Genomic DNA, 128,515 nt, shown 5'->3' with positions numbered 1-128,515 from the left:
ACAGACCAGTATCCCTTCTTTCTTTTCTCTCCAAAACTCTTGAACGTGCCGTCCTTGGCCAGCTCTCCTGCTATCTCTCTCAGAATGACCTTCTTGATCCTAATCAGTCAGGTTTCAAGACTGGGCATTCAACTGAGACTGCTCTTCTCTGTGTCACAGAGGCTCTCCGCACTGCTAAAGCTAACTCTCTCTCCTCTGCTCTCATCCTTCTAGACCTATCTGCTGCCTTTGATACTGTGAACCATCAGATCCTCCTCTCCACCCTCTCCGAGTTGGGCATCTCCGGCGCGGCCCACGCTTGGATTGCGTCCTACCTGACAGGTCGCTCCTACCAGGTGGCGTGGCGAGAATCTGTCTCCGCACCATGCGCTCTCACCACTGGTGTCCCCCAGGGCTCTGTTCTAGGCCCTCTCCTATTCTCGCTATACACCAAGTCACTTGGCTCTGTCATATCCTCACATGGTCTCTCCTATCATTGCTATGCAGACGACACACAATTAATCTTCTCCTTTCCCCCTTCTGATAACCAGGCGGCGAATCGCATCTCTGCATGTCTGTCAGACATATCAGTGTGGATGACGGATCACCACCTCAAGCTGAACCTCGGCAAGACGGAGCTGCTCTTCCTCCCGGGGAAGGACTGCCCGTTCCATGATCTCGCCATCACGGTTGACAACTCCCTTGTGTCCTCCTCCCAGAGTGCTAAGAACCTTGGCGTGATCCTGGACAACACCCTGTCGTTCTCCACTAACATCAAGGCGGTGACCCGATCCTGTAGGTTCATGCTCTACAACATTCGCAGAGTACGACCCTGCCTCACACAGGAAGCGGCGCAGGTCCTAATCCAGGCACTTGTCATCTCCCATCTGGATTACTGCAACTCACTGTTGGCTGGGCTCCCTGCCTGTGCCATTAAACCCCTACAACTCATCCAGAATGCCGCAGCCCGTCTGGTGTTCAACCTTCCCAAGTTCTCTCACGTCACCCCGCTCCTCCGCTCTCTCCACTGGCTTCCAGTTGAAGCTCGCATCCGCTACAAGACCATGGTGATTGCCTTACGGAGCTGTGAAGGGAACGGCACCTCCATACCTTCAGGCTCTGATCAGGCCCTACACCCAAACAAGGGCACTGCGTTCATCCACCTCTGGCCTGCTGGCCCCCCTACCTCTGAGGAAGCACAGTTCCCGCTCAGCCCAGTCAAAACTGTTTGCTGCTCTGGCACCCCAATGGTGGAACAAGCTCCCTCACGACGCCAGGACAGCGGAGTCAATCACCACCTTCCGGAGACACCTGAAACCCCACCTCTTTAAGGAATACCTAGGATAGGATAAAGTAATCCTTCTAACCCCCCCCCCCCCCCCCTTAAAAGATTTAGATGCACTATTGTAAAGTGGTTGTTCCACTGGATATCATAAGGTGAATGCACCAATTTGTAAGTCGCTCTGGATAAGAGCGTCTGCTAAATGACTTAAATGTAATGTAATGTAATGTAACACTGGGGCCCCTCAGGGGAGCGTACTTAGTCCCCTCCTGTACTCCTTGTTCACCTACCCGCAGTTGCCAAGCACGACTCCAACACCATTATTAAGTTTGCTGATGACACAACAGTGGTAGCCTTGATCACCAACAACGATGAGACAGCCTATAGGGAGGAGGTCAGAGACCTGGCAGTGTGGTGCCAGGACAACAACCTCTCCCTCAATGTGAGCAAGACAAAGGAGCTGATCGTGGACTATAGGAAAATGAGGGACAAACAGGCACCTATTAACATTGACGGGGCTGAAGTAGAGCGGGTTGAGAGTGTCCACATCACCAACAAACTATCATGGTCCAAACACACCAAGACAGTTGTGAAGATGCATGACAACACCTTTTCCCCCTCAGGAAACTGAAAAGATTTGGCATGGGTCCCCAGATCCTCAAAAGTTCTACAGCTGCACCATCGAGAGCATCCTGACCTGTTGAATCACCGCCAGGTTATGGCAACTGCTCGGCATCCGACCATAAGGCGCTACAGAGGGTAGTGAGTACGACCCAGTACATCACTGGGGCAAAGCTTTCTGACATCCAGGACCTATATACTAGGCGGTGTCAGAGGAAGACCCAAAGAATTGTCAAAGACTCCAGTCAACCAAGTCAAAGACTGTTCTCTCTGCTCCCGCACGGCAAGCGGTACCGGAGTGCCAAGTCTAGGACCAAAAGGCTCCTTAACAGCTTCTACCCCAAGCAATAAAACTGTTGAACAATTAATCAAATGGCCACCCTGACCTTTTTTACATTGACAACCCCCCCAACCCTGTTTTTTTTTACACTGTGCTACTCGCTGTTTATAGTCTATGCAGTCACTTTACAAATAACCTCGACTAACCTGTACCCCCGCACATTGACTCTACTGGTACCCCCTGTATATAGCCTCGTTTTTGTTATGTAATTGTCTTGGTACTTTTTATTTGTTATTTTTAGCTTATTGAGTAAATATTTTCTTAACTCTATTTCTTGAACTGCATTATTGGTTAAGGACTTGTAAGTAAGAATTTCAGTGTAAGGTCTACACCGGTTCAATTCGGCACATGTGACAAATACAATTTGATTTGATGATGTTGAAATGGTGCTGGAATAGTGGAGGCAGATAGTGTTTTCTTTGTGACTTGTGGTAACTAAAATGTCCGAAAATGTCCGAAACATTAACTTGCGTGACCGTGCTGTATGTCACGCAGTGGCGACCCATTATTGTTTTGAACCCCACCTGTTTAGCTAAACAAATATATATATATACTGCTCAAAAAAATAAAGGGAACACTTAAACAACACATCCTAGATCTGAATGAAAGAAATAATCTTATTAAATATTTTTTTCTTTACATAGTTGAATGTGCTGACAACAAAATCACACAAAAATAATCAATGGAAATCCAATTTATCAACCCATGGAGGTCTGGATTTGGAGTCACACTCAAAATTAAAGTGGAAAACCACACTACAGGCTGATCCAACTTTGATGTAATGTCCTTAAAACAAGTCAAAATGAGGCTCAGTACTGTGTGTGGCCTCCACGTGCCTGTATGACCTCCCTACAACGCCTGGGCATGCTCCTGATGAGGTGGCGGATGGTCTCCTGAGGGATCTCCTCCCAGACCTGGACTAAAGCATCCGCCAACTCCTGGACAGTCTGTGGTGCAACGTGGCGTTGGTGGATGGAGCGAGACATGATGTCCCAGATGTGCTCAATTGGATTCAGGTCTGGGGAACGGGCGGGCCAGTCCATAGCATCAATGCCTTCCTCTTGCAGGAACTGCTGACACACTCCAGCCACGAGGTCCAGCATTGTCTTGCATTAGGAGGAACCCAGGGCCAACCGCACCAGCATATGGTCTCACAAGGGGTCGGAGGATCTCATCTCGGTACCTAATGGCAGTCAGGCTACCTCTGGCGAGCACATGGAGGGCTGTGCGGCCCCCCCAAAGAAATGCCACCCCACACCATGACTGACCCACCGCCAAACCGGTCATGCTGGAGGATGTTGCAGGCAGCAGAACGTTCTCCACAACGTCTCAAGACTCTGTCACGTCTGTCACGTGCTCAGTGTGAACCTGCTTCATCTGTGAAGAGCACAGGGCACCAGTGGCGAATTTGCCAATCTTGGTGTTTTCTGGAAAATGCCAAACGTCCTGCACGGTGTTGGGCTGTAAGCACAACCCCCACCTGTGGACGTCGGGCCCTCATACCACCCTCATGGAGTCTGTTTCTGACCATTTGAGCAGACACATGCACATTTGTGGCCTGATGGAGGTCATTTTGCAGGGCTCTGGCAGTGCTTCTCCTGCTCCTCCTTGCACAAAGGCGGAGGTAGCGGTCCTGCTGCTGGGTTGTTGCCCTCCTACGGCCTCCTCCACGTCTCCTGATGTACTGGCCTGTCTCCTGGTAGCACCTCCATGCTCTGGACACTACGCTGACAGACACAGCAAACCTTCTTGCCACAGCTCGCATTTATGTGCCATCCTGGATGAGCTGCACTACCTGAGCCACTTGTGTGGGTTGTAGACTCCGTCTCATGCTACCACTAGAGTGAAAGCACCGCCAGCATTCAAAAGTGACCAAAACATCAGCCAGGAAGCATAGGAACTGAGAAGTGGTCTGTGGTCCCCACCTGCAGAACCACTCCTTTATTGGGGGTGTCTTGCTAATTGCCTATAATTTCCACCTGTTGTCTATTCCATTTGCACAACAGCATGTGAAATTTATTGTCAATCAGTGTTGCTTCCTAAGTGGACAGTTTGATTTCACAGAAGTGTGATTGACTTGGAGTTACATTGTGTTGTTTAAGTGTTCCCGTTATTTTTTGAGCAGTGTATATATATATATATATATATATATATACACAGTTGAAGTCAGAAGTTTACATACACCTTAGCCAAATACATTTCAACTCAGTTTTTCACAATTCCTGACATTTAATCCTATAAAAAATTCCCTGTCTTAGGTCAGTTAGGATCACCACTTTATTTTAAGAATGTGAAATGTCAGAATAATAATAGAGAGAATGATTTATTTCAGCTTTTATTTCTTTCATCAAATTCCCAGTGGGTCAAAAGTTAACATATACTCGATTAGTATTTGGTAGCATTGCCTTTAAATTGTTTAACTTGGGTCAAACGTTTTGGGTAGCCTTCCACAAGCTTCTCACAATAAGTTGGGTGAATTTTGGCCCATTCCTCCTGAGTTTGGTTTGTAGGCCTCTTTGCTCGCACATGCTTTTTCAGTTCTGCCCACAAATTTTCTATGGGATTGAGGTCAGGGCTTTGTGATGGCCACTCCAATACCTTGACTTTGTTGTCCTTAAGCCATTTTGCCACAACTTCGGAAATATGCTTGGTGTCATTGTCCATTTGGAAGACCCTTTTGCAACCAAGCTTTAACTTCCTGACTGATGTCTTGAGATGTTGCTTCAATATATCCACATAATTTTCCTTGCTAATGATGCCATCTATTTTGTGAACTGCACCAGTCCCTCCTGCAGCAAAGCACCCCCACAACATGATGCTGCCACTCCCATGCTTCACGGTTGGGATGGTGTTTTTTCGGCTTGCAAGCCTCCCCCCTTTTCCCTCCGAACACAACGATGTTCATTCTGGCCGAACAGTTATATTTTTGTTTCATCAGACCAGAGGACATTTCTCCAAAAAGTATGATCTTTGTCCCTATGTGCAGTTGCAAACCGTAGTCTGGCTTTTTAATGGCAGTTTTGGAGCAGTGACTTCTTCCTTCCTGAGCGGCCTTTCAGGTTATGTCGATATAGGACTTGTTTTACTGTGGATATAGATACTTTTTACCTGTTTCCTCCAAAATCTTCACAATGCCATTTGCTGTTGTTCTGGGATTGATTTGCACTTTTCACACCAAAGTACGTTCATCTCTAGGAGACAGAACGCGTCTCCTTCCTGAGCGGTATGGTGGCTGCGTGGTCCCATGGTGTTTATACAAATGTACTTGCGTACTATTGTTTGAACAGATGAACGTGGTACCTTCAGGTGTTTGGAAATTTCTCCCAAGAATGAACTAGACTTGTAGCGGTCTACAATTTTTTATCTGAGGTCTTGGCTGATTTATTTTGATTTTCCCATGACGTCAAGCAAAGAGGCACTGAGTTTGAAGGTAGGCCTTGAAATACATCCACAGGTACACCTCCAATTGACTCAAATGATGTCAATTAACCAATCAGAAGCTTCTAAAGCCATGACTTCATTTTCTGGAATTTTCCAAGCTGTTTAAAGGCACAGTCAACTTAGTGTATGTAAACTTCTGACCCACTGGAATTGTGATACAGTGAATTGTAAGTGAAATAATCTGTCTGTAAACAATTGTTGGAAAAACTACTTGTGTCATGCACAAAGTAGATGTCCTAACCGACTTGCCAAAACTATAGTTTGTTAACAAGACATTTGTGGAGTGTTTGAAAAATGAGTTTTAATGACTCCAACCTGTGTATATAAACTTCTGACTTCAACTGTATATATACACAATGCATTCGGAAAGTGTTCAGACCTCTTGACTTTTTCCATATTGTTACATTATAGCCGTATCCTAAAATGGCAACAAACAAAAAAAAATCTACACACAATACCCCATAATGACAAAGTGAAAACAGGTTTTGAATTCTATTCTAATTTAATAATTTTTTAAAACAGAAATACCTTACTTACGAAATTGAGCTCAGGAGCATCCTGTTTCCATTGACCATCCTTGAGATGTTTCTACAACTTGATTGGAGTCCACCTGTGGTAAATTAAATTGATTGGACATGATTTGGAAAGGCACACACCTGTCTATATAAGGTCCCACAGTTGATAGTTTATGTCAGAGTAAAAACCAAGGCATGAGGTCAAAGGAATTGTCCGTAGAGCTCCGAGACAGGACTGTGTCGGGGTACAGAGCTGGAGAAGGGTACCAACACATTTCTGCATCATTGAAGGTCCCCCCAAGAACAAATTGGCCTCCATCATTCTTAAATGGAAGATGTTTGGAACCACCAAGATTCTTCCTAGAGCTGGCCGCCCGGCCAAACTGAGCAATCGGGGGAGAAGGGCCTTGGTCAGGGATGTGACCAAGAACCCGGTGGTCACTCTGACAGAGCTCCAGAGTTCCTCTGTGTAAATGGGAGAACCTTCCAGAAGGGCAACCATCTCTGTCGCACCCCACCAATCAGGCTTTATGGTAGAGTGGCAAGCAAGAGACATAAATCTAAAATTCTAGAATGGCAAATTTGGGTCAAGCAGTGCGCTGTTGAAGTGCAGTGAAGTGAGAGAGATTGATAGAACCTTTGGCCAATCACAAGTGCTAACTGTAGAGCTAAACGTAATGTGATTGGCTCAAAGGGAATCCATATGACAGTCCGGCCTCTGTCTTAGTAGTGGGGAGATGGATGTTGAAGTCTCAATGAGCAAGGCAGAGCCAAAAGGACTGATATGGACAGTGGTGATGCAGAGATGGCAGCAGAAGTGGAACAGAGACACTAAGCCAGGGCAGGCATCTATTCCGAGGAATGTTGGGTAGGGGAGGACGGCAAGAAGAGACAGAAGAGAGGAGGCCATCTTTACAAGACTAAGTGTGGGACATAGCCGGTTGAATACGACATTAAATATGATAGGAAAGCATCCAACAGGAACGTATGATTACTGCCAGGAAACAGAGAAAGTGGAGCATGTACTGATACAGTGTGGATATGGGAGGGAAAGAGAGAATGAGATCCAGTATAAGGGAGAAGAGGATACAGAAATTGAGTTTAAAGAGCATACTGAGTAGAACATCATTAGATACAGTCCCAAATATGTTATATTTTTTAAGAGAAACAGGGCTGGCAGGTAGGATTTAGTTCCTCCCTCTCTCTGGCCCACACTTCAGTACAGTAGGTGGCGGTAATGCACCATAACATTGAATGCCAACCTCAGATAAACCCCACTGAAGAAAAAGTCAGGCCTCTGTCTGCCACCTTGCGTTGTTTTTGTGCAACCAAATCCTGTGTACAGCCCCCTGGAATCAGTCCTTGCATTTCCTCTTTCAGGAAAATAACTGCTTTGAAATGGTATGGGGGTAACTTGCGCCTTCCATCATCATTTTAGAATATACCAACACCCTCTAGCCATCATTGACCATGTCACATCTCTGGTCCTGTCCATCTCCATGTCTACACAGGTATGTGTGTCTGGTCTATGAGCAGTCAGGCTGCCTCTCCTGCACCGAGCCGGTCCTCACCAACCTCTCTGGAGACAACCCTGGAAAGATCAAGATCCAAGTCTTTCAACAGACATATGGACAGGGAACTCCCGTAGCTGGGACCTGCTATCATCCAGAATAGGATGACTATGTCTCTAAACTCTATGAACTACTGTCTGGAAAATAAACAGACTTGTGAGATACATGAGTATCTTGAAATTGGCTGCAATATAAATTGACTTGTGAGTATCTTGAGATTCACATTATGTAGCTAAACTACAGAAACCCCAACAATTAAGCCTTTTTTGTTTGCGCCACTCACTTACTTTACCATTGTGTACTGTGAGCAATGACCTATATTTTCTCATTATGATCCATTGAAAATGAATCTCACTATCCCCATGATCAGCCACAATAAAACAACACAATCTAGGGTTGTGTTCTATTCTTTGTAAGCGTTCTCGTTTACAGTTTTAATTAGTTACTCACTATAGAATCAGTTCTCCTTTTTGTAGACACTGGCAATGGTGCTGGAGATAATTCCTATGAGAACGTGCCCGAAGTGCCCCTGAAAATTAAACCTGAGCCTGCACAAGCCATGGCACAGTTCCAAAAATAGAAAATGCATTCAGTAGCGGACCTTGAATGTGGCCAAGCTGACCTGTGTCTGTAAAGAAGAATCAATGTCAGCTGACATTATATGTGGGAAAAAATACAGATTTACTGCCTTGCACTTTGAGCATTGAGGTGCTGTTTATCTATTAAACATATACTTTACTGTAACCAAGTCTGACCTAATAAATTATCATCTATTATATACCCATAGTAATAAACCACATGGGAGCATAGATTGCAGTGTGAGGAGTCTCTTCACCATGTGCGGATAAGGAAGATATTCAAATAAAATAAACATCCAATGAAGTCAATACTTTGTGTGATGAGCACTTTATTTACAAATATAATTAAAAGCTTGGATGACAGACTCATGCTCTCTCTTAATCCTGAAAAACAAAATTAAAGTGCATGCAATAATAAAGCATTTCTTTTACTGATCTGGTTTATAAGAAAATACACAGCTTGTAGAGTGTGGAGGTTACAGCAAAAATAATGATTCATTTCAGTTGGAAATTTCAGAGCAAGAAACCCATTGCCCGATTGATTCGACTTTCAAATACAGAACGAAGAGGAAGGAGAAAAATGTCATTATTATTATTTTAAAACGATTTGAGTAACAGCTAAAATAGTACAATACGAAAATAAGTAAAACCTCTCCAAAAAAAAAATCCTTCTATACACAAAATACATGTCCCTCCCCAAGCCCCGACAAAGCCCTTTGTGCTACCTGGGAGTAGGGATTCACATGTGTCTGTGCCTGGAGTGACACCCTATTCCCTACATAGTGCATTATTTTATATACTATATAGTGCACTAACCAGAGCCCCAAAAGTACTGCACTACATAGGGAATAGTGTGTCATGACTCAACCATGTGGTATTCACATTACCTGCCAGTGCAGAGAATCAGTATGATACAGTGGTATCAGGGTGCATTGCAAGTCTCCCTCTTCAGTGTCTCATGTCAAGTCAATAATCAAAATCTCTCCAAAGGAGGAGTCACATTTATTTACTGTACCATTACGTAGACTATGACTTTAAACATGTTCTCAACGTATCAAATTGCTTTACATTTTCCATAAAAATTTCCTGATGAATATAAAAAGCAAAAAGAGTTGAAGGAACTGGAAGCAGGGCCAAGAAGACAATAAGGCTGCAGAAGGAGGACCAGTTTGTTTTAGTTTTTCGGCTTTATGTTTTTGCACAGCTTGAACAAATGATTAACCTCTAATGCATGATCATTGAGCAATACAATATTATTCACTTCTATTGTCTCTTATTCTCTCCCTCTGGTTTCCACTTTTAGTGTAACTAAAAGTGTCATCATTGCACAAGAAACAGGAACACCGTGACATTGTATTGTTATTCTTTAAAACAAAGACAACCTAGGAAGTTATCCAGCATTTTTAGTCATCTTGTGACGGACACGATGAGAGCTGGGGGCCCGTTGGCTATAGACCAGCGCAGGCACTGGGCTGGTTTGTATGTGGCTGGTGTGTGTGTGTGTACACACATTTCTGTGTGTAGCTGTGTGTGTGTGGGCATCAGTAGCTAAAGACCCTAACTGCCCAGCCCAACCAAAACCAGACCAGGTCACATCAGGTCACGAGGCTGAGGAGGAACGGGAGGGTCGTCACACCAGACGACGAAGACGAGGTCACCAGGGCTGGCCTAGTCATCTGTAGTCATCCTTGGGGGGGTCCAGGGCCCCCAGATTACCAAAGCCCAGTCGGAGGCTCTCCATGTCGAACGTGTCGATCTCTCTCTCCTGGCGATCCAGCAGGTGCTTGATCCTCTCTGTACGCTCCTTCTGAAGGGAAGCCAGCTCCTCTTCAATCTACAAAACCACAACTTAGTTAATTAAACTAGTGGAAGCAAGAGCATTTGGAACCAGTAAGGTATGAGTATTACAGAGTTCGACCTGCAAGGGCCAGTGTAGTGCGTGTGCAGGCTTTTTCAGTTTTTTGCTTAGCTTTGATTTTTGGGTCAGCGTCGATTTGAAATTCAGCATAATTCTGTAACCACTCCGTCAACTAACTACAGACAGAAATACGCCTGCACTAGCCATGAGTTGAGCCAGACATCATTTACTGTCAATCAATCCATTACAGCCATTGTCTGCATCTTAAATCAATAAATATTAGCTGTTCATCTTTCATTTTCAGCGTTTGGTACAGATTGATTCCATTCCATAAAGCCTCTAGATACAGATTACATCTGGCCCCTGAGACACGCTATCTAGACAGTGGATCGAAATCAGCAGTCAGCACTTCTCTGGAAGCATATAAGTCTAGGGTGTGTTCATTAGGAACCAAATGGAAAAAGACAAACTGAAACAGGGAGGGACTGTTCCAACAAGAAATGCACATTTTAGTTTTCCATTGCAGAACACTTTAAAATATCTTCAGTTGTGTTTCCTGATGAATACAACCCTGATACAGGGTTAACAATGACATCACCTGATCGAGAAAGCCTGCAGGGCAACAGATAGTCACCAGATGGCGCCACACCACCACTGGTTGCATAATACTGTAATGATGCTACTGCCTGGGCAACAGAAACTGGATCAGGGCGGCATGTTCCTTTGTTATCAAGGAGCGATATAGCGATGACATCATTGCCTTGGAAAAACATATTATTCAAGAATAAAAAAAAAAAAATCTATTCTGACTGATAAAGTGGCCTATAGTGATTTGAATGTATGCAATGCCAGGGCATCAGCATCAACTGTTCAGATGTAAATTGTCAACAGCGGTGTACAGAAGTATTGAGTGGGGAGAAGATTTGAAAGAGAAGGTGTTGTGACACCAGATTGTAGAACACAGAAAGGAGTGCATGACTCAATTAATACAATAGTAAGTAATGTCTTATTGTTATGGAGGACCATATTACATAATCTAATATACTAAATCAATTATTCATTTTTAACACAGTGGGTAGGATTCAAATATAGAGCATGTTGTAAGAACAATACAACACTAACACGATGGGATTTTGCAACCAAAACTGAGTGCATGACAAATTCTTTGGGCCTCAGTTACAAATTAGTAGAGTGAAATGTGTGTCAAATGAAAGTGAAATCTGTCTCTGTGGGTGCGTGTTGATTCTGCTTCCAGCACATTGTGCTCCACAAAGGCTCTGCCTGCATGAGTGTGAGTATGTATATCTGTGTCTGTCTGCATTCTGTGCAGCTGTCTGGGTATCTGTGTCCGTTTTTGCTCCTCCCTACCCCTCGACCTTTTGTTCTAGGTGGGCTCTGTGTGTACGTGTGTGTCCGTACGTATCGGTCCGTCTCTCTCTCTCCGTATCAGTCTGTCACTCCCCTCTCGACACCTCTACCTTTTGTTCGAGGTGGGCTCTGCGCAGCGAAACCTTCTGCTCCAGCTTCTGCTGCTCTCTGTCGTGCTGGGCCTCGGTCTGCATCTTGATCTTACTCTGGTAGGCATTCAGCAGCTCCATCTCCTGCTGCAGCTGCTGCCTCAGAGCCTGGCACTCGGCTTCCTGGGCCTCGTCCAGACGCAGCTGACGGGGAGAAATAAAAGAGAAGACCCCAACAGAGAAAGGGGGAATAAAGAGAGAGCGAGAGAAAACGAAAACACAGGGGGAGGGGAGGGGGAGGAAAGAGGGTGGGAGAGGGAATAGAATAAGAGTGGTGAAAGAGATGAAGGGAGAGAGGGGCAGTGAAGAGAAGAGAAAAGAGAGGAAGAAGCAAAGAGAAAAGGAAATAGAAGAAGAGACCGGACGAGTGATGGGAATAAGAGAAGCAAAGAGGGTTACAAACTCCTACAACGACCTACATCTCCTATGCCTTGGGCCCTAAGATTATTTAATTCCCATATGGAACTATTCTTAATGTCAGATATTAGTTATTAAGATCTTTGACATTTATATGAATTAGTTATTTGAGATTGTCAAAGGAAATGATCAAATATTAACTTCTTAGTTACAAAACAAACTTAGTTAGTAATCCCAACTCGGTCATCAAAACACCCGTTCTCCATTTTGTGCCGACTCACCGCCTGCGATGCCATCATCTCGTTGATGCTCTGTTCGTACTGCTCAGCCAGGATGGCCAGTTTCCTGGTCTGCTCCTCCTTAAGGGCCTTGAGCACCGTCTTGTGTTCGCTCTTGGGCGTAACCTCCATCTGGTGGTGTCTCAGGGCCTTGTACTGCTTGGTCTGGACCTTACATGTGTCCTGGAACTGCTTCTTAATCTGCAGCTCCATGGCCTGATGGAGATGGAGATTGGAACAGGTAGGTGAACGAGGAGAGTGTTAAACACAAGCACACACACAGATGGATTTTAGGGATCCTGTTGACCCATTACATTCAGTTTCTACTGCATGTTGTTTGCCTGTCCTAATATGGTTCATCTTCTGATGAATGCAACGGCTTGTTACATTTAAGTCTTTTGTAACCAACACTTAGGATTTCCCCTTTTCCAGGACTGCGTGCACTAGCTGCACACCCCTAACCCTCACACCTTGAGGTTAATGGTCTGCTATGTCTTGCTCTATATAAGGTTAATGGTCTTGAGGTTAATGGTCTGCTATGTCTTGCTCTATATAATCTGCTACCTGGTTAGATCAAAGCCTGTTCCTGGAGAACACCTAATGTAGCCATCACATTCCCAGGGTTGCATTCGCTAGCTGTTCCTGGCCTCACCCGCACCTTGAGGTTCTTGGGCTGCTGCCGTAGCTCCAGGACGTGTTTGCGGTGGAGCTCTCTCTCGCGGCGGTTGTTGTACTCTATCTGGTTCTCCAGTTCTGTCTGGTGCTGAAGGCGGATCAGGTCCATGCGGAGCTTCTGAAGGGTCTTCAGCTGACGATGCTCCAGCTCCTGGGTGGATTCATCGTGTCTGATCAGCATGGCATGCTCCATCTCCTTCTGGGTCTTCTTCTTGTTCAGCTCCTGATCAGAGTGGGAGAGAGAGGGGGAGGGAGCGAGAGACATGGAGAGATAGGGAGGGATAAATGGAGAGAGAGTGGGAAGGGGAGGAGAGGGAGGAAGAGATGGGAATTATCATGGTCATCCATGACACAAACTTTGCTTTGTATGGGAAAGGACATTTGGTCTGGGGCATCAGTGTCACGTGGTGTTGCCCTTATGGACATTGCAGACACAAGACTACACTTCAATTATTTGTGCATTTGTTTTCTGCTTTTTCAAGGTTTCTATTGTTCTACTATGCTATGGCAATGTCACTAGGTAAATAACATCTCAAGCACAACAGTGCCACCATACTATAGGCAATAACACACAGACACTATATCCAAATACTCCTAAAAATCTCCCTTATTTCTATCCTTCAAGTCTACGAGAGGAGCAGTTTCAGGGCTGGCTGGGTTTTGGTAGCCTGGTCCCAGGGCTGTTTGTGCTTAGTGGACAAGACATTTCAAGCAGATCTTGGACCAGGCAAGCTTTAGGGTATCATCCAATGTGCCCCTAGGTTTCGGGTGGACGCCCATATAAGGTCTCAGACCTCCTAATACTTTCCTACTCCCCCCTCCTTTACAGAGCAGATTAGGAGATTACAACAGTGTTGCCTTGCTTATACTTTCTAATCTGCTTTCCACGAAATGCAAAACCCCTTCTCTGTGTTTTTCACAAAACAATTGGAAATACTGGTATTGGTCAAAGAAGTCTACAATTTGGCGAGAACATTGCTTTTCATGTTACAACATTGACCATGTGAATGTTATAGATAATCAGTTGGAGTTGGACATGTGATATTCATATCCCTATTGGATTGCATTGTGTTCGCCGCACATCACTGCAGACTGAACTTGAACTAAAATGTGTGTACATCCAAACAACACACCGATTCTCCACACGTCAACCACTCCTCCTTGCCTCTCGTTTGAAATATCTATCTGTACATCTATACAACGTACCTCTCGTATCTGCTCCTGTTCAAACTCGTGCCTCTTGATCATGACTTTGCGTTTGAAGCCTCTGCAGTTCCTGTCGTAGAAGACTCTCTGTTGGCCCAGGAGATGGGCCTCCTCCTCAGCCTGGCTGTGCTGCAAGTTCTCCTTGTGCTTCGACAAGCGCTCCTGCTTCTCCTTCTTAGGGGTGTGGTGGTCCTCGTTCATCTCCTGAAGGGATGGAGATTGAAGACAGATTAAGGTTAATACATTTATATACACAATTCTCTACTTTTGCATATTTTTTGATACTGAATGTTATCAGTTCTTCAACCAAAACGTATTATTAGATAAAGGGAACCTGAGTGAACAAATAACACAACAATGCCATACTTATTTCATTTATTAATAACACCCAATGCCCCTGTGTGAAAAAGTAGCCCCTTACACTCAATAAATGATTGTGCCACCTTTAGCTGCAATGACTCCAACCAAACTCTTCCTGTAGTTGTTGATCAGTCTCTCGTGTCACTGTGGAGGAATTTTCACCCACTCTTCCATGCAGAACTGCTTTGGGTTTTCAAGAATGAACTGCTCGTTTCAAGTCCTGCCACATCATCTCAATTGGGATTAGGTCTGGACTTTGACTAGGCCTTTCAAAAACGTTAAATTTGTTGCTTTTTAGCCATTTTGATGTAGACTTGATTGTGTGTGTTGGATCATTGTCTTTCTGCATGACCCAGCTGCGCTTCAGCTTCAGCTCACAGACAGATGGCCTGACATTCTCCTGTAGTCTAACACACGGCATCTCAATGCAAGAGGCATCACTGCAGTACCTGGTTCAAATCCAGGCTGTATCACATCTGGCCGTGATTGGGAGTCCCATAGGGCGGCGCACAATTGGCCCAGCGTTGTCTGGGTTTGGCTGGGGTAAGCCGTCATTGTAAACAAGAATTTGTTCTTGACTGACTTGCCTAGTTAAATAAAAAATAAATGAAAAAATAAAATAATTATCTGACACAAAGCAGAATTCATGGTTCCTTCTATTAAGGCAAGTCATCCAGGTCCTGAGGCAGCAAAGCATCCCCAAACCATCACACTACCACCACCACGCTTGACCGTTGGTATGAGATTTTTATTGTGGAATGTAGTGTTTAGTTTTCGCCAGTTATAATGGGACCAATGATCCAAAACACACAATCAAGTCTGCATCAAAATGGCTAAAAGCATGGTGGTTGTAGTGTGATGGTTTGGGGATGCTTTGCTGCCTCAGGACCTGGATGACTTGCCTTAACAGAAGGAACCATCCTTTCTGCTCTGTATCAAAGAATTCTACATGAGAATGTCAGGCCATCCATCTCTGAGCTGAAGCAAAGCTGGGTCATGCAGCAAGACAATGATCCAAAACACAATCAAGTCTACATCAAAATGGCTCAAAAGCAACAGTTTTGGAATTACCTAGTTAAAGTCCAGACCTAATCCCAATTGAGATGTTGTGGCAGGACTTGAAATGAGCAGTTCATGCTTGAAAACCCACAAATGTCTCTGATTTAATGCAGTGGGCCAAAATTCCTCCATAGCGATGTGAGAGACTAATCAACAACTACAGGAAGCATTTGGTTGCAGTCATTGCAGCTACAGGTGGCACAACCGGTTATTGAGCGTAAGGAGGCAATTACTTTTTCACGCAGGGGAATTGGGTGTTGCATAACTTTGTTAATTAAAGAAATAAAATAAGTATAATTATTTTTTGCTATTTGTAAACAGGTTCTCTTTAGCTAATATTTTGGTTTTGGTTGAAGATCTGATAACATTCAGTATCAAAACTATGCAAAAATAAAGTAAATCAGAAACAGGGCAAATACTTTTTCACAGCACTGGACTTTGTTCCTACACCTTTATTTGGACTAATGGTCAGGTGTGCAGCAGATCATCTCATTATCTAAGGATTTATTTCAGGCAAAAATACAGCAATAGATAGTGGGAATTATAGACCCACTCACTCAAACACTTTTGAGGTGTAAATACAGACATATTTTAGATTTTGGGGTGAACTATCTAAATGTATATAGTAGTGTAGAAAACAGAGTAATATTAATGATCAGTAGCTGTCTGATAAGCCAGAAGTCCCTCTGTCACCAAATTCTGACTCAGGCTGCATCACAGAAATGCAGTTTTTGGGTGAACTATCCCTCCAGATCAGTGGAGGTTGCTGAGGGACGGATGAATGGAGTCAGTGGAACGGTGTCAAACATGTTTGTTTCCAATGGTTGATACCATTCCATTGATCCCATTCCAGCCATTACTATGAGCCGCCCTCCCCTCAGCATCCTGCACCGCTACAGTTAGTGTCTGTCCCCATTCGGATTCATGGATGTTATGATAAATCCATGGTTGTATCCAAAATTGTACCCCATTACATTTTTATTGCACTACTTTTGGACTCTTTCGGTGAAAAGTAGTGCACTATATAGGGAATCCATGTCTTAATACACTCTCAAGCTAAAACACATTGTTAAGTGTATTAGATCCCTGATCTTTCTGTGTGGAATGATTCATCTCTACCTACAGTTTGTTGGGATATATATCAGTCCAGGCCAACAATGCCTGCTAACGGAGATGGCCTAGTTCCTGTCACTAAGCGAAACATGATGTATCTAACAATCCACAACAATGGCTCCAGTTTTGAGAAATAGTGTGTCAAGGTTCGTAGAAACAAAAACACAACTTGTGTGTGTGTGCGCGTAGTGAGTAGGAGGGGTGACTAAGGTCTTTTTTTTTACTGGCTTTTTCCTCCCCAATTTCCTGATATCCAATTAGTAGTTACAGTCTTGTCCCATCGCTGCAACTCCCGTACAGACTTGGCAGAGGAGAAGGTCGAGAGCTGTGTGTCCTCCGAAACACGATCCTGTCAAGCCACTCTGCTTCTTGACACACTGCTCGCTTAACTTTAAGCATCAGCTATCTGAGCAGCTTACCGATCTCTGCAGCTGTACATAGCCCATCTGTAAATAGCCCACCAAACAACCTACCTCATCCCCATATTGTTTTTATTTACTTTTTGCTCTTTTGCACAGCAGTATTTCTACTTGCACATCTACCACTTCAGTGTTAATTTGCTAAATTGTAATTACTTCTCTACTATGGCCTATTTATTGCCTTACCTCCTTACTCCATTTGCACACACTGTATATAGATTTTTCTATTGTGTTATTGACTGTACTTTTGTTTATCCTATGTGTAACTCTGTTGTTTTTTGTCACACTGCTTTGCTTTATCTTGGCCAGGTCGCAGTTGTACATGAGAACATGTTCTCAACTGGCCTACCTGGTTAAATAAAATTAACATAAATAAAAACCCGGAAGCCAGCAGCACCAATGTGTCGGAGAAAACACTGCCCAAATGGCGACCGTGTCAGCGTGCAAGCAACCGACTCACCAAAGGAGTCACTAGAACGCGATGGGACAAGGGCATCCCGGCTGGCCAAACCCTCCTAACCCGCTGCCTCATGAGTTTCCCGGTCGCGGCCGGCTGTGACACAGCCCGGGATCGTACCCGGATCTGTAGTGGCACCTCTAGCATTGTGATGCAGTGCCTTAGACCGATGGGCCACTCGGGAGGCCCGAACTCAGCTCCTTCTCAGTAAAAGGCATGACGGAAATACTGCACTTGTGTATGTTTGTGTATTTGCAGGTTTGTGTGTGTATGTATGTATTCGGAGGAGGGCTGATTCCATCCAGCACAATACACAGCGTACCAAATGTATCATTCTATAGTCTGTTGTGATTCATGGTGCTGAGATCAGTCATACTATACAAGAGGCAGGGGAAGAGGGGGTACAGTACTAGCTAGCAGACACAAACAGACACACAGCTAGAGGCAGGAAACAGGGGCTGGCTAGAGGACATAAACAAACATAGCGTTGCGGACCTCTTTAATCTTCTCCTTGCAGAGCTTGTACTGCTTCTTCTGATTATCTAGGAAGGTGGTGAGCTCCTTCTTCTGCTGGGACACTATCTGCTGCTGGAACTTCTTCTCGTCTGCTGACGTCGTCTTCATCTGAGGGGAGATAAGATGGCAGGGGGAGAGATAGGCAGACATGTTAGTTAGCTGTGAAGGGGCCTCATATGGGAGAGAGGAACAGAGCGAGAAAACACATGCCTAATGTTGTTTCGCTAGCTAGCCTTCTGGCTTACATTCCTCCAGGTGTTCTTGTATGACAAGGAGGGCATGCTGGATCATGGATGTTAGCCTAGTCTGCAGAGTTACAGATGACCTAGTTAGCTTTTTAACTTCTACTCGACATTGGGTGGCAGCAATGCCCAACCCATAACATGAGTGAGTTGCCCTCTCCCCAAAGTAAGAAGGTTAACATCCCCACCCCTCCCCAGACACCTTTTCTGTGAGGACGGCATGGCACTTCTCTAGGACAGGCCAGTTTCTCTAGGTCAGGACCCCCAACCACTCCCCTCCCTGGACCCCCCCCCCAACCAAACCTACCTCTTTGTCACAGTGGACGGTGTGTCTCTTAGCCAGTTTCTCCAGCTCTATGTAGGCATTGTTGGCCTGGGTCTCCACCTCCTTCTGCAGCTTCAGTCTGTGTTCATCCATCTCAGCCTTCAGCTTGTTTTCCAGAGCTATCAGCTGCTTCTGGTGCTGCCGTCTCATACGTTTATATCCCGACATCTGCTCCCGCAGCTCATTCTCTTGCTCATGCTCATGGATCTGCTTGGTCACCTGGTGAAAGGAAAGGTTCAGTGAGGCCAATGAGGGCAGAGATCAGAGGTCAAAAGTGAAGGTGTACAACCAGGAGGGGTATACAGGAAATGGATGGTATGCAGGCAACCACTAGTGGGGACACTGGAACAGAGCCCTAGCAGGTATAGGAGAACCTCAACATTGGTCTTCAAAGTTTATCAGTTCCCTGCTCATGCAGATTTTATTTCATTCTAACTGGTTACTCAGCTTAGATTTACCTTATGAGTGGACTAAGATGTAATGTGAACCATGAATGAAGTGACATCTAACTGCTAACAACATTGGATGCATTACCAAAGCCCGGATCAACATTGGGAAACATCAAAGCAACACCAAGCTAGAGAGCATGGAGTTAATACTGTAAGAAACAGGACAACACAACAAAAAAGCATCTTAATCTGGCAGTCAAAGATGCACATTGTAAACACTCAATATGACAGAGCTGGTTAAAGAGGTTTGAGAGGCTTTAATGAAGTCACACCGACCGCTTAGCTTATAACACCGCCCTGCCGACTGATCAATCCCCCTATACAGTACAAAGCCAAACAACACCAATGCTCTTGACCACTGCATTATTACCAACCTCACAACAATCTAACAGGTGCAACTGTAAAAACTTGCCCAAAACCGAGTGAGATGGAAGACATTTGTCAATGGCCTATGTTCCTCATAGGTGCCATGGGCTTAAGCCAAGTAAATCAAAATCACAACAATATAAAGAGTTAAGAGGACAAACAAACCAAACCTGACAAAAGGGACTATCCAGGTCCCCATAGTAGTCGTTCATCTTCTCATAACTCATCTTCTTCAGGCCAAGCATCATGGCAACGTTCATGTTCAACAACCGTGCGAGCATCCAGAAACCCTGTGTGGCTTTTCCTACACCCGAACCCCTCAGCTCAGCTTTACCCAGCCCAGCAACAAATCGGCAAGAACCGCGCTGGTTGGTTTACGTTTAGACAAACGACGTTGGACAAACACGGCGGCTGTGGGCTACACAGGGGCAGCTACACAGGGGCAGCAACACAGGGGCAGGCGTGTGAACTGTGAATGAGGGAGGGAGAGGGAGCGGACTCCATGGGAAGGCAGAACAGAGGGGGCTCTTTGGGGGCCGAGCGGTGCTCGTTCAGCAGGTGGGTCACATGAAAGCCTCATTGAGAGAGGGAGAGGAGGGAGAGAGAGAGGGTGAGGAGAAGTGGTGTCAGAAACGAAGACAGAGAGGGGGGGCTGAGAAAAGGAGAGGGAGAATGAGAGGGAGAGAGAGGGTGAGAAAGAGGGAGATCCCCTCCTAATCTATCTGAATCAATACCCCTACTGTAATGCAGAGCCAATCCTAGTCACTTGCTTTCTGCCATGCTGCCACCAAGGGCCAAGTCACGTCATGTGACTGCCATTCACACAGCCTGGCTCAAAGGAGGGAATCACGCTCCAGAGGGAACACTTCCAGGTCAAAGGTTATTAAGACATTGGATTGGGACACAATGGTGGAAGGACCTTTTGGTTGGTTTATTTGTTTAGTTGACCTTTTGTCAGGTCAGCCACTAAGTCAATGACTTGGTTGATCAAGTGAGTCTTAATGTGTGTAAAGTTTTATTTATTTTGTGTTAACATGTGTTATACTTCGACTTATACATTGATGTAGTATTCTATCTAATTGGAATGTTCAGCCATTTCAAAATGTCTCAATGGAAATAGTTATCTTTCAAAAGAAAACAGGATGTTGTACAGTGCATTCGGAAAGTATTTAGACCTATACTTTTTCCACTTTGCTACGTTACAGCCCTTTTCTCATCAATCTACACACAATACCCCATAATGACAGAGCAAAAACAGAATTTTCCGAATTTTGTAAAAATGTATAAGGCCAAAGAGTGTTTGAGGAGAGGATAGGGGTAACAGAGCTGACATATGGAGAAGTGATCAGGATGAAGAGAAGAAACAGTAGTCCTCTCTTCCTGTGGATAAGCTTGGGGCCTCTACATCTCTGTCTGTCCCCATAGAGAGGACCTTGCTCCTCCTCTCTCTTTTTCTCTCACTCCCCCTCTCTCTAGATCCCTCTCGGTCTCTGTCCCTATAGAAGACCACTAGATAGACTGACATCCTAAACTGGGACTGTTACTTAGAACCAAAACCTTTGAGATTCATCCGTCTTCAAACTGCCAACCAACGTTCCGGTCGACAAAATGCAAGCCCCTTCTTTTGCCCATATCTAAACTCTTGTTAGGTTATGACCGGTACAACACCCAACCGTAACTGACATGTACAACATTTAGCAAAGCATGGTTGGATTGAAACTATTATCATTGTCTATAGAATAGAGCCATAGATATTCTACGTTAATAAACAAACTAAAGTACTGTATATGTGGACTAAACCAAAACATATACAGATCTCAGATGGGCATAAAAAGTGTTAATACATGCTATGTTATATTAACATCTCTCGGTCTCCCCAGTCTCCCAGTCTGGCTGACCTGTAATAACCCCATTCATCCCTCTCTCCTCCAGATGGGGCTCACTATCCCGCTCTTCTCTTTCCCTCTCATCCCCCCATTGCTCTCTCCTCTTAACCACTATCTAACACTTCATTCAGTGAGACCAGACAGAGCACACCACACTCTCCTCTCCCGCTTTTTCTCACTTTCTCTCTTCCCTTCAGTCTCATTCCTCTCTGCCTACTTGACTCGCTCTCTTGTCCATTTGTCTGTCTGTCTCTCCTCTGTCCTGCTCTTTCTCGCTTTATTTCTTCTTCAGTCTTTCTCCTTCGCTCTCCATCTGTCTCTCTTGTCCGTCTGTCCGTCTGTTTCTCTCTCCTCTTTTCATCCCATCCGCTCATCTCTTCTCCCTCCCTTTTTCTTTGTCATTATATCGCTTATCCTCCCTCCCCCTCTCCCTGTCTCCCTTCCTCCCTCCACCTGCTCTTTCCAGTCTGAGCGAGCAGTGCAGGTCCATCTGGGGACGTGTGCTCGCCTCGCGCCAGCCAGAAAGAGATGATGTCATCGAGTCGTCGCAGCAGCAACAGACTACACGCTGTCTGAATGCTGCCTCATTTGGAGAATAACTAAAACAACCAAATCACTCGGATTAACTGATGAACACAGTCAACAACAAACAAAGGGTCAGTATTGACAAATGATAAAGAAAACACTAACGGTGGAAAACACTCCACTACCAGTCAGTAAAGCTATGTAACACATGGCATGTTAAGGACATAGACACACAGAAAACCTGTTTCCTCCCAGTTCCCCCAGTGCTATAGCTAGTCCAGAAACCAGGAGATCAGAAGTAAACAAATCGCACAATTAAAACCAGTGGTAGACAGACCTTAGACACCATTACCACTCTAGATAGCTGCTTACTGGAGCCCTGTAACCATGACAACAGACATGGAGAGGGCGAGAAAGAGAAAGGCAAGGATGGTAATATTACTCCATACTGCCTGCCCCCCCCCCCCCCCCCCCCCCCCCCAACCATAGAAGGGGTATGAGGCTGATATTAGTGAGGGGAAAAGTACAGGAGAGAAGAGAGGGAGGGAGGGGAAGAGGAGGTGAAGGCGAACGGAAGGATAGTGAAGGACCGGGAGAAGACAAAGGGGTCTAGTGAGAGGGAGGGAGGGGCGAGAGCAATAAGAAAGAGCTGGAGGGGAGGACAGGAAGGAAAGTACAGAGAGGACAGTGAAAACAATAGGAAGAGAATGAGAAGAATGAGGAAAGGGAGAGAAAGAGGAAGCTAGAGAGAGAAGGATAGCGCGCGAGACACTCACAGGGAAATAGAGACGGACAAAGGAAAATAAAGAGCGGGAAAGATGGACAGAGAATGGGGGAGACTTGATATCACCCAGGGAGAGCGAACTATGACGTTAGCCCTTACACGCAATGCTGATTTGATGGTGGATAGTAGAGACAGGGACAGAGAGAGAGACAGAGAGAGAGAGGAGATGAAGCTAGAGAGAGAAAGGTGTGTTGATCCTTACCAGTGACGCTGATTTGATGGTAGAAAAGTTGTTGTGGCGGTAGTTGTGTGCCTGGCTCTTGTCTGAGGAGGCTGGTCTCAGCTCTGGCCTGTGGTCACGTTTCACACCATCATCCCAGTTATACCCGTGGTCCTGACGAAAGAGAAGATACACTTTTGAGTTTCATGGCCTGTTACTACAATAGTATAACTTTTCACTGTGCACACAGAATGAGATGAGAAAACAGCAAAACCCAAGGGCACTTTTGGATGGTAGTGAACAGGTTTTGGATTAAATTTTGGATTAAATTAGAGTATACTCTAAATTAGAGTATAAACCTGGAGAGTTTGTCATCTTTTTTTGCCATAATGCCAATACTGCGCTTCACTACAGTACATGGTTCATGACCAGTTACATAAGAAAAGAAACTATAATCTATAGACAGACAGTAGTCTGTCACCTCCTCATGTTCTGCTACACCCACGGTTGTCTTGTGACACATCGTCAACCTAGACACCAAGTGACATTTTTAATAACGGTCTGTCATTGCAGGCAGATTAATGGACAAAGACAAGGAACAAGACGTGGCTAAAGATGAGGAATGACAGGCATCTCATAATCTGCTGCTGTTTGAAGCCTGGTGTGTGTGTGTGTGTGTGTGTGTGTGTGTGTGTGTGTGTGGTGTGTGTGTGTGTGTGTGTGTGGGGCTACGATACCCGAGACAAAGAGTATTCAGAGTGAATGTCTGGCATTCAGTAGTGTGTCAACCTCAGCCTGCATAGAGACGCCAGCGGAGAGGAGAAGCGAGGGCATCTTTGTTCTGAGGGTGTGATTCACAGCACTGATGAACTCTGGCTCTGTGTATCTCCGTGTGTGTGTGTGTGTGTGTGTGTGTGTGTCTATCAACAGCATATTTATAGGAATCAAGCTAAGCAGGATTTTGTAGCGGGAGAAAAATGTGTCTGGTTTCCATGGTGTCAGTGTTTAACAGCATTAGGTTTGTTTGTGAACAGTATGATCATATGATTACCTCAGAGGTTGGTTGTGTGGGTTTGTGTGTTTCCTTGGACGTGGGTTGGAGTGAATAGTGTGGAAGCTCACTCGTTTGTGTGAGTCTTTATGTTTGTGTGTTGATACACCCCTGAGAGCTGTCAATCTTGAGGACGTGGGTTGAAGTTTGGTGTAGGTGGCTGCTGGCTGAGGGTACTAGATGAGCAGTACCTTATTGGCATATGTGTTCCTGTTTGTTTGTGCTATTCTTGAGGACGTGAGTAGGTTTGGAGTGGGTGACTACCTGGAGGTTCACTGATAGTGATAGATGAGTCTTACCTTCTTCCTGTGTACACACGTGTGTGTATGCTAGCTTGTGTGTGTGTTTCTCTCCCTCTCGCTCTGTCAGTGTTACCTTCTTGGTGTGTGCGGAGGACTCTAGGGTGCTGTCGTAGTCATGGTGCATCATGGTCATGTCGGAGCAGCTCTCGTCTAGGACCTCCTGCATGCTGTTGATGCTGCTGCTCTGGCTACCTGTACTGACCGAGGTGCTGGGGATGGAGTGATTACTGCCCAGGCTGTTCATCTTACAGCTGGCCTGCTCAGATTCCTGGAGGGAGACAGAAGCAGGAGATGGGGATCAGTATTCAGGAAGGGAATTGTGGGAAACACACAAACACTTTTGTGCCACACGCTCCTATTTGTGTGACACACTCAAGCATAATGTCCTGGTTAGGCCAGACACACAGACAGACATGACTGTAGGACATGTCTGTCTGTCTGTCTGTCTGTCTGTCTGTCTGTCTGTCTACCCACGTGAAATGGCCTCGTTTGAGACAAATGGGGGTTAATGGTCAATTTGACATGACTTTGAATGTGTGAGTGCTACTTTACCCTTGGGCCTGGTTCAAGACCTGTAAACAGAATAATAGGCATCTTCTCCATGTCAACCTTTGCTGACCTCTGACACACCTATTCCTCCTCTGTGACAGTTATCCTTTTTGTGCCAAACAGGAATAGGAGTTCAGTTGAGGTTCAAGCCTTTCTTGACTCAAGAAGCAAAATCTATCCTCACACATACAAATACATGCTACCCATTTTATCTTTGGTGAACATGGTTTAAGTGGTGTTTAACCCACCTCCTCCTCCTCCTGGCTCTCCCCCATGGGTCCGTTGTGTTTCTCCTGGTAGAGGATCTTCTTCATCTTGCGGTACTGCAGGTTGTCGAGCTCCCGCACTGCATCCTTGGTCCTCTGGATGAGCTCCGTGAGGACCCGTGGGGGACGCTCCCGACGGACGAAGTCATGCTGGGTAGAGGAGAGAGGGCAGAGGGCTTAGAGGTTAGGATTCACGAGGACCCGCGGGAGGTGATTCTGATACACAAAGTCACGCTGCAGGGAGACAGGAGCAAAAGAGGTCAGAAGTTATACACAGTGTCTGTCTGTTTGACTGTCTGTCTGATTATAAAGTAGGTGAGATATGTACCAAAAAACAGTCAGGGTAAGTGTAGAAACAGGTCCACAAAATGGGGGAAGACCTCTTTTAAATGTTTAATCTGATATAACACAGCCCTTACTTCATGTTATAAATCCATGGTATTATAAACATATTTTCTATATCAATAATATACCAATACTCCATGTGATTATTATTTCAGAGAGATATTTCTCTCTCTCGCTCTTTTCCCAATGGTCACTAGAGGGCGCCTGTGGGTTATTCAACCTAGATAGAGTTTCTTGTGCTGGCTTACCAGAAAAAGAAAATAAAAAAATGTGTATATATAAAATACTCCATCAGATAGTGTTCATATGAGACTGACCGGTAGCATACACACACATGTTTTGTTGTTGCTAAATGGCTGCTGAGTGGAAATGCAATGTATGCAACCACTTGGGGGCTGAAACGGACATGTATGTCTCTCCCTAACACATCTTCCTTCTATCTGACAGATGCTGGCTGGCTGGAGTAATGTAATGGACTCTGATTCAGAAGGATGACATCATAGTCTGGAAATAGAGAGGAAACATTTTCCCGTTTTCAAACAAACGGACAGAGGGAGAGAACGAGTGAGTCAGAAAACCAGAGCTGCCATGTACCAGGGGGCTGGGAGAGAGAGAGAGAGAAAGATAGAGCGATAGGAAAGATAGAGAGAGAGAGGACTAATCTTCAGAGTAATCCCTTCTCGAAAAAAAAAATATATATCCTGGGGACCATGAACGGAGTCGGACCGACGGTTCAGATTCTTGTCTTCCTTTCCCTTCACCCCATTACAACATTTTCCTCCCCCATTTTTTCGATGCATGCACCCAACCATGCGATTCTCCAAAGATCATGGGAACAGTGTAGTAGTGTAGTTTTGGTTGGGTGTAGGAGTAAAGGAGTATGGGAAGCGAAGTTTGACTCTATATTGAGGAAGTGGAACCTGAAGGGAAAGAGATTAGTGACCTGATTTCTCCTAAAGAGCTCAAAGAGGGGCAGAGGGCAATTAGTGTGTGTGTGTTTGTATTAATCAGGGGCTAGAGAGGCGGTGATCTGGATGCCCCCTGCCCCGACTCAGATTAGGAGCAAGTTGCCTACTAGGCACTGATCTGAGGTCAGTTTAGCCTTTTCCCCACTAATAATTAAGGTTAGGATTTGGGAGAGGGAAGCTTATCCTAGATCTGCACCTAAGGGACAAGGGTTACTTCTACCCAGAGCTCCAGACAAGCCCCCACCATCTCATCCCCTCTAGCCCACTAACCCCTCCTTGGGCAGCCAGGTAAGACCGACAGGCCAGTGAGAGAGTGTGACAACCAATCAAGAACATAAAACTCTTAGCAGGCCAATAGGATTACTTCTCGGCCAAACAAACAAAAAGATCAACTCTACATTACATGGTCAGACACACAATGAACACCACACACACACAGATTAACAGTGGATTGGCCAATCAGGATGTACAAACAAAGGCTAGCTAGCAGAATACCTCGACACACAACTGACTGATCTTGTACTGTAACACATGGGTCTATGGGGGCAGTCAGTCTGACTTTAGCTTTCATTATGTGTCAAGGGGATATGGTCACACACACCACACACACACACACACACACACACACACACTATGGATGTCTTATGAACCTCCAACACGAGGTGTACTACAGCGCAAGATAAAAAAAAAGGGTTAAAAAATGCTTAACAACAAAACCCTAACCCCCGTGGGATCAGTGTGTGCGTGCGTGCGTGCATATGTGAACAACAAATCTTAACCCCTGTGGAATCTTTCATTCCTATTTTCTCTAGAGCTGTGGGAGGCAGTGAATCATCAGCTGTGTCTGAAATGGCACCCTACTCCCTACATAGTGCTACTTTTGACCAGGTCCCATTGGGTTCTGGTAAAAAGTAGTGCATTACAGTGCCCTCCGTAATTATTGGGACAGTGAAGCATTTTTTATTCTGTTGGCTCTACACTCCAAAAGTATGGAGCATAGCTGGGGGGTGGTTGATATTTGTGAGTCTAACTTTCTCACTAGGGAATAGGGTGCCATTTTGGACGCATTCATCCAGATGGTCTTTGAGAGACTGACACAGGAAGTGAGGTCACAGCCTCTGACAGAGATAACAGGAAGTGCACTCACTCGCAGCAGCTCCCCCGACGAGAGTCTGTCCTGAGGAATTTTGAGTAGGCAGTAGTCAACGAAGCTCCGGAATGGGTCCGACCTTGTAGAAAGATAGAGGGATGGACAGGTGGAGCGATGGAGTGGTGGAGGGATGAGGGAAGGAGAGATGGAGTGGAGGTGAAGAGGTGGAAGGATTTGGAAGAAAACAGAATACAACCATGATTAGACAGGAATAAACGGCAATAGCTGTCTCACCTTGCTATCTTAATTAAGTCTTGTCTTCCCTGTGGCTCAGTTGGTGTTTGCAACACCAGCATGGTGTGTGCAACGCCAGGGTTGTGGGTTCGATTCCCACGGGGGGCCAGTACAAAAAAAATATTTACAAAAAAAATGCATGAAATGTATGAAATGTATGTGTCTGCTAAATGACTAAAAATGTTTAAAAAATGAATGCATTAATTATGCATTAACTAACTAAGTCGCTCTGGATAAGAGTGTATGCTAAATTACTAAAATGTTTAAATATATACACTCCCCTACGTATTTATTTGGACAGTGAAGCTAAAACGTTAATATGAGGTGACAGTACAGAATGTCACCTTTTGTTTGATGGTATTTTCATACATATCCATTTTACCTTTTAGAAATGAACACTTTATTTATCTAGTCCCTCCATTTGAAGGTGTCAAAAGTATTTGGACAAATTCACTTATAGTGTTTTCAATTTAATCAAAAGTTTAGCATTTGGTCCCATATTCCTAGCACGCAATGATTACATCAAGCTTGTGACTCTACAAACTTGTTGGATGCATTTGGAGTCTGTTTTGGTTGTGTAGAAATGAATGGTAAATAATGTAGTGTCATTTTGGAGTCACTTTTATTGTAAATAACAATAGAATATGTTTCTGAACACTTCTACATTAATGTGGATGCTACCATGATTACAGATAATCATGATTGAATTGTGAATAATAATGAGTGAGAAAGTTAGAGGCATAAAGATCATGCCCCCAAAACATGCTAACCTTTCACCATTACCATAAAAGGGAGGTTGGAATGTTTTTTGGGGGGTATGATATGTATGCCTCTAAATGTATCACTCATCATTATTCATGATTCATTCATGATTATACGTAATCATAGTTGGATCCACATTAATTTAGAAGTGTTCAGAAACATATTCTATTCTTATTTATAATAAAAGTGTCTCCAAAATGACAATACATGATTTACCATTCATTTCTACTGGGCACAACATAATCCGAAACACAACTAAAACAGACTGCAAATGCATCCAACAAGTTTGTGAAGTCACAAGCTTAATGTAGTCATTGTGTGCTACGAATAGGGGACCAAATACTAAACTTTGAATTTGTCCAAATACATATGATACCTTCAAACGGTGGGACCACATAAAGTGCTTTCATTTCAAAAAGGGTAAAACATTTGCTCTCAAATCCAAAATGCTGGTGTATAGAGCCAAATTAAAAGTTTTAGCTTCACTGTCCAATTAAATACATAGGGGAATGTATATCCACTTTCCCACCTTTCAAGCCTTAGAGTCAGGGTAAAGCCAGGGTGCTTCTATAGCTGTTCATGATGTTGGTTATGGGCTTATAAGTAAGCATTTCACTGTAAGATCTACACCTGTTGTATTCGGCGCATGTGACAAATAACATTTGATTTGTCTGTGTTATTGAAAGTCCATCTTCAAACTCTCTGCGTGGCGATGTCATACAGTCTACATAGTTGTATACATTTCGAACTAGTCTCAGCTAATGAGAGAGAGGTTCATGCCAGAGGCCTATTTGGAGCACCTTCAACAATACACTGACTACTGTGTGTGTGTGTGTTCGTGTGTGTATGAAATAGAAAACTAAATCATATTGTATCTCTATGGGAGGACCATAACCTTGCTTCACACACACTCTCTTCAGTACAAGACTAAGGGTTGCTTTTAATGCTAATTTGTCAAAATATGCAAAATCTTTGCATACTGAAAAGACAATCACATATTTATTTATTGGAGCGTGCTACTTGTGAATCCGTTTGCTTTGGGTTTCGTAATCACACAAATCGATTTTCTCAGTAAGGAACATGGAATATGAAAATAAATACAACACTTACACCTTCATGCAAAAGCTGCAACTTGTTTTAGCTGTATTATAGATTCTCTATTTGTTGAAAGGAATGTACTCCTAGAGCCATATAAGTCTAGTTGCCTTGCCTAGTTAAATAAAAGGTTAAATAAAAATAAAAAGTCCTATATCCACCATTATTTGGGTCAAATAGAGTACAACATCCCCCCCCCCCCCCCCCCACACACACACACACACACACACACACACACACGTCAACCTTTATGGTGCGAAACTATACTGTGCCAATAAAAGTACACTGGCTATAGTATCATGACATTGTAAATGTTGACAGAGTCATGTTTGACTGGATCTTCCTCTTATGGCAGTCATCACACCATAAATTCAAAGGGCATCAACAGCACAAGAAAGAGGGGGGCTAGTGTGATTGCCGCCTGTCTCTCTCTTCCTCCTCTCACACTCTCTGCCTCGCTCCCTCCAAACCTTCATTTGTCTATCTGTCTGTCTCCATCCAGGGAGACAGGTCTCTCTCTGCCTACCTCCATCTATCGGTCTCACCCTCCCACTCTCATTCCTCCCTCTCTCCCTACCTTCATCCCTCCCTCCCGCAGAGTGTGGTTTGGTGTATGGTACAGTACAGTAGTAGCCTGTGAGTTTAGCCTGAGGCTTGGTTCTTAAAATAGGAAAGGCCTTAGCTCGGCCCCTCAGGTAATTACATAAGAGACAGACTGGGACTTCCAGGGCTTTGAGAGGGTGTGTGTTTGTGTGTGGTCACACAGCTCAGCAGAGGGATGGTGAGGACTTACCACTCGTTGGACTGCAGCGTGGGAGAGTCGTTCTGGGCGATGTGATATAAGGCACTCATAGCGTTCATGTTGAACAGGGGAGGCTTGCGCTCCGCTATGAAGAGGAAGAGAGGTCGAGAGAAGGAGAAAGAGATGGGAAGGGGGAGTAGAGAAAGAGAGCGGAAGAGAGAGAAAGGGAGGGGGTTATCATATCTGGTTGAACAGGTGGAAGATAAGAGATACTTTTGACCTTGACAATGTTATTCTATCTGTCTCTGTGTGTGTGTATGTATATGTGTGTGTGTGTACATGTAGTACACATGATAATCACATGACAAACACATGATTGAGCAACATTGTGAATCAACTGTCATGTGTCAGTCTGTCAGGAGTGTGTCACCGCTCTCTCTAAATGGGGAAGTCCAAGATGGTTTAGCCATGTCTGTTTGTTTCTTTGACACTCTGAGGAAGGCCATAAAAAGTACATTTTCCTAACAAGTAACGACGCCTCCTGAGATGTGGACTAGTTGCAGGACAATGCTCTACAGGGGGCGGACAGGAGTAGCTACTATGCCTTCAGAAAGTATTCATACCCCTTGACGATTTCACATTTTGTTGTGTTACAGCCTGAATTCAAAATGGATCAAATAGATGTTTCCTCTCACCCATCTACACACAATATCCCATAATGACAAAGTGAAAACATGTTTTTAATTTCTTTTGCAAATGTATTGAAAATTAAATACAGAAATATTTATTTACATAAGTGTTCACACCCGAGTCAATACGTGTTAGAATCACCTTGGGCAGCGATTACAGCTGTGAGTCTTTCTGGGTAAGGCTTTGCACACCTGGATTGTACAATGTTTGCACATTATTCTTAAAAAAATTATTCAAGTTCTGTCAAGTTGGTTGTTGATCATTGTTAGAAAGCCATTTTCAAGTCTTGCCTTAGATTTTCATGCCGATTTAAGTCAAAACTGTAACTAGGCCACTCGGGAACATTCAATGTCCTCTTATTAAGCAACTCCAGTTTAGATTTGGCCTTGTGTTTTATGTTATTGTCCTGCTGAAAGGTGAATGTCTCCCAGTGTCTGTTGGCAAGCAGACTGAACCAGGTTTTCCGCTTGGATTTTGCCTGTGCATAGCTCTATTCCGTTTCTTTTTATCCTAAGAAATCCCCTAGTCCTTGCCGATGACAAGCCACTACCATGCTTGAAAATATGAAGAGTGGTACTCATTGATGATTTGTGTTGGATTTGTCCCAAACATAACACTTTGTATTCAGGACATAAAGTTCATTTAGTTTACACATTTTTTGCAGTTTTACTTTAGTGCCTGATTGCAAACAGGATGCATGTTTTGGAATATTTTTATTCAGTACAGGCTTCCTACTTTTCACTCTGTCATTTAGGTTAGTATTGTGGAGTAACTACAATGTTGTGGATCCATCCTCAATTAACTGTTCGCCTCATGGTAAAATCCCTGAACAGTTTCCTTCCTCTCAAGCAACTGAGTTATGAAGAACGCCTGTATCTTTGTAGTGACTGGGTGTATTGACACACCATCCAAAGTGCAATTAATAACTTCACCATGCTCAAAGGGATATTCAATGTCTGCTTTTTTTTTTACCCCATCTACCAATAAGTGCCCTTCTTTGCGAGGCATTGATCTTTGTGGTTGAATCTGTGTTTGAAATTCACTGCTCGACTGAGGGACCTTACAGATAATTGTATGTCTGGGGTAGAGAGATGAGGTAGTCATTCAAAAATCATGTTAAACACTATTATTGCACACAGAGTCCAATACTTCTTATGTGACTTGTTAAGCATATTTTTACTTGTGAATTTATTTAGGCTTGCCATAACAAAAGGGTTGAACACTTTTTGACTCAAGACATTTCAGCTTTTCATGTCTTATTAATTTGTAAGCATTTCTAAAAACATAATTCTACTTTGACACTATGGGGTATTGTGTGTAGGCCAGTGACAAAATCTAAATTTAATCAATTTTAAATTCAGGCTGTAACACAACAAAATGTGGAAAAAGTCAAGGGATGTGAATACTTCCTGAAGGCACTGCACGTACCAATGCACTGACTGTAAGTTGCTCTGGATAAGAGCGTCTGCTAAATGACTGAAATGTAAGTATGTCAGTAAAAACTGAGAAAAGCCTGGTACAGTAAAAACAGATGTACACTAACCCAGTTCAATACAGGTGATTCCCAGGGACCAGATGTCCACCTTCCCCTCATACTGGCCCTCGTCCATCGCTAGGATCACTTCCGGGGCCATCCTGGGACACGGACACACACACACACACACACACACACACACACACACACACACACACACACGGACACACACACACACACGGACACACACACACACACACACACACGGACACACACACACACACACACACACACACACACACACACACACACACACACACGTCAGTAATTAACCACCAGTGTTAAATTTGTGGAAATTCATAATCTGTTAAGCCTGGATATATTAAAGTCCCTTTGGTATGCAGTGATAGCCTAGCTAGAAGCTCAGGTCTGAATAATGTGCTGCTGGAAGACTAAGGGGTGTACGTTATGTGTCGAATTAACAGCCTGGCTGGATACAAGTAGCACACTGTGAGCTTTGAGTATCATGAATAGAGAGTATCAGGAGAATCGACACAGTGTTCTGGGAGTTCTCCCTATGTTTTGTTTGTTTGTCTCCAGCGTTACTATGAGGGTTTCTATGTGAATGACCATTGTTTAAAAAATAAAAATAAATAGTGGTAAATTATGACGCATAGCCATCTGGTCCCAGTGCTTCCCACATTCGTGTTCCAGCTGAACATGTGATTCAATTAATCAACTAATCGTCAAGGCCTCGAGTAGTTGAATCAAATGGGATAGTGGTGGGCTGGAACAAAATGTGCATTCTGGGGAGGCCCCAGGACTGGAGTGGAAAAGCCCTATTGTAGTGCGTTAGGTACTGACAAGTATGTTACAGAATTCCCACAAAGGAGACGTTTTGGACTAGGTCTCAATGAGACGAACCTGGGTAAATAACAGCTAAATACAAGAGTATACAAATACAATACAATATATAGCTTTACATTGCATCAGTGTTAACCAGTAAATCTTAGGGATGAGGTACTAATCATGTAGGAATACACTGAGTGTACAAAACATTAAGAACACCTTCCTAATATTGAGTCCTTTGGGTAGTGGACCATTCTTGATACACATGGGAAATTGTTGATTGTGAAAAACCCAGCAGCGTTGCAGTTCTTGACACAAACCGTTGTGCCTGGCACCTACTACCATACCCCGTTCAAAGGCACTTTTATCTTTCCCATTCACCCTCTGAATGGCACACATACATAATCCATGTCTCAATTTTCTCAAAGCTTAAAAATCCTTCTTTAACCTGTCTCCTCCCCTTCATCTACTGAAGTGGATTTAACAAGTGACATCAATAAGGGATCATAGCTTTCACCTGGTTAGTCTATATCATGGAAAGAGTAGGTGTTCTTAATGTTTTGTACACTCCATGTACATTGTGCCATTGTTAAGATATTGACCAATAAGGTGTCCCTACGAAAGAGTTGTCAGGAGAGGCTATAGAGGCAAAGCTATGTTATATACTACTAGGCTAGCTATATATTATGTTAGTGTGGTGATACTGAGCAGTAAGGTGTTTGTGTCTGTGTTGAGGTACTGACCAGTAAAGTGTAGTGTTGAGATATTGTTAAAGGTAGACTCAGCGAAATTATGTTGCCATGAGCAGCACCGGACATATTATAATGAGCAAGATGCAAGACTTCGCTCCCACAGTCACACACAGGATCTGCGCATGTACACAGACTCGCTTCACACTTTTACAACATGGTAGCCACAGGACCAAAACAGCAGAGAAGTTGAGCCTCGCACTTCAGCGCTCTTAGTTGTTGCGGAAATTGACCCACTATGCTGTTTACTTTCTGCATCTAAGGTCATATTGCTGACTCTACCTTCAAATGGTAGGTACTGACCAGTAAGGTGTTCCTACGAAGGAGTTGGCAGGAGAGGCGATGGAGGCAGAGCCAAAGTCTGCCAGTTTGACCAGGCCTGGCTCAGTTAGCAGAATGTTTCCAGCTTTCACATCTCTGGAGAAAAAAATAAGCGATGACACATAAAACAGGGTTAGAATAGGGTGGTGGGATATGGTTCAAAGTGATATGGGCTACTAGGTGTATTAGCTACCTCTTGGGAGTGATAAGTTTGAAGTGCACTGGCGTCTGTCTTTTTCATGCATATGCCTGCATATCCACTAGCCTCTAATGTGGTGTGCATATGACAATGTGACTTTATAGTGATGCGTTTAAAAGCAGGAAGAAAAGGAAATATTGTCTCACTGTCAGGTTGAAATGCAAATAACTCAAGCTTAATAAAGGCATTTCCTTGAGCTCAGCTAAACAGTGAGCGAAGCACACATTTATTTAGGCCTGTACTTTGGGAGGCATACAATCTCACAATTCATTTATGTGGTGAATAAATATACTTATTTCTTTCCTTTCGGTTTCATAACTTTTAACATGGTAAAACAGTAATATTTGTCTTTATGGGCCATGGTGGTAAAATGATAAAGGTTTCATATAACATACTCCCTGAATATCACGTTTCAAGAAAAGGGCCTGTTGGAATGCACATTGAAATACAGATTAGGGTTGGCAGATGACAACTCTAAGAATGTTATCTCCGATGAGTTCATTATTACTTAACAATGAGAACAGAGGCACCACATATCTCGTCTCAGCAACAGCTCAAATGTGTTTTACATTTTTTTTTTTCACCTTTATTTAACCAGGTAGGCCAGTTGAGAACAGGTTCTCATTTACAACTGCGACCTGGCCAAGATAAAGCAAAGCGGTGCGACAAAAACAACACAGAGTTCCACATGGGATAAACAAATGTACGGTCAAAAACACAATAGAAAATATGTGCAGTGTGTGCAAATGTAGTAAGGTTAGGGAGGTAAGGCAATAAATAGGCCATAGTGGCAAAATAATTACAATTTAGCATCAACACTGGAGTGATGGATGTGAAGATGATGATGTGCAAGTAGAGATACTGGGGTGCAAAAGAGCAACAAAATAAATAACAATATGGGGATGAGGTAGTTGGGTGTGCTATTTACAGATGGGCTGTGTACAGGTACAGTGATCAGTGAGCTGCTCTGACAGCTGATGCTTAAAGTTAGTGAGGGAGATATGAGTCTCCAGCTTCAATGATTTTTGCAATTCGTTCCAGTCATTGGCAGCAGAGAACTGGAAGGAAAGGTAGCCAAAGGAGGTGTTGGCTTTGGGGATGACCAGTTGAAATATACCTGCTGGAGCACGTGCTATGGGTGGGTGTTGCTATAGAGACCAGTGAGCTGAGATAAGGTGGGGCTTTACCTAGCAAAGACTTATAGATGACCAGGAGCCAGTGGGTTTGGCGACGAATATGTAGCAAGGGCCAGCCAACGAGAGCATACAGGTCGCAGTGGTGGGTAGTATATGGGGCTTTGGTGACAAAATGGATGGCACTGTGATAGACTGTATCCAATTTGCTGAGTAGAGTGTTAGAGGCTATTTTGTAAATGACATTGCCGAAGTCAAGGATTGGTAGGATAGTCAGTTTTACGATGGTATGTTTGAGTGAAGGAGGTAGCATGAGTGAAGGAGGTTTTGTTGCGAAATAGGAAGCCGATTCTAGATGTAATTTTGGATTGGAGAAGCTTAATGTGAGTCTGGAAGGAGAGTTTACAGTCTAACCAGACACCTAGGTGTTTGTAGTTGTCCACATATTCTACGTCAGAACCATCCAGAGTAGATTTGCTAGGCGGGCGGGAGGGTGCGGGCAGCAATCGGTTGAAGAGTATGCATTTAGTTTTACTAGCATTTAAGAGCAGTTGGAGGCCACGGAAGGAGTGTTGTATGGCATTGAAGCTCGTTTGGAGGTTTGTTAACACAGTGTCCAAGGATGGGTCAGATGTATACAGAACGGTGTTGTCTGCGTAGAGGTGGATCAGAGAATCACCAGCAGCAAGAATGATATCATTAATATATACAGAGAAAAGAGTAGGCCCGAGAATTGAACCCTGTGGCACCCCCATAGAGACTGCCAGAGGTCTGGACAACAGGCCCTCCGATTTGACACACTGAACTCTATCTGAGAAGTAGTTGGTGAAACAGGCGAGTCTGTCATTTGAGAAACCAAGGCTATTGAGTCTGCCGATAAGAACGCGGTGATTGACAGAGTCGAAAGCCTTGGCCAGGTCGATGAAAACAGCTGCAAAGTACTGTCTTTTATCTATGACGGTTATGATATCATTTAGGACCTTGAGCGTGGCTGAGGTGCACCCATGACCAGCTCGAAAACCAGATTGCATAGTGGAGAAGGTACGGTGGGATTCGAAATGTTCGGTGATCTGTTTGTTAACTTGGCTTTCGAAGACTTTAGAAAGGCAGGGCAGGATAGATATAGGTCTGTAACAGTTTGGGTCAAGAGTTTCCGTGGCAGCTTTCTAATCTTTAGGGATTGCAGGCGATACGAAAGAGGTTGAACAGGCTAGTAGTAGGGGTTGCAACAATTGCGGCTGATAATTTTAGAAAGAGAGGGTCCAGATTGTCTAGCCCAGGTGATTTGTAGGGATCCAGATTTTGCAGCTCTTTCAGAACATCAGCTATCTGGATTTGGGTGAAGAAGAAGCTGGGGGGGGGGGGGGGGGGGGGGGCTTGGGCTTATTTAAGATGTTGATGACAAACATTTTAACGAGGGGGAAGATGGAAGACAGGTAGACCGACAGCTCACCTGTGAATCATATTATGGGAATGGAGGTAAGCCAGTCCTAGCAAGGCACCATGGGTTATGGCAGCAATTTCAACCTCTTGGAGCGGTTTCTTATGAACTGGAAGAGAGGGTACAAAGAAGAGAAAAATACATCAAGGGGGAAAACTGTCAGTGCTACCTAGAGACACAAGCAATCTGCCCTTCCTGATATGACACACAACAACAAACCCCAGAAGCATCTGTTAAATGTGTAAAGTCTAACAGGGTTGGGATAAAAGGGTTATAAAAACACATTCCTGGTGGGTGGATTGCTGCTCTGATAGCCTGGTCCCAGATCTGTTTGTGCGGTCATACCAACTTGATGACAATATGAGTTGGCAAGACAGCACAAACAAATCTGGGACCAGGCTAGCAGAGCGATGCCTAGCCTTAGAGTCAAAGGAAGTAGAACTACAGTGGAGGAATTTCAGAAACGCTTCACACACACAAAAATAGGTCAAAACCAGCCAACTGTCATGGCTGTTTAAAACTGTTTCCATGACAGCCAGGACAGGACACAAACAGAAGTGCTAAATATATCACGTAGGCCAAGGTGCGGAATGTTTGGAGACCCTGAACAGGAACATTCACAGTGGAATATTACACACCCTGTATAGAGAGAAAAGGTTCCTCACTTACCATGAATGTTGCATTACTAATGGGTTAATAAAGCACATGCTCAGAAAGAACCCAGATATTTTCATTGCGATTTTGTAACTTCTCTTTAAATTAACTGTGTGTGTGTGTTTAGGTGTATGTATGTGTGTGTGTGTGGTGTGTGTGTGTGTACTGCTCACCCTCTAGTAAATCTGATGCGGAACCTAGGCAGTACTCCATCACCAGCTGGAAGAGGCAGAAAGGTCATAGGTCAGAGACAAGTGGACACCCAAAAACACACCCAAGATTTAGAGTTACCTCCTTAAACAAATTACCAACAACCCCAAATATCTATTATATAATGACACAGACATTAACAAGGAAGGCCTCATTTATGACCATCACAGCAGAGGTGGTGGAAACCAAAAAAAAAGAGAAAGTGCAAAGAGATTTTCCTAACGACTTTTACACTGGAAGTGGTTGGTGCATATTTTAAAAGATCATGACATAAACCATGTTGTAAAAGGGAGGTTTAGAGAAGGAGACAAATGGTGAGAGACAGAGAATCAGAGAAACTTTGCAAAAGAGAGATGGAGAGAGACAAAAATGGGAAAGATAGAAAATGCTGAGACCGAGAGAGAAAGAGAATGAGCAAGATTATGAGAAAGAGAGTCAGAATGAGAGATGAAAAGAAAGAGTTGAAAGAAAGATAGAAGCAGCCTGATGAAGAGGGGGACAAAAAATGTTTTCCCTGGCAGCTCTGCCACACTCCACTGACCCAGGCAGTGTTATCCTTCAAGTAGCAGCCTTTGTACTCAATGGTGTTTGGATGGCGCAGCTGTTCCAAAAACTTGACCTCCTTAATGATGTCCTGCCATTTCTGAGGAGAGGGAGGGAGGGAATGAGAGAGAGAGTGTGTAAGAGTCAACAACATCAACACATCTGCAAAGAGCCCTTTTCACAGCATGTTGGCCCTGACATATTGGCCAGGGCAGTGGGTTGATGGATAGGTCAGTTCCATTTACACAAGGGAGGAGTTTGAACCCAACCCTTGACCCCAACCCAAGGCCTTGTGGATCGCAGGGAATGTTGAACCTCTGCCCTTAGGTGTGACCATACTGTGGCCAGAGTGGGGAGAGTGTGTAATTTCAAAGTGTTTGTGTTAGTTGTTCTCGTCTCATTTGATCTCTGCTACAAGGCCTACGTTGTGACCATTCCAGTGGCCAGGTTGTGATTTCAAAGATACCGAGTTGTGACCATCATTAGTGGCCAGAGGAAGGGACTGTCCATAGAATGTTGAACCTCCGTTTCAAGTCCTGAGGTGTGACCGTCCCATTGGCCATAGCGGGAAGAGTTTGAGAGGGAGTTCAAAACATTTGTATTAGTTGTCCTCTCAACTTGTTTAACCTCTGTTTCAAGGCCTGAGGTGTGACTGATAAAGCAGACAGAGTGCTAAATTAGTTCAACTTGTGTTTAAAGTGAGCAAAAGGCTGCAGTCCTCTCACCTCGGTGGTCTGTTTGCCATTGTAGGACATCTTCTTGATGGCCACCACCTCGTTGGAGTAGGAGTTTCTGGCCTGAGGGAGAGTAGAAGAGGGGAGTGAGAGTAGGGAAGAGAGAGGAGAGGAGGGAAAAAATAAATAAAGAGCGAGAGGGGTGAATGTGAGAACAGGCCTTTCTCGTAGAAACACACAGCTGTAGTCTGGATACAGGATATAGGCCTATATTTGACAGCTGGCTAGAATCCAGTTGGTAGCCAAAAAAACTGGTAAAAGTGGGTCATATGACTGAGATATAGCCAATCTCTATATATGGCTCTGAATCAAATGAGGGTAAATGGGAAACAAGAATCAACTGTCTCTTCAAAAGATGGCGATACTAAACACATGTGACAGAATTTGATCACCACAGGAAACTCCCTGTAGTTACAAATATGAGCATAGACAAAAACAAGCATAGAGGAAACAAGTAACTCAACAGAGAAGCTAGCTAGCTAGCTAGGTACTTAACCACACAGGGATTAGCACATTGCGTGTGTTAAAACCCCTAAGGCTTTTAGAACACATGGATGGCTTCCTCATACAAACATTGATGGTTCCTCATTCCATTTCAGTAATTTCCCCCCATACACATGCCTTTGGTCAGAAGGAATGTGAATGCATAGTTGAGCTATGAGCTAGCCACAGCAGCTAGCAAACACTTGCAGTTAGCAATCCTAGTAGCTCACAGCAGGTAAAGAAGAAGTGTATCAATGACCAAAAGGCACCAGGTTTTCATCATAGCCAGCCAAATCAGCCAGACAAGACTGATGGCCTCATCATGTGGCATGCTGACATACAGTACCTTAGCCATATAAATAGAATTACAAGAATGGGCAAATCCCTTCAGACTATGGCAATTTGACTGGAACATTTTAAGGGGCTACTCTGGGATTGGTATTTCCAATTTTGGACTTTTAAATTATCGATACACAGCCATTGACCTCGAATCCAGATTGCCCCTTTAAAACCATTTCCCATTCTAATAAGTATATTTCTATGAATGTAGCCTTGTCCGGTAGATGACTGGACTTAGAGGAGCACTAATGCCAGTCAACCAGGCCCAGTAAAATCTCCTGCCTGCCCTACTATCTATCCATCCATCCATCCATCACCAGCTGGCCTCGCCACTTAATGCGCAGAACAGCTGTCTTAGGAGGAAAGGCTTCAGTTTATCCCTCTCCCCCCAGCCTTGCATATGAAGAGGCTGGGGGATGGATGAGGGGAGGGAGGAGGGGAGGGAGGAGGAAAGGGATGATGGAGGTAGAAAGAAAGGGGTTGGGGAAAAGGATGGATGGAGGGAGGGTTGAAAGGAAGAGGACGGAGGGAGGGGAGGAGGAAAAGGAGGAGAGGGCTGGAGGGAGGGATGACAGGGGTGAAGGGAGGGGAGGAGGAGGATGGAGGGATTGGTGCTAGCAGATTCATTCTCCCTCTCTCCCGCTCTGCGTTGATTTAGATTCAAAGGCCTTCTGTCATTAGTGACGACCAGATTAAGAAATGCAGCAGAGACAGAGAATTTAACAGAAATGGCAGCAGAGTTATTATTAGACAACCTTGAGAGAGCGAGTGATCTTGTCCCTGGACTCTGACATCTATAGCCACAGACAGCTAGACTGGTTGTCTAACATGATCCTGACAGGGAATAGTATGGATTGCACACACCCAATGCATATAACACACAATGACCAGGGCCAGTCCTGGACTAAATAGCACTTTCAATTGACAATCGCCATGAAAGCATCTCCATTGGTTGAGAAATTGAAATGAAATAGGCCCTGTTCATTGGTTGGCCAATAACTTCAAATACTATCTAAGTACTAAATGTATTGTGAAAAATCTCCCAGTAATGCCTAGTTAAAATGACTTGCCTAGCTAAATAAAGGTTACATTTAAAAAATAAAATAAAAATAATAAAAATGGAAGAAATGTAAAGATTCTGAGTTAGAGATATTTTAATTTAGTATCCAGCCCTGAGGTACTACTCACAAAGTAGACAGCCCCAAAGCTGCCATGGCCGATCTCGTGCAGGTCACAGAAGACTTCCTCGGGGTCATCTTTGAAGAAGAGGTCGGCCAGCTCTGGGTCCTTCAGCGCTCCCTTCCGCGTGGACGAGGGCATGGTGGGGTGGGCAGGGCTAGACGGTACCGTGGTTACCGCAGTGTTCCACCTCACTGCAGCTGCTGCTCCTCATCCACGCGCCGGGCATTTACCATACCCACCTGGATGAGAGGAAACATACAGAGACAGCGAGAGAGAGAGAATTATTAGAATCGCCAATGTTTTTGAGTGTAATGTTTATTGTACATTTTTTATTGTTTATTTCACTTTTGTTTATTATCTCTTTCACTTGCTTCGGCAATGTACACATATGTTTCCCATGCCAAAAAGTAGAGAGAGAGATGGTAATAAGTTAGGACGTAACAGTGCAGACAGACAGCATTTATGATCACTATCTGGTTGGAAGACACACACAAACACACACAATTTCAAATACTTTATAAATCCACAAATCATAATTCATACAATAAGCATTCAAACATTTCAGGACAGGGATATCTGGACACCTAAGGAAACAGATAGCACCTTCTCCACACAGCAAGGCTGCCCCATGACACGGAGTAGTAACTTGCTAGCTGCGTCGTCTTATGCAGGCCTGCTATCTGAAGGCCACGTACTATCAGCCTGTGAACATGGCCGGGACAGCGAGCTTGCACTGATAGCCGAGGCGTGACACGAGGGGCTGGTATTTAAGCAGCTTGACAGTTAAGGCACGATCCATGTAGCAGACACACACACGTTTATGATGGAGTTACTGGACGCCTACACACAACATAGGGATTACATTTACAATCAGGACCTACAGACCAACACAAACATGCACATACACACAGTCTGATCAAGAGACTGAATCGGTACAACCTTGTCTGCTCCCATATCCTACTCATCCCCATATAACCTGATTCTTTCCAGGAATTACAAGCTGAATGTGTGTGTATGTCACATGAACAGTTGGCAGGGTAGAGGGGACAGAAGAAGATAGTAAGGCATGGACTGCTCACTGTCTGCTCCTGTTGCTCATCCAAGCAGAAGATCAGACAAACAGTTGGGGGAAAATACACACATGCACGCACACACAAACGCACACTGGACAGCTCGATCACCGCGAGTCATTGGTGCATCACTTCCACACATGCGCACACAAATGGACACACTCGGATGCACAGGGTAGCAGCAGCAGGTATGGCTGTTGTGAGTCACCAGACTGCAGCTAGGCCATCAAACATGTGGCATATAGCCTGAGCTATGTTCCAGTTAGTGACACACCAATGACTGTATATATAAATGGACAATGCCATCGATTACATGACACCATTCCTCCCATGTGAAGACTCAATGGCGCACTGAAGCCAAATTAAGTCAGTTAAGATGGCATCTCATGGAGACTTAACATGCGCAGTTTGAGCTACTCCAGGAAGTGACGTTGCAGGCTAGCTCACTGCTGCCCCCTCTCATTGAGTAACTAAAGTTGAAGGCCGACTGGGGTACTGCAGGCTGGTATTTGCAACTAAATTATCCTTATAACTTCTGTGTTCAATTTTAAAATAATCGGTTCAAGGACATACACCTGGGGTATTTAAAGCAATTATTGGTACCATGATTGTCTTCAATTAATTGTTTGAATTTACACAAAGATTTACATTTTTCCATTCACTATAATTGGGGATCCTGTTTTCTGCTAACAATGCCTGCAGTACCGCGGTCAGCCTTCAACATCCATGGTTTCAATGAGATTAGGAGTTCTCCCCTGGGAGGGAGGGACGGACACACAGACAGAGAGACCAGAGGGCCACATGATTACGCACATACACTTTTTTTTTACACAGGCAGAAAAACACAGGCAGAGATAGGAACACACACAGACACGCAACATCGTCATCATAATGCGTCATCATAATTCTCACGAGTTTCATCTTATTAAAGAGTTATCTTCTTTCCAGATACAAAAATATATCAAAAACCTTGTTACCACTGTAGGGGGTTTACGTTAGTTGCAAGTTATATTGTTTTGTCCTTGTCGCCTCCTTTATTATCATTTTACTTTCATTTTTAAAATGGGTATTAAATGGGTAATTGCAAACACCTGGTGTCCCAGGTCCAAAATCAGTCCCTGATTAGAGATGAACAATGAAAACAAATGCAGTGAAACGGTCTTCGAGGTCCAGAGTTGAGTTTGAGGGCTTTATGGTGTGAAAAACCGATAGGATATGTAGGAAGTATCCATAATAAAATCAAATTGTATTTGTCACATGTGCGGAATACAACAGGTGTAGACCTTACAGTGAAACGCTTACTTACAAGCCCTGAACCAACAATGCAGTTAAGAAAAAAATATATAAATAATTAAGGAGCAACAATAAAATAAAATAACAGTAGTGAGGCTATATTCAGGGGGTTCCAGTACAGAGTCAATGTGCGGGGGCACCGGTTAGTCGAGGTAATATGTATATGAAGGTAGAGGTAAAGTGACTATGCATGGTTAATAAAGAGAGAGTAGCAGCTGCATAGAAATGGGGGGGTGGGGACAATGCAAATAGTCCTGGTAGCCATTTGATTAACTGTTCAGGAGTCTTATGGCTTGTTAAGAAGCCTTTTATACCAAGACTTGGCGCTCCGGTACTGCTTGCCGTGTGGTATCAGAGAGAACAGTCTATGACTAGTGTGGCTGGAGTCCTTGGCAATGTTTTGGGCCTTCCTCTGACACCGCCTGGTATAGAGGTCCTGGATGGCAGGAAGCTTGGCCCCAGTGATGTACTGGGCCGTACGCACTACCCTCTGTAGTACCTTGTGGTTGGAGGCCGAGCAGTTGCCATACCAGGTGGTGATGCAACCAGTCAGGATCCTCTCGATGGTGCAGCTGTAGAACCATTTGAGGATCTGAGGACCCATGCCACATCTTTTCAGTCTCCTGAGGGGGAATAGGCTTTGTTGTGCCCTCTTCTCGATGCATGACAGCCTGGGTACAAGGGTTCTAATGTGTACAATACAATACTGTGCATTGTTTTAGATTCTTGCTATACACTCAAAAAATGATGGGTTCAAAAAGGGTTCTTCTAAGATCCTCAAAGTTCTTTGAAGAACCTTAGGGTTCTTGGCACTGAAAATTGCCCCCAAAAGGTTATTCCAAGAACCCTATAGGAGGTGGGGTTCATCGAGGAACCTCCTTAGTTGGTGGGGGTTCTTGCAGGAACCTAACTGCCCAACTGAAACATTTGGATTTGAAGTTGAAAGGACAACAGGCACTTAAATTAACATTTTTAAGATCTCCTCAATTTAAGGTAAGGTTTGTATGTCTAAATTCATATTGTTTTATGATGATACCATCTATCTTTTTATATTTGTACCAATCTTTCTAAAATTGAAAAAGGACACAATTCAATGGATATCAAACCAACAAAGAGGTAAGAATATGTAGGCTATAACAATATGTTGAAGGCTAGCTGTATTGGGTGCAGATGACTGAACTGCTCACTTTTGTGTCTGTAGGTATACAGACGAGGAGGCATACAAAGGTATGTCAATTGGTATGTTATGCAGATCACATCTACCTCATCCCATAGGCCTCTACATTATGGACAAGGTATGCGTATGAAAACCATTATCAAAACATATCTTTTTTTCATTCACAAGGTATGAATGCTGTCATGTGCATGTTTTGTTAATCATCTGTATAATTACTATTTTTGGGATTCAGACTTCACCCTCCCTACACATCTGATGAATATAACAGGAAACCTGTTCGATCACCATGCACTGCAAAATCATCCTGGCTATGGATGCGGAGAACATCAATACATTAATATCAACACACCAGAGGATATACCAATTGGTCTTGGGGCTATGCTGGGAGTTTGCCTCATACTTGGATTTTTTATTCTGCTTTGCCACTAAAATCATTAAACACTGACAACTAAAATAGTGTTATTGATATTATTGTTATGCATATTACTATGAATAATAACAACAACAACAATAATAAAAATAAATAATAATTAGGTGAGGGGGCTAGTTAAAAAATGAACCCCAAAAGGTTATTCAAAAGGTTCTTGAGGACCCATTAAGAGGGTTCTTCGAAGAACTTATAGGGGTTCCCCCACAGTTTCAATTTGAAGAACCCCTAAAGGATACTCCAGGAACCTTTTCTCCTTAAAACGTAGCGTTACTCTGTTAAACTAAAGTTCAGTTCACACATACAACTTACATAATTACTGCTTTGCAAAACCTGTGAAAAATATGGGTTGAAACCTTTTTAAAAACATTGATTCATTCCACCACTGAGTTAGGAATGGATAAACCACTGGCAACTTCTCAGTTCATGGTCAGATTGTTCTGAATGAAATAGGCGCCATGTTTCTTACTGGCCTCTGCTGTTATAGACCTTACATAGAACGATAAATACACCCTTTAGCTATAGAAAAACACCATGTATTCAAACATCCTGCAATCATTCACTGGCCCTTCCGACATGCCAACAGGGAAAACACACTGTGTGTGTGTGTGTGTGTGAGAGAGAGAGAGTGTATGTGAGAGTGTGTGAGAGTGCGCGTGCAGAGACCGTGTTTTTGTTTCCATGATTATAGGCTAGACAGTGAATCCAAATAAAGTATTCCAAATGTGTGTGTGTGTGTGTGTGTGTGTCTCTTCATTGCATCATCCTGGTCGGTCTCCCCTCTCCTCCTGTTGAGCTCAAACCTCTCCAGTAAGAGCTTCAAATAAAACCTGACGTAAGCCCCCCACTCAATCTGGATACACAGCTTCCACCAGATAAAAGAACACAGAGAGACAGAGAGAGAGAGAGAGACAGAGGTGAGATAAAGAGAGAAAATAAAGGAGAGAGAAGAGCACATGAGAGAAAGAGCATCAGTGATTTTACCCACGTGGTAGGGGTTTCAAAAGGTTTCAAAGCCACTGATTGCACAAAACATTCTGAACACCTTCCTAATATTGAGATGCACCACCTTTTGCCCTCAGAACAGCCTCAGTCGGGGCATAGACTCCACAAAGTGTCGAAAGTGTTTAACAGGGATGCTGGCTTATGTTGACTCCAATGCTTCCCACAGTGTGTCATGTTGGCTGAATGTCCTTTTGGTAGTGGAGTATTCTTGATACACATGGGAAACTGTTGAGCGTGAGAATCCCAGCAGCGTTGCAGTTCTTGACACACTCAAACCGGTGCGCCTGGCACCCACTACCATACCCCGTTCAAAGGTACTTCAATCTTTTGTCTTGCCCATTCACCCTCTGAATGGCATATATACACAATCCATGTCTCAACTGTCTCAAGACTTTAAAAATCCTTCGAGGTTGGGACGCTCGACAACACGAAATTGCAGAGCGCCAAATTCAAAACAACAGAAAGTCCATAATTAAAATTCCTCTAACATACAAGTATTATACACCATTTTATAGATAAACTTCTTGTTAATCCAACCACAGTGTCCGATTTCAAAAAGGCTTTACGGCGAAAGCACACCATACGATTATGTTAGGTCAGTGCCTAGTCACAGAAAACCATACAGCCATTTTCCAGCCAAGGAGAGGGCTCACAAAAGTCAGAAATAGCGATTAAATTAATCACTAACCTTTGATGATCTTCATCAGATGGCACTCACAGGACTTCATGTTACACAATAAATGTTTGTTTTGTTCGATAATGTCCCTCTTTATGTCCAAAAACCTCAGTTGAAATTGGCGCGTTTTGTTCAGTAATCATTGTCTCAAACAAACATCCGGTGAAATTTCAGAGAGCCACATCAAATTACAGAAATACTCATCATAAACATTGATGAAAGATAAACGTCTTGTTAATCCAGCCACTGTGCGTTTAATTCAGTAATCCAAAAGGCACAAAGCGTGCTCTCAACATCCAGACGAAAAGTCAAAAAAGTACAGTAAAAGTTCGTAGAAACATGTCAAACGATGTTTAAAATCAATCCTCAGTTTGTTTTTGTCATAAATAATCAATAATATTTCAACCGGACTAAAGCTTCATCAATAGAAAAGGAGAAACAAGAAAGGCGCGTTCCCGATCACGTGGTGGACTCATGTCTGGAAATTTCCACTGTCCACTTATTGAAAGTGCTGTATCTCCCTCATTTTTCAGAGTAAAAGCCTGAAACAATGCCTAAAGACTGGCCACGTGTAGAAGAAGCCATAGAGATCGTGAACTGGGTCCTAAGTCCTTGTATGGTAGTACTTATATAGTACTTCCTGGATGGCTTTTCCTCAGGTTTTCGCCTGCCACATCAGTTCTGTTATACTCACAGACATTATTTTAACAGTTTTGGAAACTATAGTGTTTTCTATCCAAATCTACTAATTATATGCATATCCTAGCTTCTGGGCCTGAGTAGCAGGCAGTTTAATTTTGGCACGCTTTTCATCCAAAATTCCGAATGCTGCCCCCTACCCCAGTGAAGTTAACTGGTCTCCTCCCATACTTTTAGACGGATTTAAGTGGATTTAACAAGTGACATGAATAAGAGATTATAGCTTTCACCTGGATTCACCCAGTCAGTACTAATGTTTTGTCCACTCAGTGTAAATGAGAGTGATAGAAGGAGAGAGGGAAGAGGGTCTGAGATAGAAATTGAGAAAATTAAGAAGCCACATGCTCACTCAAGGGACACTTCACTTCCATCTCTCTTCCCTCTTTTTTTGCTCTCCTCCTGCTCCTCTCCTCCTCAGTAGAAATGTGTGATATGATGCAACAACAGGTTGTAACAGTGCTGTTGGGTTAGTTCAACAACTGCTTCCCTGTCCTCCCTCTACCCACTTACACCGTTTGGTGTGTGTGTGTGTTTGGGAATAATTTGCGGATCTATGACTGCCATTGTGCTAAGGGAGGTGTTCAGCGAAGAGGTTTAGATTAGTGTGTGTGTGTGTGTGTGTGTGTGTGTGTGTGTGTGTGTGTGTGTGTGTGTGTGTGTGTGTGTGTGTGTGTGTGTGTGTGTGTGTAAATATGCTCACGTGTGTATGAGGGAGTGCACATGCATGCATTTAGGTCCGCGTGAATGAATGAGTGGGTGCATATAGTACAGAGCCTTCAGAAAGTATTCACACCCCTTTTTTTTCCCACATTTGTTGCGTTAGTCTGAATTGAAAATGGATTACATTTAGATTTTGTGTCATTGATCTACACACAATACCACATAATGTCAGTAGAATTTTGTTTGTAGAACATTTTCGAAATTCATTAAAAAAATTAAGCTGAAATGTCTAGAGTCAATTAGTATTCAACCCCTTTGTTATGGCATACCTAAATAAGTTTAGGAGTAAACATTTGCTTAACAAATCACATAATAAGCTGCATGGAATCACAGTGTGTGCAATTATAGGGGTTAAAATGATTTTTGAATGACTACCCCATCTCTGTACCCCACACAAACAGATAATTGTAAGGTCCCTCAATTGAGTAGTGATTTTCAAGCACAGAATCAACCACAAAGACGTTTTTCAATGCCTCGCAAAGAAGGGCACCGATTGGTAGATGTGTAAACATTTAAAAAAAGCAGACGCCGACTGTCCCTTTGAGCATGGTGAAGTTATTAATTAGGCTTTGGATGGTATATCAATACACCCAGTCACTACAAAGATGCAGGCATCCTTCCCAACTCAGTTGCTGAAGAGGGATTCCACCATGAGGCCAATGGTGATTTTAAAACAGTTACTGAGTTTAATGGTCGTGATATGAGAAAACTGAGGATGGATCAACAAGGGCTGTGGCGGTCATGACATTTTGTAAGCCGGTTAATGTCATGCAAAAGACTGTCGGTATCATGGTAATTTACCGTTAATTAACATAAACATGTTTAGCATCTCCAGGCCTCCATGCATACAAGCAGCTGATATGCACCTTTGGAACATTAGATTTAAAAAAAGTCTAAAGAAACATGATATGAAAAAAAAATGTATTTCAGGAAGAACAGAATATGAGTTGGCTATGAAGTGGCTATGTTGAGCGTAAAAGTGATCATTTGAAACAGCTCTTATATGCTAGATTTAGAGTTATTTGGCAACTTTAGTTGTGAATGATACAAAGCTTAGAATGCCTTAGAAATCAAAGGATATATGATATGGGTTGCATGATGCAGCTATAGGCTGCACACACTGTTCTCTTTTCAAGTGATCACATTTTCACCCATCAGACTACTCTCAATTTAATCTTGTCTTTACTAATTTGTTAAAATAGTTTTGATTTAGAATGGCTCATTACTAAATGGGCAGGAACAGGGGCAGGAGAAAAAATACAAGTCATCTGTATGCACTGGAATGGCGAATGGAGGGCACTTTCCCACCTGTAAATGTTTCACTCATGTCTGGAAGTCTACCTGTGTGACAGGTGATATTCTGCACAAACTCTGTATGACATAGGCTCTCCAAACCTGTTCCTGCAGCTACCCAGTCCTTAATTTGGGAAACCAGGTTAAATCTGTCCAGAAACAGTAACATGTTTTCACAACAAAACATATTTGCTTAAACTGTTGACAGCCCCTCTTTCTGCCCGCTTTAGAAAGGAATGAGGGGAGAAGATGGAAATGCTCGGTGGTGAGATTTTCTGTAGCTAAAAGGTAATGTGTCAGCATATTAATGATGAAAATATATATTTTTAAATGCCCTTTTAATAGGCTATTCAAAATAAAATACAAATTCACTTTAATTGTAGGCCAACTCTGAATTTGTTTAACCTGTCAAGGTATAGGGGGCAGTATTTTCGATTTTGGATGAAAAACGTGCCCAGAGTAAACTGCCTAATACTCGGGCCCAGAGTCAAATATTAGCATATTATTAGTAGATTTGGATAGAAAACACTGTGAGGTTTCTAAAACTGTTTGAATGATGTCTGTGAGTATAACAGAACTCATATGGCAGGCAAAAACCTGAGAAAAATCCAACCAGGAAGTGGGAAATCTGATGCTTGTAGTCTTTTCAAGTCATTGCTTATCTAACACAGTGACTTAGGGTTCATTTTGCACTTCCTAAGTCTTCCACTAGATGTCAACAGTCCTTAGAACCTAGTTTCAGGCTTTTGCGGTGAACACAGAGCGAACAAGAAGGCCGGGAAGTTGGTGACTCAGAAAATGACATGAGTTTTGAGGCGCACGTTCACGTGATGAGATCGCTGTGTTCCATAACGTTTTTCAAGACATTGGAATCGTCCGGTTGGAAAAGTTTTATGTTAAAAAGGCCCTAAAGATTGATGCTATACAACGTTTGACATGTTTCAACGAACGTAAATATAAGTTTTTTTTACTTTTCGTCATGAAATTTTGGGGAAATTTGGAGTAGCTTACTGAATGCGCTAACAACAAGGACTTTATCGAACAAAACAACATTTATTGTGGACCTGGGATTCCTGGAAGTGCCTTCTGATGAAGATCAAAGGAAAGTGAATATTTATAATGCTATTCATGATTTTAGAAGACTCCAAAATGGCGGGTATCTGTATTGCCTGGTGTATTTTTCTGAGCGCCGTACTCAGATTATTGCAAAGTGTGCTTTCCCCGTGAAGCTTTTTTGAAATGTGTCACAGCGGTTGCATTCAGGAGATGTTTATCTATAATTCTTTGAATAACAGTTTAATATTTTATCAACGTTTATGATGAGTATTTTTGTAAATTGTTGTGCTGATTCACCGGAGGTTTTGGAGGAAAAATATTTTCTGAACATCACGCGCCAATGTAAAAATGGGGTTTTTGGATATAAATATGAACTATCGAACAAAACATACATGTATTGTGTAACATTGAGTCCTAGGAGTGTCATCTGATGAAGATCGTCAAAGGTTAGTGCTTAATTTTAGCTGTATTTATAGTTTTTGTGACCCCTCTCCTGCTTGGAAAATGGCTGTGTGGTTTTTCTTGTGTTGGCACTATCCTAACATAATCTAACTTTATGCTTTCGCCGTAAAGCCTTTTTGAAATCGGACAATGTGGTTGGATTAAGGAGAGGTTTATCTTTAAAATGGTGTAAAATAGTTCTATGTTTGAGAACTTTGAATTATGACATTTTGTTGTTTTGAATTTGGCGCTCTGATTTTTCACTGGCTGTTGAATAGTGTAAACCGTGGGTGGGACAGTAGCATCCCACGCAGCGCTGAGAAGCTAATTTAAGCTACCAATTATGTACCAAAGACTTCAAATCATTTTTTAAATGTTTTTCTGCCATGCGTAATATGTCTAGGCTATGCATTGTGTAACAGCACAGTCATTATTTTAATTCAGGTTTTATTTTTAATAAAACCTGAATTAAAATAATGACTGATGATATATATATATATATATATAGGCCTATGATTATGCATAAACTCTAATATGCATATGGTAGTTTTGAATTAATTATCCCCTTAAAAAGCTCTGTCCATTTCATGTGCTAGGCTTTGAAATAACATCCACAACAACCATGTTTTACACTCAGTTTTAATCTGCTGTTGAACTTCTTTCTTCAAATTGATCAATCACAGTGAGGTGAGTTTTAAAAGCACATACTGTTTTAACGATAAGTGTTTGATGTGATTTTCAATTGCATTTGCATTGATGTCAGAGTGGTTAGAGGGACAATAGAGCCCTGAGTACCAGGCCATTAGCGACCTGATGATCGTTAGCGAGTTGGATACTACTAACACGTGTCCAGAGTGCATAAAAGGAGATTACCGTGACTCAACAGTCATTTAGAATTTGACTGCGGTCATGACTCATGACTGCCGGTGTGGTGGTAATACAGACTGCAACAGCCCTAGGATCAACAACATTGTAGTTACTCAACAATACTAACCTAAATGACAGAGTGAAAAGAAGTAATCCTGTACAGAATATAAATATTCCAAAACATGCATCCTGTTTGCAACAAGGCACTTAAGTAATACAAAAAAAATGTGGCTCATCATCGGCAAAGACTAGGGAGTTTAAGATAAAAAGAAACGGAATACAGGCAAAATCCTAGAGGAAAACCTGCTACAGACTTCTTTTTAACAGCCACTGGGAGAGAAATTCACCTTTCAGCAGGACAATAACGTAAAACACAAGGCCAAATCTACACTGGAGATGCTTACCATGACAACATTGAATATTCCTGAGTGGCATAAAGTTTTGACTTAAATTGGCATGAAAATCTATGGCAAGACTTGAAAATGGCTTTCTTGCAATGATCAACAACCAAATTCACAGAGCTTGAAGATTTAAAAAAGGAATAATTGGGAAATATTGTACAATCCAGGAGTGCAAAGCTCTTAGAGACTTACCCAGAAAGACTCCCAGCTGTAATCGCTGCTAAAGGTATGTCTAACATGTTTTGTCTCAGGGGTGTGAATACCCATCTAATCAAGAAATATTAGTTTTATTTTTCATTCATTTTTAGTAAACATTGACAGAGTATTTTGTGTATGTCATTGTCCAAAAATTACACCTAAAATCCCAATTTCTAACAACAAAATGTAGAAAAAGTCAAGGGGAGAAATACTTTCTGAAGGCACTGTATGTGTGCGTGGGTAGGTGTGTGGTTAAAGAGCGAGAGGGGGGAGGTAATGTAATTGCGATGGACTGGTTCATTAGAGTGATAATGATGATGATCAGGCGCACGCACGCACACACACTCCCATTAAGAATATTCATAAACAGACATACACTCACATCTCCTCTTGCCCAAATACACATGCAAGCACGCACACGATTGTTTCTCACGCTGTGAGTTCCCTGAGGTCCCTGCACTGCCATTACTAATTCATCTCTAAACGTGTTTCTATAAAAGACCACCATCAGGCTGCTGAATATTATATTCTATAGCTCTGCTCTGACATGCACACACGCATGGATGTGCGTGCCCATGCATGGCTACGCACACACATGCAGTAACACATATGCCAGAGCTCTACTCCGCTTAGAGCTACCTGGTACAGTGAGATTGATGTTGATGGACTGGGTGAAAACACACTGAGGAGTTCTCTCTCTCCATCTCTCTCTGCCTCTTTCTCTTACACTCGGCCAAACATGAACACTCTGAGGATGCAATGGCTCTTTCTCTCTTTCTCACTCATTCCATCCCTCTCTTCTTCTCTGTTCCTCTCTCCATCTCTCCCAATGATTGTGTATTCCATTTGAACTCCTACGAGTGAGTTGAATGCGAAAGCAGCGGCTTTAGCGGCTCACGGCCCTCCGCATTAAGGAATCAGGATTTATACAGACTGTGGGAATTCTTAACGGATTCAAACGCGGCCGGGGACTTGTAATAAAAGAAAAAGATAAACTTGGCAAATTGTGCGTTGAGATAACGTATGGTGGGATAGATAGAGAGGGAGGGAAGGAAGGAAGGAAGGACGGAAGGAGAGAAAGTGAGAATTACTTAATGATACTACTATCATGACATAACAGAGTAGAATTAGGGATTTTCATAGGGTATTATACTATGGTATTCATTCCCATAGAGAATCACTTCACTTTAGTAAAGCCATACTAATCAAGACAGACAGCCTTGCCCTGGTGGCAGGTAGACTAGCAGTTAAGTGTCATTCCAGTAACTGAAAGGTTGCTGGCTCAAATCCCCAAGCCAACTAGTTGAAAAATCTTGAGCAAGTCACTCTGGATAAGAGAGTATGCTAAATCACTAAAATGTAAAATGAGTACATGTGTTCTTGAAAATAACACACTTTAACACAGGGGTTAGGTCATTCAATCTCACACAGACACATGTAGGGACACTCCCTCCCCCTCCCACCCACCCACTCCTTCCCTCCCCAGGACCCCCCAGCGCTCTGCCTGGGCGCTGCAATACTCTGACTCAGCTGCCAGCTTTCCTCCTAGCGATATTGGTCTGTGTGTGTGTGGGGAGAGAAACTGGAGCAAGCTGTGGCAAGAGAAAGCTTGCTTCTCTTCTCCCAGAGAAGAGTTTAATTCTGAGTGATTGGTTCACGAAGGCAGCAGCATCACGCCGGCTCTCGTATGTAGAGCAGCAAGAGATGAGCAACCATTACAGTCGCCTGCTTGGTTGCAATACAATATGAGGGAGCAGACTTGATTGACAAAGGACTAAATGGTTCAAAATGAAAACATTTATCGATCAGAATAGATTGAATATTGATTTTGAGGATAGGTTCTGACAGTTGACTCTGATGATTCCTGCACAGGCCACATACAGTACAGACTAGTCTGAATATAGGTTAAGTGTAGGTGGCATTGGTTAAAATTGTCCGCTAGTGCTAGACGACCATATTACCTTAGAAAGTGTATGAGGGGCTGCTGCTGTTCTCCGGGCTCAGAGTGGGTCTACAGCCCACTCCGCTGCTTCATGACTGGAACAGATGATGGGGGAAAACCTGAGGAAACACAGAATGGGAGAGGATATGCTTAAAGAATGTGGTCAAAAACACTTACATATCACATAGCCTAAATACAGTCAGACTCCTGATAAATGCATTGGTGCTTCAAAATGTTGTGAAATTGTTTGCACTTATCAAGGAGTTGGCTGTATAGCCTAGTTGTGATTCTCCCCAGACCTGCGTTCAAATACTATTTGGGGTTTAGTAGTTGAATATCTTTTTTTTAACCTTTATTAAACTAGGCAAGTCAGTTTAGAACAAATTCTTATTTACAATGACGGGCTACCCGGACGACACACCCATTATTTGAAAATACTCAAATACACAGAAAATAAGTATATCATCTATTTTAACCCAGATCTGATTTTCTCAAGTTGTTAAAGCAAAATATTTCTGCACATAGGGGAAACACTGGTTTTATTCTGTGTTGTTACAGTATAAAATTCTTATTATATATATTTTTTAATCGCAATCGAGAACCATGATTTAAAAAAAATTATGGAACCGAAACGACCTCAAAAAGTACTAATCGCTCAGACTAGAGTTGGGTGTTCATAACGAGTGCAGGGCAGTCCTATCATACACTGGGTTGACAGGTGGTGGAACATCCTCATCCACAAAGACACAAGAACAACTCCGTTCTGGCACCTAGCTAGAGTCTGGTCATGTTGTCAGTGGCCAAACAACACGTTATGAACACCCAACCAGACAACATCAGCCAAGAGAAAAGAGACTATTATTCAACCAAGGACCCCTGACCTCTTACTCAGAGAACTAGTTCCTCTTTTCTCCAAACGACTTATTCCTGTTCGATACCATAAGCCTCAGGATAAGGTTTGGTATAAAAATATTGAAAAATAAAGGAAAGGGATAAAATTGTATTGTGCTTCTTGTGAGTGTTGCTGCATGATTAATAACAAAAACTGACGCAGGAGGCAGGAGCCTCGGGAAAGCTAAGCCCTCAACTCTTCTCCTCAGAGACAGTGAGAGAGAAAGAGAGAGATAGAGGAGAGGAGGATAGTGGTCAAAGGGCAAGAGAGGGAACGAGGGGAATGAGGGAAAGAGAGGGGGTCCTATATTGGGTGATGTAACTAACAGAGCTAGGTCAGAGAAGGCCTCGTAGCCAATGGCAGGAGATGGCCTTCAGACACTGTTATTGGTGTGTGACCGTGTGTCAGACTGTGTGTGTGTGTATGTGTGTGTGTGCGCGCGAGTGATCTATGTGCAGGACAGACAGTGTATGCGCACAGACATCTTTCAGACACTTATTGGCTCACAGAGACACAGCCTGGCTGAATGTGTCTGAGTGAGGACAAATAGGGAGGAGACAGCCTCTGGCTGCCATGAGCCATTTTACAAGAAAGAAGGATGGTGTGTGTGTGTGTGTGTGAGAGAGTCAGTCAGTGTCTTCTGTAGGGCCACAGAGACAGTGAAAAAAAATTGACATGGCCTACTTTGTGAATTGAAGCAATTGTACACGAGATGGCTTGTTAAACATTTTTTAGCTGGTACCTTATATCTAAGACCACAGCACAGCTGTGCAAAAAAAGTTATTTAACAGTGATAGAAAATGTGTTTAGGAAACTGCTTTTTTTTTTTACAATGGGTTACAATGGGAAATAAAAAACACTATTTTGATAAAATGTATTCACAGGCTACTATTTCATCATGAGAATATAGTGCCAACACAAATCTAGGGCCAACTGGTCATTAGATTGATTTACTCTCATTCAAACCGACTGGTCGTTCATTTGATTGTCATTGTTGTCAGCAAACCCCTCTGTGTAGTTAGTTCGATTGGCAACGTCCGTTTGGGCAGGTTGCTATGGGCAGGCAGGCACTGCTAGTGCTGCTGCTGACAGTGATAGTGCTGTCAATGGTGCTGAATATAGTGCGTCAATCATCAATACTCATCAAGCAGAAATACAGTCTACACTTGTAGCCTACTGCCAGACCATTTTACAGAAAAGGCAATTATTGTAATCATAACACTGACAATTTATTTATTTCAATCACCCACTAGATGATGCTATGCAAGCTCTTCCCTTTTGCTAGCTGGAGAGACACCAAACCAGTTGTATTTCGTTTCGTTTGACTTGTTATTCGATTGACATGTCTTTGCATATTTCTTTTTTTTTTATTTCACCTTTATTTAACCAGGTAGGCTAGTTGAGAACAAGTTCTCATTTACAACTGCAACCTGGCCAAGAATAAAGCAAAGCAGTTCGACACATACAACACAGAGTTACACATGGAATAAACAAACATACAGTCAATAATACAGTCAATAATATATATAAAAAGTATGCGAAAGCATTATTTTGCCAGCATCAGAAAAGCTGTCTGTCCTGACACGTTCATATGGGCCAGTGGAGAGCGCTATTCAAAATTGAAACAATGATGCAAAGGTGAGGAGGCAAACAGCAACATTTGTACAAGCCCCTGTTGTTGCAAACCAAATGTTAGGCTAGAAGTAAGGAGAAATAATGTTTGGATGCTTTTCACAGTTGAGATCAAGTTAACAAATTGCCTGGCTGGGCAGATGGGACAGTGGATGCACAGGGATCATACTCAGAACACAAAACAAGTAGCCTCTTTTTGTGTTGTAGGCCTACCTGTTGTAAAACAGCTTTTTTTTTAAAAGCACGGCTTAAAATGCGTCTCAACCAATCACACTGCTTGTTTTGACCAATGCTTGTTTGTTTTTTTTACACACCTGTACCAACACATGATGTAGGCCTACAGTTGATTACAGCATGTACAACCATGGCAGTTAACTCTCAGAGTCATGTTTTGGTGCCAGCTGGGATTTTATAGAAGTGACTCATCTCAGATAGGGTGAATAATAACAGACACAGACACACACAAACACACAGTCTCCTGCTACAAAGCAGGATTTTTTGGATTTTCAGAGCAGTCTGAGCAGCTCACATCTCAACAGCTTAGTGACACTGTGAACATAATATGCCTACTCTATGAAGATTCACTACAAATCATGGGAGTTAGGCTAAAATAGATCTCATAAAACGTGCTGCTCTAGGATCAGTTTTGCCTTTTAGATCATGATGAATACACAGAGGACCTGATCCTAGATCAGCACTACTACTTTGAAGCACTGCATTTATGAATACAGGCCCTGCCCCACTACTTCTACCCAATAAAGGCCCACCTCTACAGTTCACTTTCCCTTTACAGTAATATTCCTATACTATGAGTGACAGCTTCAACAGGGATTAATATAGCTACTAATAGAGTGTGTGTGTGTGTGTGTGTGTGTGTGTGTGTGTGTGAGACTCGTTTCAGGAAACTAGGCGTATGCCGCACGTCACTACTTCACAGGAGAGGCATTTGAACGTAAACATTTATTTTTTATCAAAATGCTTTTTTAGGCAGGAATCCCTTCCGGAACGTGAACTTTCATGAATCTTAATAACAAACGTGTATTCCATCCATAAATACTAATACAATTGTTAAATTACGGGCCTAGATAAATTGCAAGCCTAGTTGGTTTAGCCACGGAAAAAGACAGGAATCTTCCCACTAGCCATGATTGGCTGAGATAATGGATGGGCTGGACATGCCGGGAGATGAGTTTGGATTGGTCTACCATGTAGAATGCTTCTGTCTATAACGTGAGCTGTTCAGTATGTGTTGCCAGTCCTTTCTACCACGCCATTTTTGAAAGATATAACATCGAGAACGACAAAAGTTGCACTACGGTCAGTGTGAACCGGAGTGACTTAACCTCTTACATCTAGACGTTCCGCTAGCGGAACACCACTCCAATATCCAATGATGGGCGTGGCGCGAAATACAAATTCCTCTAAAATCCGAAAACTTCCATTTTTCAAACATATGACTATTTCACAGCATTTTAAAGACAAGACTCTCGTTAATCTAACCACACTGTCCGATTTCAAAAAGGCTTTACAGCGAAAGCAAAACATTAGATTATGTCAGCAGAGTACCCAGCCAGAAATAATCAGACACCCATTTTTCAAGCTAGCATATAATGTCACAAAAACCCAGAAGACAGCTAAATGCAGCACTAACCTTTGATGATCTTCATCAGATGACACACCTAGGACATTATGTTATACAATACATGCATGTTTTGTTCAATCAAGTTCATATTTATATAAAAAAACAGCTTTTTACATTAGCATGTGACGTTCAGAACTAGCATACCCCCCGCAAACTTCCGGGGAATTTACTAACAATTTACTAAATTACACACGATAAACGTTCACAAAAAGCATAAATTATTTTAAGAATTATAGATACAGAACTCCTCTATGCACTCGATATGTCCGATTTTAAAATAGCTTTTTGGTGAAAGCACATTTTGCAATATTCTAAGTACATAGCCCAGCCATCATGGGCTAGCTATTCAGACACCCGGCAAGTTTAGCCTTCACCAAAATCAGATTTACTATTACAAAAGTTTGATTACCTTTTGTTGTCTTCATCAGAATGCACTCCCAGGACTGCTACTTCAATAACAAATGTTGGTTTGGTCCAAAATAATCCATCGTTATATCCGAATAGCGGCGTTTTGTTCGTGCGTTCCAGAAACTATCCGAAATGGTAAATCAGGGTCGCGCGCATGGTGCATTTCGTGACAAAAAAATTCAAAATATTCCATTACCGTACTTCGAAGCATGTCAAACGCTGTTTAAAATCAATTTTTATGCAATTTATCTCGTAAAAAAGCGATAATATTCCGACCGGGAATCTCCTTTTCGGCAAACAGAGGGAAAAACACAAAGACGGGGGCAGCCAGTGCACGCGCCTAAGCCCACAGTCCCTTGATCGGCCACTTGACAAAGGCGATAATGTGTTTCAGCCTGGGGCTGGAATGACGACATTCAGGTTTTTCCCGGGCTCTGAGCGCCCATGGAAGACGTAGGAAGTGTCACGTTAGAGCAGAGATCCTTTGTAATGGATAGAGATGGCAAAGAAGTTCAAGAAATGGTCAGACAGGGTACTTCCTGTACAGAATCTTCTCACGTTTTGGCCTGCCAAATGAGTTATGTTATACTCACAGACACCATTCAAACAGTTTTAGAAACTTTGTAGTGTTTTATATCCAAAGCTAATAATTATATGCATATTCTAGTTTGTGGGCAGGACTAATAATCAGATTAAATCGGGTACGTTTTTTATCCAGCCGTGAAAATACTGCCCCCTAACCATAACAGGTTAACACAACGCTGGCCAAACAAGATGTATCTACAAACAAAACAGACTTAAATAGTTAGTCTGCCGTGAAGCATTCATCCATGTATAAAGGTAAGAGTCTAGCTACATTTTCAGATAGAAGTTCCTAATTTTGTCAGAAAGTCGTTTTTATTGCAAGTTAAAACGTACTGTTAGTTAACTAGCAAACGATAGCTTGCTGGCTCGCTAGCTAACATTACTTGTATGATCGCGAGACTTCTAGGAACGCTTACCAAATTTACAAAACGTTCTTAATTGTAATTTTTAACTATACACGTAAGAAGAAAGTTAAGCAAAGCTACTATTACTCAAAAAGGTTATTGGAAATTCTCTTGCGCTATTTCGTACGTTTCTCCTTAAACTAAAAATTAAGAAGAAATTAGATTATTGAAAATACAATTCTTAATTCCAAGAAAGCTAAACCCTTGTCTTAAACAGGGTAGTGAGAGAAAAAGCTCCTGAAAGCCATTGAACATGTTTAATTCAAACAAACTTTATCTGAAAGTTTAACTATTGATTATTTTACACGCAAGAACATGTTTTAGAACAATAATCTCAGTAAGAAGTACGCTAACATGATTGCCATTTCTAGATTTGTAAGTCGCTCTGGATAAGAGCGTCTGCTAAATGACTTAAATGTTAATGATCTGTGTAGTAATATTATTCTAATCAGAAATCATTTGCATTGCTAGTTATAGCCCAATGTTAGCTAGCTAATATCGAACCTAGTTTGTTAGCTTTAGCTACCTGCAGATTCACACAACAGCTATTACAATCAGTTTGTATTTGTAGAGGTATGAGTTGGGATTATGCCAGTTCATTGTTTAGCTAGCTAGCTAGCTAGCTAGCTAGCTAGCTGCTGCTAAACAAGACTCCACTTTGGCCAGATTATTACATGACCCATCAAATTAGCCAGGTGTTTCTGGTGGTGATTACGGATTATCGATTGTTTTTCATGAACATGTGTACATGTCTAGACAATAGTGACCCATCCACTAAGCTAGATGTGGCTAGGGGGTGGTTATAGCATTTTCTTCACATGACCCATCAATTTAGACAAGTGTGACGCGTAATCTAATAATGATAAAATATTTATATCTGAACACTTTCTGTTTTTGATATTGCAAGTAACCACTTCACTGTACCGTTTACACCTTCTGTATCCTGTGCATGTGACAGATAAACTTAGATTTTATTTGATATAGCATGTTTTTACCACATGGCCTCATGTGAATCCTTAAATAGATGGGTGGGGTTAAGACTTAAGAGGGTGTTAACGATGCTGAAGGGGTGTAGACAAATAAGAGCTCTCCAGTGGGTGTACCAAAACATTCAAGGGCCATTTTCTCAAAAGTTTATCAACATTCAAAGCAGAATTACTTTCCCATTGTTCCTCAACTGCAGTGTATGACATAACTTTCTAACTCTGAGTCTCTGTTTTTTTTTTTACATTGGATAAAAGTAATTTCAAATGTTGCTACATTAGACCAAATCGAGGCGGGCGGTCGGTCACATATATGATCCATCTAAGTGGCAATATGCAATATTCAGTACTGACCCAGCTTAAAAAAGTAGCTGCTCTGGCAAGGCTCTAGGGACTGCTCCATGTTCTTTAACACCTCCCATGCAACACCTCTTCTCTGGAAGCATAGGCACTCACACACACTCAATAATAAACACACACGGTCTCACTCACTCACACAAACTTTAAACTTACCGGGCCACTATCCCCCTCCATCTCTCACCCTGAGTGAAGTGTGGTTGGATATTAAAGCCATAGAGCTTCTTTAGGGTCAGAGAAAAGATGACCTCTCAATTCCAAGTTGAGGTTGTTTGTTGAGATCAATATGGCTGTGGTCATCATTTTGGAATACAGGGTGTGTTATCCTGTGCTTGTGCTATGTGTGTTTGCATGTGTGAATAAGTGCAAGACTAGTGAAATGGATGCACAGTACACCCACATACAACAATGTGATTGGCTGAATGCGGTGTGAAGTGTTTGTGTGTGTGTGTAGTGTTTTAGTGTGTGTGAGTAAGCGCAAGACATGTCCTCATAAACGTAGAGTACACACACCAACATGAATGAAACAAACAAGCAAAGTGTCCTATCACTCCACACCCAATGGAGTAAATATTTAAACAATCACTCACAGCTAGTTTTACACATTCAGTTGAGAATGTGTCCCAGTGCCATTCACAGTGGATCATTACACATTTAAAGAATCGGTGAGGGCGAGAGGGGATGGAGGAGAGAGGGATTTAGAGGGAGAGAGAGGGGGGTATGGAGGGATGGATGGAAGGCAGAGGGAGAAAGTGGAGGAAGCGATAAAGAGAGAGAGCTAGCGATATGGATGGAAAGCAGGCAGAAAGAGAAAAAAAGACCACAGCATCATACCCGATCAAGCACCTATGACAGGCAGGCAGCTGTAAACAGCTGAGTCAATAGGGAGTGAAGTGTGAGGCGGGGTGCTACTATAATTACAGTGCTACTACAGTATTGCTGCTCCTCAGAGAGTACTAAAAATACACTGACCCTTACTCTAGTCTAGACCCAGTTGATCTGTGTCTAATATAAAAACGGTAGCCTAACCTTAGTGTCAGGACACACTGGGCGAAAGGGAAAATTCTAGAGCCTTCAAACTCAACTCTGGACCTCGAAGCCAGTTCCACTGCATTTTTTCATTGTTCCCCTCTTATCAGGGACTGATTTAGACCTGGGACACCAGGTGTGTGCAATTAGAACAGATAACCAGCAGGCTCTAGACCTCGTAGGGTAAGAGTTGAATACCAGTTAATGAGAATACAGAACATTTCCATATTTGCAGTTTTGTGGATGCGCACCATATCCTGACAAATTCTGAATCCAGATGTGTCTTTTAGACATAGAGTGCCTATAAAGTCTACACCCCTTTGAACTTTTTTCACATTGTTGTGTTACAAAGTGCGATTGAATTAGACGTAATTGTAATTTTTTTTGTCATTGATCTACACAAAATACTCCATAATGTCAAAGTGAAAAGAAAATCACAATTATACAAATTAATAAAAATGTAATTAATAAAATAGTTGCATAAGTATTCACTCCCTTTTTTAGGCAAGTCTAAATGAGTTCAAAAGTCAAATTTGGCTTAACTCCATATATGCCATATAACATAATTATATGGCATGATTTTTTAATGTTCCTCATACATACAGTGCCTTCAGGAAGTATTCATACCCCTTGACCTTTTCCACATATTGTTTCATTACAGCCTTATTCTAAAATTGATTCAATAGTTTTTTCCCTTATATACACACACACACACACACACACAAAATACCCCATCATGACAAAGCAAAAACAAGGTTTTAAAGGCTCTGAATACTTATGTAAATGTGATATTTCGTGTTTTTTTTATGGTAAGTTAGCTAAACTTACCATAAAAAAAACAGGAAATATCACATTTACATAATTATTCAGAGCCTTTACTCAGTACTTTGTTGAAAACACCTTTGGCAGTGATTACAGCCTTGAGTCTTCTTGGGTATGACATATTTTGGTAGTTTCTTCCATTCTTCTCTGAAGATGTCCTGTTGGAAGGTGAACCTTCGCCCCCAGTCTGAGGTCCTGAGCAGGTTTTCATCAAGGAGCTCTCTGTACTCTGCTCTGTTCATCTTTCCCTCGATCCTGACTAGTCTCCCATTCCCTGCCGCAGAAAAACATCCCCCCCAGTCTGATGAAACAAAAATAGAACTGTTTGGCCATAATGACCATCATTATGTTTGGAGGAAAAAGGGGGAGGCTTGCAAGCTGAAGAACACCATCCCAACCGTGAAGCACGGGGTGGCAGCATCATGTTGTGGGTGTGCTTTGCTGCAGGAAGGACTGGTGCACTTCACAAAATAGATGGCATCATGAGGCAGGAAAAGTATGTCGATATATTGAAGCAACATCTGAAGACATCAGTCAGGAAGTTAAAGCTTGGTCGCAAATGGGTCTTCCAAATGGACAATGACCCCAAGCATACTTCCAAAGTTGTGGCAAAATGGCTTAAGGACAACAAAGTCAAGGTATTGGAGTGGCCATCAAAGCCCTGACCTCAATCCTATAGAAAATGTGTGGGCAGAACTGAAAAAGCATGTGCGAGCAAGGAGGCCTACAAACCTGACTCCGTTACACCAGCTCTGTCAGGAGGAATGGGCCAAAATTCACCCAACTTACTGTGGGAAGCTTGTGGAAGGCTACCTGAAACGTTTGACCCAAGTTAAACAATTTAAAGGCAATGCTACCAAATACTAATTGAGTTTATGTATGTAAATATCTGACTCACTGGGAATGTGATGAAAGAAGTAAAAACTGAAATAAATCATTATCTCTACTATTATTCTGACATTTCACATTCTTAAAATAAAAGTGGTGATCCTAACTGACCTAAGACAGGGAATTTTTGCTAGGATTAAATGTCAGGAATTGTGAAAAACGGAGTTTAAATGTATTTGGCTAAGGTGTATGTAAACTTCCGACTTCAACTGTATATGACCACCACAAACCGATGCTGGCACTAAGACCGCACTCAATGAGCTGTATACGGCCATCAGCAAACAGGAAAATGCTCATCCAGAGGCGGCGTTTCTAGTTGCCGGGGACTTTAATGCAGGGAAACTTAAATCCGTTTTACCTAAATTCTACCAGCATGTTAAATGTGCAACCAGAGGGAAAGAAGTACAGACCACCTTTACACCACACACAGAGACACGTACAAAGCTCTCCCTCGCCCTCCATTTGGCAAATCTGACCATAATTCTATACTCCTTATTCCTGGTTACACGCAAAAATTAAAGCAGGAAGTACCAGTGACTCGGTCAATAAAAAAGTGGGCAGATGAAGTAGATGCTAAGCTACAGGACTGTTTTGCTAGCACAGACTGGAATATGTTCCGGGATTCTTCCAATGGCATTGTGGAGTAGACCACATCAGTCACTGGCTTCATCAATAAGTGCATCGATGACGTCATCCCCACAGTGACTGGACTAAATACCCCAACCAGAAGCCCTGATTTACAGGAAACATCCGCACTGAGCTAAAAGGTAGAGCTGCCGCTTTCAAGGAGCGGGACTCTAACCCGGAAGTTTATAAGAAATTCCGCTATGCCCTTCAATGAACCATCAAACAGGCAAAGCCTAAATAGAGGACTAAGATCGAATCGTACCACACCGGCTCCGACGCTCGTCGGATGTGGCAGGGCTTGCAAACTATTACAGACTACAAAAGGAAGCAAAGCCGCGAGCTGCCCAGTGACACGAGCCTACCAGATGAGCTAAATTACTTCTATGCTCGCTTCGAGGCAAGTAACACTGAAAGATGCATGAGAGCATCAGCTGTTCCGGACGACTGTGTGATCACGCTCTCCGTAGCCGATATGAGTAAGACCTTTAAACAGGTCAACATTCGCAAGGCCACAGAGCCAGACGGATTACCAGGATGTGTACTCCGAGAATGCGCTAACCAACTGGCAAGTGTCTTCACTGACATTTTCAACCTCTCCCTGTAACACCAACATGTTTCAAGCAGACCACCAGTCCCTGTGCCCAAGAACACTAAGGTAATCTGCTTAAATAACTACCGCCCGTAGTTCTCACATCTGTCGCCATGAAGTGCTTTGAAAAGCTGGTCATGGCTGACATCAACACCATTATCCCAGAAACCCTGAATCCACTCCAATTTGCATACCACCCCAACAGATCCACAGATGACAATCTTTATTACACTCCACACTGCCCTTTCCCACCTGGATAAAAGGAAAACCTATGTGAGAATGCTGTTCATTGACTACAGCTACATATTCAACATAATAGTGCCCTCCAAGCTCATCACTAAGCTAAGGACCCTGGGACTGAGCACCTCCCTCTGCAAATGGATCCTGGAATTCCTGATGGGCCACTCCCAGGTGGTAAGTGTAGGCAACAACAATCCGCCACGCTGACCCACAACACGGGGGCCCCTCAGGTATGTATGCTTAGTCCCGTCCTGTACTCCCTGTTCACCCACGACTGCGTGGCCACCCATGACTCCATCACCATCATTAAGTTTGTCGACGACAAGACGGTGGTAGGCCTGATCACTGACGACCATGAAACAGCCTATAGGGGGGAAAGTCAAAGACCTGGCAGTTTGGTGCCAGGACAACAACCTCTCCCTCAACAAGACAAAGGAGCTGATTGTGGACTACAGGAAATGGAGAGCCGAGCACGCCCCCAAATCGACAGGGCTGTAGTGGAGTGGGTCGAAAGCTTCAAGTTCCTCAGTCCCCACATCACTTAGGACCTATCATGGTCCAAACACACCAACACAGTCGTGAAGAGGGCACGACAATGCTCGTACCCCTCAGGAGGCTGAAAATATTTGACATGGGCCCTCAGATCCTCAAAAAGTTCTACAGATGCACCATTGAGAGCATCTTGACTGGCTGCATCACCGCTTGGGATCCAACAGTAAGGCGCTACAAATGGTGTGTGTACGGCCCAGTCCATCACTGGGGAAGAGCTTCCTCCCATCCAGGACACCAGGTGGTGTCAGAGGAAGGCCCTAAAAATTGTCAAAGACTCCAGCCATCTAAGTCATAGATTGTTCTCTCTGCTAACACACAGCAAGCAGCATCGGAGCGCCAAGTCTGGTACCAAAAGGCTCCTGATCAGCTTCTACCCCCAAGCCATAAGACTGCATACAGTTAATCAAACAGCTACCTGGACTATTTGCATTGACCTCCTTTTTTTATTGTTGCACTGACTCCACTTTTTCCTCCAAATATAACAATGGTCATTATTGCCCTACAGTTCTATTTTTGTTTCATCAGACCAGAGGACATTTCTCCAAAAAGTACAATCTCTGTCCGCATGTGCAGTTGCAAACTGTAGTCTGGCTTTTTTTAATGGCAGTTTTGGAGCAGTGGCTTCTTCCTAGCTCAGCGGCCTTTCAGGTTATGTCGATATAGGACTCGTTTTACTGTGGATATAGATACTTTTGTACCTGTTTCCTCCAGCATCTTCAGAAGGTCTTTTGCTGTTGTTCTGGGATTGATTTGCACTTTTCACACTGCGTGGTCCCATGGTGTTAATACTTGCGTACCATTGTTTGTACAGATGAACGTGGTACCTTCAGGAGTTTGGAAATTGCTCCCAAGGATGAACCAGACTTGTGGAGGTCTACAACTCTTTTTCTAAGGTCTTGGCTGATTTCTTTTGATTTTCCCATGATGTCAAGAAAAGAGGCACTGAGTTTGAAGGTAGGCCTTGAAATACATCCACAGGTACATCTCCAATTGACTCAAATTATGTCAATTAGCCTATCAGAAGCTTCTGAAGCCATGTCATCATTTTCTGGAATTTTCCAAGCTGTTTAAAGGCACAGTCAACTTAGTGTATGTAAACTTCTGACCCACTGGAATTGTGATACAGTGAATTATATGTTAAATAATCTGTCTGTAAACAATTATTGGAAAAATTACTTGTGTCATGCACAAAGTAGATGTCCTAACCGACTTGCCAAACTATAGTTTGTTAACAAGAAATTTGTGGAGTGGTTGAAAAACTAGTTTTAATGACTCCAACCTAAGTGTATGTAAACTTCCGACTTCAACTGTAAGTCGTTTTTTGGAGTAATTGGACTTTAATTTACTATTTATATTTTTGACTACTTTTACTTCACTAGACTCAAGAAAATATTGTACTTTTTACTTCATACATTTTCCATGACACCCACAAGTACTCGTTACATTTTGAATGTTTAGCAGGACAGGAGAATAGTTCAATTCACACACTTATCAACTGAACATCCCATATTGCCTCTGTTCTGGGGGACTCACTAAACACACATGCTTCATTTGTAAATTATGTCTAAATATTGGAGTGTGCCCGTGGCTTTCCGTAAATGTAAAAAAAAAAAATGGTGACATCCGGTTTGCTTAATATAAGGACTTAGAAATTATTTATACTTCTACTTTTGATACATAAAGTATATTTTAAAGCAAATACTTTTAGACTTTTACTCAAGTAGAATTTTACTGGGTGACTTACCTTAATAGAAAATTACTTGTGTAAAAGTATCTTTAGGAGGAAAAAGAAAGAGTGAGAGAGGAGAAGAGAGGGAGGATAGAGTGAAGATAGGAGGGAAAAGAAAGAAGGAAAGATGGAGAAGGAAAGAGTGAGAGAGAGAGAGAGGAGAGGGAAGGAAGGAAGGAAGTGGGAGAGGAAAGGATGGGCGAGGAATAGAGTTAAGGAGGAGGAGGGAGGGAGAAAGGAGGGATGCAAGATTTGGGATTGGGAGAGAAGCAGGGGGTGCATCTCAAAGTCCAAAGCAGCACCTCCTCTCCCTCTCCACGTCTCCTCTCTCTGGGTAGAGGAAGCAACATTTAATTATTGAGATGCATCCAGTCAGAGTGTCCATAGGGCACTGATAGTGGGCTGTAGGGTCATACATTTCAAGATCTACTATAGCCTCAATCCATGTTGTGTTCTTTTTTTCTTATGCATCTACTTACTGTCTATTGATTAGCTTTGCTGCTTTACATTTATTCTGCACTATTGATGGCGAGTGGTAACTAAGCATTTCACTGTACTGTTTACACTCACTGTTTCCTGTGCACATGATGAATCAACTTTGATTCCATTTTTGATTTCATCAACAGCCTACACGACCACACACATACATACACACTGCACAAGGGCAAGGCAGAAGATAGGAGTTCTGATTTCTGAGCATCTACTACCACCTCTGCTTAGCTGAATCACTGGCCTGACATACACACTCACACACGATGGCGTAGGATTTCAAGATGATTTTTGCAAAAACACTCAATCTGTGTTTCTTGGAGTTGTGTGCTTCAACAACTAGTCATTTTCCCCAGGAGAGTAAGAGGGGGGAAAAAAACATCTACATCCACCCCAGGGCTGGAGCTAACCTAGATTTCTCTTTCCAACTTGAATATACAAAATGCATAAGTACCCTGTGTGTAGGGAATGAAGGGGAGGCTTTATGGTTTCTCTATGCCTGCCCTCTCGCTCACCCTGCTCCTGTAATTATAGTTTACAGTCAGAGGCAGATGCAGGGCGAAGGGGAGCACATCTCTGCTCCAAAAGTCTCACACACAGTCACGCACAAGTAGACACACACACACACACACACACACACGCAGATGCAGGAAGCCTCAGACTGTGTGTGTGTGTGTGTGTGTGTGTGTGTGTGTGTGTGTGTGTGTGTGTGTGTGTGTGTGTGTGGGCTTGCACCAAAAAGTAAATGCACTGTAAAAGTAGAAGGGGAAAAAATCTGTCCAAACAGTTATTCTGATAAATGACAATAGAAATGCAGCAGTCTTGACTGTCACCCTCTAAACTTTGTCATTTTCCACTGGCATCACACACACACACACCACACACACACACAGTCAGCACGCTAATCTGTTCACTCACTGACACACTTATTCCAGTTCAGTGTAAGAGATCAAGCCAACACAAACACATCTCTCTCGGACTCCGCAAGTGAAGTACTAGAGCCCACCCAGCAGTGGAAAAGGTGCTTGGGGATTGGGATTAGGGCTGTGACTGTAACTGAATAACCGTGTAACTGATTTATGGATGAAGACCGCCATGAAAATTAAAATAACCGTCAAAACCTTTTAAATAGGGCTTTTATTCATTTGTATTCACTTTATTTTCACGTAGATAAACTTCACCAAATAGCGGGAGTGTTTACTAATTATTATAAGCAATTGATTTGCTTATATAGTCCGTCTATTAAATGGTCTACATCTCATCTTTCCAACTGTCGTTTGATGCTCGAGAAGCTAATCCGCTAGATGCGCGGGGGTCTAGAAGCGCTAGCCTATAGGCCAGTGCTCTCCAACCATGTTCCTGGATAGCTACCCTCCTGTAGGTTTTCAATACAACCCCCAGTTGTAACGAACCTGATTCAGTTTATCAACCAGCTAATTATATCGAATCAACTGCGCTAGATTAGGATTGGAGCGAAAAACCACAGGATGGAAGCTCTCCAGGAACAGGGTTGGAGAGCCCTGCTTAGGCTATGGCACTTCAGTAAAACAAATAGTTCGATGTGTGGACTTTCTTTTATACAATGCAGATTTTCATTGCTTGCTAGTAAATAAATTGATCTTTAAAAAAATGTTGGATGTGTCTGCCTATTCATTAATTATTCAACAGCAGTCGACAAGGTCGTTCATGCTCGAAGGCCTAGAATGTGCTAATGTTGTGTCAAATGGACAATGTGCCAATCCTATCCAACCTGGTATGGTATAATTTGATATGGAATCTTTTCTTAATTTATAAACTAATCAACGCTGATAAATACTATAGGGAAAGGGGATACCTCGTCGTTTCGGTTGAATGCAACTGAATGCATTCAACCGAAATGTGTCTTCCGCATTTAACCCAACCCCTCTGAATCAGAGAGGTACGGGGGGGGGGGATGCCTTAATCGACATCCACGTCACCGGTGCCCGGGGAGCAGTTGTTGCTCAGGGGGATATCGCCATTCAGAAAGTTTCCTAAAGTAGGCCTAGTTTGTCTGGATTTCATCTCTGACCACAGGTGCCAGTTTTGCATTTCCGCTCTCATTAAATGGGTTGCAACTGAATGATCCGTCGCCAAGCTCCTTTCATGATTCATCCTATAGGATGCATAGCCTGTAAACTAATATTTTAAGAAGCATATTTTTCCAGTAATATATGATTTTTCTCTCATTGCTGCGTCCTCTCTAGCCACTTTGAACATCATATTGCCACAGAGAATGACCACAGCAGCGTTGGTGAAGTTATGCAAATTGTTGAGAAAAGTAGAGGGAAAAACACATCGGACTTGGTGCGTCAAAAAAATCTGAATCTGTATTTTTCAGAATTCCTCTCCAATCTGACATTTCTTAATTTGTATACTAGAATAATATGTAGGTAATAATAACTTAAATAATAATAATGAAATGCTACTGATATTAACGAAGTGTAAAGGTAATAGTAAAGTTGCAGAAAAAAGCCACGTGTTTATTTTTAACCCAACAGTTATGTCGATGACTGTGTACATTGGCCTGGCTATTTACCTTAACCTAAAAAACTCCAAAACGGCTCTGATTGGGATGAAGTCAAACTGTAGGCTATGATGATCGTGTGTGTGTACTGCCTGTTTGTTCATGATTTCTGCTGGCGGGTTGGTAAACAAGCAGAGGCAGCAAAAGGGCAAAAGCTCAGTGTTTGTGTGGCCCGCCTACACACCCACACGTTGGAGCAGTCCCCTGACATGACACCCCCTTCGTCAGAGACAGGATCCCGAGGCCTGAGTGAACTCACGTCATCTTACGGGGGCGAACCACCACCACAGATCCCAAAATAAAATCGGTGAACTTTTCACTGACAATTTGGTTCTCTGGGAAGATGACCTTACCAAAACAGAATGGAAGAATGATTCATACATAAACTAGCCCAACTATTAGACTGATATACTCTCTCTTAGGGCAATGACATTTTCCTGACTATGTGACAAACTCTTAATGCATGTGGCCTTGTTTTCTGTAACTGGCTATGGCCTAATACAGCATGGAGGCCATTAGGCCACACTATGTATTTATCCATTAGTCAGGCTAAAGGGGATCACATGTAGTTTAGCCAACATCAGGCTACTTCCTCCTCCTACTGTCCAATTAGGCTACTGTCCAATCACGTCCTCCGTTGCCTCTCCCAGGAGTAGTGACCATTGATCAGGGGGGTTTGATGAATGGACTGTTTGTAAATCAGGGGTTGACTGGGCATTAAGCCAAAGGTTGGCATGAGGTAAGTAGGTCTTAATGACATTCTAAAAGAGGTTAGGCTTTAATGGCCAAATCACCATCCTAACCAGACCAATGGATCAAATTCACGAGCTGGCCATACTCGTTCGAAATCCAGTTTAGCAGGATAAGAAACTGAAGTCCTACATTGAAGTCAATTCCTTTTCTCTGGGTAAAGAGGTCTAGGATCAGATTACTTATCCCTTGAATCCTAACCCTCACCAATACGGGAAAATGCATAGCTGACCCTAGATCAGTCTACGTAGAAACTTCACTTGACCCCAATTTGCACATCAATTCCAGTTAATAAAGGAACTAGACTTTAGTAAATATGATGGGGAATTCGGAGCTGAACAAATTAACCCATGTTGCTGTTCTTTTGCCTTGGCTATTGAAAGTCCACTTCACTTCCTGAATTGACTGGGATTAAATACATTTGGGACTGACCGACCTCTTCTAGCCAGCCTGTCCAACTCTGCTACATCATTGCAGACAGAGCCACCTCAGACTATTGAGACGCAGCCAACCCGAGACTACTGCCTTAATAGGGTCATAGAGGTAATTGCATTTTCCATTCTAACTGACAGGATCTATACAAGGAGGAAGCAACTTTAGACTACTGAGACGTATCCCACCCAAGACTATCATACTGGGGATATTGAGGTCATTGTAATTCCCATACTGGATCCCAGACTTCTGATTGACAACCATGGTTTGACATGGGGCTGCCATTGCAGTTATAGATATAGCCAGACCATTGAAATGAACATCAGACCATTTGATAAGTACTCATTCCCATCAGTGTGGAAAACAGCTCAACTGTATTGCCATCGACTAGGACTGGGCAATGACCCTAGGTCTGTTTATGACGCTATCAATTCCCAGCTACATCGATTTTCAACAGCCCTGCAAACGAGATACTGGCGAGTGGTGCAGTATAAAGTCTGTCCCATGTGAGTCCGTCACTGTGTATGGATTAACTATGAATTACACCCACTGTGTCATGGCTAGGGTTTGGTTTCAGGCAGCTTCAGCATCGACTGACAGGCTGGCTGCTACAAGCCTGCCTAGCTCTGCCAACTACCAACTGCAAAGCTGATACAGTACATGGGGGAGGAGTAGACACACACAGTCCCATGGATGACCCTGACACAACCATAACAAGTGCTTGTGTTGAAATGTCTGCAGAAGCCCAGTGAGTCAAGTTGCTGCTACAGCTCCCACTAGGGCATGTAAAATGCATGAGAAGAGTGTGTGGATGAGCAAACACACACACACACACACACACAAACACAGTCGACACACCCACTGGACAGTACTGTGTACACACAGTCAAACACACAAACACTCCTGTACACACTATATTATAACATACACCTACACAATTTACACACACAATTCCACTTGTATCCCAACACACACTACCGCACCAACTGATCTAGTTTCAGAGAGGAGGAGGAAGGGGAGGAGGGGGACTGGAGTAGAGGGCTGCTCTGATGCTAAAGCCCAACAGGATTTTCCAATCAAGAGAACCAGGAAGATTAATAGCGGTCTGCTTGCACGGCTGCACCTCAAATGGCACCATATTCCCTGTATAGTGCACTATTTATGTCCAGGACCCATAGGGCTCTGGTCAAAAGCAGTGCACTATAAAGGGAACAGGGTGCCATTTGTGATGCAAATCGTGTTTCACAGCGAGCACAGAATCAAGCGCAGCGCAAAAAGACAAAACCCACCACAGCACAATCCCAGGGCAGGCTCTGGCATACATGCAAGCCCAGAGCCGCTCATGAGCTTTACGCCATTAAATATTTAAAATATCAAATGAACAGATACTACACTTTGGCTCTACACATTAGATCAGAGTGTGTTAACAGGGTCAATGTCCCCGCTGCAACGAGATGAGGTGTCACGACTAGATCTGTTTGTGTGATTTGGGGTTTGGCAGAGAGGATGGCGTAACTAGGGCAGGATGAGAGGACAGGAGTTGGATTTCATTCACTGATCCACAGTATGGAGGTGAGTAGGAGAAAAGGTTGGACCTAGAATCCATCTCAATAGTCTAATGGTCGCTTTCCTCACCTTCCCCTGTACTGATCGGAACACACAGTTGATAGCACATTGATACTAGGAGTGGATCTCAATAGTGTCTTCTTTTTCTCTTCCACACAGGATATGGGACAGCAATATGGTGGCCAGCACTAGAACCTATTGGGAATTTACAGTCACGTGTTTCATAAGTGCAAATGAAGGAAAGGAAGAAAAATGTATAGTATTGAGACGCAGCCCCAGATTCTCTTTCCAAGGCCTTGTTCTTGAAGTGGGTGTAATGATGTCTTGCTGTGACCAGCCACTGAGCTCTCAGAAAGGTTGTGATTCATTGGCATACATTTATGAATGACCATCTTTTCAGCTCTATCAACTTTATAATAAACTTGATGAAGTAGATTATAGCCACCCTTCCAACAAGGGGGCAGACATTTTGAAAAGAGGCAGTTGATTTTGGTAAAGCGAGAGAAAAAACCCAAAACATTATCTGTAGACATGCAAAACTTAACCGCCAAAAAATCCCCTGCAACTTCCTCCCTACGTCTGGCAAACAAGGGAAATACGTGTGGTGCGTACTCTCATTCAATTTGCAAACAAGCGAGTTAGCGAAGATGCAAGTCAACAGACGAGTTTGACTGAAGAGAAAACGTACCATTGAAGTGGTTGGTTGTGAAAGCAAGGTGCAAGTGTTGTGCGTTGCGCAAATGAAAAGGATCTAGACATGGCCTGATGATGTAGCAAGCCTTGCCTACATCCTTTCATCAGTTCTTCTATTAAAAAAAATAAGAATGAAAAATAAAGAACAAGAGAATGATCAACACAGGCATAAAATACAGAAATGGAGAATGACAGAACAGAGAAAGATGAAGAGAGAATGAAATAGACAAAGCGTGCACAAGAGAGAGTTGGTGAGAGAAAACGAAAAAGCGACAGAATGAAAGAACGAGAGAGAGAGGGGTGGGAGGAAACGCCAAAAAGGAAACATTGCATCTAGGCCACTGAGTCATTTCCCCTGTGCTCTTCTGCGCTGCTTTTTCTTTAATATACACTGACAGTATAAATTATGTACATCATGGTTAGGAGTTTACAGGGGAGAGAGGAGAGGGAGAAGGCCCATGGGTTTAGGGCTGGGATTTCAGCTTTTATCCCTGTAAAGTCTGCCTGCAATTAATTTGGGAATTAATGCAAGCTCAGAACTCTACAGCTAGGAGATTCTCTTTTTCTCACAGCTGCACTGTTTCGGTTTCATCCCAGCATCATCGTGTCTTTCAATAAAACGGTTAGAATTCAGCCCTGTGGTGCTGTGTGAATTAACGTATTATTTTACCCACAATGATTTCTAGGTAGGCTAACACCCCGTGGTAGTAGTAGTAGTATTGACTGAAGTATGATTGCTAACGTGGCATTGTGCCGCAGTAATTGTGCAGTTCCCTGGAAATGATTTACGTTAGGAAATATCATGCTAGGGGTAATTTACTGACGTGTAATACCGAGGACCATTACATAAAAAAAGCAATACTACAATATGCTGTAGAACTGTATTGATATATATTGATGGATCCCTTTAAAATTATTTGCAGTGAGCGAGTGACACTGGCCTATACAAAGACACTATAGGCATGGACTGCCTGGTATAGTGAGTACCACTAGACCCCCTTAACCCCACTACACCCAGCCCCCATCTTCACTGCACACACAAATAGGCATATGCACACACTTCTCCCTGTGCGCTCAGCCGTCAAAACATCTTTTCACCTCAGTGAGTATGAGTGTGTGTGTGTGTGTGTGTGTGTGTGTGTGTGTGTGTGTGTGTGTGTGTGGGGGGGGGGGGGGGGCAGGGTTTCCGTTAGCCAGCAACAGCCGGCTTTCGGCAGATAAAAAAAAAATGAAAAGCTGGTAAATGAAACTGTTGCAGAAAATCCAATGCATAAAAACATGGCGAGTCAAGACAATCAGAAATCCCCAAATGGGCACTTTGATACATTTCCGCCAGCAGGCCAGGTACTTCTACGCATGCTCAGGCACACGCTCTCCCTCAACATTATCAAGACAGAGAAACCAGACACATGCTCATTGCTTACATGTAGCAATCCAAACAAAAGACAATTTAAAAAAATTACACATTTGTAAAAGATTGTTATGAAATGAACCAAAACTTGTTTCTCACAAGTGTAGCAGGTTGTGATCTCTGCAAACAAAGTTTAGACCCTGAGAATGAGAACGGTAAATGACAAATGAATACAGGCAGTAACAGAAATGTATGTAACCAAATGACGGAGATTAATGGTACATTTACTATTGGTGACATATGTAATGGGGAATTGATCAAAATAAACAATCAAAGGGCAAACAATTCACGCGAAGCAATGAACGCGCAAGAATTGACAGCTGAGCCATTCTGGAGAGAAACTCACCTATATCTTCGCCGAAAATGTTTTAGTAAACTCAAGACACATTATCTTCACACAGATTTGAGATGCTTTTCACTAACAGCCGCAACGAAATAATCAGCTAGGCCTATTGATACGCACGCTTGCCAAATTAAGGGCTTCCCAAATAGGCATAGGCCTACGAGCTTGTGATTTGAAACAATATATATATTTTTTTAAAGAAGCTAATGATCCTCGACTCCTCTGCGGCCAAGTAATGCTTTCTGGTGAAGTATATAGATAGGAGTAATGATATAATTTTGTCAAATTTATTACAATTTACTTCCCTATTGGGCCCACTATGCCATTTCTCATGTAATATTGTTTTTCCTATCAACTTTCTTTCGTTGTCCAGAAGCAAAAGTCAAAATCCAAGTCATTAGTAGCAACCCATCCTAGTTGTTGCATCTTTAAATAGCTCTCCTCTCTTCTGGTCAGTGTACAGCCAAGCCAGTCAGCTGTGAAGTGCCAGCTCTTGTACACATTAACCTTTCTTGGTTGTCGGCTATCCTAGATATCATCACTCTGTGGCCCATATTTATCTCTTATGACTGTCTCTGGTGCCATCCTTTCTGCCTAGCCAACCTTCCACCTTTCCTCTGTCAATTCAACACAACTGTATTTATCCCAACACGGAAAATTAAGGGTGAACCTCTTAAAATGTAAGTCCCCATATTTGGGGACCCTGTTAGATTTAAAAACAATTCTATTCAGTCTGGTATGAGAAGCAGGGTGTCTGCGGAAGCTGAGTATCTTGGCTATTGATTGGTGCCTTCAAATCTTTTTGTGACTTACTACCATATATGGGCATACGAATGTATAAGGGCAGGCCGAGCCAATAACCTAATTTCAAGATGGCTGCTTCAAATGAATCCTTAGGTTGGTAGGAACAAATCTAGCCTATTGCCAATGTTATCTGATGATGTATGACTTAATAGCAACGTCGAATGTCCACCGAGTGACTATCTTTGCGTATCAAAAATATGTTACCTGCTTACGCGCTGCGCTGTAGGCATCCATTACACAGTGGATTGGCTACTATGCACACGACAGTCTTGTAGCCAATGACATAAGCTTTCCAGGGATATGCCGTTGACCTGGGTGGGACAAAGCAAGGCCTAGTACCTTTTATGCGTAATGAAAACTATTGCTACCTGGCTCAGAGAAACTTGGAAATGTCCCGCAACCACACCTGACAACCCTTACTAAAATATCTGCCTATTTCTAGTTTTTAGGTCTATCAATCCCATTTTCTTCTGATATTGTTCACATGTTGTGGAAGCCATCTGATGAGTTTCCAGCTCTAGCCATTAATAATTCACTTATAGCTTGTCAATGAAAGATTACTTTCAAAATAAAAAAATGTATTTGTGTGCTTGATCTTGTGCATTCTGAACTATGTAACTCCTATCTTCTGATCATTTCCTCACAATCTCCCAGATGTCTTCTTTCCAAATATACCAAGTTTTTGCATGTCACAATCATGTAATTACACATGAATAGCAGTTACTTTTGGGTATGTCTATTTTGCCATTACATTGATGAGGTTTTAAAGGGTGAAATTGCAAGGTCACAAATAATAATATACCCCACATATTATATGCTGTTATGGTGCTTCAGCTCCACTCTGGCAGTTGGTTCATAGAAATCAAATGGGGAGCAATATCTGAAGAAGCTGGAAGAATTAGACACATCCGCACTGCTACTAGCAATTGCGACTGTGTACTGGAACTGTGTATCCTCCTAGTTAGCGTTTCTCTGCCTGGCTAGCCACCACGGCTAACAACCTCCTCAGAGGATCACCAGCACTTTTACCACCGCCCCTCTCCCCCAATCTCCCCCCAACCAACCTCCCACCCTCATGAGATCTAGCACATGCTCTGCTTAGGTCAAGCATCCAGGGAGATGACCACACACACACACACACACACACACACCCCATATCCCCTCTTGTTTCACTTCAATAATTCATTGGGTAAATCTTCTTTGTACTGCAAATATTTCATGAAGAAATACAAGGCCATGAATTAGTCATGGAGAGCCACTTCATTCAGAAGACAGACAAATATATCACAGGGAGCACCACCAAGGTTCAATATACAGAGAGCACTGCCCCTAAGGCTCAATATACAGAGAGCACTGCCCCCGAAGGCTCAATATACAGAGAGCACTGCCCCCGAAGGCTCAATATACAGAGAGCACTGCCCCCGAAGGCTCAATATGCAGAGAGCACTGCCCCCGAAGGCTCAATATGCAGAGAGCACTGCCCCCGAAGGCTCAATATACAGAGAGCACTGCCCCCGAAGGCTCAATACACAGAGAGCGCTGCCCCTGAAGGCTCAATACACAGAGAGCGCTGCCCCTACGGCTCAATATACAGAGAGCGCTGCCCCTACGGCTCAATATAAAGAGAGCGCTGCCCCTACGGCTCAATATACAGAGAGCGCTGCCCCTACGGCTCAATATACCGAGAGCGCTGCCCCTAAGGCTCAAAATACAGAGAGCACTGCCCCTACGGCTCAATATACAGAGAGCGCTGCCCCTACGGCTCAATATACCGAGAGCGCTGCCCCTACGCCTCAATATACCGAGAGCGCTGCCCCTACGGCTCAAATATACCGAGAGCACTGCCCCTAAGGCTCAAATATACCGAGAGCACTGCCCCTAAGGCTCAAATATACCGAGAGCACTGCCCCTAAGGCTCAAATATACTGAGAGCACTGCCCCTAAGGCTCAAATATACCGAGAGCACTGCCCCTAAGGCTCAAATATACCGAGAGCACTGCCACTACGGCTCAATATACCGAGAGCACTGCCCCTAAGGCTCAAATATACCGAGAGCACTGCCCCTAAGGCTCAAATATACCGAGAGCACTGCCCCTAAGGCTCAAATATACCGAGAGCACTGCCCCTAAGGCTCAAATATACCGAGAGCACTGCCCCTAAGGCTCAAATATACCGAGAGCACTGCCCCTAAGGCTCAAATATACCGAGAGCACTGCCCCAGGCTCAACCGGGCCTGCCCCAAGGCCATATACCGAGAGCACTGCCACTACGGCTCAATATACCGAGAGCACTGCCCCGGCCTCCGGGCCGCCCGGCTCCCGAGAGCACTGCCCCTAAGGCTCAAATATACCGAGAGCACTGCCCCTAAGGCTCAAATATACCGAGAGCACTGCCCCTAAGGCTCAAATATACCGAGAGCACTGCCCCTAAGGCTCAAATATACCGAGAGCACTGCCCCTAAGGCTCAAATATACCGAGAGCACTGCCCCTAAGGCTCAAATATACCGAGAGCACTGCCCCTAAGGCTCAATATACCGAGAGCACTGCCCCCAAGGCTCAAATATACCGAGAGCACTGCCCCTAAGGCTCAAATATACCGGGAGCACTGCCCCTAAGGCTCAAATATACCGAGAGCACTGCCCCTAAGGCTCAATATACCGAGAGCACTGCTCCTAAGGCTCAATATACCAAGAGCACTGCTCCTAAGGCTCAATATACCGAGAGCACTACTCCTAAGGCTCAATATACCGAGAGCACGGCTCCAAAGGCTCAATATACCGAGAGCACTACTCCTAAGGCTCAATATACCGAGAGCACTACTCCTAAGGCTCAATATACCGAGAGCACGGATCCAAAGGCTCAATATACCGAGAGCACGGCTCCAAAGGCTCTCCCATTTCCACTAAGGCACAGTTTAGGCTTTACACTCCCATTGAATATCACAGGGGTATAATAGATTAGGGATGTGTCTGAAATGGCACCCTATTCCCTAAGTATAGCACTATATGCTATGAAAGTAACAGCATTTTTCAGGAATTAGTCTCTAAATAAGCTTTGTTATCAAATAAAAAAAAGGTAAAATGCACTGCATTTGAAACAGTCAGCAATAATCTAACGAATTCAGGGCTTGTGAAATTATACCTAGGGTAAATATACAGTGCCTTCGGAAAGTATTCAGACCCCTTGACCTTTTCCACATTTTGTTCCGTTACAGCCTTATTCTAAAATGGATTAAATATATAAAGATACTCAGCAATCTACACACAATACCCCATAATGACAAAGCGAAAACAGGTTTAGACATTTTTGCAAATAAATAAAAAATACCTTATTTACATAAGTATTCAGACCGTTTGCTAGGAGACTCGAAATTGAGCTCAGGCGCATCCTTTTTCCATTGATCATCCTTGAGATGTTCCTACAACTTGATTGGAGTCCACCTGTGGTAAATTCAATTGATTGGACATAATTTGTAAAGGCACACACGTCTATATAAAAGGTCCCACAGTTGACAGTGCACGTCACAGCAAAAACCAAACCATGAGGTCAAAGGAATTGTCCATAGAGCTCCGAGACAGGATGTGTAGAGGCACAGATCTGGGGAAGGGTACCAAAACATTTCTGCAGCATTGAAGGTCCTCAAGAACAAAGTGGCCTCCATCATTCTTAAATGGAAGAAGTTTGGAACCACCAAGACTCTTCCTTAAGCTGGCCACCCAGCCAAACTGAGGGACATGACCAAGAACCAGATGGTCACTCTGACAGAGCTCCTCTGTGGAGATGGGAGAACCTTCCAGAAGGACAAACATCTCTGCCAAACTCCACCAATCAGGCCTTTATGGTAGAGTGGCCAGACAGAAGCCACTCCCCAGTAAAATACATTGGAGTTCGCCAAAAGGCACCTAAAGATTCTCAGACCATGAGAAACAAGATTCTCTGGTCTGATGAAACCGATATTTAACACTTTAGCCTGAATGCCAAACGTCACATCTGGAGGAAACCTGGCACCATCCCTACGGTGAAGCATGGTGGTGGCAGCATCATGCTGTGGGGATGTTTTTCAGTGGCAGGGACTGGGAGACTAAACAGCATCGAGGCAAAGATGAACGGAGGAAAGTGCACGAGAGCTCCTTGATGAAAGCCTGCTCCATAGCGCTCAGGACCTCAGACTGGTGCGAATGTTCACCTTCTAACAGGACAATGACCCTAAGCACACAGCCAAGACAACGCAGGAGTGGCTTTGGGACAAGTCTCTGAATATCCTTGAGTGGCCCAGCCAGAGCCCGGACTTGAACCTGATCTAACATCTCTGGAGAGACCTGAAAATAGCTGTGCAGCAATGCTCCCCATCCAATCTGACAGAGTTTGAGAGGATCTTCAGAGAATAATGGGAGAAACGCCACAAATACAGGTGTGCCAAGCTTGTAGCGTCATACCCAAGAAGACTCGAGGCTGTAATTGCTGCCGAAGGTGCTTCAACAAAGTACTGAGTAAATAGTCTGAATACTTTAAAAATGTAAGTAGGCAAGTCAGTTAAGAACAAATTCTTATTTACAATGATGGCCTAGGAACAGTGGGTTAACTGCCTTGTTCAGGGGCAGAACAACAGATTTTTACCTTGTCAGCTCGGGGATTCTATCTAGGAACCTTTCAGTTACTGGCCCAACGCTCTAACCACTAGGTTACCTGCTGCCCCAATGTAAATGTGATATTTCAGTTGTTTACTTTTAAAACATTTGCAAAAATGTCTAAAAACCTGTTTTTTCTTTGTCATTATGGGGTATTGTGTGTAGATTATTTAGGGGAAAATTGTTTTAAATCCATTTTAGAATAAGGCTGTAGCGTAACAAAATGTGGAAAAAGTCAATGGGTCTGAATACTTTCCAAATGCACTGTACGGCTTCCACAACCATAAGACCCAATAATAATGTTTTTTTTTTTTTCTCAAAATAGTTTAACCTGCTTTTTTGGTAATAATCACTGATCTTTCATTCAAGTCTGTCTGTCAAAATGTCCTTTTTGTTACAAATTTTACCAGAACCATGCATATGCACATTCATTAATAATGACCAACTTGTAGCAGGCATCATCTCTCAAGCATAAGCCCATGTGCTAGAGAGTAGCCAGCTAATCTTTATATTTCAAGTTTAGCCAACTTGGATCTATTTGCTAGCTAACAATGTAAAACAGTTAAATTGTTATATGCACACCCTTCTGTCTGTCTCCAACTGTTTGAACAGCATGCTAGCTTGTCCACTTTGTTCAGATGTTGAAATCAAGTGGCCTACCTTATTTCTCAGAATGAGTTGCCAATTCCTTATATAATTGTGTTTTATGTTCATTTCAAATTTATAAAAACACAGACTAGATAGCTGGTTAGTATAAGTCTGTGGCTAAAATGCTGCTAGCGGTACCCGCGCACGACAGAAACGGCACATTTGTTTAGCAAAATCAATGTTCATTGATACTCCCATTTTTGTAGGGTGTGCTTGTCGCACAATTTGAGCAGTTGAGACATAAAAAGAGTATCGTTGGAAAGTTTAAGTTCTCATCTATTACAGTAAAATAATGTCTCAATGTGTTTCGGTGTCCATATGACCAAACCTCAAATGCAAATAGCGAGTTGAAACCGTTTGTCAGAGAGGAACAAGTGCTTTCATCTTTGTTGTTGTGAGTGGCAGGGGGAGGAGCTTGGTGAGGAGCATGGTGTGTGTGTTTAAATGGGAAGGTGCACAGTCACAGCAAAAGGAGCGAAGGAAACAAGACCAAAAAAACTACGAGAACAAGCGGACAAATGCTCATAAAAAAGAAAAAAACAAAAACAAAATAAATTGATTCTTGTGATACAGGCATTTGGAATATCACGTTAAAACAAACTAGTTAATTTGATATATCGCCCAGCTGTAACATAGGATGACGATACTTTCATACCGTATATAGGGAGTAGGGTTCTATGCGTCCGAAATGGTACCCTATTCCCTATATAATGCACTATTCTTGACTGGATAAAAGACCACTAAGTAGTGCACTAAGCTAGCGGATAGGGTTCCATTTCAGATGCAGATTAGGTTTTCCTTTATAAAAGGGGCATTTATGTCCATTATATTATCTGGCCATAATACCAGGAAGTATTAAGCGGACTGTGAGGTCATAAAGGCCAGTGTGCATGATGAGGCAGAGATTGGCCTTCTGTTGGTTCTCTTCATTGTCTTGCCTGCTCTGTTTTCTTCACTCCGTCTTCTCAGACAATCACATTTCCTACAGAAGAATTAATGCAGGGTTCAGAGCCCATCAGCTGTGCGGAGCATCACATCCATTCCTGTGTGTGTGTGAGTTGGTTCTTCTATCCTTGTGGGGACCTAAAATCCCCACAAGGATTGAAAAACAAGGAAAATTCTCCCTCGTGGGGACATTTCCCACATCCCCATGAGGACAAAGGCTATATTAAGCTTAGGGGTTAGGTTTAGAGTTACAATTAGGGTTAGAATTAGGGTAAGGTTAAGGGGTTAGTGGATAGCTTTAGGGATAGTAGTTAGGATAAGGGTTAGGTTTACGTTTAGGGGTTAGGACATTTTTTATTTTGAATGTGTGTTTGTCTGTCCGCAAGAGAGGGACAGATTGTTGTGTGTGAGAAAGAGAGAGAGTGTGTTGAACGTGAGAAAGAGAGAGCGTTGTGTGTGTGAGAGAGAGTGCTGTGTGTGTGTGTGTGTGTGTGCGCGCGCGTGTGTGAGAGAGAGATAGAGGATGGCACAGTTTACAGCGAGTCACAGTTTAATTAGACTATTGTTCAGTTCACCCTCAGGCTCTTCAGACTCACAAAGGCATATAAAACCTAGGCAGTATGGACTACTAAGCAAGAAAAGGATAATAGAATACCCTTTACATATGAACTGTGTTTGTTTACTCTGAGAGCATGAAAACACCATTCACTAGATTCTAGAAAAACATTCAAATACAATGCTTAATAAAAAGGATCCTAGTGGCAATTATGGGAGGGCTAATGTTAAAGTCCAACATATCAGTTACTAAGACTGCAAAACAACAGAAGTTGAGCCCAGTGGTTCAAAATAGGGGGTTAAACTCAATTTATTTGTTGGCATTGACATTGTGATGCATTATAGATAGAGAGGGAACTGACACACACACACAAACAGGGTTGTTTCCTGCATATTCAGTCCCAGGAATGGCAAGAGAGAGAGAGAAGGAGAGAGTCAGAGACTTAAATAAAATCACATTTAGCCTGATTCACTGCTGGCTCGCGTTGAGCACGACGCAATCTCCCCAGATTCATCATAGGCCAGGCAAATCTCCACTTGACCCAATGGAGAATATCCAGTCCCAGCATTACATAGGGCTACATCCACCGAGAGACCAGAGCACAGAGAGCGAGAGAGCTTGGGAAGGGACCTAGTTTCTGCCCTGGGAAACCAACTCCAACAGATGATGAAGCATCTTGACCTACATCATCAGGCCCAGAGTCAGCTTTATGTAGGTATCGCTAAATTAGAAAATATATCGTTAAAAGAATATAAGTCAGCAGCACACTATAAATGAGGGAAGGCTACATTATTGCCACCATCTGTCACAGTGCCACTCCAGCTATACCAACCAATAAATAATCGAATATGATTCTCTCAAAAAGGACACTTCATAAGATTATAATAGGTTAAAAGCTGATGTTGGCCAGCCAGAGAAGCGAACAGCTCTGTTGTGAGGCAAAGCGATTTAGGCAGACCGAGGGAGAGCCCAAAAATAGACACCATCCGCCACGACCGACCGACGCAGTGCATTACCTCACTTCCCACTCACATCCGCAAATGTGTCCATCACAATCACCTACTCTAAACCAAGCTGGCATCCCCTCGCTGCAATGCTAGCTAGCTAGAAGCTCATACTGTAGCTGCTAGCTACTCCGCTGTGGGTTCGGTTGGTTTGCTCGGGAATCCAACCGCAGCATGGCACATAAAAGCCATGACTTACATTTTTCAACAGGCCCTCTATACGGTATATGCGGTCTAAAAATACTGAGCTTCTGCCTTATTCTAATGAGCTAAATTAAACCTAGGCCCGGGGGCAGTGCACAGCAAGCAGCACAGTAGGCATAGATGAGACAAATACAGCCATCAGCAAAGTCTCTTTTTCAAAAGTCCAAAAATCTAATGCTCTCATCCTCGTCTCCTTCCCATCTCCTTGCCTTCATCGGGAAAATACTTGATGAGGGAAAACAATATGGTGGAAGACAGCTCATTATTTGTCTGGCTTTCAGATCAGTCAACTGGTCAATTTCTTTCTGATCAGTACTGATGAAGGAGAGGAAACAAGAAGGAGAGGAAGCAAGGAGGACTAAGTGAGAAAGACTGGAGAGGATATTTAGACGATTGGGAAAAAAAGCTAATGTCTGAAGTAGACTCATTTGGAATGTAGTACTCTGTGGACACAGAAACAAGTAGCCTTACAGTACAAGTGGGCAGAGAAGACAAGTACAATCGTCAGCCATGCCTCTTTCTCTGGGTGATGACAGCCATGGCGGCCTATTCAACTGAGCAAGTACAGTATGGCTTCATCATGTAGGCTCAGTCACAGGCAGCTTTCGTGGCAGAGGGGGGACAGCTGCAAACACGTACAGAGCGTTTTTTCCCCCCCAGCAGAAAATCTGAGGCGGCGCATTTTGTACTGGAAAGGCAGCAATTAAGTTCCTCGCTAGCGTTGCGTCCCTCACCCAGTCATTGTAGGCCGATTTGCCAAGAATGCCTCTCTCATGAGTCATGACTGAGCGGGTTGTACACGTCTACGCACTCGAATAAAACATACGGGGAGAAGAGCAGTAGATGTACAGTATGACAAGCCTAGACCTACTGCCTTTTCTGCCTATATAGTAGAGATGTAAGGATTCACTGATAGGTATCAGTCCCGGTTTAAGATGCCAGCATGCATCGTTCAGAGAACCGATTCAAACATTAGAAATCCCCAGTTCACTAATGTTTTTAACTCGCATTGTTCTATTCCCGAAAATACCTCTTATCTCATGATTGAATTGATGCGTCCCTCTCCTTCAGTTCAGTAGTGTATCAAACTTTGATGCACGTAACTGCTTATGACTGTCATAACAACTGCGCACAGTGCTGGGGAGACAGCTGCTCATGCTAACGAGAGGTAGGCATATCCCTGTTCTAAAACCTTGCTCAGACTGCAGGCCTTCATGCTCAATTCAGTTTTATTTTTCAAATCCGTTTTGGACTACTGACTGTCCAAACAGCAAGATACAAGTGACAAAATCGGATTTGAGTGTGTTCAGACAACAGTCATTTGATGACAAGGCTACGCTAGTTGTCATAGTATGTGTGCAGTGGTGTCGGCTGATTGGTGGTGCTTGTGCTTCCAATCACTCAGAAGGTTTGGTGAAAGCAAAGGTGACAATGCCTGCCATGGACATTTCCCAGTTGCTTTGAATGTTCAAAATCATAGTGTAAGAACACTTTTAGAGCCTCAAAAGACAAGATGATCCAACTTTCAAACATGTCTTTGTGGCTAGCCGCAGCAGTAAACTAGCTAGCTACAGTTGAAGTCGGAAGTTTACATACACTTAGGTTGGAGTCATTAAAACTCATTTTTCAACCACTCCACAAATTTCTTGTTCACAATCTATAGTTTTGGCAAGTCGTTTCGGACATCTACTTTGTGCATGACACAAGTAATTTTCCCAACTATTGTTTAAAGAAAGATTATTTCACTGAATCACAATTCCAGTGGGTCAGAAGTTCACATACACTAAGTTGACTGTGCCTTTAAAAAGCTTGGAAAATTCCAGAAAATGATGTCATGGCTTCAGAAGCTTCTGATAGGCTAATTGACATCATTTGAGTCAATTGGAGGTGTACCTGTGGATGCATTTCAAGGCCTACCTTCAAACTCAGTGCCTCTTTGCTTGACATCATGGGAAAATCAAAAGAAAATCAGCCAAGACCTCAGAAAAAAAAATGTAGACCTCCACAAGTCTGGTTCATCCTTGGGAGCAATTTCCAAACGCCTGAAGGTACCACGTTCATCTGTACAAACAATAGCACGCAAGTATAAACACCATGGGACCACGCAGCCGTCATACCGCTCAAGAAGGAGACACGTTCCGTCTCCTAGAGATGAATGTACTTTGGTGTGAGAAGTGCAACTCAATCCCAGAACAGCTGCAAAGGACCTTGTGAAGATGCTGGACGTACAAAATGATCTATATCCACAGTAAAACGAGTCCTATATCGACATAACCGGAAAGGCCGCTCAGCAAGGAAGAAGCCACTACTCCAAAACCGCCATAAAAAAGCCAGACTACGGTTTGCAACTGCACATGGGGAAAAATATCATACTTTTTGGAGAAATATCCTCTGGTCTGATGAAACAAAAATAAAACTGTTTGGCCATAATGACCATGGTTATGTTTGGAGGAAGAAGGCGGAGGCTTGCAAGCTGAAGAACACCATCCCAACCGTGAAGCACGGGGGTGGCAGAATCATGTTGTGGGGGTGCTTGCTGCAGGAGGGACTGGTGCACTTCACAAAATAGATGGCATGATGAGGAAGGACAATTATGTGGATATATTGAAGCAACATCTCAAGACATCAGTCAGGAAGTTGAAGCTTGGTCGCAAATGGGTCTTCCAAATGGACAATGACCCCAAGCATACTTACAAAGTTGTGGCAAAATGACTTAAGGACAACAAAGTCAAGGTATTGAATGGCCATCACAAAGCCCTGACTTCAATCCTTTTTAAAAAATTTGTGGGCAGAATTGAAAAAGTGTGTGCAAGCAAGGAGGCCTACAAACCTGACTCCGTTACACCAGCTCTGTCAGGAGGAATGGACCAAAATTCACCCAACTTATTGTGGGAAGCTTGTGGAAGGCTACCCGAAACGTTTGACCCAAGTTAAACAATTTAAAGGCAATGCTACCGAATACTAAATGGGTGCATGTAAACTTCTGACCCACTGGGAATGTTATGAAAGAAATAAAAGCTGAAATAAATCACTCTACTATTATTCTGACATTTCACATTCTTATAATAAAGTGGTGATCCTAACTGACCTAAGACAGTGAATTTTTACTAGGATTAAATGTCAGGAATGATGAAAAACTGAGTTTAAATGTATTAGGCTAAGGTGTATGTAAACTTCCGACTTCACCAGTGGGTAGCTGTTTAACTTTCTAGCACATTATTAAGTTAGTTATCTACCACATGTTCCTGTCAAACTGTCAGAGTACCTAGCAAGCAACAAGATATGTCGAATAATAGTCTGAAAACCATTTGACCTGGCTTCGCAGGTGGTTTGAAATATCCAATGCCATGTGCTTTTTGGCATTTCAGACTGCAGGAAAAATAAACAGATATGCAAATAAATAGGATGAGTAATTTCAAAATGGCTAACGTGAACACGGCTTAATAGGCTATTCTTACATCTGCATTCAGATGCTTGTAAAATGGCTTTTGCAATATCAAATCATAGGCTTTATTAGTTGAGTGACAACCAATATAATTTGCTGGGTCATTGTTACCAAACGCACTTTAGAAAACTGTGTTTACAAGAGTTGTATAGCCTACCAGAATGGACAAAACTCACATCCAACTGCTGATCGGGGTTTGCAATCATTCAGATTTTATTTTAATTGTTAAAGTTCTCCATAAGAAATAGTTTTGGTAGTTTTGCTTTAAACAGTCAGTGTGTATTTTGTCATTTTTACATGAACATGTTAATTTCCTACAGCAATCATTTTTGCCAGCTGCGCATGGTCACATTCATTCACTGGTCAGAGCGGGAGAAGCTCACTGTAAAATTCCAAATAGCCTAAACCTTCACTTTTGAGTTTGGGATCAAATCCAAAGCTGTATTATATTAATTTTCTAAATGCCATGCTAATTTCTAAATATAAATATTGACATGGAACTACCTTAAAACATTGTTTAATCTGCAAAAATGACAAGTGAATCAGTGGGTGATAGTGATTTCAGATAAAAAGTGGGGGGACAAAAATAATAAATTGCCCCCACCCCTAATCTGATAGTGGGGTGTTACGTGCAGTCTGCCCTATGGCTCAGCTCAGGTGCCTACACACACACACAGTTTAGAGCAGTTATCAGACAGATCCAGCTCAGAGAGGCCCAGCTCCTGAGCTCCCATCAGCAGCAGATATGAATTTTAAATGGAAATTGAATCAGTTCATGCAAAACATTTTAGTGCATCGAATTGTATCAATTTGCTCCCCTAATCGTTTCAAACTAAAAGTATCGTTCCTGTATCGTATTGGGGCCCTTGAATCTAGATGCATATCGAATTGTTCATGAAGGGGGAGATGCACATTCCCACATGTAGGCTCCATCACAGGCAGCGTCGTGGCAGAGAGGGGACAGATGCACACACGCGCAGAGCGTTTTTTTCCCCGGCAGAAAATCTGTTCTGATCTGTAAAGACAGGGGGTAGGTAAGGTGAATTAAATGTCAAGCCAGCCAGGAGACTGGCTAGAGTCTACATTGGTGTGGAAGAAAATTATGACATTTGCCTGGCGCAAATAGGTCGGCATATGTACATAGCCGTTGGTTAGCCTACATTAGCGAGTCAATGGCTGCTTCTCTGCTGCTCTACTGAATATATTTGCTCCACAGCTCTGTGTTCCTGTCTGTGATAACAGCTGCACCATGCTGCTCCCGAAGTTCCAACCAAGTATTTCAGATTAAAATGGTCAGTTCAGAAAGACACTGAGAATGGATGGATCCTCTGGAGTGTGGGTTGGGTGGGAGTACAGTCACTGGGACAGCATTCACAATCACTAGACACAGACCATATCTTCCTTAGTGACCATAGGGTGAATCTCAATTGTATTTCTTTGATTCCGCATGAGTCACATCCTCTCTCCTTAGCCTCAAACCTTCTCATCCAATGTCTTTTGAGGAGTCGAGAAGAGGACACAAGGAATCAAGGAAATACAATTGAAATTCTCCCCATGAGTGTGCTCAACTAGCCCCTGCATGTGATTTAGGTCTGACTGGGGCAACTGGTGGACCATGATGAGCCATAAGCAGACACATTCACATGTCCCAGTGACTCCTTCCTTCTTTCCACAGTCATCCATCCAAGAGGCAAATGCACACTTTCCACCAGACCAGACGATGAAGAGAGAACTAGGGGAAGGAATGTCTCGGAGCGACAGCTAGGCTTCCAGGCATTGAAACAGACAATGGAGCAGCACATTAGGAGAGAGGGAGAAGTAGCTAGGCATGAAACCAGAGCAGACAGAGGCATCCAATCTTCCACACACGCCCCCCTTTGATTAGGCTGACAGGATGGATGGCAAGCTTTCTGGTCTGGTGTACAAACAACAATGGGTTATGCTCTGACGAAGGTCATTAGACATACTGACTAAATGTTTAAAGCGAGACTGAAATTGCATCTCTTGGCTATTACATACTGAAATTGCATCTGTGTGCAGAGACACCTTTTTCACTCCTGCACGTTTCCTAACAAAATGGTCGGGTGTGTAGCAGATCACCTCGTTATACAAACAAGTGTTGCCTTCATGGCACCCGTATAGTGACCTAGAGTAACACCCGTTCTGAACAGGGTGTCTATTGTGAGGCGGTAGTAGGATGAGGTCAATATTGGTAATTAAATATAGTGGTGCTGGCAGAGTACCCATTACCCAACATCTGTACCCACTCAGCATCCTAAATGGCACCCTGGCTATTCCCTATACAGTGAACCATTTTTAACCAGATCCTATGGGTCCTGGTCAAAAGTAGTGGACTATATAGGGTATAGGGTGCCATTTGGGACAACCGTCTGCTTTCGCACGACCAAACCGCTCGCCTCAAACCCCCAGCGTACGCAGGGTTTGCGGTCTTTTCAAATCATAATTAATAACCCATATCGGCCTTTGATGGACGTTCTTTAAATTACTATAGCGGCCGCCAACGGTCTTGTTTTTCTAACATTAATATCTTGGTCAAAATTAACTTGCCAACAACCTGGTGTCTTAGCGAACTGTCAGGTTAATCTGTCAAGCAAGAAAAGTTGTGTAGCTGTAAATGTGTGCCGCGCTCGAAGCGTCAAGCTGTCACTACCTAACGTTCGCCATACAGACAACCAGCTAACTAGACAAAAAAATAGAGATTAGAATAATGTGTTTATCTGATGGTTTGTCATCTTTGCTAATTACAGACATTCATAAATCTATACATTGCCTTGATTTCCTATTACAGTGCCTTGCAAAAGTATTCATCCCCCTTGGCGTTTTTCCTCTTTTGATGCATTACAACCTGTAATTTCAATGGATTTTTATGTAATGGACAAACACAAAATAGTAAAAATTGGTGAAGTGAAATGAAAAAAGTTACTTTCAAAAAATTATAAAAAATAAACAGAAAAGTGGTGTGTGCTTATGTATTCCCCCCCTTTGCTATGAAGCCCCTAAATAAGATTTGGTGCAACCAATTACCTTCAGAAGTCACATAATTAGTTAAATAAAGTCCACCTGTGTGCAATCTAAGTGTCACATGATCTGTCACATGATCTCAGTATATATACACACAGGTTCTGTAAGGCCCCGCTTCTGAAAGGCCCCAGAGGCTGCAACACCACTAAGCAAGGGGCACCACCAAGCAAGCGGCACCATGAAGACCAAGGAGCTCTCCGAACAGGTCAGGGACAAAGTTGTGGAGAAGTACAGATCAGGGTTGGGTTATAAAAAAAATATCCGAAACATATAAAAAAGTGGAAAGAATATGGCACCACAACAAACCTGCCAAGAGAGGGCCGCCCACCAAAACTCACGGACCAGGCAAAAAGGGCATTAATCAGAGGGAACAAAGAGACCAAAGATAACCCTGAAGGAGCTGCAAAGCTCCACAGCGGAGATTGGAGTATCTGTCCATAGGACCACTTTAAGCCATACACTCCACAGATCTGGGCTTTACAGAAGAAAAAAAACATTGCTTAAAGAAAAAAATAAGCAAACACGTTTGGTGTTCGCCAAAAGGCATGTGGGAGACTCCCCAAACATATAGAAGAAGGTACTCTGGTCAGATGAGACTAAAATGTAGCTTTTTGGCTATCAAGGGAAATGCTATGTCTGGTGCAAACCCAACACTTCCCATCACCATGAGAACACCATCCCCACAGTGAAGCATGGTGGTGGCAGCATCATGCTGTGGGGATGTTTTTCATCGGCAAGGACTTGAAGGAATGATGGATGGCACTAAATACAGGGAAATTCTTGAGGGAAACCTGTTTCAGTCTTCCAGAGATTTACATTTACATTTTAGTCATTTAGCAGACGCTCTTATCCAGAGCAACTTACAGTAGTGAATGCATACATTTCTTTCTCCGTACCGGTCCCCTGTGGGAATCGAACCCACAACCCTGGCGTTGCAAACACCATGCTCTACCAACTGAGCCACACGGGACTGGGATGGAAGTTCACCTTCCAGCAGGACAATGACCCTAAGCATACTGCTAAAGCAACACTCGAGTGGTTTAAGGGGAAACATTTAAATGTCTTGGAATGGCCTAGTCCAAGGCCAGACCTCAATCCAATTGAGAATCTGTGGTATGACTTAAAGATTGCTGTACACCAGCGGAACCCATCTGACTTGAAGGAGCTGGAGCAGTTTTGCCTTGAAGAATGGGCAAAAATCCCAGTGGCTAGATGTGCCAAGCTTAGAGACATACCCCAAGAGACTTGCAGCTGTAATTGCTGCAAAAGGTGGCTCTACAAAGTATTGAGTTTGGGGGGGGGGGGGGGTGAATAGTTATGCACGCTCAAGTTTTCTGTTTGTGTGTCTTGTTTGTTTCACAATAAAAAATATTTTGCATCTTCAAAGTGGTAGGCATGTTGTGTATCAAATGATACAACCCCACCAAAAAAATATTTGAATTTCAGGTTGTAAGGCAACAAAATATGAAAAATGCCAAGAGGGGCAAATACTTTCGCAAGCCACTGTATTTGACAGCTTGCTTAGCTGTCGCGTTACGTTAGAAGACCGCGCAGTGGAGCTCCAATGATATTGAGTTGCAGTGATATTTGTTTACATAGCCAGCTAACAAGTTGATGGTTTTGTCCTGTTTCTACTGATGCTATTTATTTGGAAACTGTCCCAGCTTTGTAACTAATCAGCTAACATTAGCTAACTCTGTAGTTGTCTGTCAGGCAAGAAAACAAGTTGAGTGGAGGCGGCAATATTGTGCTTCAGTCTCGACGCTGTCACATGATCATCTCACTCCCCTCCACAAAGCCAACCAGCTAACTAAGTCATCTGACCATGGGTCTTGAAGTGTGTGTGCCATATATAGCCTTTACGGTTATAATCTATGAACATCGTTTTGTGTGCACACAATGAACTGAGAAACAAATCTGGCCACTAAGGCCTTAATAAAATAATTTTCATCGATGATTGATTGGTTGAATGAAAGTGCTGTATAGCATCATGATTTAGTTGATTAGGATTACCATTAGCTATTGCAAATGCATCAGCTACTCTTCCTGGGGTACCACATGATTGTGTTATAGTGTGTTTAATAGGAGGTGTGTTGTAACTAACAACTTAAGACACCGTCTCCCAAACTCTGTCCTCGGGACCCCAAAGGGTGCATGTTTTGGTTTTTGCCCTAGCACTACACAGCTGATTCAAATAATCATCAAGCTTTGTAGTGTAGTGTTAGGGCAAAAACCAAAACGTGCACCCCTTGAGGTTCCGAGGACAGAGTTTGGGAAACACTGCCCTAAGTGTTGATTATTAAATAGTATGTGTACGGCTGAGAAAAAGAAAGGTAAGGAGAGAGTGTGTGTGAGTGAAAGAGAGATTATGATCCGGACCACAATTGTATCCTATTTGTTCCTCCCACTCTCTCCTCCTAGATCAGTGAAACTGAGGGAAGTGATGTGGAGAGTCAGGGCTCAGCAGCAGAAGGCAGGGAAGAAGAGGAGTTAGAGATGAGGCACAGGGAGGGGTGGAGAGAGGAAGAGGAGAGTGAAGAGGGAGAGGAAGAGGAGAGAGAGGAGAGTGAGAGGGGGAAGAGAGAGCAAAAAGCACAGGAAGTGGAGGAGGAAGAGCACATCAGAGGGGAGCCTAGGTTTCCATGAAGTGCTTCTGCCAAGTCCCACCATTCACCCTTGTACCACACAGCTTTGGCCTAAAGTGACAGTGGCAGGGGTTTTGGAGTAGTTTTTAAAACAGTGGTAGGAGTCCGTTTTTTCTTCTTCAGATTGTGTTAAACACTAACCTGTCCGCCACCACATCCAATGCCTCCCCATCATGGTTTGGCACGTTTGAAGAGGAGATGAAATGCTTCGTAGGCATCAATATTCTCGTGTGCATCCACCGCTTACCCTCTCTCATCGACTACTGATCTACTGATGCAGCCCTCAGGGTTCCATATAAGCTAGCAAAATGCCACACAACCGCTTTGAGCAGCTAAGTAGGTACATGCGGGGATGAAGCAAAAGAGCTCAGCTTCGCCTACAGCGTTGTAACGGAGCTCATAAGAGGCTACCTATTGTCACACCACCGGCTTTACGCAGACAACTATTTTTCCTCCATTCCTCTGGTGAGAGGCTTGCTTGACGTCAACATCTATTATTGAGTCACACTAAGGGCCAATCGAAATAACTTCCCCAAGGCCATTATGGAGGTCAAGCTCCAGAGAAGTCAGAGTGTGAAATGGTTTGCAGATAATTTAAGGTCGTGTTACTTGAGAGACAAAAGAGATGTGTATTTTCTGTCCACAAAGAGCTCAGGGAAAGACATCCTCAAGCCAGTATCCAAGTTCAGGCAGAACAAACGTCAATCTGTTCCAGAGCTTGTAACGGATTACAATAAGAAAAATGGGGACCATATTGACCAACTGAGGAACTATTACAATGTTGGACGCACAGGCAGAAAATAGAGAAAATATGCGTTTTGGGGGAGGCTCAACATTGTCATCGTAAATGTGTATATTGTGTTGGGGAACCTGCAAAGGCCCCTTCCCAGAAACAGCAGGTGCTGCTCCCTGAAGGCATTTCTAAATGCAGCTTGTGCATTCACTTTGTGATGGCTACAATGGAAGGAAGTGGGGAGCCAAGAGTGTGCCACCAGGGGGTGTGGACCGAATTGTTACTCATCATTTGAAAGCAGGGCACTCCCTGGTGAAGTTTGAAGGGAGAGAGAGAGGGTGTGTGGTGTGTATCCGGAGTGGACACAGGGAAAAGAGTGGGAGGTGTAGAAACTTCCTTTGGGTGCTATACATGTTCTGCGCCACTTTGCAGGACGGGGCCGTGCTTCCAGAAGTTCCATGACATGTTTTAGGTGAAATGCAAACACTAAAAAGTGAGTGTGAAATATGAATTTATCCTTCAAATATTATTAGGGAAATGGTGTAGTAAAATGGTCTCTGAACAGATCTAATACTTTGAGAAATATTCAGAAACTCCAAATGTACCATCTAAAATGTGTTGCATTCACTGAATTTTTGTCAAAGTAGGCTACTATTTCTACATTTTGTACTAAATCTTGAGACATTTTAGATTTTTTTTGGTTCCATTTTTACAGAAGTAAGAATCATTGTCAATCAAATAGCCTACTTTGTGTGGATTTTGAAATACTTTCTGAATATTGTTATCTGGTCACATTGTGGTTTATTATTTTAATATGTAAATAATATTTTACTTGAGTAACTTAGTCAAATGTACTACAATTTAAATACTCTAGGGTTTTTTGTTTGTTGTTAATAATTTTTTGATAGTGTCTTTACACAAGGGAATGCAAAATTATGGTATTCTTATTGCCATGATTATGGTGTCATTAAAAAAAGAGGTTGTGCTCTTTAAAACAAAGTTAACTTGTAATTGTCATTTGTTTTTTTAGCCATGTCTGCTTGAAATGTGTGAGAAAATTAGTTATCTTAAATTCTCAGTAATCTACAGCAGCATTCTAGAGGTCTAAAGGGTTAAAAGAAAGGAAAAAAGAAAGGAAAAAGAAGGATAAGAAGAGTGGAGGAGCATAATTCTCCTAGTCATCCGAGAAAGCATTCTTATAGTTAAACCCGACCTGCATCCCAAATGGCACTCTATTCCCTATATAGTACACTACTTTAGACCAGAGCTCTACGGGCCCTGGTCAACAGTAGTACACTATAAAGGAAATATGGTGCCATTTGGGAGATAGCCCAGATCAGTGCAGAACATAAAGCTTGACAGCGCAACACTTTAATATTTTATGTGCTTTGCTACTGTGTCTTAGCACATACATACATACATACATACATACATACATACATACATGCTAAGACAGTAGCAAAGCACATAAAATATTAAAGTGTAAAATAAGAAAGTGTGTTCATACACACACACACACACACAGTGCCTTCGTAAAGTATTCAGACCCCTTGACCTTTTCCACATTTTGTTACGTTACAGCCTTATTCTAAAATGGATTAAATAAATACAAAAATCCTCAGCAATCTACACACAATACCTCATAATGACAAAGCAAAACAGGTTTTTAGAAATTGTTGCTAATTTATTAAATATAAACAGAATTACCTTATTTACATAAGTATTAAGACCCTTTGCTATGAGACTCGAAATTGAGCTTAAGTGCATCCTGTTTCCCTTGATCATCCTTGAGATGTTTCTACAACTTGGAGTCCACCTGTGGTATATTCAATTGATTGGACATGATTTGGAAAGGCACACACCTGTCTAAACAAGGTCCCACAGTTGACAGTGCATGTCAGAGCAAAAGCCAAGGCATGAGGTCGAAGAAACTGTCCGTAGCGCTTCAAGACAGGATTGTGTCGAGGCACAGATCTGGGGAAGGGTACAAAAAAAATTATGCAGCATTGAAAGTCCCCAAGAACACAGTGGCCTCCATCATTCCTAAATGAAAGAAGTTTGGAACCATCAAGAGCTGGCTGCCAGGCCAAACTGAGCAATCGGGGAGAAGAGCCTTGGTCAGGGAGGTTACCAAGAACCCGATGGTCACTCTGATAGAGCTCTACAGTTCCTCTATGGCGGTGGAAGAACCTTCCAGAAGGAAAACCATATCTGCAGCACTCCACCAATCAGGCCTTTATGGTAGAGTGGCAGGACAGAAGCCACTCCTCAGTAAAAGGCATATGACAGCCCACTTGGAGTTTGCCAAGTCACCTAAAGACTCAGAACATGAGAAACAAGGTTCTCTGGTCTGATGAAACCAAGATTGAACTCTTTGGCCTTAATGTCAAGGGTCAAGTCTGGAGGTAACGTGGCACCATCCCTACAGTGAAGCACGGTGGTGGCAGCATCATGCTATGGGGATGTTTTTCAGCGGCAGGGACTGGGAGAAGAGTCAAGATCGAGGGAAAGATGAACAGAGCAAAGTACAGAGAGATCCTTGATGAAAGCCTGCTCCAGAGCACTCAGGACCTCAGACTGGGGCGAAGGTTCACCTTCCAACAGGACAACGACCCTAAGCACAGAGCCAAGATAATGCAGGAGTGTTTTCGGGACAAGTCTCTGAATGTCCTTGAGTGGTCCAGCCAGGGCCCGGACTTGAACCCGATCGAACATCTCTGGAGAGACCTGAAAACAGCTCTGCAGCAACGCTCCCCATCCAACATAACAGCACTTGAGAGGATCTGCAGAGAAGAATGGGAGAAACTACCCAAACACAGGTGTGTCAAGCTTGTAGCGTAATACCCAAGAAGACTCGATGCTGTAATCACTGCCAAAGGTGCTTCAACAAAGTACTGAGTAAAGGGTCTGAATACTTATGTAAATGTGATATTTTTGGTTTTTAATTTTTATAAATTAGCAAAAAAGTCTAAACTGTTTTTGCTTTGTCATTATGTGGTATTGTGTGTAGATTGTTTATTTTTCTTAATGTAATCAATTTTACAATAAGGCTGTAACATAACAAAATGTGGAAAAAGGGGTCTGAATACTTTCCGAAGGCACTGTATACACACACATAACTGACAATTCTCTCTCTCGAAAACCATCCCCTTATTAATATATATTTTACAAAAGTAAGGCTTCTCTCACATGGCAGGGGGGAGGAGGAGGAGAAGGAAAGAAGAGAAACAAGTTCAAGGCTTTCAGCTGAGACGCATGAGGGAGTTGTGTTGCGCAGCAGCAGAAGAGGGGGAGGAGGAAATGTGAATGCAATGCACTAGCAGGGACTCACTCGCAACAGGTTGTCCCTGCCACCAACTCAGGGAGGCATACAGTGCCCTTTACACAGGAAGTACACAGGACGTCAGTTTATAAGCATGGGGGAAGGGAGGCAGGCCTATGCCAGTTATATTGCATTGCACATACTGGGTCTCATTTATCAAAATGTGTGCTTCTCACTGTTAATAAATGTGTATAGGGGCATTCCATCAGCCGTCGTCTAACACGGATAAGCACGATGGCGCTAAACATAAACACAGTATAATAAATTACAGAAAATAATAGTGATGAAAATATATCACTTGAAGTCGGAAGTTACACTTAGGTTGGAGTCATTAAAACTCGTTTTTCAACCACTCCACAAATTTCTTGTTAACAAACTATAGTTTTGGCAAGTCGGTTAGGACATCTACTTTGTGCATGACACAAGTACTTTTTCCAACAATTGTTTACAGACAGATTATTTCACTTATAATTCACTGTATCACAATTCCAGTGGGTCAGAAGTTTACATACACTAAGTTGACTGTGCCTTTAAACAGCTTGGAAAATTCCAGAAAATGATGACATGGCTTCAGAAGCTTCTGATAGGCTAATTGACATAATTTGAGTCAATTGGAGGTGTACCTGTGGATGTATTTCAAGGCCTACCTTCAAACTCAGTGCCTCTTTGCTTGACATCATGGGAAAATCAAAAGAAATCAGCCAAGACCTCAGAAAAAAAATATATTGTAGACCTCCACAAGTCTGGTTCGTCCTTGGGAGCAATTTCCAAACGCCTGAAGGTACCACATTCATCTGTACAAACAATAGCACGCAAGTATAAACACCATGGGACCACGCAGCCGTCATACCGCTCAAGAAGGAGACACATTCCGTCTCCTAGAGATGAATGTACTTTGGTGCGAAAAGTGCAAATCAATCCCAGAACAACAGCAAAGGACCTTGTGAAGATGCTGGAGGAAACAGGTACAAAAGTATCTATATCCACAGTAAAACGAGTCCTATATCGACATTACCTGAAAGGCCGCTCAGCAAGGAAGAAGCCACTGCTCCAAAACCACCATAAAAAAGCCAGACTACGGTTTGCAACTGCACATGGGGACAAAGATGGTACTTTTTGGAGAAATGTCCTCTGGTCTGATGAAACAGAAATATAACTGTTTGGCCATAATGACCATGGTTATGTTTGGAGGAAGAAGCCGGAGGCTTGCAAGCCAAAGAACACAATCCCAACCGTGAAGCACGGGGGTGGCAGCATCATGTTGTGGGGGTGCTTGCTGCAGGAGGGACTGGTGCACTTCACAAAATAGATGGCATGATGAGGAATGAAAATCATGTGGATATATTGAAGCAACATCTCAAGACATCAGTCAGGAAGTTAAAACTTGGTTGCAAATGGGTCTTCCAAATGGACAATGACCCCAAGCATACTTCCAAAGTTGTGGCAAAATGGCTTAAGGACAACAAAGTCAAGGTATTGGAGTGGCCATCAAAGCCCTGACCTCAATCCCATAGAAAATGTGTGGGCAGAACTGAAAAAGCGTGTGCGAGCAAGGAGGCCTACAAACCTGACTCAGTTACACCAGCTCTGTCAGGAGGAATGGGCCAAAATTCACCCAACTTATTGTGGGAAGCTTGTGGAAGACTACCTGAAACGTTTCACCCACGTTAAACAATTTAAAGGCAATGCTCCCAAATACTAATTGAGTGTATATAAACTTCTGACCCACTGGGAATGTGATGAAAAAAATAATTCTCTCTACTATTATTCTGACATTTCACATTCTTAAAATAAAGTGGTGATCCTAACTGACCTAAGACAGGGATTTTTTACTGTATGTCAAATATTGTGCTATAGCTTGGAAAATAAATAAATGTGACTCTGGATGACAACATAATGATGTTTGTTTGCAACATTACGGCTGTTTTCCTAATTAAGTTAAATCCGCTTCATATTTTCTTACCTTGCCACGATACTAACGAGTATTGCAATACTGGTATTGTACTGGCCCTTGTTATTTGCAGTAAATTATATTCTTACTACCTTCCGGGAAAAAACAACTCCTTCAGGGTCAAACTAAGCATGTAACTGCGTTGACAGTCATTGATCTAGGGCTGGGCGATATGGCCAAAATATCTTATATTTTTCTAATTGTTAACGATATGTTTTTGAATAACAAAAGTTCTACATACGCTTTATGAGTAGTTCATGACCCTATGGTTGCAACACATACATTATAAGTGATTTCAAATGGGGCTTTCTCCATTATGATTGTTCAATCCAACTTTAAACCAAAATAATTCAGGGCTGCATGATATGGGGAAGAAAAAAAAAATCTAGGCCTAGTAAATTGGTGAACTTTTGGAATCATGGAAATATAATGATTACTCTAAATATATATTTGGAATAGTGGGCAGCATCTTGAATACATTGTTGTTTGGCATGACGACGAATGAATAAGCCAGGGAGGAATTATTGACAGTGTAGGAACCAAAATGTTGAACAGTGTGCCCAGGTGACCCTAATTAGATGTTACGTGACATGTTTTCTTTCCTCGTGTAACTAGCTAACATATTCTTGCTTAGCCTCCTCTCTGATTTAGAAGATACCATTGCACAAACAACGTGCTTATCTAGGTCTACAATAGCACTGGTACCATACTGTATCAGATAGCTACGTTTAGCAAGCTAGCTAGCAATTAGCATTAGGGGGTTAACATGATTTATTTTAGCCACAATTTGCGAAGTAAATACAAACTAGCAGACGGTAGCTTGCAGACCGTAAGATACATAAACTAATAGTGTAATTATAGAATGCTTGTGGAAAGCAGCATGTAACCAACATCTTGTTGCATCTATCTGACCATGCAGACTGCAGAGTGAACAGCAAGGAAGTGAACGTGACTCCGTGGTCGAGCAACTACTCTCTCCTTGAGTGACAGGGACCAGGGCTTGGTGTGGGAACTGGCATGCAGCAGGAGAGGGAGAAAGACAACAAACAGAGTAAACTATAATAACGGATATTACACGTACACGAGTTGCGTATCACATTTAACAAACCAAACATTGAAATACCGTTATAAAGGTAAAGTAAAAACCCAAACATGCATGTATATAGTAAAATACGGTACACCACCCTGCCCTACAAGTCATTTTGCATACCGAAAGACCCCTAGTAAAACTGCATACTGTTAAACGAGAGGTAGGCGGCCTATTCCTAATCTTGCAAATCTGTGTGGCACCTTCAGGATTCAAGTGCTTGTGCAATATAATGAATGCTTTATTAGTTGATCGTCATAAAATGCGCAGTTGAAAATGTTGTTTTACAATAACAGAAGTAGCCTAAGGGAGACAACTATCATCTGGCTATAGCCTTTCTACTGATCGGGGCTTACATTTGATTTTATTTACAATTATTGAGGTTCACCATCAGCAATATATTTGGTTGTTTTGCATGGTCATTTTTAGATATACAACTTGGATATATATGTAACAAGGACAGCACTCACTTTTGCGAGTGGCACTGCATTGTCAAAGCAGAAAGAGAACCAGGGTTGCCAACACATTTTCAGGGTAAGTTGCTAGAGGCAGGTTGATTAGTTGCTAAATGACGTTGTCATGGCATTGCGTGATAACGTAAAATGGCGTCATTACGTAGAATACACAATAACGTTACTCAAATTGACTTACCATCTCGGCAAACAATATGATTTGACATTTGTTCAGGTACAGACTCCCGCTCTTTTCTGCACATTTTTGATTGAGGCATGTTGATTGATGTTGTAAGTTCTGTTCAAGATCAAACATTTGTGACCATCTATATTCATTGGGTTTGGCTGGTTGAACCCGTACTACTGCTTCTGCAGTCAGCCAACAATGAGTTGCAAATTTGCTGAAATTGGTGCTGGCTGTGCACGAGCTGAGCGCCTGCCGCTGACGTCACTCACAATGCACTTTTGCAGCCAGGCACGTGAGTTGTGACTGAGTGTGTTACAGAGAAAATCGCGTTTGTGTCATTTAGAGGGAAAATGAGTGCATTTTAGCTTTTGAGTCACTTTTCAAAAGTTTGAAGTAGCTAAATTTGTTTCTAGGTGCCGTTTGAAAAATAAGTTGCCAGTGTAGTCTGAAAAGTTGCTAAATCTAGCAACAAAATTGGCATCAATGAGGAGAACCACTGAACTTTCAAATGGTAAAAACCATTCGATTTTGAGATGGGGTGGAATCCAAAGTTGTGCTATATATTAATTGGATATGTCATCACACATTTAAGATAAATATTGATACATTACCAGTTGTAACTCCTTTAAATCTGGAAAAAAGATAAGTGGGTGATGGTGATTTTGGATCAAAAGTATGGGGAGAAAAAAAGCATAGGCTACATTGCGCCCCCCCCCTAATCTGTTAGTGGGGTGGTAGATGCCCACTTGCCTGCCTCCCTGACAGCTCAGGTGACTACATACAGTGTACAAAACATTAGGAATAACTTCCTAATATTGAGTTGCCCTCAGAACAGCCTCAATTTGTCAGGGCATGGACTCTACAAGGTGTCGAAAGCATTCCACAGGGATGCTGGCCCATGTTGACTCCATTGCGTCCCACAGTTGTGTCAAGTTGGCTGGATGTCCTTTGGATGGTGGACCCTTCTTGATACACACGGGAAACTGTTGCGCATGAAAAACCCAGCAGCATTGCAGTTCTTAACACACTCAAACCAATGCACAAGCCATTCGACTCCTGAACATCTAATCAAATGGGTACCCAGACTATTTACACCCCCCCCCCCCCGTTTACACTGCTGCTACTAGTCTTTATTATCTATCTATGCATAGTCACTTTAATAACTCTACCTACATGTACATATTACTCTTTAATTATTTAAGAACTACAAAAATCTTTGAAACTGGAAACACTTATCTCCCTCACTAGCTAAGCACCAGCTGTCAGAGCAGCTCACAGATCACTGCACCTGTACATAGCCCATCTATAAATAGGCCAAACAACTACCTCTTCCCCTACTGTATTTATTTATTTAGCTCCTTTGCGCCCCAGTATTTCTACTTTGCACACTCATCTGTCAAATCTACCATTCCAGTGTTTTAATTGCTATGTTGTATTTACTTCGCCACCATGGCCTATTTATTGCCTTTACCTCCCTTATCTCACCTCATTTGCTCACATTGTATATAGACTTATTTTTCTACTGTATTATTGACTGTATGTTTGTTTTACTCCATGTGTAACTCTGTGTTGTTGTATGTGTCGAACCGCTTTGCTTTATCTTGGCCAGGTCGCAGTTATGAGAACTTGTTCTCAACTTGCCTACCTGGTTAAATAAAGGTGAAATAAAAATGTAAAAAAATTAAATTAATCCATTCAAAAGGCACTTAAATATTTTGTATTGCCCATTCAGCTCATGAGCTCCATCAGCAGCAGGTTTTTATTTGTAACGGAACAAATGTTAGCACATCACATCGATTCGGTCCTCTAATCAAACAGTATCGCATCGAATTGTTTCAAACTAAAACGGATCGTTCCTGCACCGTATTGGAGCCCACGTACCTAGATATGTATTGAATCGTCTTGAAAGGGAAGATTGTCTTTGTGGTTGGTGAGTCTTGGTGGTTCCAAATTTCTTCCATTAAACAATGGAGGTCACTGTGTTCTTGGGGACCTTCAATGCTGCAGAAATATTTTGTTACCCTTTGCCAGATCTGTGCCTCGACACAATCCTGTCTCAACCTCTTGGCTTGGTTTTTGGTCTGACATGCACGGTCAACTGTGGGACCTTATATAGACAGGTGTGTGCCTTTCCAAATCATGTCCAATGAATTGAATTTACCACAGGTGAACTCCAATCAATTTGTAGAACCATCTCAAGGATGATCAATGGAAACGGGATGCACCTGAGCTCAATTTCAAGTCTCAGAGCAATACTTGTAAATACGTTTTTTTGTATTTTATTTTTGTTGCCAGTGTATAAACCTCCCCCTGAAATAGGGTCTGCCTTTCTGGGAGAGAGACCTGGAGCCTGGGCCTGCCATTGTCCCAAATGGCACCCAATTCCATTTGGGCATTGGTCAAGAAAGTAGTGCACTATAAAGGGAATAGGGTGCCATTTGAGACAAGATCAGTCTCTTTCTCTCCCTCTCTCTGACAGCCACTTGTATGTAATGCACACATACTCACAACCAAAGCACAACCATTGAACAAGCCAAAAGATCATGGATACACAATATGTCAGTGACAGGGAGTGCGTCCCAAATGGCACACTATTCCCTATGTAGTGCACTATGGGCCTTTGTCAAAAGTTGTGCACTACATACGGAGCCATTTGGGGAGGTAGAGAGGATGTCACATCGGAATATTCAACAGACAAGCTAAACTAACAGTGTTCAGATGAAAGGGGGCGGTGAATGGAAGAAAGTTCTACAGCTGCACCATCGAGAGCATCTTGACTGGCTGCATCACCGCTTAGTATGGCAAATGCACCGCCTTCAACCGCTACAGATGGCAGTGCGGACGGCCCGGTACATGACGGGGACAGCTCCCTGCCATCCAGGACCTCTATATCAGGCAGTTATATCAGGCAGTGTCAGAGGAAATTGTCAAAGACTTCAGCCACCAAAGCCATATACTGTTCACTCTGCTACCGTCAGGCAAACGGTACCGGAGCATTGGCTCTTGGACCAACAGCCTCTGACACAGCTTCTATCCCAAGCCATAAAACTGCTGAATAGTTAGTCAGTGCAAGATAATTAAATGTTTACACTGACTATGCACACTCACAAGACATACAGTACCAGTCAAAAGTTTGGACACACCTACTCATTCAAGGGTTTTTCGTTATTTTTTACTATTTTATACATTGTAAAATAATAGTGAAGACAAAACTATGAAATAACACATATGGAATCATGTAGTAACCAAAAGGAGTGTAAAACAAATCAAAATATATTTCATATTTGAGATTCTTCAAAGTAGCTACCCTTTGCCAGCTTGGCATTCTCATACAGCTTCACGAGGTATTCACATGGAATGCATTTCAATTAACAGGTGTGCCTTGTTAAAAGTTAATTTAATTCCTTCTTAATGCGTGAGCCAATCAGACCGGTGGAAACTTGTCCTTTGGTCCAAATTTGAGATTTTGGTTCCAACTGCCATGACTTCGTGGAAGCAGAGTAGGTGAACAGATGGTCTCCACGTGTGGTTCCCACTGTGAAGCATGGAGGAGGAGCTGTGATGGTGCTTTGCTGGTGACACCGTCAGTGATTTATTTATAATTCAAGGCACACTTAACCAGGATGGCTACCACAACATTCTGCAGCGATACGCCATCCCATCTGCTTTGGGCTTAGTGAGACTATCATTTGTTTTTCAACAGGACAATGAACCAACAAACCTCCAGGCTGTGTAAGGGCTATTTGACCAAGAAGGAGAGTGATGGAGTGCTGCATCAGACTGACCTCGACCATCACCCAACCTCAACCTAATTGAGATTGTTTGGGATGAGTTGGACCGCAGAGGAAGGAAAAGACACCAACAAGTGCTCAGCATGTGACCCGTTTCAGGAAACTATGCATATGTCGCGGGTCACTACTTCACACGACCGGGAGACCCATGGGGCAGTGCACAATTGGCCCAGCGTCATCCGGGTTATGGGAGGATTTGGCCGGCAAGGATGTTCCTGTCCAATCGCGCACTAGCGAGTCCTAAGGCTGGCCGGGCACATTGACATGGTCGCCAGGTGTACAGTGTTTCCTCCAACACATTGGTGCGGCTGGCTTCCAGGTTAAGCAGCCGTTGTGTCAAGAAGCAGTGTGGCTTGGCTGGGTTGTTTCGAAGGATGCACGGCTCTCAACCGTCGCCTCTCCCAAGTCCGTACGGGAGTTGCAGCGATGGGACAGGACTGTAACTACCAATTGGATAGCACAAAATTGGGCAGAAAAAGGCAAGAAAATGTATTACGAGCCTAGTTGGTTTAGCCACATAAAAAAGACACCAACCTTCCAGTTAGCCATGATTGGCAGAGATCATGAGTGGGCTCGACATGCTGGGAGATCAGTCTGCCATATAGCACACTTCTGACTATTTGAGCTTGTCAGTATGTCTAGGTAATTCTGTCTAACGCAGCTTTTTTTTGTTTTATGTATCATGTATTCAAACTGCATAAATTTTGCTTTCCACTTTCTGGAGGACCAAGTTTTGAAAATCTGTGGAATTCGAGTATGATAGCTAAGGAGACGGAGAAAACACCTGTCTCCAGATTACATCTTCAAACTAAGGGCAACCATGGCATCCAACAGGAGACACGTCCATCCATGAATTATGTATACGGGTAAAACAGTCTAGCTAGCTACATTTTCAGATATTACACAATTCTAATTTTGACAGAAAGAGCCATTTGCTTAGCTAGCTATAGCCTAATGTTAGCTAGTTAGCATGGACATATCCGACATATCCGACATAAACAGGTTCATGCAGGTTGGTAACGTCATTTGTTGTGATTATGGTTCATTGTTTTCCTAGCTAGCTAGTCTTAAATGACTCCACTATGCAAGTAACCATTTCGGGTGCATTCCTAAATTCAGTCTGGCCATCTACTCTGACATCAGAGCACTCCGAGTGTGCCTGAGCGCAGAATAACTGTTAATTTTATGAACGCTCAACACCCGTTGAATATAGCCGGTGTCAGTAAACGTCGGCAAAAAAACATAATTAAATTGTTGCCAGCAGCACAGTCACCAACACTCTGGATAACATAACAGCCTAACCAGCTCTGCTAGCGCGAGTAAAATGGTCAGCGTGGGGAGTTCTCTCTTTATATGTCTGTAAGTAGCTAGCAAGCTAGCCAATGTCAGCCAGTTAGCTTGAGCGCTTGACTGCCGTTGTGAGGTCAGAAAGTTCGGATCAACCCTACTCATCGGCCAGAGCGTCCGGTGTGCGCTCTGCACGCTCCGAGAGCCACACATTTCGAATATACAAACAGACAATCTGACAGCACAGTTGCAGTCACCAACGCTCTGGATAATATAACAGCCTAACCAGCTCTGCTAGGACGAGTAATGTTCAGTGAACTTTTGTCAATATGTGTCTGGAAGTAGCTAGCAAGTTAGCTTGGGTGCTTGACTTCTGTTAGTACTGAACGCTCGGATCAACCCTTAAAGAGATGGGTGGGGCTAAAGCTTAAGAGGGTGAGAACGATGTTGAATGGCTGTAGACAAAGAAGGGCTCTCCAGTAGTAGTACCAAAAGATTCAAAAGGCCATTTTCTCAAAAGTGAGTTTACAAGTTTAAAAGCAAAATTACTTTCCCATTGTTCCTTAACTGTAATATATGATAAACCATTTGGTAGCTCTAAGTCTCTAATTTTATTCAATGTAAAAAACACAATTTCAAATGTTGCAACATAAGACCGATTTCAGCTGGTCGGTCACATATGGGAACTCCTTCAAGACTGTTGGAAAAGCATTCCAGGTGAAGCTGGTTGAGAGAATGCCAAGAGTGAGCAAAGCTGTCAACAAGGCAAAGGGTGGCTACTTTGAAGAATCTCAAATATATTTTCATTTATTTAACACTTTTTTGGTTACTACATGATTCCATGTGTGTTATTTAAAAGTTATGATGTATTCACTATTATACTACAATGATTGAAATTTGTTAAAATAAAGATAAACCCTTGAATGAGTAGGTGTCCATACTCATGACTGGTACACACTACAGTGAGCTCAGAAAGTATTCATACCCCTTGACTTGTTCCACGTTGTGTTGTGTTACAGCCTGAATTTAAAATGTATTAAATTGAGATTTTGTGTCACTGGCCTACACACCATAATGTCAAAGTGGAATTGTTTACAAATTACTTAAAAATGAAAAGCTGAAATGTCTTGAGTAAATAAGTATTCAACCCCTTTGTTATGCCAAGCCTAAATACGTTCATGAGTAAAAATGTGCTTAACAAGTCACATAATAAGTTGCATGGACTCACTGTGTGTAATAATAGTGGCTAACATGATTTTTGAATGACTACCTCATCTCTGTACCCCACACATACAGATAATTGTAAGGTCCCTCAGTCGAGCAGTGAATTTCAAACACAGATTCAACCACAAAGACCAGGTTTTGCAATGCCTCACAAAGAAGGGCACCTATTGGTAGATGGGTAAAAATAAAAAACACATTGAATATCCCTTTGACCATTTTGAAGTTATTAATTATAATCTGGACGGTGTATCAATACACCCAGTCACTACAAAGATACAGGCGTTCTTCTTAACCCAGTTGCCAGAGAGGAAGGAAACGACTCAGGGATTTCACCAAGAGGCCAATGGTGACTTTAAACAGTTACAGAGTTCAATGGCTGTGATAGAAAACTGAGGCTGGATCAACAACATTGTAGTTACAACACTAACTAGTAATGCACCGATATGACATTTTTGGCCGATACCGATATCCAATATTTTCCTTGCAAAAAAAAAAAAAAAAAACTGATACAGATATGAACTTTTTTTTTTTTTTAACCTTTTAAGCATTCTAGTACAGTTAAATAGTTAAAACACACACACACGGACGCAGCGGTCTAAGGCACTGCATCTCAGTGCAAGAGCCGTCACTACAGTCCCTGGTTCGAATCCAGGCTGTATCACATCCTGCCGTGATTGGGAGTCCCATAGGGCGGCACACAATTGGCCCAGCTTCGTCCGGGTTAGGCCATCATTGTAAATAAGAATTTGTTCTTAACTGACTTGCCTAGTTAAATAAGAGGTTACACACACAAAAAGTTATTTTGTTGGCATTTACTTATGTCCGCAATACCAGTAAAACATAATCAAAACCTATTTCTTTCACTTACTTGCTGTGCCGTTTCATTCTCAACCAGGACTTCTATGGAACGCTGTTTGGGTCTTTGCGTGTCAATTAACACTTGTTGACCAATCAGGACCTGAATATCACTGCACGTTACATAATAAACACGTTCTTGAATTTTTTACGTAGTTATTACACAATCACTCGTATTTCATATGTCACAACGATTCATCGATATGTATGCTATGATGCTGGTAATGTTGTCTCGCGCACCTACAGTGCTGTCATAAAAAAAAGCTAGCTCATGGATGCAAACAATGTTCTTTCCCAAAAACATAGCAAAACGACAATCTGCTTCAGCAGCTATAGTTAGCTAGCTAACTATATAGCTAGGTGTCATCATCTAAAATAACCCTTATTTATAAAGACAGTTCTTATTTGATTAATGGTGGTCAGACCCATCTATGTGAAGCTAGCCACAATAAGGATTAGCCACAACAGTGGACTTTGCGGTTAGCCTTCAAAATACAGTTGTATTCGCATCACTGTCAATGACGTTATTTTATTTTGAAGGCAAACCACAAATTTCCACTATTGTGCCTAATCCTTATTGTGGCTAGCTTCACAACACATAACCCGGTCCGGTCGAGCCTCACTAGCCAGATGAAGCTAGCTGGCTGCTTATAACGTTAGCTCTGGGCAACAGGGTTAAGTAGCTGGCTAGCTATTTATTTTCATTAACTGAAGTTCAATTTCAATAGGCGAACACCAAGTGGCAACCAAGCTAATACTTACTCACAAAGATTCCTAAATCATTGGTAAGAGTAATGAAAATGACTGCAGTTTCTACTGGTCATTGTTTTCAGGATGGTTGTATTGGTGCTAGCTAGGTACTAAGCTAAAACTAGCTACCCCAGAAGTTGCGGTCGAACAAATCATGCTTTATTACCAACGCAGTATTGTAAATAGAGGTCGACCGATTAATCGTAATGGCCTATTAATTAGGGGCGATTTCAAGTTTTCATAACAATCGGTATTTTTGGCCACCGATTTGCCGATTTTTTTTTCTTTGTTTAAATTATTTTTTAACACACCTTTATATAACTAGGCAAGTCAGATTAAGAACACATTCTTATTTTCAATGACGGCCTAGGAACGGGGGTTAACTGCCTTGTTCAGGGGGGATTCGTTTTTGCAACCTTCTGGTTACTAGTCCAATGCTCTAACCACCTGCCTTACATTGCACTCCACGAGGAGCCTACATGGCAGGCTGACTACCTGTTACGCGAGGGCAGCAAGAAGCCAAGGTAAGTTGCTAGCTAGCATTAAACTTATCTTATAAAAAAACGATCAATCTTAACATAATCACGAGTTAACTACACATGGTTGATGATATTACTAGTTTAACGTGTCCTGCGTTGCATATAATCGATGCGGTGCCTGTTAATTTCTCATCGAATCACAGCCTACTTCGAGAAACGGGTGATGATTTAACAAGCACATTTGCGAAAAAAGCACTGTCGTTGCACCATGTACCTAACCATAAACATCAATGCCTTTCTTTAAAATCAATACACAATACATATATTTTTAAACCTGCATATTTAGGTAATATTGCCTGCTAACATGAAATTGTGTCACTGCTCTTGCGTTCATTGCCTGGCTCGTTGCGAACTAATTTGCCAGAATTTTACGTAATTATGACATAACATTGAAGGTTGTGCAATGTAACAGGAATATTTAGACTTAGGGATGCCACCCGCTAGATAAAATACGAACCGGTTCCGTATTTCACTGAAAGAAAAAAAACGTTTTGTTTTCGAGATGATAGTTTCCGGATTCGACCATATTAATGACCTAAGGCTTGTATTTCTGTGTGTTTATTATATTATAATTAAGTCTATGATTTGATAGAGCAGTCTGACTGAGCGGTGGTAGGCACAAGCAGGCTCGTAAGCATTCATTCAAACAGCACTTTCATGCGTTTTGCCAGCAGCTCTTCGCAATGCATTGCGCTGTTTATGACTTCAAGCCTATCAACTCCCAAGATTAGGCTGGTGTAACCAATGTGAAATGGCTAGCTAGTTAGCGGGTGCGCGCTAATAGCGTTTCAAACGTCACTCGCTCTGAGACTTGGAGTAGTTGTTCCCCTTGCTCTACATGGGTAACGATGCTTCGAGGGTGGCTGTTGTCGATGTGTTCCTGGTTCGAGCCCAGGTAGAAGCAAGGAGAGGGACGGAAGCTATACTGTTACACTGGCAATACTAAAGTGCCTATAAGAACATCCAATAGTCAAAGGTATATGAAATACAAATCGTATAGAGAGAAATAGTCCTAAAATTCCTATAATAACTACAACCTAAAACTTCTTACCTGGGAATATTGAAGACTCATGTTAAAAGGAACCACCAGCTTTCATATGTTCCTATGTTCTGAGCAAGGCACTTAAACGTTAGCTTTCTTACATGCGACATACTGCACTTTTACTTTCTTCACCAACACTTTGTTTTTGCATTATTTAAACCAAATTGAACATGTTTCATTATTTATTTGAGGCTAAATTGATTTTATTTATGTATTATATTAAGTTAAAATAAGTGTTCATTCAGTATTGTTGTAATTGTCATAAAAAAAAAAATCACAATCGGTCGACCAATCGGTAAACACATCATTCGTGGCCGGTGTTTGCAGACTTTTCTGACAGCGCTACTGTATCTTTTTTGACATGCACAGACCCAAACGGCGTTCCATAATATGACAGTATGTCGTGAAGCTAAAAGCAGTGACGCAATTACTGTAACTCCGGTAGGGCAACATCTGAAAAATAGCGCACTTGGTAGTATGTACCGGTGCTCAACCAGTCGGCGAAAGCCAACATCACCCACGACAGAGAACGGTTGATTGTCAAGGGCAATGAATTCCATTATCGTGGCTTTAATGGATTTCGCCTTTGAGTTGTCTCGCTGAAATTTTCTTACTCTTTCAAATGACTGCTCGACTTGTTGACTGCTCGATCCACACAGCAGACTGTGGGCTAGGTTAGGAATGCTGTGTTGCACAACATTTTACGTCGGCGTCATTAGTCATGTACCTCCGTTATATAGGTATGCACATCAGCTTTGACATCGGTTTTGCATATCGGCTTTAAACTAGACAGACATCGGCCGATTCCGATATGTTCAACCGCTATATTGTGCATCCCAAATACTAACCTAAATGACATTATGAAAAGAAAGAAGCCTGTAATGAATAAAAATATTAAAAAACATGCATACTGTTTTCAATAAGGCACTAAAGTAAAACTGCAAATAATGTGGCAAAGAAATTTACTTTGTGTCCTGAATACAAAGCATTGTTTGGGGCAAATCCAACAACACATCACTGAGTACCACTCTTCATATTCTCAAGCATGGCTGCATCATGTTATGAGTAATGCTTCTCATCGGCAAGGACTATGGAGTTTTTTTTAGGATAAATAGAAAAACAATAGAGTTAAGCACAGGCAAAATCCTGGAGGAAAACCTGGTTCAGGTGGCTTTCCAACAGACACTGGGAGACAAATTTCAGCAAGACAATAACCTAAAATACATGGACAAATATAGTTGCAGTTGCTTACCAAAGACAACACTGAATGTTCCTGAGTGGCCTAGTTACAGATTTGACTTAAAATCTGCTTGAAAATCTATGGCAAGACTTGAAAATGGCTCTCTAGCTATGATTAACAACCAACTTGACAGAGCTTGAATAATTTTTCAAAGAATAATGTGCGAACATCGTACAATCCAGGTGTGCAAAGCTCTTAGAGACTTACCCAAAAATAGTCACAGCTGTAATCGCTGCCAAAGGTGATTCTAACATGTATTGACTCAGGGGTGTGAATAATTATGTAAATGATATATTTCTGTATATTTGCCAAATTTTATAAAAACATGGTTTCACTTTGCCATTATGGGGTTGTGTGTGTAGATGGGTGAGAAAAATATATATTTAATCCATTTTGAATTCAGGCTGTAACACAACAAAATGTGGTCCAAGTCAAGGGGTATGAATACTTTCTGAAGGCACTATATAGACACACCAACAAAACTTTCACTCATCATATGCTGCTGCTACTCTGGTCTTAATTCTTACTTTTATTATCCATACTAATGTCTCGTCACTTTACCCTGCCTTAATGTACATATCTATCTCAAATACCTTGTACCCCTGCACACTGATCTGGTACTGGTACTCCCTGTATATAGTTCCAATCCAGGCTGAATTACATCCGGCCGTGATTGGGAGTCCCATAGGGCGGTGCACAATTGGGCCCAGCATCATCGGTTTGGCCGTCATTGTAAATAAGAATTTGTTATTAACTGACTTGCCTAGTTAAATAAAGGTTAAATTAAATTAAAAGATATAGCTTCATTCTTGTGCATTTTATTCCTTATGTGTTTTTTTTTAATACTCTGAATCGTTGGGAAGGGCTCTGAAGCAAACAATTCCCGGTAAAGTTGTATTCAGCGCATGTGACAAATACAATTTTATTTGAAAGGGCAAGTTCAGTTGAACCTTGGCCACACACACACACACACACACACACCTATTTCAGGCTATTGTCTTCATTTAAACATTCATCCTGATACAATAAACATTGAACTGGCCTAGATACCAGTATTATCAGCTAGATAGCCAGGCAAGGCAGGCATCCTTATGGAAAGAAAAGTAGGCCTGGCACTGTGTAACTTTCTGTTCATTGCTACTTCTCTCTCAAAGCCAGAGACTTACTGATGAGCTAGATGGCCTACTTGAGGTTACTGTATGGGAAAGCATAGGCTTATGCAATTTATGTAATGAAAGAATGTTTATTTATGAATTAATTTGTTTCCTTAACTCAAGTTTTTTTATTTTTTTTAATAAATAAAATAAACAAACCCCTCTAAAAAACGAATATGGTTTCAATATACACCTGGCAACCAGAATAAACAAGACAAGCTCTGAATACCAATATGCTAAATATGGCAGTTCATGACCTCACATGGCTAAGGCAATATCTTGGGAAATTGCAAGCTATTGCATGTTCATTAAAAACATATCTGTTAGTTTGCTACTCAAGCTGTACACATAAGAGAGATGACATCATGAAGTCAGGTTGGTTTTTGTAGGCTGTTCCACTGGCTGCTATTTTAGCCATTTAAAATCATTCATTTCAAGCGGGTCATGTTAACCTACATTTACTTTTATGCAGATTACGGAAACAAAAGCTCTGTATTAGTGGCTAAGCTCTGCTTGAAATCATTGCACGAATGACAAAAGACGGGAAATCAAACAGAATAATGTTTTGAATGTAGCTGTCAATGTTATTAAACTAGCCTACCCAGTGTACACAAGTCCAACATTTGCTTCGAGCACAAATAGAATAGGCGCACTAGACTCGGGGACTGTACTTTTTTGTCAGTCTGTCAGTTACTGTATTGCCTATATCGTCTCATTTCATTGACATTGTCTAACATGTGCATTGCGCTATGCCATCGTCGTCGATGTATGGCAATCAATCAATCGTATGATGTCCAGAAAATGATAAAGTAGATGGTTGTAGAGCGTTCACTCGCAACAATGTATCCGCTGGAAAACAGTTTGTGACACAGCCAGACAGTCTGGCTACACTGTAGACCCATCTGTCTAGTGACAACTCGCCAATGATCAAGTAAAACCTCTCTTGGAACAAAATGACATTTCTCAAAATTGACAGCAAAACAAAGTTGAAATGCTTTTGAGCAACTGAATACAGGTTTGAAAACATGGTGTACTATTTATCGAGCGGTTCAGTTTGCGTACCAAACTGGCTTGTTATTTGTTGGCAATACACTTACCCATGAGCTCAGGTGCTTTTATGAAAATGCGTCCTCTGTTCCTCATTTGCCAACAATACTTTCATCGATTAAATAGCCTTGTATGTACAAACAATGTCCAATTAAACCGATAGTGAGAATTGTTTTGCGAGCAGGTGTAACCAACCAACAGAACAGTTATTAACTGGCTTGCACAGTTTAACTACCATACGCACTCCACTGGCTGCCTATCTGGTCACAGACTGACGTTAATACAACAGATGCGTTCAAATCTTAACTTTGGCAGTAGTCATGTTATCTGGCAAGCTATGAGTCATGATGAAGACTAATCTACATTAGCCTGGTAGTATGACTAGGAAATACTCAATTCACAGTAACATACTTCGACTTCAGCTAGAGGAAACTAAGACATGATGGCAGCGTTGTAGGAACTTGGAAGTGTCTCTCGTACTGCATGAGGTCAGCAAATTACAACAGTAAAACGTTTAAATCAATAAGATATACACATCATGAATAAACCAATGTAAAAACTGACCAGTGATGAATCCCACGTTTCCAATAACATTTAGTCCAACTCCGGAGGAGATGACTTGACTTTCTGAAGAGTTGTCAGGACTTCCTGAATGAGGGCTCGAGAGTCCTCTGCTACACACGAGTACAGCCCCTCGTCACTGACAGCTAGTTTGACAGGCTGAAAAATAAATTCGTAGATTGTGTCAAGAAGCAGTTCGATGCACCTCCAGAAATGTTATGGTTTGGCACAAAAACAAGCAGTCAATGTTTCTTCCCCTATACGTGCCACAATTGTTTAGGTAATGGCCATTGATTATTGCTCAATAAAGTACACTGATCAGATCTCTGCAACGCCAGGGTTGTGGGTTCGATTCCCACGGGGGGCCAGCACAGAAGATTTTTTTTTTAATGAATTTGTATGAAATGTATGCATTCACTACTGTAAGTCGCTCTGGATAAGAGCGTCTGCTAAATGACTAAAATGTAAATGTAAATCTCTTCTTGTCAAATTTGTCATTTAAGCTGTCATTTAACTCGACACAATTTGACATTGTATTATGTGTAATTTATTACAAGGCAAAACAATCGAGTTCAGAGTCACAGAAGAACAGGACAACAATTTAATCGGTTATCTGCTATAGGCGATCATCACAGACATCCTTCCTTTGCTTTACGATAAATATACATGTTAAAAATGATCACGAATACTTTGGCACACTGTATGAGGTCTCAGTCCATTACTCATGCCCACATCAAACGAACATGTTAATTGAACACTGAAAGCGTGAATGTCGGTCACAGAAATATGTCAATTCTGACCGAATATGTCACGTGGCAGTATTCATAAAATCTGAGGCTACACTGCCATCTGGTGTTATACCTGAGAATGATAGATTCAAAACCAGGCAACAAATTAAATGAACATGCCTCATGGCTCCCTTGCAGTCCCTACTGGCCAGGGCAGCAGTGATGAGCTTTGACAGGGTTTTTTAAATGGGAATGTATGCGCACAGGCAGAGATGCATCCCATAGTGCATGTGTATTATGGTCTGGGGGTGGTTCGGAACCAAGTTTGCATAAGCTCCTTGACAGACCTTTAGACTTGCATTGGCTGCCAAGCTAATACCTAGACTTTGCTTAGCAGGAAAAAAGAGAGAGAAAGAGAGGGTCGAAACAGCAGGTCCCGGGCGAGATAGCACAACGAGTGAACAGGTCAGGGTTCCATAGCCGCAGGCAGGACAGCAGAAACTGGATCAGCAGCACGAGAATGTAGCACATCCGGTGAACAAGTCAGGGTTCCATAACTGCAGGCAGAACAGCAGAAACTGGATCAGCAGCGCGTCCAGGTAGCAAGTCCCCGTGAACAAGTCAGGGTTCCATAGTCGCAGGCAGAACAGCAGAAACTGGATCAGCAGCACGACTAGGTTGACTGGGGACATGGGCATGGTCCTAGGGCTCAGGTCCTGGTGTGAAGGGGGAGGGCGACGACACTGTGGCACCGTCCAAAGTTACCCCCGGACAGGGCCAACCAGGCAGGCTATAACCCCACCCACTTTGCCAAAGCACAGCCATCAAAGCGATATAAAACAAACCATTAACTTACTACCCTGAGACAAGGCCATGTATAGCCCACAAAGATCTTCCCCACCGCACGAAAGCGCAAGCAAGCAAGCAAGCCAGCCAGCCAGCCAGGCAGAGACAGCAAGGGTGGTTCGTCACTCTAGTGTCAGGGCCGTGCACCTTCGCACCCTGTGCCAGACTACACTCAATCATAGGACCTACTGAAGAGATGAGTCTTCAATAAAGACTTAAAGGTTGAGACCGAGTCTGCGTCTCGCACATAATCGGCCGACAATTCCATAAAAATTGAGCTCTATAGGAGAAAGCCCTGCCTCCAGCTGTTTGCTTAGAAATTCTAGGAACAATAAGGAGTCCTGCGTCTTGTGACCATACCGTACGTGTAGGTATGTACAGCAGGAACAAATTGGTGAGATAGTTAGGAGCAAGTCCAGGTAATGCTTTGTTGGTTAGCAGTAAAACCTTGAAATCAGCCCTAGTCTTAACAGGAAGCCAGGCTAGCACTGGAGTAATATGATCACATTTTTGGGTCCTAGTCAAGATTCTAGCAGCTGTATTTTGCACTAGCTACATTTTGTGTAGTGCTTTGTCTGGGTAGCTGGGGAGTAGAGCATTGCAGTAGTCTAATCTTGAAGTGACAAAAGCATGGATTAGCTTTTCTGCATCATTGTTGGACAAAAAATAATAATACCTGATTTTTGCAATGTTACGAAGATGGAAAAAGGCTGCTTTTGAAATATTTTTGATATGTTCGTCAAAAGAGGTGTCAGGGTCCAGATGCATGCCGAGGTCCTTCAGTTTTATTTGAGACGACTGTACAACCATCGAGATTCATTGTCAGATCCGACTGCCGAGCTCTTTGTTTCTTGGGAGCTAGAACCTCTGTTGCCGCCATCCACTTCCTTATGTCTGAAACACAGCCTTCCAGGATAGGCAATTTTAGGGCTTCACCATGTTTTATCGAAATGTATAGCTGTGTGTCATCTGCATAGCAGTGAAAGTTGATATTGTGTTTCTGAATGGCATCACCAAGAGGTAAAGCTAGCTCACTGGGCTAACAGTATTTTGGCATACAAAAGACCTAGGTTTAACCCCGGTCACATACATTATGTTCAAGTGCTATCAGATATGACTTGTAGTATCATCAGGAGTGTGATACACTAGTCTAGGGCCTGTCTGGCAAACCTACTGTGGATTCCCCAAAACGTAGAAGTTTCTGCAGCCCACTCTGACACCTCTCCTCATTCCAGTGCCGATGTGTCTGGCTGAAGATCTCTCTCACCTCCCCTGACCTTGGTCAACTGACCTCTGATTGGTTGCCATTTTTTAGCCGAGAAAATATCACTCTGATCACCAGACTGATGCAGCCAATCACCATTAAGGAGTTACCTGGTATGGACCAGTTTAGGCTGCTCTAACCTCAGCCTACTCAAGCTGCACAGGGAGATTGGATACACCTGTATCTCTAAGCTGCACCCTTCACATCTGGACTTCACCATCCAAGGACTACAACTGGTGAACACCTTTCATGCTACAACCTCTGGACTACTTTAGTGTGTGTGCGCCTTCATCACTGCCCAGAGTAAATGGACTTTGCAGCCAGAGTGCTTTTATAGTTACTTTCTGTATGTGCTGTTACTATTCATTATTGTTACTTGATTTAACTTAGTTGGTAGCGATATCGATATCATGTCGCTGTAGTATATCATGTTACATAGCCAGTTTATCCCCTTATGGTTGCGTTATTAATCATTTTACTGTTGGGCCAATATTTACTCTGCTTGCCATTGAAACCTATAGGCCCAAGATGGCCGCAAAGTTATTTTTCCTATTCAATATGGCCTCTGGCCAACATGCGTTACCGTATCCGCCACTTCCAGTTGTTATTATCATGTGACCATTCCAAGATGCTGGCCCCTTATGATAACCAGAATTCTAACATGCTAAGCTAAATTGTTAACTGTAAAGGATGTTAAGTTGTTTACCATGTTAGCTTACATTGTTCCTGATGTTAGCTTGCATCCTATTCCTTGCTAGATTTGATACATTTTATAAATGTGTTATATCACATTTATAGCCTGTCATTACACATACCTATGAATATTCTCCTACTGTACACTTGACATTTATATTGGTATAGCCTTGTTATTGTATTCCATGTTATCTGCTAATACTCTTACTATTAATATTGGTATATCTTTAGCTATACCACTGTGTAATACATATTCCTGTCTTTTTCTATAGATATCACGTCATACTTCCTATATCACTACTTCCTGTTTCTCCTGTTTCTCCTGTAATTCTGGTGTATGTTGAGGCTGGCAATAAACCTGTATTATTTTCCCCTGTTTCCACTGAGTCATCACCCCCTCTAACTGGACCGAGTAGTGAAGTTGTTCCTTTCACCAGTTACTCTATGGGTGGCAATCTGTTTCAGCCTGTATTAAGTAGGAGTGCTGATTTTGGATAAGGTCCCCCCTATCCATGTTATCATATTCGTTATGTTCTAAAAAGCCAGAAACGTATCCAAGATCAGCACTCCAAGCTGAGACGCTTGCAGTAGCGTAAAATAAAAATCCTGTAAAGTACTACTTAAGTAGTTGTTTGGGGTATCAGCACTTTCTTTTCTTTAGGAATGTAGTGAAAAGTAAAAGTTGTCAAAAATGTGAAAAGTAATGTACATTTTACTCCATACATTTTCCCTGACACCCAAAAGTACTCGTTCAATTTTGAATGCTTAGCAGGACTGGAAAATGGTCCAATTCACACACTTATCAAGAGAACATCCCTGGTCATCCCTACTGCCTCTGATCTGGTGGACTCAAGAAACACACATGCTTAGTTTGTAAATTATGTGTTGGAGTGTGCCCATGGCTATCTGTACATTTTTCAAAAACATGAAAATTGCTTAAAATGAGCAATTTCAAATGATTTATACTTTTAATTTTACTTTTGATACTTAAGTATATTTTTGCAATTACATTTACTTTTGATACTTAAGTATATTTAAAACCAAATACTTTTACTAAAGTAGGATTTTACTGGATGACTTTATGTCATTTTCTACTAAGGTATCTTTACTTTTACTCAAGTATGATGCTGCTGCTGCTGCTGCTGCTGCTGCTGCTGCTGCTATGTGTATTGGCCATTGAGAGGCTTTGAAGACACCAGTTGGCCATATTGGTACTCCTTAGAAGAAGCAGTTTTCCATAGGAATGAATGGAATTCTACAGTATTTAAACGTTGTTGAAGTGGGGACAGTAACATTAGTAATCCAAAAAAGATATATACTTTAAGGAAAATGTTTTTATATATTTTTTATTTTTATGTTTAGCACACAATATGTAAAAGTATGCATTAATGCATTAAGGTGTTAGTAATAGAATACACGTGGCAAAAATGAATTTAGACATTTATAAATGCATTTCTATAGCTTGTGTATATATAAATCATTAGACACACCCCCAAGAAAGATTTTATAAATGCACACATTTACTCATATTGCAAGCAGCCCTATGCAAGGACCAAGCTACTACCACTTAACTACCAGAGTGAAACTGTCTGGTGTCACCACTATATACATACACTCAGTGGCCAGTTTATTAGATACACCACCCCGTTCATGAAAATGGATCACTCCTACAGTGAGTCATTTGGCCGTGGCTTGTTATATAAAGCAAGCAGACAGGCATCGAGGCATTCAGTTACTGTTCGATTAAACGTTTGGAGGACAGTTCGAAGGAACCTACCAGGTATAACCCTAAATCCGTAACCATGGGCACCCTCTTAGATATCATCCTGACCAACCTGCCCTCTAAATACACCTCTGCTGTCTTCAACCAGGATCTCAGCGATCACTGCCTCATTGCCTACGTGCGTACTGGGTCCACGGTCAAACGACCACCCCTCATCACTGTCAAATGCTCCCTAAAACACTTCAGCGAGCAGGCCTTTCTAAATTGACCTGGCCCGGGTATCCTGGAAGGATATTGACCTCATCCCGTCAGTAGAGGATGCCTGGTTGCTCTTCAAAAGGGCTTGCTCTCCATCTTAAATAAGCATGCCCCATTCAAAAAATGGAGAACTAAGAACAGATTTTGCCATTGGTTCACTCCAGACTTGAGGGCCCTTGACCAGCACAAAAACATCCTGTGGCGTTGTGCATTAGCATCGAATAGCCCCCGCGATATGCAACTTTTCAGGGAAGTCAGAAGCCAAGTCATTTAGGAAAGCTAAGGCAAGCTTTTTCAAACAGAAATTTGCTTCCTGTAGCACGAATTCCAAAAAGCTTTAGGACACTGTAAAGTCCATGGAGAATAAGAGCACCTCCTCCCAGCTGCCCACTGCACTGAGGATAGGAAACACTGTAACCACCGATAAATCTACGATAATCGATCATTTTAATAAGCATTTTTCCACAGCTGGCCATGCTTTCTACCTGGCTACCCTGGCCAACATCTCAGCACCCCCTGCAGCAACTTGCCCAACCCCCCCGCTTCTCCGTCACCCAAATCCAGACAGATGATGTTCTGAATGAACTGCAAAATCTGGATCCCTACAAATCAGCTGGGCTAGACAATCTGGACCCTCTCTTTCTAAAATGATCAGACAAAATTGTTGCAACCCCTATTACTAGCCTATTCAACCTCCTTCGTATCGTCTGAGATCGCCAAAGATTGGAAAGCTGCCGCGGTCAACCCCCTCTTCAAAGGGGTATACACTCTAGACCCAAACTGTTATAGACCTATAGGCATCTTGCCCTACCTTTCTAAAATCTTCGAAAGCCAAGTTAATTAACAGATCATCGACCATTTCGAATCCCACCGTACCTTCTCCACTATGCAATCTGGTTTCCGAGCTGGTCATGGTGCACCTCAGTCACGCTCAAGGTCCTAAATGATATCATAACCTCCATAGATAAAAGACAGTACTGTGCAGCCGTCTTCGTTGACCTGGCCAAGGCTTTCAACTCTGTCAATCACTGCGTTCTTATCGGCAGACTCAATAGCCTTGTCTTCTCAAATGACTGCCTCGCCTCGTTCACCAACTACTTCTCTGATAGAGTTCAGTGGGTCAAATCGGAGGGCCTGTTGTCCGGACCTCTGGCAGTCTCTATGGGGGTGCCACAGGGTTCAATTCTCGGGGCGACTCTTTTCTCTGTATACATCAATGATGTCGCTCTTGCTGCTGGTGAGTCTCTGATCCACCTCTACGCAGACAACACCGTTCGGCATACATCTGACCCTTCCTTGGACACTGTGCTAACAACCATCCAAACAAGCTTCAACGCCAAACACTCCTTCCAACTGCTTTTAAATGCTAGTAAAACTAAATACATGCTCTTCAACCGATTGCTGCCTGCACCCTCCCGCCTGACTAGCATCACCACTCTGGACGGTTCTGACCTAAAATATGTGGACAACTACAAATACCTAGGTCTCTGGTTACACTGCAAAATCTCCTTCCAGACTCACATTAAGCATCTCCAATCCAAAATGAAATCTAGAATCGGCTTCCTATTTCGCAACAAAGCCTCCTTCACTCATGCCGCCGAACATACCCTAGTAAAACTGACTATCCTACCAATCCTGGACTTTGGCGATGTCATTTACAAAATATCCCCCAACACTCTACTCAGCAAATTGGATGCAGTCTATCACAATGCCATCCGTTTTATCACCAAAGCCCCATATACTACCCACCACTGTGACCTGTATGCCCTCGTTGGCTGGCCCTCACTACATATCCGTCGCCAAACCCACTGGTTCCAGGCAATCTATAAGTCTTTGCTAGGTAAATCCTCGCCTTCTCAGCTCACTGGTCACCATAGCAACACCCACCCGTAGCACGTGCCTCAGCAGGTATATTGCAATGGTCATCCCCAAAGCCAACATTTCCTTTGGCCGCCTTTCCTTTCAGTTCTCTGCTGCCAATGACTGGAACGAATTGCAAAAATCACTGAAGCTGGAGACCTATATCTCCCTCTCTAACTTTAAGCATCAGCTGTCAGAGCAGCTTCCCGATCGCCGTACCTGTACACAGCGAATCTGTAAATAGCACATCCGACTACCTCTCCCAATATTATTACTTACCCTCTTGCTCTTTTGCATCCCAGTGTCTCTACTTGCACATCTATCACTCCAGTATTAATGCTAAATTGTAATTATTTTCGCCGCTATGGCCTACTTCACTGCTCTTCTACATTTGCACGCACTGTATATAGATTTTTCAATTTTTCTTTTCTTTGGTGTTATTGACTGTACTTTTGTTTATGTGTAACTCTGTGTTGTTGTTTTGGTCGCACTGCTTTGCTTTATCTTGGCCAGGTCGTAGTTGGAAATGAGAACTTGTTCTCAACTGGCCTACCTGGTTAAATAAAGGTGAAATAAAATAAAAATAAATAAAAATGGGCAAAACGAGTGACCTAAGAGACTTTGAGCATCGTACGATTGTTAGTGCCAGGCATGCTGGATCCAGTATCTCAGAAATGGCTGCCCTCCTGGACTTTTCACACAGGATAGTGTCTAGGGTTCACCAAAAATGGAGTGACAAACAAAAAACATCCAGTCAGCGGCAGTCTTGTGGCCAAAAACAGCTTGTTGATGAGAGAGGTTGAAGGAGAAAGGCAAGAATCATGCAAGCTAACAAGCAGGCCACAAACAGACAAATAACGGCACAGTACAACAGTGGTGTGCAGAACCACATCTTGGAATGCACAACTCGTCTATCCTTGTCAAAGATGGGGTGTTACAGCAGACGACCACACGGGTTCCACTCTTATCAGGTAAAAACAAGAAGAAGTGGCTCCAGTGGGCACTCGATCACCAACACTGGACAATAAGGAGTGGAAAAACATTGCAAGTTTAGTTTACTTGGGTGGCCTGTGCAGTCACTAGGCCTCAATCCAATAGAGCATCTTTGGGATAAGATGGAACAGGCTGTTCGCAGCATGAATGTACCGCTGTCCAATCTGCAGCAACTGCGTTATGCCATCACATCAGCATGGATCAACATCCCTGTGGAACGCTTCTGACACCTTGTAGAATGCCCTGAAGAATTCAAGCGGCTCTGGAGGCAAAGGGGGTCCTACCCAGTAATAGACGGATGTACCTAATAAACTAGCCAGTGAATATAAACTATATACGCAAAAGTATATGGACACACCTTCAAATTAGTGGATTTGGCTATTTCAGCCACACCGTTGCTGACAGGTGTATAAAATTGAGCACACAGCCATGCAATCTCCATAAACAAACATTGGCAGTAGAATGGCCTTACTGAAGCTCGGTGACTTTTAACCTGGCACAATCATAGGATGCCACCTTTCCAACAAGTCAGTTCGTCAAATTTCTGCCCTGCTAGAGCTGCCCCGGTCAACTGTATGTGCTGTTATTGTGAAGTAGAAACACCTAGGAGCAACAACAGCTTAACCGTGAAGTGGTAGACCACACAAGCTCACAGAACGGGACTCCTGAAGCGCATAGTGCATAAAAATAGTCTGTCCTTCGTGGCAGCACTCACTACCGAGTTCCAAACTGCCTCTGGAAGCAACGTCAGCACAATAACTGTTCATCGGGAGCTTCATGAAATGGGTTTCCATGGCCGAGCAGCCGCACACAAGCCTAAGATCACCATGTGCTATGCCAAGCGTCGGCTGGAGTGGGGTAAAGCTTGCCAGCATTGGACTCTGGAGCAGTGGAAATGCGACATCTGAAGTGAAGAATCACGCTTCACCATGTAGCAGTCCGACGGACTAATCTGGGTTTAACGGATGCCAGAAGAACGCTATCTGCCCGAATGCATAATGCCAACTGTAAAGTTTGATGGAGGAGGAATAATGGTCTGGGGCTGTTTTTCATGGTTCGGGCTAGGCCCCTTAGTTCCGGTTAAGGGAAATCTTAACGCTACAGCATACAATGACATTCTAAACGATTCTGTGCTTCCAACTTTGTGGCAACAGTTTTAGGCAAGCCCTTTCCTGTTTCAGCATGACAATGTCTCTGTGCACAAAGCGAGGTCCATACAGAAATGCTTTGTCGAGATCAGTGTGGAAGAACTTGACTGGCCTGCACAGAGCCCTGACCTTAACCACATCAAACACCTTTGGAATGAATTGAAACGCCGACTGCGAGCCATGCCTAATCGCCCAACATCAGTGTCCAACCTCACTAATGCTTGTGGCTTAAATGGAAGCAAGTCCCCGCAGCAATGTTCGAGCATCTAGTGGAAAGCCTTCGCAGAAGAGTGGAGGCTGTTATAGCAGCAAAGGGGGGACCAATGCCATATTAATGTCCACGATTTTGGAATGAGATGTTCGATGAGCAGGTGTCCACATACTTTTTGTAACACACACACACACACACACACACACACACACACACACACACACACACACACACACACAGTACAAGTCAAAAGTTTTTATTGCTCACATACACATGGTTAGCAGATGTTATTGTGAGTGTAGCGAAATGCTTGTGCTTCTAGTTCCGACAGTGCAGTAATATCTAACAAGTAATCTAACAATTCCACAACTACCTAATACACACAAATCTAAGTAAAGGAATGGAATAAGAATATATACAAATAAATATATGGATGAACAATGACCGAGCGGCACAGGCAAGATGTAATAGATGGTATAAAATACAGTATATACATATGAGATGAGTAATGCAAGATATGTAAACATTATTAAAGTGGCATTAAAGTGACTAATGATCCATTTATTAAAGTGGCCAATGATTTAAAGTCTGTATGTAGGCAGCAGCCTCACTGTGATAGTGATGACTGTTTAACAGTCTTATGACCTTGAGATAGAAGCTGTTTTTCATTCTCTCGGCCCCAGCTTTGATGCACCTGTACTGACCTCACCTTCTGGATGGTAGCGGGGTGAACAGGCAGTGGCTCAGATGGTTGTTGTCCTTAATGATCTTTTTGGCCTTCCTGTGACATCGGGTGATGTAGGTGTCCTGGAGGGCAGGTAGTTTGCCACCGGTGATGCGTTGTGCAGTCCGCACCACCCTATGGAGAGCCCTGCGGTTATGGGCGGTGCAGTTGAAGTCCACGATCATCTCCTTTGTTTTGTTTGACGTTGAGTGAGAGGTTGAGTGAGCGGCCCGTCAGGAAGTCCAGGACACAATTGCACAGGGTGGGGTTGAGACCCAGGGCCTCAAGCTTAATGATGAGCTTGGAGGGTACTATGGTGCTGAATGCTGAGCTGTAGTCAATGAACAGCATTCTTACATAGGTATTCCTCTTGTCCAGATGGGATAGGGCAGTGTGCAGGCAATTGTATTGTCTGTGGACCTATTGGGGCGGTACGCAAATTGAAGTGGGTCTAGGGTGACAGGTAAGGTGGAGGTGATATGATCCTTGACTAGTCTCTCAAAGCACTTCATGATGACAGAAGTGAGTCCTAAGGGGCGATAGTCATTTAGTTCAGTTACCTTTGCCTTCTTGGTTACAGGAACAATGGTGGCCATCTTGCAGCATGTGGGGACAGCAGACTGGGATAGGGAGAGATTGAATATGTCCTTAAACACACCAGCCAGCTGGTCTGCACATGCTCTGAGGATACGGCTAGGGATGCGTCTGGGCCGGCAGCCTTGCGAGGGTTAATACGTTTAAATGTCTTATTCACATTGGTCACGGAGAAGGAGAGTCCTTGGTAGCAGGCCGCGTTGGTGGCACTGTATTATCCTCAAAGCAGGCAAAGAAGGTGTTTAGTTTGTCTGGAAGCAAGACGTAGGGGTCTGTGAAGTGGCTGGTTTTCTTTTTGTAGTCCGTGATTGACTGTAGAACCTGCCACATACGTCTCGTGTCTGAGCTGTTGAATTGCGACTCCACTTTGTCTCTGTACTGACATTTCGCTTGTTAGATTGTATTACAGAAGGAATAACTACACGTTTTCTTTATTTATTAACCCCTCCCCCTCTTCGGAGGACAATAATATATTTTTACAGCTTTTCTGCTACATATATATATATATACACACACACACACACACACACACACACACACACACACACACACACACACACACACACACACACACACACACACACATTGCATAACTAGACTGTTTGTATTTGGCCAAATTCCCAGTCACCTTTCGTTCACCAAACGTTCAGTTTTGCGTTCAGTTTTGACTACCGCTATCTATCCACGGTTTCTGGTTAGGGTAGGTTTTAATAGTCACAGTGGGTACAACATCTATGCACTTCCTTATAAACTCACTCAACGAATCAGCGTATAAATTGATATTATTCTCTGAGGCTACCCGGAACATGTCCCAGTCAGCGTGATCAAAACAATCTTGAAGCGAGGCTTCCGATTGGTCAGACCAGCGTTGAATAGTCCTTAGCACGGCTACATCCTGTTTGAGTTTCTGCCCATAGGAAGGGAGGAGCAAAATGGAGTCGTGGTCAGATTTTCCAAAGGGAGGGCCTTGTATGCATCGCGAAGTTAGAGTAGCAGTGATCCAGTGTTTTGCCAGCGTGAGTGCTACAATCGATAAGCTGATTATTTTACTAATAATCAGCATTATAATAATCTAATAATCAGTATTACCATTTTCTACATTGTAGAATGATGAAGACATCAAAACTATGAAATATCACATATGGAATCATGTAGTAACCAAAAACAAAGTGTGAAACAAATCAAAATATATTTTATATAATGAGATTCTTCAAAGTAGCCACCCTTTGCTTTGATGACATCTTTGCACACTTGGCATTCTCTCAACCAGCTTCATGAGGTAGTCACTTGGAATGCATTTCAATTAACAGGTGTGCCTGTGCGAGCTTATGTTCCGAAGCCATTGCGTTGCTATAACTGTCAAAGGTTTGGGCATGTGGTGGCGGTGTGTAAAGGCAAAAGGAGATGTGTGAATTGTGGGGGAGAACATGCATATGGGGAATGTGGAGACGTGGCCCTGTTAAAAAGTGCTGGAACTGTGGGGACGCCCATAGTGTGGCATATGGAGGTTGTGCAGTGATGAAAAGACAGGTGGAAGTGCAGCAGGTGCGGAGTGAGTGTAAAATCTTGAATGCAGAAGCAATGACGGTAGTTCACGCAGAAACAAGCGGGCACCTAGAAGAGCAGGTATTCCAGGACGGATCGGGATGCAGGTTGGGAGCGATGTAGGGAGCAGAATATGGGAGAACACAAGACTGGTAGTAGACATGAGGAAGGTTGTTACATTTTTGACAGCAGCAATGAATTGCACAGAATAATAAACAATCTAAGACTAAGAAGACACAGATCATTGTGGAGCAGGCAGTGAAGTATCTTAAGTTCCCATAATTGACATGGGAAAATGTACAGGATGACCTCAATAAGATTGAGAGTCAGTCCTGCCAGGAATCATGTATGGGTTAATTTTCATAATAGTGTTAATCTTTCAATGGAACGCCAGAAGTTTGATGGCTAATGGGCAAGAGTTCAAATCGTTTCTTGAGGAGTTACCAGCTTAAACCTACTCTAGATTTCGTAATACAAGGTTATGTTGCAGTCCGTAGAGATAGGGTGGCAGGTGGAGAGTGTGCTACCTTTATAGAGCAGTGGATCCCATATACACTACCGGTAAAAC

At 42.7% G+C, this 128,515-nt stretch overlaps 1 protein-coding gene across 3 annotated transcripts; it reads right to left on the bottom strand.

Moving 5' to 3' along the window:
• Positions 1 to 8,638: 8,638 nt before the first annotated feature.
• Positions 8,639 to 115,437, bottom strand: taok3a (TAO kinase 3a). 3 transcript variants are annotated; one of them, XM_014170603.3, is made up of 21 exons: positions 114,850 to 115,080; positions 54,629 to 54,728; positions 41,351 to 41,583; positions 39,332 to 39,403; positions 38,605 to 38,706; positions 38,027 to 38,072; positions 37,212 to 37,308; positions 34,409 to 34,522; positions 32,577 to 32,668; positions 30,395 to 30,488; positions 27,508 to 27,589; positions 25,030 to 25,197; positions 24,306 to 24,500; positions 22,922 to 23,053; positions 18,692 to 18,928; positions 18,122 to 18,250; positions 14,219 to 14,422; positions 12,996 to 13,235; positions 12,341 to 12,553; positions 11,664 to 11,846; positions 8,639 to 10,161 (listed from the first exon to the last, which is right to left on the bottom strand). In XM_014170603.3, the coding sequence occupies exons 3-21, from the start codon at positions 41,480 to 41,482 to the stop codon at positions 10,000 to 10,002; spliced, it is 2,694 nt and encodes an 897-aa protein (XP_014026078.1). In that variant the 5' UTR covers positions 41,483 to 41,583; positions 54,629 to 54,728; positions 114,850 to 115,080; the 3' UTR covers positions 8,639 to 9,999. The 3 variants fall into 3 exon arrangements, with proteins under 3 accessions (XP_014026078.1, XP_014026080.1, NP_001167075.1); XM_014170605.3 differs by lacking the exon at positions 114,850 to 115,080 and adding an exon at positions 101,883 to 102,064; NM_001173604.1 differs by lacking the exon at positions 114,850 to 115,080 and adding an exon at positions 115,364 to 115,437 and having other exon boundaries at positions 8,640 to 10,161.
• Positions 115,438 to 128,515: the final 13,078 nt, after the last annotated feature.

Source organism: Salmo salar, chromosome 24, assembly GCF_965601325.2.
Source record: "Salmo salar chromosome 24, fSalSal1, whole genome shotgun sequence".
Taxonomy (NCBI): domain Eukaryota; kingdom Metazoa; phylum Chordata; class Actinopteri; order Salmoniformes; family Salmonidae; genus Salmo; species Salmo salar.
The sequence above is the reverse complement of the archived record's forward strand: the minus strand, read 5'-3'. Positions and strand labels throughout refer to the sequence as shown.

What these genes read in the sequence shown, in the direction of transcription:
- taok3a (NM_001173604.1), bottom strand. Translation starts at nt 41,482, where the DNA reads ATGCCCTCGTCCACGCGGAAGGGAGCGCTGAAGGACCCAGAGCTGGCC. An exon ending in ACGCTGCAGTCCAACGAGTG is followed by an intron (nt 27,590 to 30,394) that starts GTAAGTCCTCAC and finishes TCTTTCTACAAG; the next exon opens with GTCGGACCCATTCCGGAGCT. An exon ending in AGAGCCAGGAGGAGGAGGAG is followed by an intron (nt 24,501 to 25,029) that starts GTGGGTTAAACA and finishes GTCTCCCTCCAG; the next exon opens with GAATCTGAGCAGGCCAGCTG.